Source organism: Ptychodera flava, chromosome 6 (genome assembly GCF_041260155.1).
Source record: "Ptychodera flava strain L36383 chromosome 6, AS_Pfla_20210202, whole genome shotgun sequence".
Lineage (NCBI taxonomy): Eukaryota > Metazoa > Hemichordata > Enteropneusta > Ptychoderidae > Ptychodera > Ptychodera flava.
The window spans coordinates 39532951-39677129 of NC_091933.1; the positions used below are offsets into that span (position 1 = coordinate 39532951).

At 35.8% G+C, this 144179-nt stretch overlaps 6 protein-coding genes across 11 annotated transcripts in view; 3 read left to right on the forward strand and 3 right to left on the reverse strand.

Annotated features, from left to right (window-relative positions):
- Positions 1-355: 355 nt before the first annotated feature.
- LOC139135763 (protein DD3-3-like) lies at positions 356-12366 on the reverse strand. 2 transcript variants are annotated; one of them, XM_070703446.1, is made up of 14 exons: positions 12171-12366; positions 10907-11115; positions 9569-9646; positions 8933-9089; positions 8053-8235; positions 6937-7126; positions 5960-6129; positions 5394-5631; positions 4461-4523; positions 3858-4009; positions 3532-3675; positions 2990-3061; positions 2394-2571; positions 356-1644 (listed from the first exon to the last, which is right to left on the reverse strand). In XM_070703446.1, the coding sequence occupies exons 2-14, from the start codon at positions 11054-11056 to the stop codon at positions 1452-1454; spliced, it is 1968 nt and encodes a 655-aa protein (XP_070559547.1). In that variant the 5' UTR covers positions 11057-11115; positions 12171-12366; the 3' UTR covers positions 356-1451. The 2 variants fall into 2 exon arrangements, with proteins under 2 accessions (XP_070559547.1, XP_070559548.1); XM_070703447.1 differs by lacking the exon at positions 12171-12366 and adding an exon at positions 11265-11293.
- An 11-nt stretch (positions 12367-12377) lies between these two features.
- On the forward strand, positions 12378-34716 carry LOC139135762 (protein DD3-3-like). Its single transcript, XM_070703445.1, has 14 exons — positions 12378-12778; positions 13796-13849; positions 15097-15183; positions 22269-22364; positions 24960-25098; positions 25968-26084; positions 27481-27642; positions 27922-28127; positions 28739-28840; positions 29148-29306; positions 29486-29656; positions 30753-30991; positions 31368-31584; positions 32132-34716. Exons 1-14 carry the CDS (start codon positions 12708-12710, stop codon positions 32643-32645), a joined length of 2334 nt encoding a protein of 777 aa, XP_070559546.1. The 5' UTR covers positions 12378-12707; the 3' UTR covers positions 32646-34716.
- Positions 34717-36766: 2050 nt separating this feature from the next.
- LOC139135761 (F-box and leucine-rich repeat protein 13-like) lies at positions 36767-65342 on the reverse strand. Of its 4 annotated transcripts, XM_070703441.1 has the most exons (21): positions 65102-65333; positions 63920-64041; positions 62276-62372; positions 59679-59693; positions 58276-58343; positions 56548-56702; positions 56154-56263; positions 53822-53923; positions 53485-53580; positions 52516-52541; positions 49571-49582; positions 47637-47746; positions 46550-46703; positions 46164-46293; positions 45382-45601; positions 43993-44155; positions 43225-43344; positions 42690-42816; positions 41888-42106; positions 39690-39853; positions 36767-39418 (listed from the first exon to the last, which is right to left on the reverse strand). In XM_070703441.1, the coding sequence occupies exons 1-21, from the start codon at positions 65174-65176 to the stop codon at positions 39283-39285; spliced, it is 2421 nt and encodes an 806-aa protein (XP_070559542.1). In that variant the 5' UTR covers positions 65177-65333; the 3' UTR covers positions 36767-39282. The 4 variants fall into 4 exon arrangements, with proteins under 4 accessions (XP_070559542.1, XP_070559544.1, XP_070559543.1 ...); XM_070703443.1 differs by lacking the exon at positions 59679-59693; XM_070703442.1 differs by lacking the exon at positions 49571-49582.
- A 5779-nt stretch (positions 65343-71121) lies between these two features.
- Positions 71122-101525, forward strand: LOC139135758 (ras association domain-containing protein 1-like). The gene is made up of 7 exons (XM_070703438.1): positions 71122-71887; positions 81750-81868; positions 84592-84699; positions 89485-89652; positions 92168-92294; positions 94678-94793; positions 96421-101525. Exons 1-7 carry the CDS (start codon positions 71527-71529, stop codon positions 96562-96564), a joined length of 1143 nt encoding a protein of 380 aa, XP_070559539.1. The 5' UTR covers positions 71122-71526; the 3' UTR covers positions 96565-101525.
- A 5862-nt stretch (positions 101526-107387) lies between these two features.
- The window catches only part of LOC139135767 (tumor suppressor candidate 2-like), a 58131-nt gene continuing 21339 nt past the window's right edge, over positions 107388-144179 (reverse strand). Inside the window, exons 2-3 of the mRNA XM_070703460.1 lie at positions 139912-140026; positions 107388-109227 (exon numbers count right to left, since the gene is read on the reverse strand). Coding sequence (XP_070559561.1) covers positions 109159-109227; positions 139912-140026 — 184 coding nt within the window. The 3' untranslated portion in view covers positions 107388-109158. The remainder of the gene's footprint in view (positions 109228-139911; positions 140027-144179) is intronic.
- Positions 121278-144179, forward strand: part of LOC139135765 (uncharacterized) — a 61109-nt gene continuing 38207 nt past the window's right edge. Inside the window, exon 1 of one of the 2 annotated variants that reach the window (XM_070703453.1) lies at positions 121278-121866. In XM_070703453.1, coding sequence (XP_070559554.1) covers positions 121818-121866 — 49 coding nt within the window. In that variant the 5' untranslated portion in view covers positions 121278-121817. Of the gene's footprint in view, positions 121867-141811; positions 141974-144179 lie in introns of those variants that run through there. The other variant, XM_070703456.1, reaches the window with a different exon arrangement.

Genomic DNA, 144179 nt, shown 5'->3' on the forward strand with positions numbered 1-144179 from the left:
AGTCTGTTTTATTGTCTGAAGACTGATAAGAAATCCACCAAACTCAGCAGGCCTAGGCAGCTCCTGCACTGAGTAAACTGACATGCCTATAATGGAACAAACCATTTCGACTGGCAACCTGTTCTTGGGACTTTTTTTTGGGGGGGGAGGGGGATAAAATACTATAGAGTATAAAACACAATTGGTTTTGCCTCAATAGGTTCCCAGGCCATGTAATCCACAATGTAAAATTTACTGCTTCCCACCACCAACGCTGATGGAATAATCCACTTTATTCTAGGATTAGGATAAGGAAAGGATCAGTTGATTTGTAAAGCAGCTGTTTGGGTTGAAATCAAGGAATAACTGACACATGTTTACACATAATTTATGATCTTTTATTGGCTTATTAAAAGACCAACACTGTCTGACCTGCAGACAACCATTTTTTAATAAAAACTTAGAAAAAAGTCTACCTTCCTTATCAAATATACATCAAAGTTACAGGAAAATACATATCTGAAAAGACTTGTACAAATGAAAGATAATGAGTAGAGCACATTAAGTAGCACACAACAGAGAGGGCACTGTTCAGAGAAGTTTTAAGACAGCTTTCCTTGAAATACCAGTGGTCAGTTTTCAAATTTCCACTATGAACAATATCAACTAAATCCAGTGTCACCTGTACACCGTACTTTCCTGAAAGCAGCATTTTTTCACTGCTCATGCCAAAATTTATGTAAGCTTACCCCCTTCCAGCATAAAGTAAATGTCACAATTTGCCACAACAAAATTATTAATTCAAATAATAATACACTGTTAGAAATAATACACACCGAGTAATTATGCAAAATGCTATAGCTGACACAACTGTAGTCCTGTTATTTCTCTCCTTTGGGCTAAAAATATCATTACGTGGTGATGATACCATTTATCTACAAAATATTTCAAATTTCTACAAAGTAAATACAGTTAATCCTTAGGAGTTAATGATGAGTATTTGAGTAAAAAAACAAGTTTTGCCGATAAGAGTAAACATTTACACTCTACAGAAAGAATTACCTGGCTTGTACAAATTAAATGGGTCTAATTAGATACAAGGATGTATGTGGTGTACATCATAATCTATGGTGTACATAGCATAGGCACTTGGATTGAAAAGAGCATCGCATCCAAAAATGGGTTTGTGTAAAAATTTTACCATTTTACAGATTTAGAAATAAAGAACAGACGCAGTGGAGATTTCATGTAGTCAGTTGTTTGACTGTATGAACTTTGACCCCATATGCCATTCAGCCTCAAAGCAGAATGTTTATGATCAAGAGAGATGTGTGTGAGGTGATAATGATGTCATATATACTGCAGCATCCATTGCATATTGAATACATAGTGAAGTCTCCAGTTCACAAACATAAATTAATTCTAACTCCACAAGCCCTGGCTCTATAATGCAGCATTTGTATCTCCTTGCTCTACAAGACATTGATGTAACCCTTCTGGCTCCGGTTTGTGAAGTTGTTGTTTCTGGTGCACATGTAATGGTAGGACCCTTTGGTAAATTCCAGGACAGCGCCCTCGTATGACGCTGGTGCATTATTGAGTAAATTGTTCAGGGCATCCTTCCTCTCAACAGACTCTCCTCCACACACACCGCTTCGCATGCATCTGTAAACGCAGGTAACAGAAAACTCACTTGATGAGGATATTTGTGTTTAAATGATCTGAAAATTACAAACCTTATCCTAAATAACAATTAAACTGTCCAAAGCCTAGATGACATATCTCCTATTCTGGCAAGCTATGGGAGAACAGTTTCACTGCTAAAATTTTATCAATGTGATCAATTTGGACTCTACTTGGTGACATTAAACAAACATTGACTGGCCAGGAGTTGTAACAGCATATGTTTGTTGCCTAAGGGTCTGAGAGTTGCTGTAATTCAGTCTGTTTCACAAGGACATAGACCAAGGGAAACTCTCAGGTCAAAGGGAACACAAATGTATGCTAGTCATCGACATGTGTTTTGTAACACACCTCATCAATTTTTTTGAAAAACAAGAAGTTCCTCAGCTATGATTACTCATCTTGGTCACAGACAACACTGCCATCTCTTTTACACATTCTAGAATGTGCATATGCCTAGATGTTATTGGGTAACAGTTTTGGAAACTGTCGACTGGTATCTTGCTCTTTGCACATATCAGCGTCAAAATGACAATACCACTGAACGTAATTTGACAAATCACACCATAGAGTTTCAATGAGATGTGTTACAATATTTTGCGATGGTATGTGATCAATCCTACAAAGAAGTGAAATTGTTCAAATCTCCTGTTCCATCAGCCAATAACTGAAGGCTTGTTCGATTCAACATTATCAGGAATAGAGCATATACTTAATAAGCACATTGTTACCTGTAGTATCCAGAAGAAGCCATGGAGACAGCTAAATCCTTGGCAACAACTGAATTTGGAGTATTTGAGTGATATATCCAGACAACCTTGGCAGCAGACCACATGGTGGAATTTTCATAGGGAAGAGGATAGTTTTCCAGAGCCTCATTGATCTGTACAAGATTACTACGGTCGGTGCCTGAAAGATGTGATTGATAAATGAAAATGGTGCTATGAATTGTTGCTGACAAAGAAGATATCGATTTACATGTAGAAGTTTTGGAAGTCAAACTTTACTGTTAGCCATATTTATAATTTGAAAAGTGTGTTTCAAGCATAACATGTGTCACAGACATTCTTGTTGTTTATTTTCCTGTCTTGTGAGAATCAGTAGGATTCATACAATGATGTAAAAAAGCAAATCTACAGTTGTGTGATGTATTGTTTTGACATTTCTCTTTTAAACATTGAAACTGCCAAACTCTTTGCGTTATTGAAGCATCTCTTAACGTATGATATTCTACCAGTGACAGTAGTCCGCCAAAGACAAGTCCAAAATGTACAAATCCATTGTAGGTAAACTGGTTCAATCACGGAATTATTGCACTTTAACTCACCTCCTGTCCCCTCACCATCATCCCCAGTCTGTCCATCACCCCCTGGGGCGTCATTGTCATGTGTGTTGGAACCTTTGATGTAAAATCATACAAAAAGAATAAATTTTTGAACAAAATAATAGAAACAAAGATGTAATTCAAATAAAATAGCCCATTATCACAATTTACTGCTGAATTTGAGTAAAATTCAGGATGACAAATCAGTTATCTCATATAGTATACAGTAGAAGATTGATTCTGTTCATCTTTTGGGCCATTAATGAATGCCCAATTACAGTTGCACCTTTTTTCAAAATTGTCAAACAGCCAAAAAGTGTAAGACTTTTTATAGAAATAAAGTGTTATTTTGAGAGCCATATGTCACACTAAAAAAAACTTTCCATCTCTACAACAGAACTACAGAAAAGTTCATGTTTGATAAAGGGTTCTATTTGCTTTGATCCACACTGTCTGATAAACATATTTTGTGCAACTTTTAGGTGATTTAGAACAATATTCGCATGATTTTGCTCTCTTCAAAAGACATTGGCATTGAAACTGACCTGTCCACTGTATGTGCACCAAATCTCCTTCACCGATGGTCATTTTGTTGGGTACAAAATCATACTCCACTGCCGGATATACTTGGACGATGTTACCTCTCTTGCCACGTACGTTTAAGTTGTAAATTCTCTTTGCCTCCATCCCTGGTACAAAAATAAGGGAGTCTAAATCAGTCTTGGAGTTTAATTATTTCCTTTCTCCAAAAAACACGCCACATGTATGTGATATTATTTTATCTCTCAATCTTCAAAATACGCAAGTAAAATACATCGTACAACATGAAATTACAAAAATTTAAAACGTTTGTGATATTTGGAGTACTCACCTGCCTCTCTTGCTTTGAGTTTGAAGACATGTGACCGATCTTGGAAGACTCTGCCGTACTGAGCAGTATTGATGGCTAGTCTGAGAGGAACATTTGCAGCTCCAATGTCCACAGCTGGGTTGTTCACCACGGGAGAGTAGACACCCTCATCTCTATAGAAGGAAGCAAATTGAAATTTTAACATGCATTCATGTTTCCATTCTGTCTTGAAATTTTGATTTTTTAAAATAAAATTCACCAGAAAGTTATAAATTGTCATGGAAGACTGGGAAAAATAGCTCAGTGGTATGGAATCTACTACTTAGAATCCACTGGACTCATTTATTACCTAGTACAAAAGAACTGTACTTTGCACTTTTTTGTCTGGGCAAGACAAGAGAAAAGTCTGATAAAATCTACAAACATATTTTCACTATCATACTTTGGCAATGTCTATGTTTTCATACCATCTCAATCATCATATCACGCCGTTCCCTTAATTGGGATGGCAGTGCCATTGACATTGAAGTGAAAGGTGGGTGAATACAGATACATGTACCAGATGACACAACAACATCTGAATGTTCAAAACAATATTGTGATAGATTGTCGATGTATACTTACGGGTTGTTGTTCTGTTCTGATGTTGTGTTGAATGGATCATAATCATCAGTTGAAATGTTGTATCTGTTGAAAATACCAAGGAAATATCATGTCAAAAATTCCATATTTCACATAAAGGTCATTCAATAAATTGGTAAAGAAACTTTTTTTCAAGAGTGTTGTTTCTAATTTTGGATTCCAGCGATATCAATTATTTTGAAGCAAAGATATAATTTGCATATTATTCAGCATTTTTGGCAGCAGTTACCTGGCAGATTTTAATGCATTTTGGAATCAGACAGTGAAATTTAACATTTCATATACTGGTTTTCCAAATGAGTTTATTTTCCAGTCATTATTTCACTATTTTCAGCATATTTCAACTCAAAAGAGAACATTCAAATTAGCTAAAGCTTTTATAACGATAATAACCTTATTCATTTGGTGACTGGAATCATGTAAAAATTTGAAAAATTACTGTCAGGCCATTATCAGCCAGAATTTTCTACAAATCACTGGTATATTGAAAATCTGTGATGTAAACACTGTCAAGCTTTCATACCCTCTACAGTAAAATTCACTAAAGTACACTCAGTTTAACTGAAAATATTACCATTTACCATAAATGGATAGCTGCACGTGTCATTGATTCTTCATAAAACATTTCAGTCAACAATGACAGTTTGAAGATGTGAGAAATAATTTTGTCATATCATTTTTTGGAGACGTTCTCTTCTGCTGCGCAAATCATTCTCCAAAGAAGTTCATTTATAAGTAATGATAATCAGACAGAGTAAAGATTTCTCCATAGGCAAAATTTTACAGAATGGTCTTTATTAGATTGATTAAGGTTTCTTACAATCTGAAACTTTTAATAAATACAGTCTAAACACATTATGTAACATGTATTCATTTATTCCACACTGACCAATATTCTACTGAAGTCTCACTTACCTTAACCTGAAAGCACATCTCTGTGTCTCTTGTGAGGGAAGTGACGGTAAAACCCAAGTGTAGTTTCCAGGGAAGCCATCTCTGTTGTTACCAAGGTGATTGTCTCTTGTCCATGGAGCTTGTTGACAGTCTGGTGCTTCCAAGGCAACCAGACACACCTCAGCTACACTATTTTCTCCACTGGGTCTTCCCCAGATATGTCCAGCGTTTGCTTCACACTGAGCCCTGGTTGTGTAAGCTGTCAAGTTAAAGCCACAAACTCTGTCAAAAATCTCTTCTAAAATTCTCAGTAAGTTTTAAATATCTGTCAAAGAACATTCTTTCATGGGGCTGTAACTCTTTTGATGTTGAATGGCGAATTTGTTTAAAACGTTTAACATCCCTGAAAATTATAAAACTTCATATTTAATGAATATATATTGCTGTCCAATTTCCGATATGGAAAACTAATGACATTTCAAAAACAAAATCATAGATGTGGAGCAGAATAAATAGACCAAAGTCTCTTGAACTGGTTTTACACAGGTACAAACCTAGCTGTGATATATTAACTCAACTATAATTACCTGGAGCCTTTTCTAGGTAGTTGATGAATTCCAACCAATCACCGTCATTGTCCTCACAGTCTTGTTGGTTGTTCCATCTTGACCAGTGTTTCACTTGAGTTCTACCGTTGTTGTAGTATTCAATGCATTCATACTTCTTCTTCACATTGAAGCTCTCCTGCTGGTAATAGCTGGGATATTAAAATGGGATAAAAGGTACAAACATCAGTTAAAGTTGTAGCTGTGCAGAATTAATCCCTCTTTCCCTCTAGACCCCCAGCCCAGGCCCCCTCCTGTGAAATTTCAATGACAATGCACAGTGGCAGCCTCTTCACTCACAAAATCTCTATTGAACACTTGATAGGAATTGTTAACGTGGGCTACTCTTCAAATAGAAATCCAATCTTGAGAACCATGTCACTTCAGAATCTATCACATGAAAAAGGATGATTGTTTGCAGAATTTGTCAAATAATATGACTTTGTTTACATCATACAGAGCATGTCTCAATCCTACATCTGAGAAGACAATTCAAGATTCAGTTTATCAAACTCTGAAAAGATTCCATGCAGAAGCCGATCTCTCTTTGTAAGGCTAGTGTAAAAAGTGCAAAACATTACAAACAAGAAGAAGCAACGATTGCAATCACAAAACATTCCAAGCATTCTGCACAGCTTTGTGTATTCATTCTTTTTCAGATTATCATCAATGACCAAGTCATGTAGCTGTCAGTCGAGAAAGATTTTCTAGTCAAGTCATCTTGCCAATTACATAGGATTTGCTTTGAGTACAGTATTTAGTACAGACTTTTTTCTTTTGGTGAATGGAAGATTATCAATTGTCACCAAATCTTTGTGTGCTTTGGAATTCTCCAAAAGGTAAACTTTTAGAAGCTCAACATTCTTCGGAACGGATGAACTGGAAAAGACAATATCAAATGCCTGATTGGCTGAGCACTGACGTCATATATTCCAATGGGCGATTTCCCCAAAGATTACCTGCAAAGGCTGGTTTCTTGTACCAACACTGCAATGTCTTTCCAGGGTGATGGATGCCAATACGGGTAATAGTCACGCTCTTCTGGACATTCATAACCATAACGATTACCATTGGGATTCTGTCTGGTATAGATGGCTGAACTGTAACCATTGGCATTGTTCTGTAAATTCTGGTCAGCAGTGAATAATCCTATTGTAAAGGAAATGACATGTAAGTCAAATATCCTGGGCAAATACGTACCATTATTTGCACTTGCTCTGTAATTACCATAAAAAACTGCAAAACTTGAGATCGTCAGAAATTGGTGAATGAATGTTACATGTAATATTATAGAAGTTTGACTTAAAGAAAAACATTAATCTGTAGATCAATAGGTGGACTTGTCACATGCAGATGAGAACTTCAGAAACATCAGTTGTCAAAGCTGCCTGTTGAGGGCAGTGTTCAACTTCAACACACATCTGCAGTGCCTTTCCTTCACTGTAAAAACTTTCTGAATAACTGTTACCGTAGTTTTATGGCCATCTCTTTCACACAATCTTCAATTCAGATTGTAATACCTTCCTTTTTTTTCAAAAGCGGTTATTGGAAACATTCCTGCTATTCATTACATGTCAGTTGTTCTATTGAAGGCACGCACATTGCAACCAGTGGGCTTGACAACCAACTCACATCCTGACTTCAATAAGCTGGCATACCATCACATGACTGCAATGCAGTCACTGTACAGCCTCACCCATCCTACAATGCTTTCAAAATTCCATTCATTGCTCTTGCAAGATGGGAAATAATCTAGAGAGTCATCTCCCACAAACACCAGTTTGCCCTTATAAGGTCTACTTGTTAATAAATTAATTTCTCTCCACAATACCTAAAAACAGGCAATCATAGTTGTTCTTAATTGCACTTGGACACACTTTTCAAGCTATATTTGGAATAAAGTGTAAGACTTTGATATTGTGAGTAACAGATGAGTGAAACAACGACAGCAATTTAATTAGAGATTCAAAGAAGGATATTTGCATGCAATGCAACAATTTGGAATCCCTCAAGCTAGAATTTTGTTCTTTCTTCAGTTCTATCAAAGCCTTCTATAGATGCATTTGGATTCTTACCTTGGTTTCTTTCTCTATTGTAGCATTTATCATACCACTGCCATGGCTCTTGTAGTCCTCTGTCTGTGTCAATGTCATCATCTTTACGGTTGTCTGCTTCATTTCTGTTTTCATTCAGGTCATCAATTGGCGTATGGTCTGGTGTGTTGGTATTTTCTCCATTACGGAGAGTATCATCACTACCTGTTGAGGTGAGCAAGAATTCAAAATACCATTAAAGGACTGTTCTGCTGTGAAAGAGTAAGTAACTTTGGAAGGGGATCAAAATTTCTTTTTGTCAAGATTAATAGATATTATCGTTAACTGTACCAACATTTAACAACTTTACAAATTATCACTTTTCTAGGGGGTCTAGTTCATACAAAGCTTAGAAAGGCCCCTACCCTGCCTGTTTCCATGTGGAAGACTGGGTTTAGTGTCTTATTTCCAGAACAAAAAAAAAAGGAAACAGAAAACTGATTAAAGGGAGGCAGTCGTCAGAACTTTGCTAAAAGGTTTTCCAGGGACCTCTATGACCGCTGTAATCACTGTGCCAATTGATGAAAGTTAAAACATGTTTGTTTGTCGTAAAATTAACATGTTGCAGCTATGTTGATGTGATGCATCTCGATATCATGCACGAAATACATTGTTTGTAAACAAGAAAGTCGCAGAGTTTCGATGACTCCCTCCCTTTAGGTTGCTGTTTTGAAAAATCAAACAATGATAAAACTTTCACAGGCATTTCATACAGGCACAAACCAACTCAATTGTGTAGCATTCAACATCACATCAAGTCTAATTACCATACTTTTGCATTTGTAATCAAATTGACATAAATTAGCATATCATTACCACACCCCCCAAAACCAGCAATTGATCTGAATGTTTCAGGTCATACCTGTGGCTGAATTGACATCCTCTTGGCACATATACTGCAACACCATGTTGCAATTAGTTTTATGTGGATCATTGTCTTCACTTCCACCACACCCATGCTGATTTGTCCACTCTATGGTCAGGTAGCTTTCTCCTTGACCACTGCTTTGGAAAAATTGCTGTAAATGAAATACATTAAATTGGATAATTACTAATGAATAATACAACAAATGCTTTACATTTTGATATTGCCGAGTTGATGGAAAACATCACAGAACTATAGTACAGTGTCAATGTATTTCTGTCAAAGAGTGGTTCCTTTCTTCAAAACCTTGATGCATTAGACTTAGAGACTGTGCAAGATCAATGTGATACGATCGTATAGCTGTTTGCAGGATAGTGTCATGCAAAACAGGCTGAATGACAGATCAACAATGGTGTTACACCTCAAAAGTACAAAAAATGTACTTTTCCATGATAAGTACAGAAAATCCAGTTTACACTAGATGTTGGTCCAATAAAAGTAAATTACTGCTCTCCCCTCTCATTTTTCTCTTCCGTAGACTCCTTAAACCCCCTTGTTTCATCTGTTTGCTGTGTTTTGCTGGTAGAAAAGACAGCAGAAAGTTTTGAAAAGTAACTTAATATCTGTACTAACCATTCTGTACTGCTCAGATTCATCGTCAGAGGGGTCGTCACCGACATCACCAACATTGTAGCCACCTCGGTTGTTGTTCTGTTTGTTGAAGAAAACAGGAAATCGGGAGATCACTTAACAACTCTAGTGACCGTTCTTCAATCTGTATCGTGTTCTAAAAATTTTACATCAATATTCTACACAAAGAAATTTAATGCCATTGAAGTATTTCCAATCAAAGTGAGATTTCCAAATTGCATCTTCAGAACTACTGAAAATATTCAGAAATGGCTTAAAAAATTGTTTTACTGTCACACAACTACTCCAAACTATAACTTTAAGGTTTTTTCATGGTTTATATCACTGGATTTAATATTTTTTTAAAACTGAAAAAAAACGTGGATAAAGAGTAATGTGATGAAATCTACAACTTCACTCATCTTAGACTTTCAAAGGGTGAGAAACATACATATATGCAAGGACAAGAAATATAACTTTTCAGAATTTTCCTGGATGAAGGCGGTATTTGGTTAAAGACTTCAAACCTTGCAGCTTGTCATGCACAAATGTTTAAAAAAAGTTCTATTCATGGAGACTGTAATGGAGCATTTGCAATTAAATTTGGGTGACAATTTCCTTGTTTATGGTAGACTTCTGAGGTGGACATGCTTGGGGTCCAGACACTTCGCACCAAAACCAGTTCGCCCCACACAACTTCGTCCCAAAACCATTTCGTACCAAAACCACCTCGTCCCAAGTACTACTTCGCCCAACCCCACTTCGCCCCAAGTACCACATCGTACTAAAACCACTTCGCCCAAAGTATAGTACCGTCAACTCGTCCTGAAAACAACGATGTTACGACGTATCACAAGGTTGTTTTTACCTGCAACTTGGAAGCATTAATGTGTTAGGACATTTTGGCTATCACGAACCATTTATTGTTGCATGAAACCATAAACGATAGAATAAGAAAATAGAAACACGCAAATGCTACAACTCAGGTGCCTTGCGCGGAATTGCACGATGTCAATTTCGCGAAATGCGTACACTTTCAAGATTTCAGTCCCAGGGTGACAGAAAGGTGGTTATTTTCAGCTTTAGCAGTTAGCGATAAGTTTCGGGCAAAGTGGTTTGGGGACATGACTTTTGGGGCGAAGTGGTTTTGGTACGAGGTTGTTTTGGTGCGAAGTGGTTTTGGTGCGAAATGGTATGGGACGAGATGGTATGGTGCGAAGTGGTTTTGGTGCGAAGTGTCTGGGAACCCGACATGCTTTATTCTTTGTATCAAAATTACTTTGGGACAAAAACACTTTCACACAAGAAAAGCATTACCTTTGCTATATTTCATTAACTCACCTGAGAATCAAACAGTCTGTTAGCGTTATTTCTATTGGCCGATTTTTCGTTCAGTCTGTTGTTCGAGCCTCGAAGATTGTGCATGTAAATATCAGCTTCTGACAACGACAGCAGTGCAAAAATCACAAATGTGTACACGAAGTACGCCATGGTTGCAAAGTTGATACCCTCTGTTCACCTTGCTGAGTCGATTGTGATAATGGTCGGTCCTGGAAAAAGTTACAGGTTAAAATAGAGTTATGGTAATGAAGATTTGAGCTTGCTGACGTTAGGATTAAGGTGTATTAACATATTTTTTCGGGCTTTGTTCTCAAAAAAACAAAAAACAAAACAGTGATACCAATCATGAGTGACGTACATGCGGGTGCTTTGTCCTGCTTCATTTAAAGTTTTGGTTTGTTGAGTCCAGGGGCCCGGGGCAGTGCCTCATTGCCATAAATGGTCATGTCAGAAAGTTTGTGGAAGTTCCGCATCTGAGTAAATTGAATTCAACTATACAATCGCTTACGAAACGAAATTTCGTAAACCCGATTTTCTTTGAATTCTACGGGTCACGCATTCGACATTGACGCGCAAGAAAAGTCTATTATCACATCACAATCATTCAACGTGGCCTTTGTTTTCATACGAGCCACAGTCCCACTATCTATGGATAGAGGGACTGTGTACGAGCTAACTGTAGGCCTATCAGTGTCAAACAGCTCCACTATGTATATATACATACGGTCCCTCGGACCGTGGTCTTTTCACATAGCGCTATGAATGAATGATACGCAAACAAAATTGAGACTTCTGGGCCAAGACCAGCGGCGGCCTGCAAAGACCAAGCGGGAGGTACCGTGTATACCGTCCACATGACAGTTGAATGACAGTGTGAAACATTCAGCTCAGCTCAGCTCACAGAACGTACGCACGTACCTTGTACGCATCGCTACGAATGTGATGTTTTACTTTAGCACGGTCCCTCCACAAAAGGATCGTGGTTTTAGAAATAATAAAAATGTGCGCACTGCAACAGAATACAAAGAACGATGTTTGCGAACAGAAATGTCCGGCATGTTGGACGGGCCGGAGGACTTTCACGCAGTCTTCAGACTCAACATACAATGCATGACAATAAAACTGCCACCGGAGAGCGTTTCTCGTTACGTGTTCACCGCCACGAACAGTGACGAAGCCCTAAGAAACTGAACAATTATTGATCAATTTAGAAAGTAAATGGGGCAGTCTTGACTTGATACAGATGGCCGATAAACATACTTACCAATCTTACATATAACGTACTCTGTGTTCAAGATCAGTGACTGTTACTACCAGACACTTTGCTAGCACCAAGCATCTGTACTTTGAAAGTCCGAGGCAATATTTCTTTTAATGGGCATGATGCTCTGTATTTCCGGGTCGATGATCTTGCGTTAGTCATCAGGGCATTTCACTGACGTCATCGTTTTCAAAACAATGCGCTACAGTTAATCGTGTTCTTTTTGTTGTGCAAATTTTGGCCCTAAATCGTGACGTACAGGTGAAAGTAAAAGACAAGAGATAGCATATTCATAAGTATAGTGAATGTGTCCTATATAAGCTCGGATACTTTACTTCATGAGGACTTCGTGAAGACTAACTATCAGGCGGAGGGATATCCGAAATACGTAAACAGTAGTTGACCACTCAACCACTCGTTACTTTACATCGGTGTGGGTGCACCATTCGTGAGCATTTCAACTCTGCGCGATCGCGCCGGTCGTGATCTTTTTCGACATAAGTTTTTAAACAGATAGCAAGAGAGATTCAGAAGAACAAGATGAATTCAATAGCTGTTTTCGTAGCTCTGCTTGTCACAGTCCATGCAGACATCTACCTCCACAATCCACGGTAGGAAGGGTTTATACGTATGTCACCATTCACGCTGCAGGCTCAGTGTCACACTGTCATGTTGTTATGTTACACCGTATTAATATTTATCGATAGCATCGAAAAACTGCATCGCTGTCACTGCTATGTTCGAAGTTGATAACCAGTTATGAAAGTGTTATGACATACCTTTCCCGATTTGCGTAGTTTATCGGCCTGTTATAGTATTGTGTGTTTTCTGATCTCTACCTGCTCCTTGACCCGTGTGTAGTACTCCTTGTAGAGAGATAGGTGCCAACCAACGTTACAGTTTTCAGGCTTCAGATTTTGTAGAGTAACTGCAGTTTTCTTGCACAGTTTATGTGCTTTTTTTGATTTCCATGACTTTCCTGGCACTATTCTTATATCGAAATATTATCTATTGTAACAGTTTTATTTCCTTTATAATATTTTTATTTTTGTCTCATTTTACGGACGATATTGTACTAAAGTTCGTCGGATGCATGTTCTTATAATTTATATGAAGATGAAACGTACCTTCAATATTACTTGAATTCCTGTACCCGTTCTTTTAATACAGCTATCAATAATGCCGCAAATGGAATCAGTTTATGCTTCATGAAATTCATGATGCACAACATTATTCTCTAAGCAGGCTTTCCACTTTTTGTAGCTAGTGGTAAACAATAGCACCAACTAAACAAGCAAGCTAATTCTGCCCAAGTTAGTATAGTATATGCAGTAGTTTACAGCCAAAAGCAGTTTCCCTTCCGCGCGCAATTTGAATAAGTTCTTCACACAAGTATCGGGCAGGTATTCAACACCATTGTTAACAGAAACATACATACTTTTAATAAAAGCTGGAAGATAAAAATCCCTTTGTTGGCATCTACGACAGTCCATGGATGGACATGTGTAAATACCATAGTGTGCATATATCTGTACAATCACGTTGATATTTGAAAACAGGAAGTATTGTCACTTTTAATTAGTAATTGAGATTCTTGTCTTTTTTTTGTTTTTTGTTTTTGATTTTAGAGGCAGCAACAACAGACTAGATGAGAACAGTAGAAACAGACAAAATGCAAACAGGTAAGGAAATTGTCATGAATTTTGAGAAATTTGTGCCTCTCACAAGAAATCTTATCACTCAGCTTTCATGGGCCAGAGCTGTTTTCTGCTCCTTGAACCTACGCAAAAAAAAGGCCTGTACACAAAGAACCTCTCACTACAGAAATTGAATGTATCAGCCCGGATGAAATTTACTGGCTACACTACGTGTATAATCAAAGTTTTTGAATTACAGTCAACTCACACTTTTTACAACCCGCCCAGAACCAACTCGCCCGATACCAACTCGCCCGATGCCAACTCACCCGTTGTTTGAGATGTAGTTGTAGATTCCATGTACACAAACCCGATGGCCCGAAGCCAGCTATTTTCATGCCGGGCCAGTAACTCATGAAAGACGGTCCTGCTGTTCCTAAAGACATGAGCCAGTAACTGCAGTAACTTTCCCTATACATAAAGAAACCGAACGAAATTTATTCTTTCAAGAGATTTGCAAAACGTGAAATTCGCAAATAAAAACTTTTCCATGTTGGCACATATTTCAAGCCCTAGCCCGCACCTGTGGTTCTCAATGTTAGAAATATTTGTAGTAGGCTGTTTTAAGAAATAAAACGTTTTTATACGTACCAGGTAGGCCTACTCACAAAAATTGCAAAATAGTATCGGGCGAGTTGGCATCGGGCGAGTTGGAATCGGGCGAGTTGGTATCGGGCGAGTTGGAATCGGGCGAGTTGGTATCGGGCGAGTTGGTTCTGGGCAGGTTGGAAAAGATGCAAGTTGACTGGTGCCCAAGTTTCAACTCTGACAGTAGGCTGTACATTCCAGTCTATTGTGCATAGTGTGTGTAATCAATAAGATAATTTTTCTGTCAAAGAAAACTAGCAATTGACAATTCATACCATGTGTTTTATGTACAAACCATTTGCTGTTATTTCACTCAAGCTAAGGTTTTGCCATATACGATTCTGTTCCATTTTATTCCATATCATCAACATTAGTTGCTATTCAAATTACAGTAGTGTCCAGCATAAGTGTATTAAGGTATAAATCTTGTGTTCTAGCTTTTATTAAAGAGCCAAATGGATTTTGTTCATACTAGCTCATTCATGTTTTATGGAACAATAAAATTTTCAAGTCTTTTTGTCCAGTTCCATGTACCTGCCAAAATTCTGTATGATGAAAACTTTTGTTCTGCAATTTGTGTGGAATATTTATGGAATTTACTGATTGTGCCATTGAATTTTAATTTTCACATCACCTTGTTGCAGAATGTTCGATTCTCAGAACAACAATCGAGGTGGATACAACGTTGGCGGCTTATACTACTATGAAGGATCTGTTCTACAAATAGAATGGTGAGTGACTTTACTTTACAACACTTTTTGTTTCTTTCAGCGGCCAAAAAATATCTACTTTTCAAAACAAAATGATATAAGCAAATTGTTGTCAAGAGTTCAGTATCTTGAGTGAATGTGAACTCTGATTCATACAAAGCTTTCTCTGTTGTATTTTCAAATCTGTGCAATAAGTATCTCAGTAGGGACGTCGAGTGAAAATGTTACCAACGATGTACAAGCAAATGTTGATACAGCATGAAATAACACAAATGTCAAACGGTAATGCATCCAAACTGTGAAAGGGAATTTGCAAAGTACTGTCCTATGTTGTTTTGGGTACATCTTTCCTGATGTAAATGATGTGTCTTTTGAATGCTTATCTATAAGGAAAGAGCATCTCTTTATGGGGAACAATGTTTTATGTTAATGCTGATAATTAAAATGTGACGTAGAACTGTATTTATTTGACTTTAAAGAAAGAAAGGAAGAAAGATATTGCAAGGCTTCCTTTAGAAGTGTTTCGTCACTCGAGACAAAGAACCAGTTTTCTTTGTTCTCAAATCCCTGAATCCTGGTTATAAAATTTGCATACAGCTTTGCATTCAGTGTGTGTAAAGTGCCAATTTAGTCATCTTCATTGTTAAGCGTCAAGGTTATTAGACGAGCAGATGTTCTGCTCTATGAACAAGGACGGTAATAGCTGGATTGAAAACTTGAATTGATCCTCAGTAATTATCTTTATTACACAAGAAATTCAAATTTACTTCACTTTTCTTCCAATGTAACATCTTACCGATTGTGAGAAGGTATCTAGTTTCAATTGATCAGAGAAAAGCTCATAGAATGTGTTAAATTCAACAGAATGCTTTTTGGTCAATAGTCAGCAGAGGTTTGCTTTGTTATCGGTGAAACAAAAGTCTTCTGATCATCGTAACGTGTTGTCACTTTACATGTAACACACAGGGATGTGTACAAACAGTTGACTTGTATGGTTGTGCCAGGAAACAGAAATATCATGGTACCCTTCTCAAAAACAGTTCTTGCCATCAGGCTACAAAAAAGAGCTTCTCTAAAACTGTTTGTGATACCACTTTCATTCCCACTGTTCACTTATTTCATCTTTGTGAGATAGAAAGGAAGAGGCCTCCTTTCTACCCACATAATTAATATTCATGAGATGGAAGAAGCAACCAATCAGTATTGAGCTCTCCAAAACATTCAAAAAGTACATGAAAAAGCTGCCTCTGATTTTCAGAGTCAGTAGAAACATTTTGAAATTGAGAATTATTCCGTAGGATCTAATAAACAAATCTTTTTACCGAAAAAATTGTCTGATCACGATTGTTTGCCCCTTGAGAGAACAATCAACGTATGGACCGTGTATTTATACAACCAAATGGGCAAAATATCCTTAAAAAGTCTTTTAAACAAGTTAAAATCTTTTTCTCCCCTTTTACTTTTTTGTCTTGACATTTTAAATTTGTATGTAAAACAAACACTTTCAATAGTCTGGTTAAGTATACCAACATACAATATGTATACCTATGACTTCAGCCAAATTCCAAAGTAACTTGCCATGAACACTTTCAAATTCTTTCTATAAATTCAACAGTGCAACATTTATTCCTCTGATGCGCCAATTTCAGATTTCTACTTACCTTTTTTTGGTCAAATAAATGTAGAGTTCCTGCAGTAGATGAATTTTCTTGCCAAATAATTTGTGTGGTATATAAATTTGGCTACTTTATTGATGAACTGATAGTGAATGCTTATGTTTGTCATGTGTCAAAACTTAGTTCATCCATGTCTGAAATGACATGTAAGAAATTGTATAACACCGGCATTCCACATTTTGTAAAATACATTGTATGACGTAAAAGTAGATTAGCTTTGCCAGTTACAAAAGAACAAAGTACATGTGGCTAATAAGTCATTTGAAATGCAGGAATGTCCTCAAAAGTTACCCAACTGAAGTAGTTTCTTTAACAAAAAGAGGAAAAGAATTTGTCATCCCGGATTTGAAAAAGTTGGTCCAATTACAGCTACAATAGGTACAATACAATAGCAAGTTAAAAATAGCATCAAAGAAGGTGGGTGGCTACCAGATATGGTTATGTCAAATTAACACAGAGAACAACCCATGGACGTCATTAGTCTGGGATGTTCTGTTAAGTCTTTTGTCTTCTCCCGGCAATCTGTGTTTAGCCATCACGCTGATAGGTTCACATTCTTTACGTCATTCTAATCCCAGTTAATGAATTTTATCATGGTGGCATTGTTCTTGTCTTGAGAGCCTCAATGAACAGATTTTTATCACACAAACAACATTTAGAGCAGAAACAAAAACAAGCGACCTAGCGGCCGATATAGCTCCGCTGTGTTTATGTAGAGAATAACTATTTTTGACACATGTTGATGAAGAAGGAGGAAATCTTTGATAGCTCAATGCAGTGGCCAGAAAAAAGTGGCTAAAATAAGCTGCAAAAATACACAATTGAAGATTTCATCATACTTTGAATATATCACATCGGATCATCCCTAGGAACATGTCAACCAAAGCTATCTGATGAGTAGTGTTTTGAGAATAAAATTTTCTGACCAAAATGGCAACAATTGCCCCCCCAAAATAAAAATTGCAGATTTCATCATAATTTCAAAAGATCAAATTGAGTTCATCTATAGAAACCTGTATACCAAATTTCAAAGCTGTTAGACCAGTACTATTTTTAGAAACACATATTTTGACCAAAAATATGGAAAAATTGCCACAAAATTCCAAAAATTCAAAATTGCAGATTTCATCATTATTTCAATAAATATCATGTAGTTCATCTATGAAACCTGTATACCAAATTTCAAAGCTATCAGATGAGCAGTTGTTGAAATACACATTTTTTGACCTAAAATTGCAAAATTGCCCCAAAAATACAAAATTACAGATTTCAGGAGAAATTAAATATATATTACTTAGCTCATCTGTAGGAACCTGTATACCAAATTTCAAAGCTATCAGACCAGTACTTTTTGAGAAACACGTTTTTGACCAAAAATAGCAAAAATTGCCCCAAAATTACAAAATCGCAGATTTCATCATAATTTCTACAAATATCATTAAGGTGATCTGTAGGAACCTGTATACTAAATTGCAAAGCTATCAGATGAGTACTTTTGGAAATACACATTTTTTGACCAAAAATGGCAAAAATTGCCCCAAAAATACAAAATTGCAGATTTCATCATAATTTCAATACATATCATTTAGTTCATGTGTAGGAACCTCTATACCAAATTTCAAAGCTATCAGATGAGTAGTTTTGGCAATACACATTTTTTGACCAAAAATGGCAAAAATTGCCCAAAAATACAAAATTACAGATTTCATCAGAAATTCAATATATATTACTAAGTGCATCTATAGAAACCTGTATACCAAATTTCAAAACTATCAGACCAGTACTTTTTGAGAAATACATTTTTTGACCAAAAATGGCAAAAATTGCCTTAAAAATGCAAATTTGCATATTTCTTCACAATTTGAACAAATCTTAAATAGATCATCCCTAGGGACATATGTACCAAATTTCAAAGCTATCTGACCGGTAGTTTTGAAGAAGAAGATTTTTAAAGATTTTTTTACCAAAAATGACAAAAATTGCCTTAAAAATACAAATATGCAAATTTCACCACGATTTGAAGAAATCTGACTGAAGTCACCATAAGTAAACTGCATATTAAATTTCAAAGCAATCGGACAAGCGGTTTGAGAAAAGAAGATTTTTTTACCAAAAAACACCAAAAAATGCCCCAAAAATACAAATATGCAAATTTCACCACGATTTGAACAAACTTAAGTGAGGTCACCCCAAGTGAACCGCATATAAAATTTCAAAGCAATTGGACTTGCGGTTTCAGAGGAGAAGGCAATTGTTGACGGACGACGACGACGACGACGGACGACGGACGACGGACGACGACGGACGACGACGGAAAATCAACCTATTTGATAAGCTCCGCGTCGCTGACAGCGGAGCTAAAAACGGACGTGGACATTTTTTCAAAATGGTGAAAAGTTGTGCTACAACAAAAAGAACAGGTGCTTATTTCATGAGAATTTTCACCTTGTAATGTTTGGTAATAGGAACCTTGTGACCACCCACTAAAGTAGATTGGGCATCAGTAAACACAGCACTAGTTGACACATGCAGATTGTAAAAAAGTAGTTCCAGCGTGTTCTATAGTGTTCATCCTATTGGTTCGACCCAATCCTTGGCTTGGGGAAAACACCCAAGTTAACTGTCCCAATCAACTTTTATCAGTACAGTCAGAAGATAGCTTATTGATCCAGGTTTGAAGAACGAGGTTGACTATAAACCCTAGCATGATGATAGTTTCACCATCAGACTACTCAATTTGTCTTTTCATGGTTAAATTAATATTGCCAACACCCATAGACCATCAAGTTTTCTCAAGAGTCTATGCTATGCCTGTGCAAAAACTGATTGCAGCCATGCAGATGTAAAGTTGTAACTTTTGGTATCAGCTATGCCAATGTCAGACAGTGGCACCTGCTTTAACTTGATTAGCAGTATGGAAAGAAGAAACAGAAAGCCCATTCTACTCAATTTTTCTTTGACAAGTATCATGATGACTTGAATGTTGGCTGGAGATGTAGCTCTTGACTTTATGTCAAATGATAATTAAAATCTTGTGGGAAAACAAAACATGGTTCATAGTCAAAGGCCTTGCTCTTTGATTTCAAAATATTTGACAAGTGACAAGCGAAATATTAGATAAATAAAAGATTTAAAAAGAATTTCAGTAGGCAATATTTACAATTGTGACTGTTTAATAGAATGTTTGCAGGGTGGCATGCTGTCAAAATAATCAAGATTTTAGTTCTGTTGGTCTTTTTTTCACAATCCATCGATATGAAGTGCAATGTCTGCAATTCGGAAAGACGTGATTAATAGAACTCTCAGCAAAATTGAACCAAGTCTTTACATAAATAATCCCATTAGATTATAAATTAATGTCAATCCGATTAAAGCAGTCACTATGAATTATGCATGTAATGTAAAAACTATTCCATCTGTTGTCTGCAGCATTACTGAACATCATTTCAGATTTGTGCTTGTTCATGTTTCTGTCTCACATTTGTTGTGTAAGTATTTGACCAGCTTTTTGAATGATGAACAGGTTTTTGTTACAAGCAACAAAGCTATAATACTTGCCATGATTCTTGGCATGTGTATAATTTTGGTGAAATATTTTTGTTAAAAATATTCTTTCAACTTCACTTAAAATGTTCTGGTATTTTGTCATTGGAAATATGGAATTTTACATATGTAGACAGAAGGAAAATACAAAGAAAACAAGCAAACAAAGGAACAACTAAGCAAATTTTCATGTTTGTCATATGTCAGAGATCGTTGAACTTACTGGAACACACAAGCACAAAGTAATAGTTTCAGGATAATGCTACCAAGTTGGATTTTTTGGAGGTGGGGGCAGAACCAGAAAACTGCAGAGAAAATAAACTTTAGAATGAAGCAATCATGTAAAATGTACTTTACTCACATCATTAAAGTCAAATATAGTCATAATTATTTTTTCCATCGGTTGGAGGATGTCTAATGTTTCTTGAAATGTCCCAAATACATGTACATTCCAAAAAGCTTTCCTGTATGTCACATATCACTATCAGGCCACAAAATTAAAACACAAATTTGGACATGATATTCTTGTTTTTGACTCAACTCTGCAGAGTGTAAGTTTCAAGAAAACACCTGGAGTATTGTAGCCTTAACAATCGATGAGAGAGTCAGATAACACCAGTAATACCCATTACATGATATTTAGATATCTTGACCCAGTTACATCTAAAGTTCATCTAATCAGAAGTATCAATAACAAGGTTTTATTTTTATTTGTAATGCCCAACAGGGCGTATCTGCCTGTTAATATGAACTCAACAGGATACCAACGGATAAGGTTCTCTGAGGTGACTCATATTTCCAAATTGAAGTTTCTGCGTCTGATAACCGATATCTATCTGTATTTCCACTTTCAAGTACTTGCATGATGAATATCCTGCAAACCACAACCCTGTACCAAGTAGAAATTGTCACAGATGACAAATGCTTTCATGATAATATCCCTTACAAATAAACACCCTGTTTGGGTAATATGTGCCCACATACGATACCTGACTGAGTAGCTATGATTTCCTTATACGCTGAATACGCTGAATTGATGTTTTCGTTTTTTAAATGTGACGTCTTTGTCAGAAAATTATTGAACCTTAGAGTGCCGTAATTTTTCCCACCAAAATTTTAGTGCAACATTTTACCATTTTTTATGAATTTTCTTGTAATTTTTTTGATAATTTTGAACAAAATGGACATCATATTTCATTGTCTACAGTTTTTTATCCAAAACTTGGCAAAGCTCTGAAAAAAATTGACTGGGGCATATGACAAAAATTGACTTTGGTGCTCAAAGGGTTAAAGGTGCAATGAAGTAAAAAAGCATCCTGAAAAGTTAATGATTGCTAGGTTAGCCTTAGTTTTACTGTCCAGTATTTATGCTGGATTAAATCATTAAAATTCTGCTATTTGAGGTAGTTTGAATCAAAGTTGCTCTTCTGAACTAAAAGTTGCTCAAAAATCTCTTTTGGCTTTTATTATTATTGGAGATTATTCATGATTTATTGATGAATGTGGTGTGATATGTCAAAGAATTTAGTCTCAAGTGCCAGTGTCTAGATTTTGTCTTTTGTTAGTAAACATTTCTCACTGTCACATGATAAAGTTCTTTACTTGACCCTTGATAGTACCAGGTTGCAAGTATACCGCCTGCGGTGGGCATTTCCTATTCACAGCACGTACATTGAAAGTTTCGATGACTGACACCCCTTTCAGCGTGCAGTGTACACATATGTTTAAGTCACATGCCACAAAGGGCCATGTGAGGCTGAGTAATAATTCCAGTTCCCTGGTTTTCTGAAAAACCAATACCAGAGGGTATGTATGTAAAATCTGTTGTGAAGATTATAATTGAGATCAGAAGTGATCACCTTTCCTTTCTTCTTTTTTCACCTCAAGGACAAACCAGCATTCATGTGCTGACCCCAACAGTCATTGTGAGCTGATCCTGCAGTACATGTGCCATGACGATCTACGTGACGGAGCAGTGCGAGGGTGAGTCATTTTCAGGCATCAGCTACCTCGCCATGACAATTAGTGGGCTTAGAGCCAGTATCTTTTCAATTTCCAGGCGTACTTCGATCACATGTGCCTGCTCAAGTGATGTCCATATTTGGTTTGAAATCATAGATCAGGACTGTGCCTTTGTGGTGGTACAGCCAGATGTGCATTTACAAACAGACCAAAAGGTACAGTTTCAAATTCACATGATTGTACAAACAGTGACGTAAACAAAATATGATTTGATTTCAGATTTCCAACCACATGATGCTTTTTGATTTGCAAACAGTAGTATCAGCTTGTGTTTTGTAGAGGATAACCTTTGATATTAAATGTCATCCACAATTTGCACATTCTAAGGCCTCAAAAACACTTGTTTTTCTGGGTAACATGGACTTTGCTATGGAAGAAGTTAATTTATTGTGTAATATCATGTAGTTGTCTACAGAAATATTGTGACAAATAGCAATGTTTTCATACATGTCGATGTGTTCAGCTGCCTGTAAAAAAATTGAGGCAATCAGAGTAATGCAACTTGCCCTATGTTATCATGTTGTATTAATAACTTTGCATTGGTTTGAAATGGCATATCTTATGAATTTTATCGCTGTCTAATTAAAATGCTCTGTGTATGTTGAGGTGGTTTAATTTATGGCATGGTTTATACATCATTGAAACAACAGATTGCCTGCAACACTACGCACTTGACACAAACTTGTGTGCTTCAAAGTAAAGCCGGCCCTTACATTCAACTTTGTGGCAGAAAATGTTTTTGGTAACACTGATCATTGATGCTGAACTGACTTTGAAAATGTTGCTTCTTTATGGTAAAAGAATCATTTGTCCTCATATGATAGGAGAGTTCAAGTTCATTTGACCAATTCCTGTCCTCGGGTACAGATCATGTGATCCGTGCATGGATATGACTGGTCCATAAAAAGTATTAATCATATCACGTATCCATACAGTTATCTGCGTAGTCATTTCCCCATTTCTGTAAATTCACAATAAACTTTATGGTCACAATGAAGTGAGAGGAAGTAAAAGGAAATCCCTTCAACCAGCAGTATAAAATAGTGTCTATACACTGTATTATTTTCGTTGTGGGCGCTGGAAAATCAGAGGAAACAGACATTTAGTACTTCTTCCTGTACATTTTGGCAGTGCAAGTTCAAATACCAGTGTCTTTTAAGGACAAGTGCGTATGCATGTATGTGTAGGCAGTCTGGTAACAGCAAGTTGCTCTGGTCACGCAGACAGACTCAGTGATTCAAGCCTTATGACCATACATCTTTCAAAGGCTATTGTAATAAAAGTTACCATATAATCAAATCTACATATTGCACAGACTTTGTTAATATTGTACGTGTATGGGTAATACATTTTAAGCAGGTTTTGGCAACTTTGTAGACCTTAACAAATATATGGTGATCAGTTAGGATAAAGTTGCCAATCAACCCAAAAAATGTCTGTTCTTTGTCAGGCAATATGACAAACTTAGTGTACTTGTCAAGGCTGAAATTTTATAGTAAATTACATGATTGAGTTGGATCAAGCTTTCACATACTACATATACCAGTGTTTTGTAGTTCACATAGCAATATATCATTATTAGGCACAGTTGTGTGACAGTAAAATGCTGTGAAACCATATCAACAAATCCTGTTCATTCAGATTAGAATGTCCAGCACGTCCGCAAAGTGCATGGTAGAACAAGCATGAAAACATGAGATAAAAAAAATGCCATTAAAGTTATAGGGCTTTAAAAAAAAACCAGTGGTACTCTCTATTCTGAAGGATTTTCTGAATGCTGTGAGAGACTCAGTTTGAATGAAGTGCCGAGTGAGTTCATCAACTGAGACATGATCTGGACTTAAAATGTCACCAACAAAATTACTCCTTTTTCTGTTTTATCGTACTTGTATTTTCCTCTGTCGTTAGTGTTCAATGCACCTTTCCCTACTTACAGATACAGCATAGAATCACATCAATTATGTAATGTTTGGTTTGTAACAGATGTTACATCATTGATATTAATGTTTTAAGTCTATAAAAAGAGTATAGTGGCTTAGCTGATGGGCGTATACCTGTATGTTTCAGTCTTTGAAATAGTCTACTGTTTCACATGTACATGCAACAAAATAGATCACACAAAAAGCAGATTTTTCTTCAACTTTGACCAGTGGCTCAAGCTTGTTACAGGACAACAGCTGTAACTTCTGATGATATTTTCATCATTTTTTTGTTCCAGAAAACATCACCCTTGCAAATACAACGCATTGTGAACAATACGCCATGCTATTATGGATACATTCATTCTTTTTTTTTGATAAAAATTAGCCGTCAGAATTAAACATACGACAGTACACTCACAAGAGCTGTGCCCACAAGTTAAAGTCATACATTTTGACATGATTTATCCAGTAGAACAGGAAAACGTTTGTTATGAACATAGCAAAAATAACGGCTATTATTAATATGAATCAAAGTTATTGCTAATGTAATGAACTGTAGGCATTGAGTTTATCTTGATGGTGTATTGTTTTGCACAGATAAAAGTGTTAACATGAATTTACTTTTTTCAAACAGAACTATTCCACAAAATGCTGAAGATTGTGCCAACAATGACTGCAACAGGGACATTGAGTACGGAATGCAGGAAAGCTATGACTCCTACACAAACTGTAGACTGAGAGAACGAAACCAGGGTTTGTTTACCGCTGACCAAGTGAGTATTATGCAGGGTTGGTTTTTCTGCAGCAATAATCTTTGCTCCTTTGAACCTGTGATATCTAACATGAAAACATGAGCATGGCAAAGCTTTGATGGTTTATCGGATTTGTGAAGTTTTATAAATCTCATCATAAGATACACTTCAATAAAGGCGAGATATACTGAGATTAATGTGTGATCCAGTTATATTAATTTTACAGGTTGTTGATACAACTAAACCAATGATGGTACTGAGAATGAAATGACATAATAGTATCATTAACATATTAAGCAGAGCCAGGTGTTCAGTTTACTGACAAGCTAACTTAACTTGTCAAGTATGTAATATTCCTGTAAAGCACGTCAATGGCTTTCATCCACACGCAGATTTTGAAATGTACAAAACAAACAGCTACTTGTGTTGAATGTTTGGTTTTCAATGCTCACCATAATTTCTTTTCCACTATAACTCAAACTACCAGGATATGTCAGACTTATTGGTATTTGTAACTAAGGAAGTCAAATGTGAGCACTATTTATTAAGCAAAGGCATGCGGAGATAATGAATGAACAACCAAAATTGATAAAGAATGAAGAATTTTTCTGTGAGATCTTGTTATCGAAGTTATGATTGGTATTTTTACAATGGAATGCTTTTGTTGGTATCATAACGTTGTTCTCATTGAATTTGTAAATACCTTGCATTAATGACAGACTATTGACAACTTTTACAAGAAATGACTGAATTCACGTAAGAAAAACAGTCAATGAATATGTTATGAAGCTATTAAAAAAATAATAAGTACCTAATGCAGTATTACAACACAGCTGTCAAAGATAAACATGTTTTTGATTTCACCTCTGTTAATTTCTCAATAAATTTAGAATCTGAAAGGGAACAGTGCCAAATATACAAGACAGAATGCAAATGGTAATCGCTATGGTTACGAGTGTCCAGAAGAGAGAGATTACTACCCATACTGGCAACCAACAGAATGGAAGGTAAGTCACTCTGGTCTTTTCCTTGTTCCTTCCATTCTTGCCATATTACCGTGGATTCCATGGATTATCCATGGAAGTTCTCAGGAGGAGAATATACTTCAATAGTGTTTCAGAGCAAGGATACTTTTCTTCCACATAAAAATTCAACATAAATCATGCAATATATATATGTACTTTGATTTTGTCACATTTTGATTGTGTCAATAAATTTTCTAAATGCAAACAACACACTCAGTGTCCAATGGAATGTCATTGAAATTACTTAATTTGTCATTGGTGACAACGTTCACCATCTGTTGGCCTCCTATTATGGGTACAGAATTAACAATGCAACAAGATACCACTAACTTTTCAGTTTTATTGTCTATTATACAACGTTAACATTTGATGCATTCATAGGTCATCACAAAAGATGACTTTTGACTTTCAAATAAACAGCAGGGAAGATCCTTCACTCTTTTGAAAGTACTGAAGGACACAAAATCTTTGTTACAATCTTCTTGAGCGTTGTGTTTGATTTGAGGCAAAGTTTATAATGGATGGCACTGAACCTCCACACCTTACACTTATACACAAAGTTACACATACAAACACAAACTTACACAGGTGCACACATAAATACATGCACATTTCTCGCACACACATTACTGACAGTTAAAATAAACAGGATAGGGTGACTAGCAGTTGACACCACACTGTCACACAACACACGCTGACACACACATCAAATGAAGTTAAATATTTTGTTGATGTTTATTTTCAGTTTCTTGTACCTGTCTATTTGTTCTTTTCTCCATTTTCTGTAATGAGAGTGAGGATGTTGAATCATGATTGTCTGGTCCAAAATTCTGCTTTTCAGTTACAAACACACCATGTGTCCTTTGTTCTGTGTAATCTTCAAGTTCTGAAAACAGTGAATTGGGCACACCCAAGGTTGTCAGTACATTCTCTTAGTAAACAACCCAATGATGCATTATTCATCAAGGACAGTGTAAAAGTTAATGAGTGTAGTGAAGGCACTTCAAAAACAACATTTCTAAAATATTTTACACCTCTTTGATGGATGCAAAAGCCAAAAATACATTCTTTATTGCCAACAGACTCTAGACTGCAATTTTTAGATGAATGAAATGTTATGTAGTATTTATTTGAGGAAATAAGTGCTGTTCCCTTGCACGTGTATTTTTTAAACCATGACAATGGAACTGATGTTTAGGAAATTTTAGGGTAAAATAAGAATTACCTTTTAGAATATGCAGTGTAGTACAATGTAGAACTGTTGATAACAAGTCAGAATTTGAAAACATGCATGTACCTTACATAAGATATTATGTACTAGCTATAAAACAGTCTCACAAGATTTTAAAATATCAAACACTGTCCTTTTTATTTCCAGGATATTGCAATAATGACAAACAACGCAAGGAGATGTCCTTTCTATGAAGAGGAAAGTGAAAACGTAAAGTCCAGGTGGGCTTGTCAAGTTCCTCAGGGATACATCGATGAAAATATCAACTCCAACCAGCCCATCATTCCCACCAACAAGGAGGACTGTGAGGTGAGTCTGCAAGATATGCTGCAATTTCAAAAAGATTTGGGAGATATTCAATTCAATACTTATTTGTAGTTTTGACATTTATGTTAAAATTATCCTCCATTTGAGACACAATAATTTGCCCTTTCAAAATTCTAAGATGGGTCATAGATGGAGTGTATGCTGGTCACCTGAGAAGGGGCCAACAAAGAGTATTTGTTGTTATACTGGTGAAACATACATGACAAATACCTTCACACATGATTTTCATGGGTGGAAACTTCAACTTCACATTTCTTTCAGAATATTGTTTATCCAGCTGGTGATGAAAATGGTGAGAGGGCTGAGTGGAAGGAATTTCCATCACACGGATTACCTGCACCAATCTGCCATGAAACAGAGTGGACGCGGGATAATCACCTTGGTAACGGACAAGGAGGCTTTCCCAACACATTCAACTGGACAATACCGGAAAACATCAACCACGAGCACTGTGCACTTCGACTCAGGTATGTTCAAGCTCTGGGCTCTCACACAACTGTCAAGATCTTCACTTCCCACCGACAAATTAGGCATTGTCTACTCCCGCTATGTCAATAATTTCTGATCAAAAATTGAAAAGATTGTGTTAAAAAGGGCCATAATGACATAGTTCAACTGCTTGTCTAAAAAATTCACAGCTGTCATATAAACTGTCGCAAATAACACAGAACTGTAAATAATGTCATTCCATATTATTAAGTACGCTATGTAATCATCTTGTTTCCTAGTATCTGGCCTGAATTTTGCAATGCTAATATTTTGTCCTGTTCACAACATTCCAAGGTGCTTACGTACACTCAGTCTTGCAAAGTAATTATCAAATCTTTGTTATAGTACTGTGACGTTGCATATTTAATGAGTGAACCAGTATTGTTGATGCTATGTCAAGTCACATTCAACAAATTTCAATTCTCTGAAATTAATACTCTTTGAATACTAAAACCAAGTAAAGTGTATAGTTTTTCCTACTTTACTTCACATTGTTAAAGTTGGCCATAGTAAAATTGATTTCTTTAATCTTAATAATTTCATCGTGCCTTGTGCAAATTTTAAATGTTGTTGACAATTATATTTTTAGGTACAATATTTCCACTGGTGAGTTTGACGGTTGGAATCCTGCAGTCAACTCCACTCTGAACAAACAAGGAAACCAAGAAAGTAAATTGGACGTACACAGCAGGTATGCTGTTCAAAGTTCAGTCAGCAATGTTCTGTATGGGTGGAGTGGAAGAAGTATTTTCAGTTTGCGCTCTACGATGGAAAAGTGTAAATGGAATTTAAATGGCCATTCTTGTCTTGGCTTCCCTGTCTGGAAGCCAAAAAGGCAGTTTCTTTTAAGATTTTCGTCCATCATCTTACTTTTTAATACCATCCTTCTGATTGTTGCTTTTCATTTGTATTCATTGTTAATTCATTGATTAAATACCGCGCCTGGTGTATTTCATCATCATTTGAACATAGAAGATATTCTTTGTGTTGTTTTTCAGAGTCGGATTACCCAACAGAGAAGATGCAGAGAACAGAGGATATGTCTTTGAGCAGAATCCAAATGTCAAAATATTCAATGAATTTGACGACGATGATGATGACTTTGCCCTGCAGCTGGCTGTCAACACCAATCAGTATGGTAGAACTTTCCAGGACAGGTAAGTGCATTTCCTGTGTTACCCTCTACTGTAAAAATGAACAAATTTGGTCAAAGGTTTTGTAATTTAAAAATTTTTGAAGAAAATGGCTGAAAGACATCTACAATATGAATGTATGAGCCATTTACTCAGACCCATTGTCTCGAAATTCATGTTGTATTCTGTTGTCAACCAAACAGATCTCACAGTTTTGCGATCAGAGCAAGACCGGCTGAGCTTCAGGGAAGACCCATCCACAATTTGAATGTCAGGGGCAAGAGAGGAAACATTGTGCAGGTGTACCCCTCTGTGGAGTATGACTTTGTTCCAAACAACCTGATTGCATCTAATGGAGATTACGTACACATCCAGTAAGTCTGTGGCTTTTTTATTCCATAGTGCATCGTCATCCTACAAGGAATTTTCCAGAAAAATGGAATTTGATCTTATCTCTTGTCTGCTTTGCATTCCGCCTCGTTTGACAGCATGAAATACTGTGTTAGTTGTATGTTTGGTAAATGCCATCAAGTTCAGCTTGGATCTTAAAACTTTCTTCAAGCTGACGATGGTCGACAGTAGGGGCGAAAATTAGTGAAGCTCAGTTAACCTTGGTGGTTCATTGCACAGTACAGAAAAGATTTAACTGCCAAACAAACTAGTACTTTAAAAGTGAAATTGCCAAATTCCAAGTGATGATAATCTTTCAAAGAACTCTAAGAGCACCCTTTTGTTTCAAAGTCTGCCAAAATGAGAGTTTTTATTTTGAACAAATTACCCTGTGAGATGAATGCAATGGCTGTTAGTCACAGACGCAGATTTTTATGAAGATTAAAAGCTTGATTGGGGATAATCTCACTTTAGACATGAGGATTATACCTTCCAATACCTCTTAATTAGGCTCTTAGGGAATTCTTCAAATACCTGAGTAATAGACTCCAAAGAGATGTGCTACCTTTTGAAGGAAAATCTCCTTGCCTTTCCTAATGATTGAATGCAGCAGTTTATTCATGAACAATGCTAGTACATCACCTGAACAACGATTGACTGAACATCACAGCACGTTAAATCAACTTAGTTGTCAGCATCTGTCAATTTGCCCAGTCAGGAATGCATGAATTGTATACTGTTTCATGACTGTGGTTCCTGTTGTCAAAAAGTCATTCAACCAGTTTGTTAGTTAGAGAAGTGTGTACTTTCAGTCAAAATTGGCAGACTTTCTTGACAGACATTCACATCATGGTTGATCATTGGCCTCTTTGTGGCAGTAGACTATGGCATTGCCACTTGTGTCTTGATTGATTAGCTCGTTAGTTCATTGATGAGAAGAACATGTTGCCGTAATTTTGAGTAACTCTGTAACCCCCATTTTCCCATATGTATAGGCCCACCCATCCCTATTAAAAACCATGAGAACAAACCAAAGTCTGTTTGTGAAGGGTAAAATTTTGACGTAAATTTTCTTTGAAGGTGGACTGGTTCGAACACAAACAACAATAATAATGATGGCCAAGGCCTTGCAGGAACCGATCGGTCAAACATGGTCTTACTTGGAGAGCAGATCTTTCCTGAAGGTCAGGGAAATGACCCGTACAAACCATACTCAAAATATGGTCACTATGGCTTGAACTATCCAATGCATTTGGATAATGTCACCATTGCAGGGTTTACTAGGGACGATTTGGTCAATTTGGCAACTGTCAATCCCAGTAAGTCGTGTTTTCTTTGTGTTTTTCACAAAATGTTAACTTCCGCAGGATTTACCTTGAATACTTGTTCACTATAGCTTGTTAAAAAGCTCAGACATTCTTGTCCTCATCAAATAAAACTTGCAATTTTGATATCCAAAAGTAGAAAAAATTTCTGTTTCAAGACTAAAAATCTTTTTCACAACAAGTTATACAAAAAATGTACTATTCAGCTATATATCATGTCTGGTCAATATTTCTGGTGAAACTTTTGAATTAATACATAATATCGTAAATTATACATATTTTAGTAATTGTGAAAAGCAGGACTAGATTAAAACAAAAAAGAAGTGGTTATATTGACTCATTATTGTTGTCATTCATTTTCAATGTGCAGATCAGTTCCGTGGAGAATTGTCCGAGTTGGATGACGCTGGTACATACTTTGACCTGGGTCCAAGGAGAGTCACCCAGTCTGGTTATTACCACTACATGTGCACCCGCAACAATAACTTCTCCAACCGCAGTCAGAAGGGAAAGCTGGCCGTTGTTGATCAGCAGATCGCTGCTGCCTCTATAGGATGGAACGGTGGATCCCTGACTGCCTCTGATGGGTAAGGAGGATGAATTTCTTGATTTTGTTCCGTACTAATAAGTGAGTGCCCAAATGGATTTATGAGCACCCATCATCTGCTCTGAACCCAACACTGCCCTCCTATGGGATGAATATTCAGTATGAACTTGTACATTTTCAAATTTGAAGTTGTCATTGTCATCCCAAAGGTACAATAATACAGTGTCCTATATTCATCTGTACATCTGTATATTATAGTAGGTCTATTGTTAAAGTCAGACCAAAATTATCCAGCTTGCGGCCTTTTGACCATAAATATGTCTTTCTCATCAAAACCATCAAGGGAAAGACACTCAGAATTGTCATGTTGAAAGAACATATCCATCTTCACCCTTTCACCCCTATTTCTGAGTAAATAAGTCCAGCAATCCCCTTGGTAGACAAGGGAGCTATACCAAGGTATTATGTTGAAAGGATTGAAAGACTGACAGACTGGCAGCTCATATCGTTCCTTCAAACTGTCAGGCATTTGTAAGTTACACATGTTCATTAATCAATGCTCTTTTATGTTTTTTTTTGTTTTGCAGTGTTGCCAGTGTCACAATTGAAAGAGGCACATTTGAGGACTTGCAGAGACTACAACTTGAAGTGTGGGGAGTTGAACAAGGGGAGGCTGCTTTGGCTTCTCAAGGTAGAAAAATCTCCGTTGGTGCCAACTACGCCAGCGATTATGTTGTACTATATCCGCAACAGCAAATGACACCCGATGATAAAGTGCTCACCATGAAGATGAAAGTGACCATGCCATCAACAGACGATTACTCTGTCTACCGCACCAACAGTGAAAACTTTGCCAGCTGGCATAAGGTCAGCGCGCAGTTGGTTGGCGATGAGGTCATCTTTGAAACAGACAGGGGCGGAGTGTATGTGGTGCGTACAGAACCTGACGTGGTTGCCATTGTCGGTATTGTCATTGGCTGTGTGGCTGTGTTGGCCATAGTCATTGGTACCATCATCTATTTCCGCAGACATCCTGATCATTGGGATGGTTTGAAAGGGAAATGTTCTTATGCCAAGAAGTCAACTCAAAATAAAGTTTAGTACAAAAGCTTAAAGAAAAATGACAAATTAATATAAAAACTAACACAAAAAATAACATATAAGCATTATGTTGCCTTGTATCACCAAATGACAGCTGTTAAAAAGACACAATTGTTTCCTATATTCATGGCGCAAACTTTGCCGAGAAGACCTAAAACAGATATCACAAAATTGATCCCTTATTCTAAAACCTGCTACACAATAAGAAATTATGGTACTTCTTATTCTTGGATTTTGTCAGCATTTTTGAGTTTTCACTATACCAGTACATGAATACTCCAGTATATTGAAACATGTCTTACGTATACAAGGTTTTTCCAGGCTGTACGTCCATTCTGACATTTCCCTCCAAAGCTTTGAACCTCAATCTTTCGTGAGTTCTTATGACAATTGCATTTGATAAATACTGCATTTGATTCTGAAAATTGTTGTGTTATCTTAAAGAAACACAAGCTATGAACTTTTTACTGCCATCACAATTCTTTCCCATTTTTATCTGCCTGAATAAAAGTGTTCACATAGTCAAGTTTTATGAGAATTTTACGAAAGTCAGAATGATATTGCCAGTCTCACACCATTCACTGTGCCCATTGCTAGAATTTTTTATTCATATGGATAAGATATATGGACAAAAATTTTTACTCATGTGCCTTAGAACTTCCCAAGCCCTTTACTCTCTATGATGTGACGTTACGACTGCCGACTGTACAGATTGGAATAAAGGAATCAACATGACTTGAACTTTCAACAAATTTCTGTCAATTACAGATCAGAATGACTGTGCAGTTTGTGTAATTTTACAGCTGTAAATCAATGTATTTTCAAAGAATAAGACTGGCCAGCAGACTGGGTTTTCAAATTACTGTAACTTCTTGAATGCTGGACATTTCAAGGTTATCAAAACCAAATCAACAAGATTTTTTTGAAAACCCAAGGCTGAACAATGGCGTATTAACTTAAACAAACCTGACATGGCTTAAGCAGTGGGATACTTTCTTTAATTTGATATATTTTCTATTCAGCGATTAACTTTCTTGCTATAAACATGAAGTGTCACCACAATAGATGCACAAGAAGCTCACTTTTCAAATCATTCTTTATAATCTTGGCAGCAGTGAGAAAAATTATTAGCATATCTAAATAAAGGCAAAGTTCCCAGATATTTTTGATATCCTATGTATTATCATATGCCAGTCCGAATGCTGAAATGTAAACATGGAATGATGACTTCTGTCCGGTTTCTGCTGATGGAAAAACTACTGTAGGTTCCCTATGAACACAAGGCAAAGGCCAAAGTGATGTCACAATTGTCAAGGGCAAATCAACTCAGAAGGGATACAATCCTTGTCAACATGTTAACAGGGTCATCAACTTAGAGAAACAAGAGTATTAAGTACTTAAGAGGCAAATAGTCGAACTTAGAAAAATTCACATACCATATTAAGTAGCTGATGTAACACAACGTAATCTCCCTGTCAGGAATTTTAAATCGTGTCAGTGCCTTACAAATCGTAATCGCCATGAAAGCTTAAAGAATCAGGGAAATACAATTATTTAAACAATGCAGAAAGATAATGTGTAATAGCAATGTAATTTGGACTGTAGATATTTAAATAGTATATTTTTGCATAATCGACTATAGTAATCCAAAAATCAGCAACATATATAGAACTTATTTGTTTTGCATATAGAAATTGCTTTTTTATTAACACTACTAGACGTTAATTGAATTTTACTAATTTTACTAGCTCATCATCAATTTTACAAATTTTTAATAACATGCATGGAATCTTTGTCTTCAAATTTATAATTTATGCATTAATATTTGTAAAATGTTTCATGTTGCTCATTAATGTAAATGCCCTTTGGCTTTGCTCTTCTGGTCATGTCAATTTTGAAGACTTCAAAACTTCATTCCAAGTGTCTTAAGTGTATTAAATGTGTGTATACAGGTACTTCTTTTTGAACAGATGTTTGATGTATTCTTTCAATGTTGTTATTTCTGCAGGTCAGAAGTTTTGTCAATTTTTTGATACTTTGTAAATAAATACGTTGCTATATTATAAAGAAACTTCCTATTGTCTCGTTTTGAATACTCTAGTTTTTTTTTTGTTTTTAGAAAGGAAAGTAAAATTTATTCACAAAAAGTGACTTTGATAGCAAGTACATACTAGTGTCTTCAAGCAACATGATTACTCTATTAATGTGAGACAAGTGAACAGCGCCCTCATTCATCCACTTTCGGGAGTGCCTTTTGCTGCCAAGAAACTTGTTTCAAACAGGGTTGTGTTTGGTAGTGCCAGACTAACCCACTGTTGTTTGACATTTGTCTTGGCTCGGGTGTACAAGTGTCATGATCATCCAACCATCTACACAACAGTGGGCGGAAATTTATTTCTTCAATTCATTCAGTCATAGTATTTTAACCCACAGATCTGGGGTGAGTGTAGTGGTAGCTTGGAGTGTAAATTTCCCAGTTTAATAGTTGTGGAAATCTTGCTTGCTGAGGGTAACCCAATGAAAGAAAACAGAAACACCTATTCATGGAGAACCTTAAACACTGTGACATTGTTTATTTTGTACCCATCAATATCACTAGTCTCTATTCATGTTCAAGACAGCTCCATCCCTTTAAGATTCTTGTTTTTCTTGACATCAACAAACTCATTTTCCCCCGATAGAGTTGTTCAAAAATAAAAATGTACACTTTCAATGACCAACAATGTTATTCAGAATTCGCATCACTACAGGTATTCCTGCTGACCATGGTGGCTTATAAACTTCAAGATCTCAGCTGCAATGTCAGGAATCTCAAGTCCATCTAATTTCTGCAAAAAAATCTCTTCCCTCCTTTTCTTGAAATTACAATCTGTACTTGAAAGTAGACTACTGGGAGACATAGTTTGTTAAATGATTGCAGGAGAGTTTTGCATGTCAGAAGACACCCTAGTTTTCCAAGGATTTGGTGACAGCGCCCTCATTCATGCAGTATGTGAACGAGACTGCACTGGAGGCAAACTTTCTCAAGGGAAAAGAACAACCTCTTTTAATCACTTATGTGTATTCAGTTGATTATCCATCAATGTGCAAATGATCTCGCATTCACGAAACTATATCCTTAACATGAGACGTTGTTGTGTTGCACATTGGAGGTAGTGACACAGTAACAACCCTGTAGAAGATATATTCTCTACTGTCTGTGGTGTGACACATTTTGTCCGATGTTAGAAAACATTACATAAAACCTCCTCATGTTGTCTGATGAAAGGTTTATAAAACCACCTTTGCATTTTCATAACATTGATTGTCCTGTTCAGTCAAGTACTAGAGGTATTATATGTATCCGTGGCGGGGTTGACCTTTGACCCGCATAGCAACTCACGCTACCCCGCCAACAGATAGCTGCGTTTCCACAGCTAGGCATACTAAGTCCACTCATACTTTTGACAGTCCTGTAGAAATGCCTGATGTTCCTATTTTGGATTTCATCATTTTCTTGACGTATTGAAAACACTTTGGAAGATGTCGTAATGAAATACGTATTAAGAAATTCTTGATTTCAGGGTAAAATGGACAGCAAATGGTAATGCAAAACTCTGCAGAAGAAATTCAGAATTTGTTCAAATTTTATGATGAAAAAATATTCACACGATTTTGTACCTTCATAACTTTGCCAGTGACAAACTTTGTATTGTAACGTCACATGTGGAAGAATGTTTTAGAAGCGACAAAATGAAATATAAATTTCCGTCTTAGTCAGCTGTAGAGGCAGAGATTTGTCAGAGAGATTGTGTAACTCACAATCAAAGGGTAAGATGTACATATCTCAAACAGTATAGGTCAGGAACACCAACTTCTTCTCACCAACTCGCCCCGGATCTCACCACAACTACCATGCGTCTAATGATAATAATTATCAGTACACAGAAAATGACAACACCCTGCATGGACCCCAACAATTGAGACGGTAGTTCTTTAAGTCTAAGACTGTGCTGGCAAGCTAACTGTGTTATTATCCTCAGGATTTTCTTGCTTTAGTCAGAAATTGATCGTGAAAAAGTTTGGCAAGGAGATGGAGAAAAATGTATGACGAAATGAAGAAACATCATACAAGCTGCCGATGCAATGTTAAAATAACATGGTTTTATTCCTCTCAAAAAGCCATACTAATATTTACAGAAAATGTTTTAAAACGGAATGGTATTTCACAAAACCATTGTACTCATATAGAAAAGCAAGATGTTCATGTTGTTGTGATAGCAAGGCATTGCATTACTGTCATAACTGTTATTCACACTTTTGAACATTATCTACAAAAACATCAAACATGTTCTGCCCTTGCATACAGATTTCACATGAATTGAAACTGCACTTTTTCTGTCATTACGATGAATTCAAGATTTGTTGTGTAACTTGCTCACCCCATTTCCTTGTGAACAGGCCTAAACTTACAACTGTAAACAGTGAGTTTGGGCCAAACTATGGTGGTGAAAGGGTTACTAGAGAGAGATTACCCAGCATGTCTCCAATGTGAGAATCAGGTGTTCAAGTTCCATCATTAATAAAGGTAACTGTTCAGAAAATAAGTTCTCAAGTCAAGATGAAACCAACTACATTTCAAATTGCTGATTTTGATGTTCTTTTGATGAGAAGTGGTTCCACAGATACGACTCTGCAGCAATTCAAACTGCACCTGAATTCATGAGTACATGCTGATGGGTAAACTGTCAGTTCCAGTTTTTCAAGCCAGGTATTGAACTTTATCAATGCAAGAGAACCAAGTAGGTTAGAAAAGAATTGACACCACAGGCATAGGGATGATAATGATGATGATGATGGTTGAAGTATGCATTAATTAACCTGTTCACCCCCAAATCCCTGTGAACAAGTCCATAATCACCATTGATAGCAATGGGTTTGGGCTAAACCATGGCGGTGAAAGGGTTACAAAGAGACATGAACATTGTATACAACTTGTGCTGAACGCTGAGGGCTACACCTTGCTGCATTATACAAATATCTCAGAAAAAAAAAATGACTGAGTCCCACTGTTGTAAACATTTTGTTTGGACAACTGCCAACTGCAATGTCTACAACAATACTTTGAAGTCTCTCAAAGTGCATTGTATAGCAACAGCATGGTGGGTCTAGAGTAGATACTGTTGTATACAATAATTATGGTTGCAGAGCATCAGTTACTTTTTACTGTACAGTATAAAAGTTACCCTAGAGGTACTACCACCAGAAACTTGACAGCAATGCAGGTTTTGTCAACCTTATAGCCCCTATTAGTGGAAGCATTGCAGCAAAGATCAAAGGAATATTCCATTTATAAGAAAGAAACAGCGAGGCAAGATCAGAATTCATCAGATAAGCCATTTACCACTAAACACAATGCAGTATATTTTTTCCCAAATATTGAAAGGTGAGTGGGAATGAGAGATGTTGTTCTATACAATCTGATTCCTACTATTGTGACCCTTCAAAGAAATGTGCTGAAACTTCTTAAGGCACATTATTTTTTAGAAATGGGTGAGACAATTTTTTTCTCTTTATTAAGCAGCACAAAAAACATGTCAAGGCTACCAGTATACACTTTCTAATTGGTCTGAGTATTTAGAAATCTTTCACAAGCCATGGAGCGTGCACAAGCACATCATAAATATTTCAAACAGGCTGTGTTTTCTATGATCACTTGTGCTACGTCAAAGGGAAACAAAGATCAGAGATATTGTAACATGTGACGGCATTTCAAGTCTCATTCCCACGCTTGTAGATTTTACTTTTTTTAGAAGAAAAAACTCTAAAGCAGAATTTTGTTTGAGATGTTCTTGACAGAAAAAGAACAGCTTCAATATCTTCAGAGAAGCATTGAACAAGACGTGTATGCATGTGTCTCATTAAAACTTTGATGTGCTTTGTTGACATACTGACGCAAAACAAAGATTTACATCAAAACACAGAGTTGGCACTGTAATGTACTTGTACAGTCTCAAACACTTTTGTTAATGCATAAACTACATCCACTTTGGAAACAAAAACTTGTCAAGGCACAGAATTGAAATGATCAGAGACGACCATCAAAATACAGCACAGGTAATTCTGTGGGGAAAATAAGTTAAGTATACTACGAATTGTTGCACATTTACAAATAATCACATTACGAAAACAATTGTCAAAATGCATCACTGTAGCAGTATCCTCTCTTGCCTGTAAAAGATTTTCCTTGGACTGGAAGCTGGGTATTGTAACTCGGTGAGCCACTAAACAAAACTTACAGCTGCCATTCTGTTATTATACACAGAGTGACTCAATCACATGAAACTGTCATAACTGACATAATATTTACATAAAAAACTGACATTATCTGATTTTCATCATTTTTATATTTACAGTTAATTCTTGGAAGACCTAAAACACTAGGTCAGGACTATGATTGGCAAATTTACATATAATTTAAATATTAGAAAATATGCATCTCGTTTTTTTTCAGAAAAATTAACAATATGTACAATGTAACGTTTGGCAAAAATTACTTCTTTAGACAAAGTGAATGTCTTTGTGTTGAAAAAACTAGATGTGTGATCTTTGGTGACCACAACATGTTCGAAGCTTGCTTGTATTGCCAATGATCTGGCTACCCTGTACCTGAGCCAGCTATTTCAGGGTTCTTAATCTGTGTTCTTGATGGCTTGCGAAAGAAGTAGGTGGGAGGGTCGTCATTGTTCCACGTCACTGATTTGATCTTGCCTTGCAATTTTTGAAATGCCGTCCTTGTAGAGAGATACAAATAAGAAAAAAATGTCCTTGTAGAGGTGATGACAAGTGAATCACAGCAAAAAATATTAGAAAACAAACATTTACAGAAAGATGATTTCCAGAATCCCTGCCTTTTAAGGCAGATCACCGGCAGTTAACATATTGTTTAAAATGCAGCATCAATAGTCTTTATAATAATGCTGCAACAAATTAGGACATTTTGTCCGGGAAGGCAAAGTCACAAGAGAAATAAATAAATAAATAAAATAGATAAAAGTGACTTACTTGGATACATTTCTGCAGTAGAGCATGATTAGCACTCTCATGCGCTTACAGCCCTTGCGCAAATACCTCAAGGACTTATCACTTACATGCACACACCCAGAGATATCCAAGCTATGCAGGTAGTGACAAACCCCAGAAAGGTACTGGATGCTCAAGTCAGTAAGCTGAAATCAAGAAAAAAAAGAGACGTCCATTAGCTCTCTTGAAAAGTCTGTTTCACGTAAAAAATAAAGTGTCTCTCAAGTCTGGAAAGTCTAAGTTTCAATCTCAGTGGAAGCCATGTGAATAAAATATTTTGAAAGTCACACTGTGAAAATAGCATGCACTTCTGATATTATTAAGTCACTTAAGGTAGAATGCGCCTTGAGGACAGATATTTGGACTCTACAATTTTTACAATACTTTTCTAGTCTACGGCTTTGTGGACTCGTTTTGAAGCTCAGGAGAAAAGAAGTTTCCCCGTCTTATTTTTGTGAAAATTGAAACTCTGATTTTTCCTGATAGAGTTAACACAGGGATGGCAGCTATTTTGAATTTCAAACTTCTCAGTAAATTGTACTTAATTTGTACTTAATTTGTACTTAATTTGTTTCACCATTACCAAGATTTGCACAGTGACTCAAAATTTTTATTCTCATCTTGGTTTTGAAACAGAATGGTTTAAAGTTTCCTTGAGAAAAGCTTGAGCAAAAGTCTTTCGATTTTGAGGCGCATAATACCTTAAGTAACATTGAATGTTATTTCCACACCACACATGAGAGTAAATCTGACTTAATGTTAAACACCATGCTGTGATCACTGTGTAGGTAGCAGTGTGTCTGTGTATATTTTTAGTGTATAACACTCTAGGCTGAAATCCTGATTGTCATGACAGAATGACAGTATTGGCTGATGAAATAAGACTTGGTGGGGGAATTTATGGTAATCTAGATTACCATTTGGAGGTATACAGTCACCTGTAATCTAAATATGCCCATATATGGTCAAAGGGACATTCCTTGGTATTCAAAATGCCCATGTGAGGGCACTGTTTTTAAAAAGCGGCCACCCGCTTAAAATATGTGATTGGTTAGATTTTCTCTTTCCATGGTAACTGGAGAAAAATTGGAACTGGTGACAGTATACCTTTAATAGCTATGCGGATGTATTGAAATACATTTCACAACACAAAATTTGTAAAATTACTGGGCTATAGGAAATTTTTGGGATATGAGGCAGAATGGTTAGCCTTGATTTCTAAATATACGACTGGACTTGCAGAAAATGCCCTGACACTGGATTGGTGAACACTATGTCTAAACATTTGCAGTATTCATGAATGATGTTACATGGGTGAAATGTTAAATTTTCATAACAATCATACTATTTTGACAATTATTTTGTTATGATCAAAGTGAATGAACAAGGCACACACAATAAAAAAATGGGCAGGGCAATCATTCTTATGTGAGACACTGAGATCACGGCAAGTCTATTTTACTGTCCACCAGCATCTCATCAAGGTGAACGATGCCTGCTTCATTCTACAATAGAAGAGGTCCTGGTCATCTCTCCAGGAAGAGACAATAGATCAATACACTAACTTTGACTAAGGGAGAAAAATGCACTAACTTCGACTGTGTGAAAAAAACGTTATTTACAGACATATTATTTTTTCCATCTATGATGCATTACATGTACTTAGACGTATACTTCATAAAATAATTGTATACACAATGGAAACCATATCAATAGCTCTATACACTTTGTTGAATTAGAGACAGCATGATAAAATATAAAATCTGACATATTGTGATAAACATAACAAAAATAATTAATAAAGGAGAATATACACATTGAAACTGATATACCGTTACTCGGCATTGTACAGTAAAGCATGAACAGCCCATTACAGCCTATGTAAAATTTACAGCCTAGTAAAATAATTGTATACACAATGGAAACCATATCAATAGCTCTATGCACTTTGTTGAATTAGAGACAGCATGATAAAATATAAAATCTGACATATTGTGATAAACATAACAAAAATAATTAATAAAGGAGAATATACACATTGAAACTGATATACCGTTACTCGGCATTGTACAGTAAAGCATGAACAGCCCATTACAGCCTAGTGAAATATACGCTATGACAACTCTTCCCCCACCCACCCCCACCCCCCAAAAAAATCTTCCTTGTCATTTTCAACTCACCAGGTAACAGCCTGTTAGATTCAACACTACAAGACGACGACAACAGAAGGCCAAGTTCTTGATGGCACTGTCTGTAAGATTGGAACAGTGTGACACGTCCAGCCGTTCCAAGTCCCGGCACTGCTGGGCAAATTTCTGTATACCCAGGTCTGTGATCTGGAAACACTCGGCTATCGTGACATCTAAAAGTCTTGGATTGTTGCCCAATGATGCTAAACCCTGTGGTAAAAATACACTGAGGTCAACATTCAATCATGTTTTCAAGTAACAGGTATCTGATTGATTTCTTTTATTGATGGTCACATTCAGAGGCCACTACGTATGCTCCTGCTACACATGGTTTGACTATCATACATTATACAGTGTTCAATTTTTAAACACAGTTTCAGCCACATTGTAAAATTATACATAGTAACATTAATTACACCATCCCTTTACATCTTTGTGAAACTCTAGTGTAAAAACATTACAACAGGGTTAATTTGACATCTTTCCTGTGCACACATGTCAGGTCTTGGATATAATAGTATAACATGTAGTTTTGCAATTTGTACATTAAATATTTTTGAAATATTTGGGTTCAGGAAATTCCTGGCATACACAGAACTGTTACTGATATGCTGCGACTAGAATCTGTGTCTAAGCTGTTCACAGGCATGATGTCACACATGTCACAATGCAAGCATTAGCAAAGGATACTTCAACAGTATGAGTTACACACAGTACATCAGTCTAAATGGGTGGTGTATCCAAGCTAGAAGCGAATGACACAGATCAGTGCAAAGACTGTTTGATCACTTACAGAGTCTGAAACACTGCAACCGGAGATGTCCAATGACATGAGTGAGGGCATACTTCCAAGCAATTCAACACCAGCATCTGTGATGTGCTCACAGAAACAGAAACTGGCATATGTCAAGTTGTGACATCTGAAATTGAAATTGACAAGACATTTATCAGTTGTAAGTTTACATGTTAGATGCACATGATGATCCAGGTGTTATCTACACAAATTTAATAAATTTGCAAACAATGAATTCTGAAATTTACAACTGCAAAGTACAATTGTATTTAGTAAAGTAGATTACATCCATCTATCTATCTGATCTGGTGCTAGGTAGGATAATTGAAATCGATCTTGAAAATCCGCAAAATTCAAACTTGTACATGAAATTGAAGTGGCTGGTCATAGTTTACAGTATAAACTTTTAAAACTGGAATACAATTCATGAAATCAGGCCTGCACCGATAAACACTACAGCATTACTGACGGCAATGTTTCATGCAATGATATGATCAATATAAAAAACATCTGTCTGTAGAAGATTACGACTTACTTTTGCATGATTCTCAGTATGGACACATCACTGACCCTGACACAGTTTGTCAGATTCATTTCACGTATCTTTGGTCCCGATGGTCCTTCAACCATCTGCCGGACGCCTGTATCACTTATCCTGCATAGAGAAAGTACAATAATGTGTGTTTTTGAGCTTGTCCAGATCATTTTACAATTCTACTCAAAAACACTGCTGGGGTTAATTAGGCAGTTTTCAGCCACGCTTCAATGTTTTTCTTCAGTCTACACTTCGTGTCAAAGACAAAAATGTATTTGCTTGCGACTGTTCCTATAGTTGACTTCAATCACAACATCATGGACTAATTTCAAATCAAGGATGCCATTGCCACCTGTGTAATGCAAAACATGTCAAGTTCACCATCATTACCTTCCTACTATCTGGTAAGAGCTTGGACTTATGTATGTCTAGAGTGTTAGACTATTTGGTAAGCTATTCTGAGTAGAGAGGCACCTTAGCCAATAGAAGCTCTCACAGCCCATTGAGGCAATGCCCTAGACCTTGCAAGCACCCTAAACAGTTCAGCCAAGCAAAGTTCAGCTAAGCGAGCGGGCAAGTTTCACTACACGTTAGCCTGGTTGGCTAAATCAGCTTCAGTTGCTAGGACGAGCTGCGTAGCAAACAAGGGGCTGTGAGAGATTCTTAATAGTCAATAGCTCCTTTGATTCATGCAGGACTGAGAAGAGCAAGACATACTGCATCGTCGGCCATGACCTTTGTATGTCTCTATAAAAAACACAAATTTACCTGACACAGTCAGCAATATTGAGTACATTGATATTTCTACACGTTGACAGTGATTTCAAGGCTACGTCTGTAAGTCTTGGACAGTCTGCCAGATAAACATGGCGTAGGTCATGGCAGTACTTAGCTAGGTGTTTGATACCTATGTCTGATATGCGATTGTTTCCTGAAATTCAAAGAAAATATTAAAACAAAAGTCAGGAATTGAAGTACATGACCATTTAATTTTTTGATGAAATGCGCCCTCAGGAGAGGACACTGATGTTTCTTTCTATTTCCATCATCCTGGTCGCATATCACTCCAGTTTTCAATGTCTGGTTCAAACTTCACGTTTGACAGTATTTCAAATTTGGCCCACAAGTTTTTCTGACTGCTAAAATTTTTTTTCGCAGGAATACAGAGAATGTTTGCATTACACTTCAAAAGACTTTGTAAAAGGCAGTGTGATTAAAGGGCAAAAAGTCAATATTTGAACTTTACTATGCTGAAAATTAGGTTGATCCTTTTTAACCGTTGAATGTTAGATATATTAAATTGCGAGTCAAAGTTGGGAATTAACCAAGTTTACAAACAAGCTACATCTCACCATAAAAATCTAAATCATTGTGTTTACTTTTGACTCTGAGTACTTAAACAGATTCCAAATATTGGGAATATCAATTGGTCCACAGAGAAAGGGCCACGGTAGGACTTTGTCACAGAAGTAACACTGGGTGACTAAACTTGTCACAACATCTTTGATGCATTGATAAATGTGACATCTAATGAGCATGTTTATGAAAACAACTCAAAGTTTCTATTTCATATCTTCGCCTGATTGGTTTTCAAAAATGTTGAAATTTCACAAAGCAGTTTCTGGTTTTCTTTTCATCTTCTCAACACAGGCATGGTCAGGGATTCTTGGGGACTACTCAACCATTAACTGCAGTTATTTCTGTATTTACACATAATGCTGCATGAAATCTCTCACCTCAGAGGTTTGAGGTCGAGTAATCCAAGAGACACACCCTAGCTATGCATGGGAGATCACTGAGCTGTGACTTGTTTGTGTAGTAAAAACCATCTTTTAACTTGTACATAATCTAATAAACAAGTATGTGATAAACATTGTTTCTATATAAAACTCAAGGTAAAAGTTCAAAAAACGTGCCATGGAGGATTCTTTTTGGCCGCATACCTGACAAACTGCCATTGTTGTTTTGGTTTGCTATTTTCCTATGAAAGTTTTTTCATCCATGAAGGAGTATGAACTCTCTCCTTCACTTGCTGCCTGCCAATGACAGTATACTATCCTAATTGAACAAAAATGTGACCACCGTAGTGGAAAAATAAAACTAACCCATGCGGAAATGCCAACAGAAAAATAAACACATTTTTTTCGTATTCAATACCTTCCATTCTAATCCTTTGAAGTCTTCTGTTGACGGCCAGTCCTTTGAAGACAGGATCACCAAGATGTGGGGCTCCAAGCAGCGACACAGCTCTGATGTTATGACATTTCTGGGTAATGGCAGCTATGCATTCATCTCTGATGGTGTTATTGTCATTGACGTAGACAGCCTGGACATTGGAACAGCCATTGGATACATTCCTGTATCCATCTACTGTAATCTGCGGGTAGAGAGGGTATCGTCAAATTACAGGTGACCAGAAGAACACTTCGGTTTTTTTTTTGATCATACAATTCACTTCATGTCTGTTTCCATACAATTTACAGATATAATGAATACACATTTCAGTCCACTATTTACAGTTTGATCTGTTGAAACATATACTTTGATAGGTATGGCTAATTGTCTGACACAAAACTTTCAATTTGCAATGGTAGGTATGGTGTGTTGACTGATACAAAACTTTCAATTTGCAATGATAGGTATGGCGTATTGACTGATACAAAACTTTCAATTTGCAATGATAGGTATGGCGTATTGTCTGATACAAACCTTTCCCCACGGTCTTTCACTACTGATGATTTCATTCCCTAGCAAGATAGTTTCTATCACACTGACCTTGAACATCAAATAAATTGACATTGACAATCAGCTGTAGAAATTCCAAATACCAGTTCTGACTGACCAAAAGTTCAAAGTAAAATGGGTCGCTTGGCAGTGGAAATTTGGAAGTAGTAGTAACTTGATACAAAGTATAAAAGAAAGATTTCCTGAAGGCTCACCTGTGTACAGCCAGACAAGTCTAAATAGATGAGTTTTCGACAGCCTCTGCCATTGGCCAGATACTGTAGACCCTTGTCTGAGAAACGCTTGCAATACGCTAGACTTAAATATTGTAAATTGGTGCAGCATCTATGCAAAGAAAAAAACACAAAAGATGATTTTTGTAGTATTTATCACACTGTAAGGGAGAGGATAATTCTGTATGCACAGTCTATGACCCAAAAGTTGTACTAATATTTGCTTTTATGCTATATCAATTTTGAAGTATATCATTAAAATTTCCCATAAAATAGGCCTAATATCCAATATATTTAGCAACAATGATGAGTACAGTATCAATGCATAAAACCATTATGCTGGAATTGCTGGGAAAATAGTAACTAACCTTGCAAGAACTCGGAGTGTTGCATCACTAACTAGAGTATGTGACATATTTAAGTAAAGAAGTGTGGAGCAGCCCTCGGCAATTTCTTTCATCATGTCATCATTGACACCGGTACATTCTGAGATGTTCAGATCCTGTAAATTTCTACACTGACCTGAAAAATGAAAAGTGTGCGTGTCACATAATATCATCACACTGTAATGATTTCTAAATGTTTCAGTGTGATAAAATTTTTCTTTGCAACAAATATCATAAATTTATATGACTTGTGAAATTTTGATTATTTCAGATTTCCATGACAACAATTCATAAGTCAAGCCAATGGATCAAAGCTCAGTTTTGTTAATACTAAGAAGTTTTGCAAAGTTACTAGATTGGTAAAACGCCACGGTTTGTGTGCAATAGTGTATAGCACTGTTCACAGTTTGATATTAAATATAGCTGCACACTCATGACATTGGACACTGCTGCTTGAAATGCAGACAAATTTAACAATTTGTCAGTGTTGCATTGCATTCTATAGTAGGAGCCATTATTGTCTTTTTCTAGTGTTCATTATAACATGGACCCTCGATAATTTAGTTGCATTTTCATCCACCTATCTTGCATGTATAATTAAAAACGTCATCTAAATTTGCCAACAAATAATTATTTTTGCACATTTACGAGACAACAATTACGTCATTTACAAACAGCCCTATTGCTTGAGGTATGACAACTGAATGCTATGCAGATATTGTAAAGTTGTATACATGCATGATAAAACATGAGTATTAAAAGCCATATTTCTGATGAAACATCAGATGTTACAGTTTTAGTGAGCTGTGTAAACTTTTTGAAGACCAAGGATTGGCTACAACTGGTATATATGCACAGGTGACTGAATTCTTTTTAACCCTTTCATCATCATGGTTTGGCCCAAACCCCATTAATCAAAGAGGATTGTGGATCTATTAACAAAGAATTGGGGGGGGGGGGCACAGGTTAATAGTCATCAGTATCTCCTGTGTTGCCAGTCAAACCTAAAATGATATAAATGCAAGATGGAAATATTGGTACTTCCAGCGTTGGGCAAAAAAACACTTACCAATGGTGATAAAGCTGGGTTTGTTGAGATGGGCACATCCTCGCAGATTGAGATGTATCAAATACGGCCGACATTTGTTGAGGAGAGTTATGACAGTCTGATCTGTAACCCTTGATTGTAGAGAATGTGGGAAACCAATTTGTAAACACTCAAAGTCAACACGTACGGAATAGTGATACTGGAATACAATGGAACTTTCACCAGTAATGGCAGTATCTAGACTAAAACTACCCTAATACTCAACTACATATGATCTAACATATTTTGTCTTCATTAAATGGCTACCAGTTGGAATGGGAAGAAATGTTACATGACATAGATTTGTTAATGTCCATGATGTTTGTTAATTACAAGATTAATATGATTTTGATGAAGGATTATTTTGATGATGACATGAACTGGGAGGAAGATGATGTCATTAAAACTACGCTATCAAACCAGGTGTGATGTATTTTTTACACCCAAACCTCCGTCGATGTCTGCTATAATACACCATTCACAAGATCTAACTTTATATCATTCTGATACCATGATTGAATACATTTAGTAACTCCCGTGATCTCCTTTGAAATCTCTCCAATGTATGTCGTCACCTTTGCAAGGTATACCTTGGTACATCATGTCTGACTTGATATGAAGTATATCCAGTGAGGTGAGAGGATGTCTTTATTGACATCAACAAAATGTCAAAACTTAGTGAGACAGTGGTGCATTAATTTAACGTGAAAGCTTGGGTACAGGTGGGGGGGTTGGTGTCACAACATACAGGTTTTGTGCTTATACAATACAGTGACATAATTGAAAAATTGAACTTGTTCCTCTTTCTAAATCAAGTAGATAGTGAACAGTGAATAGAGAAGGTGCTGGGTTTTTTTCTCCCAGAAGTTGGTAAATTGACAGACAACACTGAAATGTTGCAAGGTCATGTACCATATATCAATGACTAGTTTATCATGGCAAATATTATCCCATTTTCAACTAGTATGGAATTTTATGCTCTCACAAATTGGCTAAAACATGCAACAATATAAGTATGATGATTTTCCAACATGACTGTACCTGATTGAGGAAATATTTGTTGTAAAATGATCTATCAATTATTTCATGATAAACACTAACCAATAACAAATTAGAAATACCAAAAATAAAGTTTACAGTCTATGAACAGTATCAAGTTTGCCAACATTGTCTTGAAGCTACAGTTGACCCAGTAAGATATATACATTTGTAAATCCATGTATATACACATAAAACTGTTGGCCAAGAAGTTTTAGGAATTGGAAATCTTGTGTCATTTATGGTCTATGTAAATGGGACAAAAATTAATTGCTACACGATCTCTGGAATATCGATGAGCCAATCACACATATAAATTGGACAATATACACCCATGATAAGACAGCTACATTACATATAAGGTACAGGGCTTGCTTACTTTCAGACTTAATGTGTCTGTTTATGATACAGAAATCCACAAATTACAGTAAAAGACTGATAATCATGAATATCATTCTAACTTTCTACACTGATCTTGTCAAATAAATGTGACCATAATCTCATTCATTGGCCTCTCTTGGCCTTGGCCTTCTGAAACATACATGGAACCCCAGTACTTGACAAGTACACCAAGGGGGCGCCTAAATCCATGTCCCAGTGCTCAAAGGTGTTTCAATGATTTCAATTTAAAGTTTTCAACTCAAGGAAGACAGGCACTCTTGAAATAAAATTTTCAGATATAATGCAAACATTACATCTACATTTCTAAACGATATGCTTTCAAATGAAAGATTTGAGAAAAATCCCAGGTGCAGCGTGATTCTTATATTTTGGTGTAAGAAGTCAGTGAAGGGGAAAGACGGACTGTCTGGTGAAATTTTGTTGGAAGAGCATTGAGGGCTGCGGAGTCTAAACAAGGACAAAGAGTGCATATTTACCCATCCTTTAACCTAATACCATGCAGCATGCAACAAACAAAACAGTGTACAAATCGGAAAGAAGAAAAAAACATCAAATATTTGGGTTAATATTAACGAAAAATAAAAGTGCCCAAAACAAACACCAAAACCTTTGAAATATACCACTATGATAAAATCAATTAATGGATTAATTACTAGACTGATTGATTATTTCAAACCACGCAGCACACATGAATGTATATACAACAGCATTTTGACAAAAGCTCTTTTAAATACTGCAATTGATATAAATTTACACAAATCTCTATAACATTGCATATCACTGCATTTATTTCTTGTGGCCTTTTATATTTATAAGTGAATTTGAAAATTGTGTTTGTGTCATGGTGCAAAGCTGATTTTAACATATCTAGTAACTTTAGTCCGTGCGTGATGACCTACGCATATCAAATCCAAAAGTTAATTTTTTCCCATTCCTGAGTGATGTTTATGACTTCTTTTATGACAAATGACAAACCAACTTGAGTTGCAGTTCCACACGATGATACCACAGCTGTATATGCCACAGAATTTTCATGTTCCCACCAAGAGCACTTTCACATTGACCTTTAAACTCTTAACCTCTCAACCCTAGTTGATTTGCATGAACGATGTGAACCCATACAAAGCCTGCAAATCATGTAAAGTACCTTACCATGAAACTGTAGAATTAGCAAAACCTTGTCAAAATAAATATATGAACCCCCTCTTTTTACGATGGTACCAAACTTGAGGCAGGATTACAATAGACTATTTTGTCTGCATACTGTGAATAATTCTTTTCTTGACATCTTGCTTTGATAGAAAAAAAGAATACATCAGATGGACCATGTCTAATTTTTTTACAAATCTTGCTAACAATCCAGCCATTGTGTTGAACTGCTGACCAGAACCTGAGCCCTCTCATGTACTTGAGTTTAACCATCAACACCCTTCTCATATGGCACTGAGATACATCATTTCTCACTCACCACTCTGACGGTCTAATAAACCTGGGTACAGTGAACTGTACATAAAAATCTGGCCTTTTTGGGGAGTTACAGAACATTAAGATTACAAGGTAGATTGTTTCATGAAAAGTCTGTGACAATACAGCCTTTGATACACAAACTGCAATGCATGGAAATGTTCCACCAATGATGTGTGATATCAATGTTTTTACATGAATGCCATGTATTAAACTCTTCCTTGGTCATGATGACTGGGGAATGAGTATTTCACACCTGATATTTTCTCCATGCAATAAACATTATATCACACATCACAAATAAATTACACCAGTGGCCCAACATGACCAAATATGAAATAAAAATGTCAAACAATATCTGCTGGTTCAGCTATTGAATTATGTAGAAAACAAAGTCATAAAACATAATTCAGTGTTCTAACTCCACACATTATGATTCAATTAATTTCAATATGTAGTGAAACTGAAGCACACTGGACTCAGCATTAATAACACTTTAAGGATGTACGAGCGGTACGCGTGCGTGGAATTTGTCACTTCCCATAGGATTACATTGGAATTTGCTGGAAAATCAATTTCTACTAATGTCATTTTCATGAAAATTTGCACTCAGCTCAGTCTAGAGAAATAAATAATAGTGATCAAATAAAATGATATGGTCACCGCGCTAACTTTTGAGATAAACAGCATTGAATTATTTCGTCCATAGAAAATGCGTTGGTGAAAAAATGCTGACTCAGCATTTTTTCTCCTAAATGGCAAAATTCATGGTCATGTATCTCAAAAACGAGCGCGGTGACCCCTATATTTTATCACACATTTTGATAATACTCACAAAGGAGAATCCAAAAATCGACAATTTAGAGAAATGATACTACTTTTAATTTTACCGATCATACATCCTTAATTGGCAGGAAATTAATTTCAGTGTTCTGACAGTTGGTTAGGGAAGGTCCCTATCACCGGAAACTCTGCCGATTATCAAAAGGGACTGGTGGGTCCAGTATCCTGCATATTCACTTGACCTGTTAACCCACAAATGCATTGAATCTGCATGCACACACAGCTGTTTCTTATGCTTGCGCGTGACTTAACTTTTGTAGCAAATGTACGATGAAAAAGCATGTGGATTTTAGGGTGGGAACATGTTTGCTCGATATCTACGCTTGGATTATTTTCAAAAGATGGATTGTGATCAAAGTTTTATGATAACAAAATTTTGGAGGTGACTTCCACATTTTGAGGATAACTCCATACCATATATCATCCATATTAATATGATGTTGTTGCTCTTTTGTCTTTAGTTTTTTTCTTCGATAAACAATGTCTTTTCTTGGAGGTAAGAGTGTTTATGGTATACTCACTCACATTACAACAATTGTGAGATTACAATACACACCCTTACAAAGACAAAACAAAGCAAACAATGTGTAACAAAATGAAAAATTCCTTTATACACAATTGTTTTACAAATTTCTGAGACAAAGTGGTTTTGAGGTGTGACCGGATAATGACCAGGAAACATTCATTTCAAATACAATTATTGAAGGACCATCATTTTATTAATCAACAACCTCAGAGGATGTTAATACGTAACCTGAAGATAAAATTCTTAGAAATCATTGTTGTTGCTTGGTTGATATACTAAGGAAATCCACACTTAATCTGTAGTACATGGAATTATTTTTTCAATAAGCCAGGATTCCACGATCATGTACATTATACTTGGGGCATAGAAGGAGTGTAGAATTTAAAGAAATTTACTTTTATGATCTTGATAATTTTGGGGTCAAAAATTTGTGAAGGGAATGTATTTCTTCTTATTGAAACTGGGTATGAACTTTGCTGACTGGTGAATTGCTGCACTGCACTGAAATGTACATGTTTTGTACACTGCAGGTTTACAGACATTAACGCATGATGGTTTCAAATGAAAAGACAGGAAAGATATACTCACTTATTCCTGACTGTGTGGAGATCAAGCTGTCAGGCAGAAGAAGAAAAACTAGTGATGAGGTAAAACTGAAGAATGTTATTTGTACTGTAACACTAAGTTTTTATATGAACTCTAGTATCATTTGGCCGTGAGTTTAATGCATTTTGAGATGTCATTCTTGCCTTATTTCTGGCTGAAACACATTCAAATATGCGATAATTGATGAAAGTGACAGGCAATGCTTGATAGAATGTCAGAAAATCTATTAAATGTACGCCTTCTCCATGTAATTTTCAGAACAATGGGCCTAATACTAGTATTCATTATGAAAATAAAGGGGTTTTCCTACTGGTGACTGCAATGACTTTGCAAAGCAGCTGGACCTCCTAAGCATTATGTCTGTTTGTAAAATTGTTATCACGGGCCCAGGATTCTTCAGGCATTTCAAATTTCAAAAAAGATATTTACAAGGTTTATAGTATGACATGATTAGCTTCAGTACATGTTTACTAACATAAGTCACCATTAATCAAATGGGTCATGTTCTGATAAAACCGACAGCTTAACTTTTATATGGCTTGTTCACTTCAGAATTACTTTACTGAAAGTGTCTGCTCACTAAGCCTTTATTTTTTGATATTGTATAGGTAGAATGATATTCAAAGTATTTTGGTAAGTAGAAAAATAATGTATGCAAAGTAGATCGGCTGTTTCTCGGTACTGGGAACCCCTGTGCATTAGGAAGCACCACTAAATCTATTTCTCTGTGACGTCATAAAATCTTAAATATTACACATGCTGGTATAGGGCTGACATATGCAAATTTCCAGAAATCAAAAGAAAGAGACAAAGATAGTATGACTCTGAATCAGGGGGGATATACTGCTGACAATATTTGACTCTATGGTCATGGCTCAATGACTCTGAGAAGAACAGTCTCCGATCTGAAACTAAGATATGAGACATTTTAGAGTTGATAAAGTGACCTACCCTACTCCATAGACTGCTTGTCATTGTAATCATTTTCCATGACCTACAAACCATAGCACATCTACCCAGGTCAGAGATGTCTACATAACTAAATATCTAAAACAGAGACGAAGAAATAGTTGTATATTAAGTAATTCAATATCTGAACAAGAGATCACTGTCACAATACAAGAGAGCTTATGAGTTCCATGAAGTCTCAATCATCTTCCACATTAATGTGGTAAGCACCGTTCAAATTTTCATGTACAATGGACCTTGACTGAACACTTTTTGATAAGCAAAGTCATATTTTGATGCACTGATCATCCTGAACAAAAGTAAGTACTTCAAATCTTACTTTCACAGCTGCCCTCCTTGGTAACATTGAAATGTCATCCCTGGCCTCTCCTCTCGGTCCTAAGTGATCGTCATCGTCGCCTAACTCACCACGCTCCAATCTCTGGAAATAGCACAAGATCAATGTCAATGGCTCCAAAATTAATGGAAAGATACATCCAAGCACTTGTAAAGAGACTTTAAATATTCGTCTGATTTCACACATCTTAAAAAAACTTATGCAACAACAAAACACAACTAAATTATCTCAAGATAACTCATATTTGTGACTAAGAGAACAAAATTAGCAGAACTTCTTTACAAATTATTATGCTAGGTGGTACTGTTGCTTACATTTTACAGTCAAAAATAACATTGCAATTTCATTTTTATCTACACTTTAATTTTTTTTTAACATTTACATTAAAACAATTAATTTGTCAAAAATTTGTGTAGCAGGTATTAAAAAAAAATCAAGCTGTTTTCTGCAAAAATAGAGGGCCCAAGATAATTTTTCAAATCATCTACAGCTTTCCAAATCACAAATGGAGTGGCCCACTCCTCGACACCTTGGGTATCAACCCTTTGAATTGAGCTACAATTTCTTACAAAACAACGATTGCCAACTGTCAATTATAATAACATCATGCAGGCTTGACTAAAAGAAAACAAATTTCATAACTCAAATTAACAACTAAAAATAAAAGAAACATTATTAAACATAAAATACAACAACAATAACAAACAGGAATGCACTTTCAAGTCACTACTATTTGCATGCAAAAAAAGAAACTCTTACACATGCACGCATGTGCTGATTACATAATTTGAGCTGACTAGCTAAGCTATATAACTTACCAGTGTCTGTGACTAAATAACCAGATGAACAGAAATGGTAGAAAGGTGATACATCAGCGTAAAGTAAGATGAAGCCAGATGACATACAACAGGCCAGTGAAAGAATAGAAGAACCATATGAAGCGATGTACGTGAAACGAAAGATACCAGTCACTTTAAGATGACATGTATATATACATGTGTGGACATAGAGAAGGGGACTTTACTAGTATTCAAGCGATGAAATTGTAGCAGGGCTATTGTAAATTTGGAAATTGAATATTGAAATATTATGGCCAGACAATGTATCTGAAATTCTTTAATTATAATAAACAGGGTGAAAATTTGACAAAGATGAAGACTGTATTAAAACATTACACAGTATGTAATTTCATAGCTTGACTCGTATCAAAGGGGTGCTAAATTTATTCCAATGTAAGATGTTATATATATGGAAATGCTCTCTTGATAATTGATCCTTTCTGTAAAGCCACTAGCACATACCGGTACCTACTTATCTTACAATGGTGATTTTTTTCACAAATACAGCGTTGGCCACAGTAGTTTTTTTCAAAAGACAAACTTTATGAAGAGATGCAAATTTGATGCAGGGATAGTATCAATTGTAAACATGTGATAAAATGCTTTGTATTGTATTGAGGGGAGCAGATGCAAAAAAATAGCATTGCTTGAGCAGAGATCACAGAAAATTCATGCAGACTGCCTGGTTATCTGGCATTATCATAACAACAGCCATGCTAATCAGGATAGGTTCAGCGACAAACTTTGAAAGGAATATCACTATACCAGAAAACCACCATCTAAGAGTACTGATGGAGGTGTTATTTGAGAGAAAGAAATGGCTGACAGGTACCTGGTAAATTTCATACTTTTTACTTGCTAACTTTGGTGTGAACAAGTATTTGTAATGGCACGGTTGGACTGATATTAAAGATATGGGGAGGGGTGACAGAGGTGAGATATCAGGAGTCAAATAGTGTGATGGTGATTATTAGGGTGGTTACCCCTTGAACATCACATTTACCATTGGGATAATTCCCACTCACAGGTTTTGATATGGTATAGTGCTGGGGGTGGGGGGGGGTGTCCAAGATCTGATAGTGATGTGTAGAGATGTTAAATCTTCCAATTGAAAGGGAATCAATCACAATTCTTTATTGTAATAAATGCAATACAACAGAAACATGACAGACAGGAGAAAAAATGAACAGTGACTAACAGTAATCCTGGGTGTCAAAGAAGGTGGATGTTGTGTTATATTGAAGCCCTGAATGACGGTAAGGCTATATGTATTACAAGGTGACAATATGATTGATGGCAGGTGCAATACATGGATATGGAACATGATACATTTCCTAGGGTAACAAAGGCAGCTAAAACCAGGGTTAATTTCAATGGATCTACATGGAATTTCATTGTGATATTGAATCGCAGTATTGTCATGTAGAATGTAGCTTTATATATTTGTGGAGTTTGATGGAAAGATATTGACATACCTCAAAGTACTCTCTGGTTCTTCTGGAATCTAACATGACATTATGCCAAGCTTCAAATACCAGTCGACTAAGGGAGGTATGAAATACTTGCTCTATTTTAGCATATGCCACTGTAAAAGATGCAAAAATATAATTGTATTGATATCTGAGCATCGACTTGTTACCCCTCTATTCAATCTCATATAATTATCTTTCCCTCCTGTTTAAATATTTTTAGGTTTTCAACAACACATTTTGGACTGAAACAGCCAAAACACTTTAGAGCAGATTTTGGCAATCTGAAAAGATTTTACCTTCAAATAAGCTGGCACTCAATGGGAAGGGTAGGGGATATATGCATATTTGTCACTGTGCCTCTTTTTATTGTATGCAATGTTTTATGAATTCTGCTTACATGCTTGGCGTGCTTTGCGGAATGTGAACCAGTCAACCCATTTATGTAAGTGTACTCTTTGAAGTCTCAGCGCATGGTACAATGACGCCTCAGCCATCTTCCTGGCCAACTCTATCCTCTTCCTAACTTTGCGTTCATGGTACCATCTCCATGCACTGGTGACAGAACAATATCAAAGTTGGTATATGTAAGTCACTTTTTTGATTCACACTGGTGAACTGATGTCAATAATGCATTGAGGCCTACGGAACCCTGCAACTCATAATCATCCTTCTCACCTTGAGAGATAAAATGACAAATCTGTCACACACATTTACATCTTTGAGTGACAAATTCAGTTTTACAGCTCCATTGGCGATAAATTGGACCTATTTTCTGTAATGTTTGTCCTGTTTGCATGATAGAGTTTCGGGTTCTACTCACAAATCATTTGGAAGTGCATAGTGTTACACTTTTCAACATGAGTACATTCAATGTTGTTGTTGACAACTGAATTGTAGTCTGGACTAGAATTCATTTGTCAACGATCATATTGCATCTTGTACACAATGCACTGTATTTGAGATATTCATACTTTGTATTTCTACACACTTAGGCGCTTTAAATAAAATTCTTTGTTTGCCGTCTGCATGCTGGTAGGTTTTCAGAGGAAATTAAGAAACAAACACAATGTTAACACTATTACCAAAAAAAATATCATTTCTCCACAGGAAACCAAATAAAATTGAGCTTATTTTAAAGGGCCATTATTTGTAACTTTTGACCTTTTTTTACCTCGGAAAATTCCATGTTGGAGGCTCATATTTGTTGCAAAATGTTGTTTTACCAAGAAACAAACATGATTAGTGATGTTATAGCCACATAAAACTGCTAATTTTGTTCAAACGTGTTGCCCTTCCGAGCTCGTTTGTTGACGTCTGGCATGCTCAGCGTGCTGGGGAGAACAAAGATAATGTTGACGCCGCGATCACGCGATATGTACAAGTTCACGTTTATTGCGGGATCAAAACAACATTGCGTCGTGGATTGCCAGACATCTGGCTACGCAACATGCTCGGACAATGGACTACGACGTAAGTACCGGGCATAAGTAATGAATATTTATTTTGAAATTGCTGTAAATGGCTCGCGCAGGTGCAGAAGAATGCCTATGTTGCAATCCGCGTGTCAACAGAGTTTGTATTTCTGTCCGGACAAAAATTGAAATTTTCGTTGTAAAATCACATGTTATTTAGTTGTAGGGCATGTAATGTTTCCGAATAATATGCGATTCTATGTTATTTGACAGGCTATTCAACATGAGCCAGTGATCATTTCAATCAAAACTAACGGAAAAATCTCCAGAAGATACAGCTAATGGAACTTTAATACACTTGTGTTTTTTGTCTGTGTTTGTTTTTTCCCCTGGCTGGCTGTTAGGTTTTCAAAAATCCAATAACAGCAAACAAAACATGTTCTTTAAATGGCCTTGTAAGGGAAGCAGCAGAATATGCACTTGTTTTCTAAAATTTACGTACATATTATCAAAAGTTACAGCTGCTTTCCCTTTAACTCTCTTCTATCTCAGGTATTCCAAGCAGACAAAACTCTTTCTCTTTTCTTACATTATATGTTGGATTAGATAAGAAAAATTGAAACACATGTTAAATAAAAAAATTAAAAGTACCAGAAAGTACTTGTGAAATGCCAAAAGATACAGATTGAAGGCATGGTGTTGAAAATACTTACCCAAAACATATACTGATAAGTTTGTTGTTGTAGTGCTGATAAGCTTTGGCATATTGTTCAGGAGTCGGCTGTATACGAGGTGTAAATTAATTATGAAATACAAAAATTAGTCACCTTCTAAAAAAATCATCAGAAATTCCTGTAAAAAAAGACAAACTTACAAACTATGATGACTATGTATATGAAATAATGCCATTTAATGATATGAACATGAAATTAACATTATGTTAATTGTGTTATGTGCAATGGCAATAATGACAAATGAATGTAAAAATCCTTAATTAGGACAACTGTCAAATATAACTGTGGGACACAACACAACAGACAGTGAAACATATCTTCTACAACGTCAAAGAACTATTGTGCCAACGAATATTTTTTTAGAATGTATTGTGCTGTGTAAGGTAGCTTGCAGGTGAAAGTTGATGAAAATTTCTCTGGAGTCTCAGGTAATAAAAATTGTTGCATTGACCAGGTTCTGTACATGAGGCATATTCATTCTCTTCTTTTTTTCAGGAGAGGAAAAATTAACAACACCAAGATTATTCTCCCGCAAATATGGACCACAGACAGTAGAGGAACAGTACTTTGTTTAGATATTGTATTCAATTTATTGATATCAGGTTCGGGGGTCTACTGATGACAATAATACAATGCAATTTCATATCATTTCTATTGACATATTATCTGCAAGAACCCGGCTGATTGAGGATTGAGACGGAAGAAGTCTGAAACCTTAAAATTTGATATGGCTGATGAAAAAGCTAGTGATACTGGCAGTCTCATGTTCCTACATGCTTCAAATCTAGAAAGTTCGTAGTTATGTTCAAACATTTACTGAATCACCTTGTTTCATTTTGAATCATTCATACGTATTTCGAGTTAGATAATTTTACAGGCCCTTTTTGTAATACTATAAACAGATGTCACTTTGTTCTTACCCTATTTTGGAACCTGCAAGCACCTTTAATGTCCTGTGGCCATGAAATTCTACATCAAATTTATGTGCATCACAATTTCTCAGCAAAATGACACTTCAAGCAAAATAATCAGATATGTTCTTTCACAAGCCCTAACAAGACTCAAGGAAGTATCATATCCAAGGTTAAGAAGAGGTCCCCATGCCACTTCCATCATAGCATTCAGATTTCTTTTTTGGTATTGTCCCCTATCCCTTTTGTTTACTATTTTATGTACCAGACACATAGACTATTCAAATCATACAAGAAATGTGGGGATGTCATATCAGTGTTGAATTTCCAAACAACATCATCTAGGGATAACAAGAGACGGCTACTGATAATTCTCAACTTTTCTACCATGGAACTATATACAGAAACAAAACTGGTGAAAGAACAAAACAGGAAGAGATTGATAGATTAAATTTATACTGTAGACTTTACCATCCGTTCCCAGGGCTGCAGTGCGTGAGAAGGCATGATGGCGACACAATGCAGAACCAAGGTGAGTAAATGTGCGTACATTGTAACATGTTACATGTTGATATACATATATGTATCCCCATAGAAGGAAAAAGAACAATATGAAATAAATGATAAAAGCATGGATGAGTATATATCTTGTCTGGTTAAAATAATATGAAGATGGTTGGCTAAAACAAGTCAACCCATGCACAATATGATTAGTAGGAAATCTATAACATGCATAACAGAGCTATATGGAAACTAAATCATGCAAGGTTTCCAATCCCATTCTGAAACTATTTTAACATGAGTTTCTAAAGAGTTCTGTATGTCAGCGATATTGATGACAGCCAGGCTGAATTGTTGTCTAGACAGTGAAAGAATGATAGATGTACATGCAAAGTGAAATACTGCATTATGAAAGAAAATATTAATCAGAACGTTTTGAAACAAGAGACATGCAAATAACACACCAATTTACAGAACTAACAAAGCATGCTTTGAAGTTTGTAGCCATTCTGTTGACAGTAAGTTAAGTATTCTAGACTACAACACTGGCACTAATGAAATTACTGTGTTACTAAGCCAGATTGCACCTTGGGGACAGATTTTCAAACTTCAAAAATCTTACAATACTTCTCCGATTGACGGATTGTGTTGATTCAATTTGAGACCTGTACATAAAATGAACTTTTGACTCTTATGAGACAATATTCACTTTTTGAAAGAATCACGACAAAGAATGGCAATCATTTTGAATTTCTGTCAAATTTGAAGTTATCAACACACAAATATTTGCATGGCTGCCACAGATTTAGTTTTATTCTTGATAATAACAGACCGGGCAAAGGATTACTATTTGAGATGCATATTTCATTAAATCTAACCAAAAATTCCCATGCATGATCACATCTCTGATAACTGTAGACTGTGTTGGAATGTGTTTGAAGGTTGCGTGGACATATAAATATTTTCTAACAGGCAACATTTAGAGTCCCAACCCTTGTATGTGATCTGTTAGCCTCTGTGAAGGTGTGTTGATTTCATGCAAGCATGTTTGTATACGGTATACCAATTGTTATGTATTTGGATATTTCATAATGGTTAGGTAATGATAAAAAAATCTCAACAAAGACAAAACTCCAACAACACAACACACAGGTAAGAAACAAAATCATGAGTAATGAGCTGTTAGTAGTCCTTTAAGGCAGGCAAACATTTCAAGAGTACAATTATACACCCTGTGGCCTAGAATGATTACATGAAACTGAATTTTATCAAACTAGACACAGGGTGTATAATATGAAATACAGGCACACATCTATCATGCCATCATGCACACGAAACCTCACGACACATACATATATACCAGCAGTGATATTAGTGTGGTAAGGAAAACTATCTGTCTTAGTACACTGGTCCTGAAACAAACCTGATGAAATTTTTGACAAGCATAATTCAATCTAAGTTCTTGCAGTACTGAGAGTGTTTTTAAATTCTCAACATATATAAAAGACACCTTTTTCAGACTGCACTACTGAAACTGGAATTGGGAAACCAAAATTTACTGATATAACGAAAAGAAAACATTGACACAGAACAAATAAAAGAAATGAAAATGAATTTAAAATTATTTTTGCCAAAGCAAAGTATATCATTCTCCTAGGCCTACCACATTAACCTGCATGGATCTAGATGCAATGACATTAAAGAGACAATAAAGGGTGATCTACCTGCGTATATTCAAGAGAAATATAAAAATTTGCCATAGCCCTCATTATGCAAGAATTCTCATTCTTGTTATTATGCAGATGAGTAGTATGCAAGCAAACTCATTGGATCCCAGGATGAACATAGTTTTAAACAGAATTTTGACTTTGTTTCAATAGTAAAAGAGTTTATTTTTTGACAAAGATCAACCATTCCTACAAATATATTCAGGCAAAGTGTACTAATGTTATGAACAGTCACCAGTCTTTGAATGCATAGTTTTCGTGTGTGCGTGTGTGCATGTGTGTGTGCGACAGGAAATGGCCTTTAAATCGACATTTATTTGCAATCTGGTGACTTCTGGTTTCATTCTTCGCCTTCGGTTCCTTTAATGCTTCAATGTCAGAGCATATGGCAATTATCCTACCATGATTAAAGTGTGCTATTATGCTGATAAAAATTAAATTTCTGATTTGAAAAGTAAGTACATACTTTTGGATAATTTCTTTTCTCTTTATTGCTATTATCAAAAGCTAAGTGTACTATTTGTTTATGGAGTTAAAAGTTGTGGTATGAGCTGTTGTGTAAGGGATTGCTGACGAACTTCAATGTTCATAATACAAAGACTATTATTATTCAATTATCCTTGATGTTAAGAGAAATATAAAATTTGAAAAATCTACATCAGTTCTACTTTAATTTATGTGTTTGCAAGACCTGAGAGCTTTTTACTTTCTTAATATGTTTTTTGTTTACAAATATCTGACATTCCAATATCACTTCAAAAGGACCAACATAAGAAGACAGATATTTTGTTAAAAAAGGACACACAAAAAGACACAAGTGCTGTATATATATGCATGAACCTGCAAGTTTTCGTCATCGAGATTGAAGATGTTATCAATATACAGAGCAGTCACTGGTTTAATCTTAGGTTTCAGTTCTTCTGGTATCATAGTATCCCTGTCGATAAGAACACAAGAAAATGATATGTTAACATCTTCAAATTAAAACAAAGTGTGTGGCTGCTTTTCAGCCAGGGCAGAAAAGCAAGACGGCACTGTGACTACCACGGAACTGTGCATAGTCATAATGTCACATTTGCTGACCACAATTGGAGTTTGATTCATAATGCATGTAGCAAACACACACATAAATAAACTGTATGGCAAACAACATATTCAGGTGCTAAGCTAAGTTGCCTACATTGTTCATAATATCCGGTATCCCATGTTGGAAGGTTTTTCAATGCACTTTGTTGTATTGGAGGCTGAGTCAGAGCATGACATCTTTGTGAAAATTTTATTGCCAAATCCTATCTTCTTTGAAGAATTTTGCATTTCTTTCATTTTTCAAACAAAATACAGATGATGTAGAACTAGAATCTCTGTTTATCTCCAATGACAGACTGACATACACACATTGTGCTGTTGTCAGACTAGAATAAAACTTATAACTAAATTTCTCATTGGCACAGAGAGGGTTAGAATCTCTCACTTGGCCCATGAGGCCATGCCTGGCCCCTCATTGGCTGTAAAAGACCTGCCTTGACCTGCATTCATAGTCCCATTGGACGAGCAAGCATACATGTAGCCAGGCAAAGTGTTGCTAAACAATACTTTACTAGTTATGTGAGCCTTGATTGCTTGGCACGGCCATTCCATTTTAGCACGGTTGGGTAGGGGAACTGTGATTTTAGGGGCATTAGTGTGTTCCATGGGGTACAGGATGTTTTGTGGCAAATAAAGGACTGTGAGAATCTGATGAAAGATCAAATCAAGTATCTATCATTTCTATCAACACATCAAATATAGACCCAACTAAATGATTACCACAGTAAATGCAAAGGTAATATTTTCTTATGCTGAGCCTGATGGCGAGTAACTGTGTGAGAGTATCTGTTAGCACAAAACCAAACAAGGTAAAGCCAGAAATAAACTTTTACAGCCAATTCAACATATGTTTACTAGTATACCTAAATAAAAAACATGCATACTTCAGGAAGATAGTCACATAAAAGACACAATAGTTCTATCAAGAAGCACTTTTGCAAACTAATTGGAACAATTTTGCAACTTAATAGATGTGAGAATTAATATTTATTTCATGAAATCTAAGGAATTTAATGACAAATATTTCATTTTCCCATTTTACCCTTGCACCAAAGTCAATCAGTGCTGATCTTGATGATAGGTTTCCACTGCATATAGCATTACCTGCAAAACATTGACAGCTGCTGAAAGAAATTCTGAAAGATTCATGCTTTGAGTCTGTTCATTGTCTTTGACATTTTATTTTCATAATTTCCACAGAAACATTGATAATAACAAAGCACATTTTCGTTATTATGGTGTGTATACTTCTTAAAGTTTGTTCAACTATTCTACACGTCACCATAATTGAATTTTGCTCTTCAATTTTTGAACATTTCTCACTGGTATACAACTTGAAAGCCGCAGAGAATCAGATAATAAAATTTGAAAAAATATTATCCAAATAGTAACTCTTACCATTTAACTGATTCAAGCCCTTTGAGTGGATCATTCCTCATTGTCATGAATTCACGTAGCTTCTCTGCTATAAATTCCAGCGGATCATCTGGGCAAATCACTGCTAACCCTGTGATAATAGACTGTCAATAAAAACAACATATTGAGATTTTTTCCAGAAGTAACATTATTCTTAAACTTTTCACTCTTAGAGTATCATAAATTGTTCATGATTACCGATCTCACTGTTGAGTAAGGCTCTCATTTAAATTTTACATTTTTAGCATTTATTGCAATCACTGAATAAAATAAAACTGCTCATGGTTACAGGTTTGTTACTAAATTTGCTGTACACACGCGACATTGAACAACACTTCTTGAAATGCGGACAAATTTTATCAATGTTGCATGCATGGCTGTTATTGCAGTTTGTACTCGAGTTGTGAATATGGCTTTTAGTATTTATTGTTACACTAGCAGTCGCCTACTACATCTAGTAAGATGTGTTTTCTTCATTCGTGCATGCGTAATTATCAAAAGCATAGTCTTAAAATGCGGACAAATATTTATTTTTGCATATTAAAGAGAGAACGATGACGTATTAAAACTGTGAGTATTTCAAGCAGATTTTGCCGTGATTTACTACTTCAATGGGCTCTTGCACTAATCAGATAACAAAAATAGGATGACAGCTACTAGCAAAGCGGATATCAACTACTTGCATGATTGATAGTGATGATGACAATAATAATAATAATAATAATAATAAATCATAATAATAATAATAGCAACAACAACAACAACAACAACAACAACAACAACAAGAATGTCAATAAATATTACAATATTTCCAGGTGTAAACACATTTTTCATAGTGTCTCGAAAAAGGCATTAAAAAATCAGTTAAACAGTTTATTCATCACCACCTCCGTGACAATACCAGTAACAGAAGTTACAAATATTGAGGTGTACTGTCACAAGTAACGAAATCCGACAGAAACATGCGATCTAGTCGTGAGATATAAACGGTGATCTTCACTGCGGAGGAAATCTGATAGATCTTCAGGTGCACCTCCATACACTTGATGAGTAATGAATCAAGATATTATACATTGATCACCGGTGTAGATATATGCACCACTCCTCCATAGCAGAAGCACACCTACATGTTCAAAGTCACAAGTGATAATGTCCGTACATTACCTCGAATACATCCGGAAGACGGTGTTTTCGGAGATATTTCCGTAGCTCCGGGTTTACACCCTTTAAAGAGGCCATTTTACAATAGTAACAGCTAAACAGCTGAGAAAAACACTAACAGACACAAGGCTAGCTTGTTCAAATGCAGAATAAGTTAAGTTGAAGTACTGGTAGCATTATAGCAGCAGAAGTACAGAGCTTTCGTCTGTTGTTCCGCCATTTTGTCTCGCACGGCAACCAAAGTGCCCGGATGTACACAAACTCGACCCCGGGTCAAAAGTGCGCCATCGTCGGACCAGACCACAGGGCTGACCACAGGGAGGTGTGAACAGTGAAGATGGGGGGGGGGGGGGTAATTTACAGCTCATGTGCAAGTCAAAAAGTCACTGTCTCTCTTGGAAATAAAAACGAAACATGGTAACGTTTAATTTAGTAATTTGGATTACAAGGTGAACCGCTCTCCACTGCCAATTAGGCCCCTACGTTGTTGTGCAAGTTATCACTATAGTATTACACCATCAGAAATTCCTTGAGAGATCGAACGTCACAAAAATTAGTCATTAACACATAAGTGTATTGCATTCCACCTCCGAGCTCAAACATTATCTTCGTCCTGTGGCGGAGCGGGTCAGAAAATTTGCATATCATTGCGCCTTGACATTACTCATATAGGCCTAATCTACTAGACTTTGTTAGCTTTAACTTGTAAAAGAACCTTGTTTTACCATACCAACCTTTTAGGATGCTGAGGAAAAACCAAGTTTGACCTCCTGAGCCGAATGGACAAACAAAACCACTTTTGTCGTATTCGAAGATTACATGAAAGTGTTGCTAAACACTATTTTCCGCTGCCATAAGTCTCAATATTTTATCAAAGCTCGGCCTGGCAGACACATTATGAAGTTCAAAAGGTTAATTTTCAAGTTTGATGAGAGGGTCTCCATGGCAATTTAGCAAATATTTACAACGAAAACATCACGAGATTTCTAAAAGTTAACAGTATTTGCGAATAGAGGTTCTTTTCACAATTTATTTTGTAAACACTTGCCAAGGAGGTGTTCGAAGATTAAAGGAAAGTCCTGCAAGGTTTCATTTCATGCTCTCCATTGGTACAAAATAGCTTGTGACAATGCAAATATAAACCAACTTTACAATGCTGTTCGTAGGGGTGAAAAAGTTGACACGAGAATACTCTCCATGAGTTGAGAAGATTACCGTAGCGTGTTTAAAGTAGTTGTGGCACGAAAATAGTTTGCAGCAATCTGTACTTTCTGACTCGCTATGTATAAAACAAAATCATTTAAATGTCTCAGCACGGAGAAACATGCACTATAACGTTAAAACTCCTCTCTTGTTAAGAAACGACAAATTTATCTAAGTTCCTAGCATTCTTCAATATGCCCAGCGCAATAATATTGTCCACAGTTCAGAAAAGTCTTTCACTTTGCTGCATTCTGCAATATCCTACAAGCTATGCATATTACAAAATTATTAAAATGTCTCAGCTCCGAGCAACCTGCACTGACGTTACAACTCCGTCAAGGCTAAGAAATTACCAATCTATTTCAGTCGGTAGCATCCCCCAATAAACTCAGGACTCTATCTAAAGTCAACGGATACAATCACTTTGCAGCAATCTACAATATCTGACGCGCTATGTATATTACAAAATTATCAAAATGTCTCAGCTCGGAGCACACTGCACTAACGTTAAAACTCCGTCCATGTTAAGAAATTACCATCGTGTACATATTCGTATCATCCTCAAATATGCCCAGGACTCTATATATAGTCAACATTCAAGAAAGTCTCTTGGTTTTCAGAAAAGTGCATATATTAGACATGCTATGTATATTACAAAATTATGAAAATGTCTCAGCTCGGAGCAAACTGCACTAACGTAAAAAACTCCTGAAACTCCAGCCATGTTAAGAAATTACAGTTATTTCAGTTCCTAACATCCTCCAATATGCTCAAGACTATCGATAGTCAAATGTCACGGAAATCTCTCGGTTTGCAGCAATCTGTAATGTCCCACATGCTATATGCTGATCACTTGACCACCGTCACTGTTAGTCGGTAAACACTGCCTTATGAGCTACCGTGTTGAACTCATCAAGGGATAAAGTAGTCGGTCAACTTTAATATTTCGTGATAAACTAATGAAAGGAAGGCAGTATCAGGACATCATCATATTAAATCAAATATTGTCATTTCTTGAAACTTTCACAGACTTGGAATAAGAAGTCGTTTTGACACTTGAATTCAAAAAGTGATGTCATCAGGCTGATTTTCAAAACAAAATGGCAAGATTATCCTTACAGTACAAAAGAACCCTTGAAAATGTTGAGCGTGCAGTTTGTTGAATGCTTAATATCGTTTTTCTATTATACCAAGAGAAATTCATGTCTTGCATGAGTAGAGTATGCCCGCAATCCCAAAAATACCCTATACATAATACGCATATTCAAAATGTCCAAAATTACTATATGTCTGCGGATGTCTCTGAATTACTGAATTACTCTCAGCAGAAAATTATTTGACACACTGATTGTCCCTATTCTTTTATATGGATCAGAGATTTGGGTAAGTGGAATTTCAAGTGATGATAATTTTCTTGGAAAATTGTGTACTTCATATTACAGATTTGTTTTAGGAGTTAGCAAACGCACTCCTCTTGCTGCAATTAGAGGAGAGATTGGAAGGTTTCCATTACGTATCCTCCTCACCATATCAGTATTGAACTATTGGTTCAGACTGACATGCCTTTCAGAAAACGACATTCTAAAGCTTTTAATGAAGATATCAAATGTGATCCAGTTGGATTAATTTCATTACTAGAATTACAGGTAGTTGTTATCAGAGAAATGTCTTCAAGTCTTTTTCTGTAAAATCAGAGTTTCAGCTTTTCAAGTGTGTACGAAAGAAATTGGAAAAAGATTATATTGACTCCTGGATGAGTCAACTTTATAATGATGAAAGAAAGACTAGTAATGGTAATAAAGTGCATACTTACAGAGTGTTTAAATCAAATTTTACCATGGAAAATTATTTGCATAATATTTCTGACTTTGGCCTGAGGCGTTGTCTTACAAAGTTTCGTGTTAGTGACCACAATTTAGAAATTGAGCTAGGTAGGATTCTTGTTCAAAAATGACGCCGTAGGCGGCAGCTCCAGAGACCACTGAATGCTGGTTTTAATACCACCAAAGGGTGTATCACTGCAATTCTTTTTAAGGTAGCTACCTTCCTTGAAGCAATTTTTTCCTTCCCTTGTGCAGAGACGATTTTTCCAGCATTTTTTTTTTTCGAAAATCCTCCAGCCCCCAAATTTAAATGGGCCATCCCTAAACTGTTTTATTTCTTAATATTTCTAAAATTGAGAAAGGAAAATGTTCCTTACAAAAGAAAATAGGTTTTTGCTTGCCATAGTCCATCGTACTGCTACCTGTGGTCGGCCGGTCACGCTTTCTTTTGTACAAGAGTATCGCCCTCTATGGATGGATTGTAGCTTCGGTAGACGTGAATTCGTCCTCTCTCCGTACAACAAATCTCATACCCCCACCTTTAATAATCCATAAACTTTGCCGAGACCACAGTCTAATCCCCTCGTTCGCACGTTTTGACATAGCATTTCCCGACCGTTTTGTGGAGGGACCGTGCCGAGACCAATGATCTGGGCTGAAGATAAAAACAATGGAAATACCATAACAATACCAATGTTTGCGTAGACACGTCAAGAATTTTGGAATGACGTACATGGGAGTTTCAATTCCTCTCCTCGTAAATTTAAATGGTATTAAAATCCTATCACTCCAGTATCTCGTACAAATCTGACGAATATCCTTAAAGCTGAACACATCTAAAGGGGAGGGTGTGCTACAACATAAGGGGTGCACCGTGTGATATCAACAGGGCTTGAACATTTGAAAAGGGCTTGAACATAGCTGATATTTTTCTTTGTCGCCACTGTTATAAGAATATCTTACACCCGAAGTAAAAAAAACACATACTTTTTTTTTTATTTCACCATCTTGACAGATTTCATTCAGTTGCATCTGCGATTAATGCTCTCCAGCCCGATTCTCTATCATCTGGAAGTTCGCATGCAAAAGAATAAATCACAAGAAGTAAAATCAAACATGTTAAGGTTAAAGTTTGCATCATGATCTCATCAACAATTTTTATTGTAAAGACGTATTGTGGGGAGGTAGACCACAGACGGCTTCTCTTCAGATTTGCTCCTTTACTAATAAACTCTCAGCTTAAATCTGGGCACAGGGTTAATAACATGCACTACTTTTCGCCTGCTCTGTATACTAATATTAATGTTTGTTTCACATCTTGATGTGACTGAGCCATTCCTGTAGTAACTTGAAATACATATAGCTGTTTCAGGGTTGCTCTTCACGAACTATCTGATTACTTCGAATTCATAGGTTAGACCTTTTAGCCACATTGAACAAGCATGAAAATACTGCAATTAAATTCAAACTTTTAGGTCTGTTTTCCTGCAAGGATTGCTTGCATCACATATAATACTGTAAGTGCAAGATGTTATGCATCAAAAGGGATTTTCTCTTCAGATATCCGATGAACAGATTTTGTTACGTTTGATTTCGACAGCAGTCGGGACATTTGAAATAGTATAGGCTCAATGTCTGTGGGCCATTTAATTATGCATTTTAATTTCATTCTTGGATCCCAAGGTAAATCATTACAGTATCAGCGTCTCAAAAGTGAAAGAGTTAAACTTTCCTCAATGAAACTTTTAACCCCAAATCAAGAATAAAAACATGTACTAGAGAGACATATTACTTAAGGTTTCCCAATACATTGTATTTGGAATTGAAAATGGCCGCCTCCATGGAGAAAAATAAAATTTTCGATTTTCGAAACACTACGCCGGTAAAAATCGTTCTTACGTCAAGAGCCAGCTTTAAAATGAGCCCCCACAAGTGAAGTGGTAGACAGCAGAAAAATATTGATAAAATCTGAGAGCCCGAATATCTGTACTTTAGGTGTATTCATACCTTAAGATCAAATAAACCCAAACATGAAACTTCAAAACACTACATCTATAATAAGGCTTATGAATGTCAGTTAATAATTACCTGTGAGTATGCGTATCGGTGGTGACTCTCTTGTCTAGGGACATTTAAAGAATGCAACCAATGAATTGGCATGGTTGGTTAACAAATCAAAGATGTTGGCAGTTCCGATTGCCTGCTTTTGACAATCTTACACAATACGGGTTTAAAAATCGAATGCCAAGTGGCTTGTAGTATTACTTCATGTACTACAGCTGGTACCATTTGTTGTTTTGGTTTATTTTTGAAAAATAACTTCGATTTAAGACATGTAAACATGATGCAAACGTCAGAGCCATGTTGCTCAGAGCATTACAACTTATAATGAATGATAACACGGATGCCAATATCACTAAATACATTAGATGTATTAGATGAGACACATCATTGTGACATATGCAAAATAGGACTGAAGACTGTATGAGATGCCTTGGGATATGCGTTGTTGCATCATCTTTTTCTTTTCATTTGCTCATCTGGGCATTTATTTTCCTTGTGTAAACTGTGTCCGGCGTTTTCCCCAAACATGGGACTTTGAATCCTTTACCCCCTGAAATAAATCGGCGCGCCTTGCCCCGAGATGTCGAGTGGTCCATCCCTACATGTTACCAAGTTTGTAATCCGTGATAGCATGATTGGTATGCCGTATTTGCCAATGAGTGAGCAGCGGTAGGCCTATGTAGACTTCCTACTGTCGGTTTTATTTTCGCTACCTGTACATTATTTTTTGCGTTTTGTGTAATTTTTACCATTTTACTTTTATAGTGATTTGCAATGCTATCACGATTTCATGATTTTTATGTCACGATGGGAAACAGATTTCCTTCCAATCTATTTTTTACATCTATGGTTATATGCGCAAAGACTCAGATTGTGGATTCGCACACATGCGAAACTTTTTTGTAAAATCCTGCGCACAACAGACAGCGCAGTAGCATTCACCTCAACTGCATAACACGGAGTAAGCGGTTGGGGCCAAGTGTCACCTGTTTGTAATGCTGCAGCGGTCTCTGTCATACTCTTTTGGGTCGCGCAGTGTGTACGTACTGACCAAATAGACAGTTTATAGCGTAGGTCGTCGACGCAAGTGTAGAACTTGCAACAATTACTCAGGATTCATATCGATCAGGCGAACTCCGCTTCTACCATGTGTACAAGTGTGTACCAGATGACCGTCAACGCGTCATGAAATAGCGTAACGCCACAGCGGTCTTGCAGCTTGCGGTCGGCCTGAGGCATTCGATATACACGTTCTTTTCACAGTACTTCGATCTAATTCCAGCGTCATATAATATCATACGTTTCAGATATAGTTTAGTACTACTATAGACGTTCAAAATGGCGGAGAAGACAGAAGAAGCGAAGAGGAGACCGCCTGACCGCACTCCCGAAAAACAGGGACTGTTCGGCGGCTTCAGTCTATTTGGCAAAGGCAAGTCAAAGGGGAAAAAATCGAGGTTGTATGAGATCAATGGAAACGCTCCCATGGCTTCCCCAGGACATATACAACCACTGACAACGTCGTCGCCTGTCAAGAATAAAGACACCGAGAGGTCTTCTGTTGTCTTGCCGGAGACGGTCACGGGATCCATGGGACGTGGCCACTACTTCCAACAACTATCTCTGATAAACCCGACGTGGTGCGACAAATGCGGAGATTTTATCTGGGGAGTGTACAAGCAGAATATAAGGTGCAGAAGTAAGTAAGACGAATGACACTAGCTACAACAGAAATATTTTGGGCACTCAAAGAATGGACGACCCCAGATATAAGTTTGATGGTTATTTTGCCATGCAAATCAAATTTTCGCTATTATTAGAAGTTTCAGCGCACATGTGACGCACACCTGTTGTGTGTGTGACATGACTCCGACATACCCGTCTTGATGCCGTCTTGGAAGTTTAATAGGTGGGACTTCACCTTTACGCGTGAGAAATTTTCTCTAGATGAGGACCTTCCTCTATGCCCTCATCCACGGATAATACCCTATTATTCTAAACTAAGATGATTGTGTGAATTATTCCAAGGTTCAGGGAAGAGTCACTTTACATGTTGTATAACATAACATTTTCATATTTTACGATCCCGGATGTTCCACTGTTCTAACGCTGATTTCCATACAGTGCAAGTTGGTAAAACATATCAAAATGAGTCAAGTACTAATATTTAATAGGAGTTGGTTGTAAATGCTCGGTCTTGAATTATTTGTGAGAACAGGAAAGTGTAACTGCATAGAAGTCAGAACTGCACAGTAACTGTACGGTCAACATAAAATGTGAATTGTTACAGCTTATATGAATATGAAGGGATACATTGTGTTTGCTTGGTGACCTATATCAATTCAATCATTGAAGTACTCCCGTCACTAGATTGCAAGGACGTCCATACCTGGCAAACAATTATTAGCGTATACAAGGAGTATTTTGAAGATACCCAAACATGCCTATGAAATAGCCATTACTCTCAATAAATGGCATTTATTTTTTAAGAAGTTACCTAATAGATTTTTATAGAGATCTGCACAACTGCGTGGCAATTAACCCATTTTGAACATGATAAACCAGTTGTAATATTAGAAACAGCCTGGACCTGATTGACAATTGTAAGGTTGTTGGAGAAGGGCTTCTTCAAAGCCCTATATAGCATACATATTACAGTTATTTCACCTTGCTAGTGCCCAAAAGACTGATTCAAAAGTCTCACCTTTTTTCAGAAAAAAATGCTGCACAGACTTGTTCAAGGTAACTGAGTTGGTTAAATACTATACATGGGTTAGTCTCTCATTAATCACATCCTTTTGAAGAGGTGTGTGACATTTTTGTGTCATGTCCCTGATGGAGATCTGACATGTAAATGTCCTCATTAGTCGACTTCACCAAAATAGTGACTTTTAGGAGTGTGCAGTGTTACACTCACTGATTCCCCTTGGTTGGCAAGTCTTGGAGTATGTGGATAGCTGGGTCATGCAGCTGCATGCTTGCCATACCCTATTGAGATCATTTCTAATATGGTACCAACATTCCGTGTTTACTGTGCATACCTCTCCTGTAAGCAGTGGGCTAGTAACAGTGGCTGATTGGATCAACATTGTGTCAGTAATCGTCAAGTGTAAATACAATTTTTTAAGTTCAAATATCCATTGGTATAGCTCACTGGAGTTCAAGCTCATATTTCCCTGATTGAAGTCTATAGTCTAATAGACTAACAATGTGTTGCAAATATATTTTGATATATGGAAGGATGGCTGGTTTCATTGTGATATTAGTTGTGGTTTTAAGCTTCATCCAAGCCCGTGACTATGAAACTATGACAAGAATTCTCTTAAAACTACTATCGCCACTGAAACATGTGAAAACAGAGATAGCCGTGTTTGAGGAATTCACTTTGATAGCTAATAAGATTGATGTATTTTGTAACATCAGTGTCTTTGCATGTACATGTGCAGAACATCTTTATTTTGACAAACAGAGACATTGACGCCTGTCCCAGTTTGTTTTTATCAAAGTTCGGTTGAACTGCCTTTACAGCACATGTCAGAACACAAAATCACATTTTCATAAACGTTTACATGGATGACTAATCCAAATGCGAACTCGGGTGAAAAAATTGTTTGAGGGTTTACATCTCTTGACTTTGACATCTCTTGACATTTTTTTAGGTAAAGTAGGAATCTTTTGTACATGAAGTAGTTTCTTAGGATGTACTTGCTTAAAGTCTTGGCAGTTTTAATTGCATAGTGAATTAACAACAAGTCAGAATTTAGCTACTATAGACTATAGTCTATAGAAGCTATTGGGATGGGTATCGTCCGGCGTCCGTCGTCAGTCTGTATGTATGTATGTATGTATGTATGTATGTATGTATGTCCGTTTGTGAGGCGTCCGTCCACTCAAATATCTTGAGAACCGCAGTACTTACTGATTTGATATTTGTTGTGTAGATGAAAAATATGATTTTGAGAAACTATTTTTTTTAATATTTGATATTATTGAAAATAGGCAAATTAATGCCAAAAAAGGCGTTTTTGGTAAAAAATCTTCTTCATAACCGCTGGTCAGACAGCTTTGTTATTTGGTATACAGGTCCCTAGGGATAACCCAACTTAGATTTGTTCAAATTGTGATGAAATATGCAAATCTGTATTTTTAAGGAATTTTTTTGTCATTTTTGGTCAAAATTTGACTTACATTGTATGTAATTGTTGTACTGTATAAACCCTATCAATTCACCCAGAAAAAAATAATTAATATGATTTTAAATAATTGAATTAATTAGGAAATCATCAAAGCCAAAATAATTTTATTGTAGAATTATCAGAAAGTTCAACTTTTTTTGACAGTTCATAGTGAAATGCTTACCATCTTGGAGGATTAAAACATGTAAAGGCAACTTTCCTGAATCCCAACTTTGACATATTCTGAACTGTCATTTATTGTGCCCTGTATGTTTAATATCTAAAAGAAATTGCTCAAAATAGTCAATAGAGATAGAGATAGAGAAAGTTCAAATTTCCATTTATGGTTGACTTCGTAAGGATGAAATAGAATTACTTTTTGAGGAAAAAATAGAGTGGTCAATTAAAAGAGTGGTCAAAGTGATAGGGTTTTTATGGTAAAGCTAGGCTGTAAGATTCCTCATGTGCTATTTATAGCAATTATGCAATCTGTGTAAACAGTGCAATGAAAGTTACATGATTCCTTATAATGCTTTTGATGACCTTGAACTTCTTAAGTTTCAAACATTTGTCTCTTCAGTGTGCTTTCTCTGAGTATGTACAGTCTCAACTTATTCAACAGAACTTACTTACAATGTTAATTTGAAAGTTAAAATGTGCTTGGTTAATAGGATGAAAATACTGATACTTAATTTTGTATCCATGTCTATAGTAGCTTCAGGGACTTAGGCCCTATGTTTAGAATATACCAAGGTATACTATGTAGGGTACATCTATATTTTATCAAAACAAATGCAGTGTACCTCTTAAAAAGGTAGACAATTGTGACCACACCTTTTACTTCACATCATTTCCGTGATTCACCATAGATTGTGAATAGCCAACTTGGTGTGGAATGATTTCGGGGAAATCCATTGAAAATACAGCTGTTATTGTTTCACTCAAATTTTGCTGGTGGGCGTTTCATGTCAAAGTGTAGAGATAGCTTTTGAATACATCACAGCCCAACAAAAAGTTTTTTCGAGATTGACAGCCAGTTGGTACATTTGTCTGAAAGCACACCTTCACCACCATTAAAAGGAGAAGCTTTCAGAACAAGCAAAGCTGACAGTATGTATTAATTAATATAATTTGTATGTGCCTTGGATTTCAACACATCACACCTATGTGTTGTTTCAAATATCTTTTGTTGCTCTTTGGTTAACCAGGTACAATCAGCAAGAAAAATAGAAAAAAGGCATGTTTACGTAACAAAATTCACACAATTATTTCATTCTACATTATTTCAAAAACTCCAATGGCAATCTCCAAGATAATTCTTAGTACGCTATCAGACTAAAAGATTTTCTGATGCACCTGTGAACTCGTTTAGTGTTATCAAAGCTATAGATCAGTTATTAAACTACATTATTTGAGGTGACTTGACAGCCACAGGTATAAATCAAGGACCCCACCCGTTTTATGATATCAGGATGTATTGTAGTAAAGTAAGGCTCTTGAAAAGTCATGAGAGTAGAACACACGGTGGCTGCAATGTTTGATATGTTGTCCTGCAGAAGCAACAAATTGAATGGTACACATGGACTTGCCAAGCTTTGTCCACAGAACGCATCCACTCATAGCCCAGCATGCTTTTACAATGCTTGATATTGTTTTTCTCAATGCGGTCAGTGCATGGATAATCACTGTCCAGTTTGCCGTTGACGTGATTGTACATGTAAATTAAATTCTCAAAGGCGATGAATGTCATGTGTCAGTTCAATATCAACAAATGAGTAGCACGTCAAAACAGTATCTTGGAGAAGGAAATATGCATCTTGCTAGGAAGGTTGAAGTAGTTTGACAATGTCAGATAATGAGAGCGTGAATGATTTGTTGGTGTCACTGAACAATACACATGCATGGTTAATTTCAGCAGACATTCCATACATACTCCATTTGATATGCTCCTTTCACTCTAAACTTTATTTCATCTTTGACACTTTGGTTGGTATGAATTAACTGCAGAGGTGTTAAAATGAACTTGCTTTTGAAATTTGCAAGAGGATTACAAAAAATTGATTTATTAGATCTGTGGTCAGAATGGAAGAGAGAATAAACTGAATATTAATATATAGAACAGTAACAAATAATTAATAGTAATATTGATAATAATACCTTTTGAGAAATGTGATAGAGTTTTTGAAAAAATATTCTTCTAAAATGTATGTTTCTAGATGTTTATCAAGAAGAAATTAATTGTTGGGAACTGGTGTGACTTTTGAGAGAAGAAGTTGTTTATCAGCGGCAAACAGCTGTGAATAGTTTGCAATATAGATACTTATAATCATCTCAACATTCCATGGACTGGACTTATCATGGTTTTTGCATTACATCAGTAGATTACAGGGTTTCTGCAAGAATTCTTGAAATCAGACTATAAACACGTCTTTATTCCTTCTGTGCTGAGCTGACAATGACTCAAATACCATAGAGCATTTAATAAAGCCAACTATTGCAATTAATTCTCAAAGAGAGATAAATTTGAAAGCAGGAATTGAAATCCAAGATGAAAGGATTCTTGGAAATCTGTTGGAGAACAACATTATCAAGATAACCTTGCAGACCAAAGTTGAGTGAAGTTGTAGGTAAAAGGTCTTTTGTATACCAAGTAGAAATGAACATTTGAAAATTAAAATATTTGCAGGCCTGATCATAGACCCTAAAAAAGGGTCTTTGATCTAACGTAATCACATCATGTCTCATCAGGAGCATCAAAACTTTAAAAATTAACAGGCAGTTATGCACGTGACACAAATGTCTTTAATTGTGCTATCTTTTCAAAAAAGGATATTAATTTAAACATACTTTAACTCTCATGTACTTATCTTTAGGTATAACTGTCCACAATGCTATACTGTGACCTAGCATGTTTTTCAAGTACTTTCACCTTTTCAACTTCTGTGCCGCATTCAAGTAAAATTTACCTTCTGATTCCATACTATTACATGTATTTATTGTCTGTCATGTTTACTACCATACAAACCACAAAAACCACCGCCAATGCATATCTCCTGTCAGTCTTAGTGTATACACACATGGCTATCTATACTTGTATACATTTCTGAAATTTGATGCAGGATTCCAGTATTACTAATCCTTTTTTCTCCCGACGGACACCGTCCGGGGGACTTATAGGTTTGGTCATGTCCGTGCGTGCGTGCGTGCGTCCGTGCGTGCGTGCGTGCGTCCGTCCGTTCACGCAGATATTCTGAGATGCCTGGAGCGATTTCATTCAAACTTGATACAAGGATTACTTCATATGTCATACAGATGCACGTCAATTTGTTTTGTGATACGATCCAATATGGCCGCCAGGCGGCCATTTTATTACGATTTTTTCATGTACAGAGCCATAACTCAGGCATGTTCCAACTGATTTTATTCAAAGTTGGTACAAGGACATTGACCAATGTCATACAGATGCACGTCAATTTGTTTTGTGATGCGATCCAATATGGCCACTGTGCGACCATTTTGTTACGATTTTTTTCATGTCCTGAACCATAACTCAGACATGTATCAAGCGAATTCATTCAAAAGTATTTTTATCACAGACCTAATGAAGAGGACTCTGTCCTCTTTGAGGACCTGTAATCAAAATACCCATTAACAAGTGGGGACTGTGTCATCAACGATGACTTTTTCAACCGTGGGATGACAATTCACAATTAGAGAACTGAATTATTGAAAACACCATGGTATGTACAAGCATAGATTAACTTGTAGACCAAACTATCAAGTTCCACAAGTTCCACTTGGTTTGATAAAGTCATCTGTTCACTGTCCATCAGTAGTTTTAATGTAGCTGTATTGCTTATTTCAAAATTGTCACTCCACTATATTAGGTTGGTTTTAACTTGAATTTCTCACATCTTTGATATTTTCAAGAGCACAAGAGACATGTTTCAAGTAAAACACAACTTGGTAAAGAAAGGAGTAACAATAACATATATGTGTAGAATCCAGGAAAACTCATCAGTTTGATAGTACTGAACTCTTTTAGTAACAGCATGGTACAATGTAGACAGAGATGCAAATTATTTATCAGTACCTATATATAGAACAGACCTCAGTTTACAAGAGGAGATTCAGTTTGCAGTGGTTAGATGATGTCTGGGTGGACACTGCACATTTTTACCCTAAAAACAAAATACTTTGGTCCATTGAAGTGAAAAAAAACTTACTCAGAAATGATTTTAGGTACGTAAACATCAATATCAGAATATTTGAGTCAATACAGATTCTATTGCACTAAACTTTGACATCAAACTATAGAAATACATAGACATACTATTATTTTTAGAACAGAGGATCTAGGAAAAGTTCATTTTTTGCTTCTTTTGCTTGTTTTTCAGTTACATGTACAATGTAGATTGTAGTCCATGTCAAAGCAAACATGCTTAGTGAAATCAAAGTTCTCGTGTACTACAAACTCTGATACAGATAAAAATTGGTTGAATCCATGAATATGGCCTCTCGTTGAAAACTGTCAATTAATGCAGAACAGAGAAAAAATAAGTGTTGGTACTATCGAGTTGTGATACTGCTCAAATCAAATATATTCCCTGACACGGAACCCCTGTTTAATGTGATATTCTAAGGTGTGATCAATCTGATGTACAGTTTAATTAAAGATACTGTGTTCTCCTTTTAATTTAGAATCTATTGAAACTGTGTGCTGTCAGTTTTAATGTCATGAGGAATTATTCAGCTCAAAATCCATGCCACCCAGTGATTTAATTATGAAATCATTTCCGGTCCTTTGTAATGCTGACCTGTTCACTTGACCTCGGAGAGGTCACAGAATGGTAGACACTTACTGTATACATTTTAGTACGTATAACTATTTATTCTATTCTATTCTTCCTGGTGTATCATGTACTCTGGAACGCAAATATGAAGAATCACTATAGTAAGCCTTGTGCATTGCCTAATGGGAGAAGAAATTGAAACCATACAGAGCAAATCTGCGTACAATTCCGAAGTGTATGTTATTGTTTTGTATGTGTTGAACATGAATGTACCAACAAGAACCGACATGAACAAGAAAACTTTCCTATTCTCTTGATTTCGTATGAATAATTGTTGATTCTCGCAAAAACTGATGTTAACATGTATGGGCCTTGTAATAGTTTCAATTCATATTTAAACCCTAATCCTGTAAAGTACCACTTCCCCCATGTGCTGAGTCAGTAAAAAGTGGTATGGAGCCACATCTTGGCCTGATTACGCTAGAGAAGGTTTGACCAGTTAAAATAATATATACAGTATGTAGGTATTCATGGACTTTCAAATATTCATGTGTTTGCTAAAATATGATTATCTCGTTGTTTTTAAATTGACTTGAACTGATGGTGACATATGAACTTGGCAGGATAATGATTACACTATTCATGGTAAGAATTGCCAAAAAAGTGCAACATTTTCGTTTATGATATCCATTTATCTGATGCATGACACAACTATCATTAATCGGTATCAGCAGAAAAGCCTGAAGTTTCAGTTCTTAGTAATAATTTTTTTTCAAATATAATAAAATTTTAGTGAAATGATTTAAGAAAATGTTTGCTGATTCAGTCAAAGGAAATGAAAGAATTCAGTTTTCTGACAAGTTTTTAAGATTTATGTAAGCTTATAAATTTGTTTCGTCACACGTTTCAGTTTCTTTCATATCCCGTCAAATAGTTACTACATGTATCAGTAGTTTCAAGCAGGAATATCACCCATGCGTTTGTGAGATACATGCAGGTATTATTATTGAGGTGGCAGCCTTCTGTGTGGTGGTTAAGTAGGTACTTGCAATAAAGCCCAAGTAACGACAGAAAGAAGTAGCTAAGTTTATGAAATAATTCAGTGCTGTGATGTTTAGCAGCTTTTTCTCAGTGTGTTGTGTTCTTAGAAGTCACTTTTGAGACCTTGTACAGGTACTCTATAGAAATGCTCATAAAAAAAAAACTTTGTAAAAAAGGGTGTGTGTATAAAACTGCAGGACTTTGTGCACACAAGTGTTACAAGTGAATTGCCCACATGGTCATACATGTACAGTATGCTCATTTGACCTCTCCACAAAGAGACTTTTTTGCAACTTTTTTCTCTTTCAAACGTCATTGTAACATTGTATTGAAACTGAGCATTTTCCACACTTCAAGGAGACTGAAAGTCAAACCTCAGAGTTGCATTGAAGAGCTGATTTTGATTCAGTTCTGTCAAACATTATTGTATGTTTAAAAACCCTATATGATTGCATTGGTTTTGTGTGGTTGGCTGGAAGTAAGCATAGACCTCCTTAAATAGCCATTTACAGAGAATTTTCAATCACGTACATGCATATATTTTCCTTTAAGTTTGTTCACTTTTTTTCAAAACTGCTTATAGATACTGTGAAAATTTATATGGTTTCTTCTATAGCTGCCAATTCAGAAAGATCAAATGAAAATGTTTTCTGTTTACGTCAACTATTTTTGTTGATTGAAATTCAAGCTCAATCCCCTTCTGTTATTGAAGTTCAAAGTTCAAGTACAAGGTTATACTCCAGTATCATTCAGCAAATATCAGTATTGTTCATTTCAATCTTCCAGCCAAATGAAATACTACATTTGTCGACCTTATTGCTGTGATGATAGTAACTTCAACAATGTCAGTACAGAGCAAATGAACTGGTGTGACCCTTGATACACTGTAATTTATAAACATTGCTAGTGAAAAACAGCCTGGAGTGTGTGGATTGTCTATCGATCTGTCTAGTCTAAATTAAACACAAATGAGTTACATCTGACATAGCATTTTGTCGTAAAGCTTCACAAAGGCAAAGGATAGCTTTGCAACTTTAACATTGATTTATTAATTCAGCTGTGTGTGTCAGCAGACTTCATCTTTCATTCTCAGACATTGGGGTTAGACAAGTTGACTTTGGACCGACGAAGTCTCATTTCACTGAGTGAAATAAAGTGAAATCATGACTTCAGTATATATCCGAGCAGACAGGACACTGTAACATTTGCTGTGATACGTCATGTCAATAATTAACCGATGTCCCAGTACGACGGAGTGTTGCACTTTTGAATGTGAATTTTCAGGAAATGAGGCTGCACTTGGTCATATTGTGTCATTAAATGTGATAATTAAACTGCAGCAATATGAGAAAGTCACTCTCTGGACATGAGGTATCATATGAAAAAGGTGTCACACATCAGACCCCCTGATATCAACAGCCACATAATTTGTCAGTTTCACCCACAACCAGGTTATCAGTTTACTCCGCCCAGCTTCTCATGAGATCATTCATCTTATCATTTTTTCAGCCTGTAACTAGGACACATGATATTATTCTTCTCCTCTTTCCAGATTGTAAATACACATGTCACCGTAAATGTGTACAGTATGTGACTCTAGATTGCAAGGCAGTGGAATCTACAAAGACAACCGATGACAAGCCCTCACCTGAAAACACACTGTTGACTAAGGTAAGTGACATGTACTTTCCCGTATCACACATGTTATTCAGGATTGACTTGTTGCTCTGGACAATCTACTTGTCAAGGTGGGGTATCATACTTCACCTTTGACCTGCAATACCCCTTTGCTACTGTACAACTCTGTGTCCTTAGCATTGTGATTGGATCAATACTTTATGAAACTTTTCACCCACAAAATATGTAATGATATAACTGAGAGCTGATTGTTTTGTAACATTTAATCCCATTCAAAACCAAAGCATGATTTTCGCTCTGGGAACGAATGTAAAAATCAAGCTCTGGCAGATTATGCTCGGAGACCGCATAAGTATGAATGGAGGTTTAATTAATTATTCATAAGAATGAGTCAGAATTAGGGATCACAAATTTATTTAGAGGTATGTGGTTGTGAAAATGATGTAATCCATTAATCTATGTTACGTGTATGTATGTGGTAGTGTATCTGTTATCTCACATAAGAATTCATCCTAATCCTGCCAGACAGAATCACTTCCCCATGTGCTGAGTCAGTAAAAAGCAATATTACGCAAAATTTATATTTACACTGACTGCACTTGCAGTGTTTTCTCTGCATGTTCACTGATGGGGGCAATTTCTGCCCCATTCATCAAAATTAGGGGGCAAACTTGACATTTGAGGGGGCAGTATTTTTAATGGTTACTAATGACATTAAACAACATATCCTATCAAAACATGAACATAAAATGGCACTAGTATCCATGGAGACTGAAGCACAACTATGTCCTTTACTGTGTTTTCTTTTCGATGCGTACACTCCACATTATGCACGTCACCAAAAGTGAATGACAGGTGATATTTGGTCTTTTCCAGGGGGATATTCTGAATAGAAATAACAGCAAATTTACAGGTCACTACACTGTGCGCTTGGGTCACCATCATACGGACGTATTTGCGTGCTGTGTTTTGTGCGCGATTTTCGCGCAGTCAGTAACTTTTAAAGGGCAGAAAATGGCTCGAAATGCGCAATTTCCACAATCGCGCGGTTTAGAGAAAACCCCTGCACTTGGTTTACTTGGTATGTTAGGCCAAGAAACGAAAAGTTTGTTTCTCATCCTCGCATGCGTCAATTCAGACCCGCCGTGTCAACCTTTTTTTCTGCTCAAGAGGAAATAAAATGAAAAAAATAAACGCAAAAATACACGACGATAGTGCATAACACAGTGCTGTATAAAACAGAACCATTAATAAAATAATTAACTCTAACATTCCATTCAGAACTGTACATATGTCACTGCATTGCTGCACTAAAAGTCAAACCGCAGAGCTGTTGCTATACAAAAATAATAATAAGCAACACTGCTGTGCATTTATCCCTGCGTGCATTCCTATGCTGTTTTCATGTTTTTTCAGCATTCTTGTTGATCGAAGAATAAAAAAAAACTTGATAGTAAAAAAAAACTGCATTACCACATCATTTTTGAAATAGGATGAGAAACAAACTTTTTATTTTTCTTGGCCTTTTAGCAGGTTTGATCAGCGAAAATCATATTTACAATACATAGATATTCATTGACCTTTGTTAAAATACAACAACACACGGGACCTGTTATGTCTCATTTGTTTTCAACTTGACCTGAGGGTGACATATGAACTTGGAAAGTGTAAGGGTTGAGAGAATTTAAATGCCTTATACTTTGTCATGTTAAAGTTCGAGTACAATTCACAACTGTCAACATTATATATCACATTACCTCCATTTATTACAATTTCTCAGGTTCTGCGGTTGCTTTCATAAAATAACATGAATTTTACTGATTGAATCAGAAGTGACAAAACAATGTGCATATGTGTTTACAATCACAAATTCATGTGCTCTGACAGAATTAACAAAAAAATTAGAAAGGTCATTTTACAGTAACTCTACAATAATTAATGAGTACCAGTGAGTGGAAACTCATGTGTTTCTCATATGCTACCAGAATTTACCTCTAGAATTAACTTTTGCTGAATGAATACACTGGACATCACTCAAAAACCTCACTATTTCATAGTCTTATTGAAAGTTTACATTTGGCTGTCAAGTCAAAAATGTTGTCTCAAGAAATTTTCATTCAGATCGATAGTACCAGTTTTGTAAATAACTCATCAGAGAATGTTGTCAGTTTGCTAAAATCTGCTCACTCAGCATTATGTAATTTTCTCTCGGTATGATATTGTCATGTATTTTATTAGCACAGTTGGTTGGCGATATAAAAGGTTTACACAGGAAAATGGAACAACCAAAAATAACTACACCTCAGAATTGATTAATAGTACATCAGAAAATAATATTTGTCATTTTGTCTTTATTTCTGTATTATTTGTTCTATTTTCATGGGAAGTGTGATTTGGCAAATGCCTATTGCTTCCCGAATAAAGAAACATCAATATCTTGGAAATCGGGCATTTCAAAAGTACCTGTCAAAGAATGAATCCATGGATGCAGATTCCAATCAGGATAAATAAAAGTGCTTCATCAGACCTTGAGTTCATGACCACTCTAACGTACTACCATGTCTTTAAAATGAAATACCTTGAGTACAAACAGTGTGGATTTAATTTGTGGATAGAAGATTACACAAAGTTCAACGTCAGATACAATACTGTATCTGATACTCATTTGAACGTCCATTGCCAAAACAGAGACCATGTATAGTGTTACAGTAAGTCATTTATGTAGTATCTGTTGTTCAATCGTCGTTTTATTTCAGAACACGGATGAAAATGTGAAGCCTGGTCATTTACAAGTAACGAGTGAAGAGTTAAGACGAAGGATAGAGAAATTCAACTCAGAGTCTAATGGGCTTATTCTGACCATGGTGAGAAGGAGTTAATTTCTATTTTTGAAGTGTGTCTTTTTATAGCACAATGTAAATCTCTACGCATTCCTGGCCTTTGTTTATATTTGAATCATGCAATAGGGTCATAAAATAGGTCTTGTATGTTTACATTCTAAGTGAACATTGTCAAAAGGTTTGACTATTCCAATGTTAATTTTCAGCCCCTCTCAATTTTTGACAGGTTTCTGGAAATTTGTGGTAAGATTGTGTTTGTACAAGCACGCATGCATCAGTATATATGCATTAATAGAAGCTGTATGACATCAGCGGGCCCATTATTTTAATCATATCACTCATTTTCATTATATTTTGCAAATATCATGTTGTTTAAGTTTGTCAATCATAATGGCAATCATGTTTGATACACATCAGTAATGTGATTCGATATCAGCATCGACTGTATTCACATTTACATGTAGCTGACGTCACCCAAACTTTTCAACTTTTAACTCACTAAAAATTTCTTGAGCTAGGTTCCACTGTGGCTGCAAGTGTACATATTTACCTTGGCAATCATTATTATTTATATAGCAGTTCTTTAGATTCTACAGCCCAACTAATCCGAGGCGAAGCACTTACATTGTTTTCATAAATACAAAATAAGGTGATCAGGTTTCACTCACACTGTTTTCATAAATTTGAAATAACATGATCAGATTTACAACCAGTAGTGCATGGTTATACCAGTATTATAAAGATAATACTGTAAGAAAGGTTAGCATCAAAAAGCTCATGAAAAGTTCAGAATTTTATCTCTCTCACGCTGGCCAGAACTTCCCAAATGCATTTTGGTCAATGCCATCATACTTTTGTTAGCTCCGCTGTCAGCGACGCGGAGCTTATCAAATAGGTTGATTTTCCGTCGTCGTCCGTCGTCGTCCGTCGTCCGTCGTCCGTCGTCGTCGTCGTCGTCCGTCAACAATTGCCTTCTCCTCTGAAACTGCAAGTCCAATTGCTTTGAAATTTTATATGCAGTTCACTTGGGGTGACCACACTTAAGTTTGTTCAAATCGTGGTGAAATTTGCATATTTGTATTTTTGGGGCAATTTTTGGTGTTTTTGGTAAAAAATCTTCTTCTCTGAAACCGCTTGTCCGATTGCTTTGAAATTTGACATGCAGTTCACTTAGGGTGACTTCAGTCAGATTTGTTCAAATCGTGGTGAAATTTGCATATTTGTATTTTTAAGGCAATTTTTGGCATTTTTGGTAAAAAAATCTTTAAAAATCTTCTTCTTCAAAACTACCAGTCAGATAGCTTTGATATTTGGTACATATGTCCCTAGGGATGATCTATTTCAGATTTGTTCAAATTGTGCAGAAATATGCAAATTTGCATTTTTAAGGCAATTTTTGCCATTTTTGGTCAAAAAATGTATTTCTCAAAAAGTACTGGTCTAATAGTTTTGAAATTTGGTATACACGTTTCTATAGATGAACTGAGTAATATATATTGAATTTCTGATGAAATCTGAAATTTTGTATTTTTGGGGCAATTTTTGCCATTTTTGGTCAAAAAATGCGTATTTCCAAAACTATTTATCTGATAGCTTTCAAATTTGGTATACAGGTTCCTACAGATAAAGTACATGATATTTATTGGAATTGTGATGAAATCTGCAATTTTGTATTTTTGGGGCAATTTTTGCCAATTTTGGTCAAAAAATGTGTATTTCCAAAACTACTCGTCTGATAGCTTTGCAATTTGGTATACAGGTTTTTACAGATCACCTTAATGATATTTGTTGAAATTATGATGAAATCTGCAATTTTGTAATTTTGGGGCAATTTTTGCCATTTTTGGTCAAAAAATGTGTTTCTCAAAAATTACAGGTCTGATAGCTTTGAAATTTGGTATACAGGTTTCTACAGATGAGTTCAGTAATATATAATGAATTTCTGATGAAATCTGTAATTTTGTATTTTGGGGCAATTTTTGCCATTTTTGGTCAAAAAATGTATTTCCAAAACTACTCATCCGATAGCTTTGAAATTTGGTATACAGGTTTCTATAGATGAACTAAATGATATTTATTAAAAAATAATGATGAAATCTGCAATTTGAATTTTTGGGGCAATTTTTCCCATTTTTGGTCAAAAAATGTGTTTCTCAAGAAAAGTACTGGTCTAACAGCTTTGAAATTTGGTACACAGGTTTCTATAGATGAAGTTATGAACTAAATTTGATCTCTTGAAATTAAGATGAAATCTGCAATTTCATTTTTTGGGGTAATTGTTGCCATTATGGTCAGAAAATTTTATTCTCAAAAAACTACTCATCAGATAGCTTTGGTTGACATGTTCTTAGGGATGATCGGATGTCATATATTCAAAGTATGATGAAATCTTCAATTGTGTATTTTTGCAGCTTATTTTAGCCACTTTTTTCTGGCCTCTGCATTGAGCTATCAAAGATTTCCACCTTCTTCATCAACATGTGTAAAAAATAGTTATTCTTTACATAAACACAGCGGAGCTATATCGGCCGCTAGGTCGCTTGTTTAACTTGTCAGACTAAACCCTGTCACCACCACAGTTTCTGCCCAAACCCATTGTTATCAATGGTGATTGTTGACCTGTGGAACTTGAGGTTAGATTGACCCTTTGAGCCCTGACCCTTTGTGACCTATGACATGTCAGGATTTGCCCCCAAACATTGCTCAAAGGGTTTAACTGAATGGGTGATGAGGAATTTTTTTGTAGTCAAGGCGTTTCATAATTATTGAAATGGTTTCCTCAATAGATTAGTTTTTTCATGCTATCCTTCTTATCAGGAACTAAGGCCTTTTTTTTCCCATTTTTGTCATCATTATTAATTCATAGGACAGACTTTGAGATAATCAATTTTTTCATGAATATATCAGCTGCAATATGCAGACACATTAAGACGTTTGCATATTGTTGATGAGAGATTAGTTTCATCAGAGTTTTAGTCAATGAGTCATTGGTCACTGTGATTTATTAGATGCACAGTAATCAATAGAAAATGTGGATCAGCTGACATTTAATCTCGAATTTCTTCATCGAGTAGATCATTATCTGTTCTCTGGAATCACCAGTGTCAACCGGCCAGGAATATCCAGTTACAAATCAATAGCAACGGATTCAGCATAAATCTAAGTTTGTCAAAGATATGTTTGAAACTGTCATTTTTAAATTTCTGACAAAAGATACCATGATAGAGTTCAGCCCAACATCACTTACACCAGGTCTGCATTTTCACTCCTTTCAATACCAGTAAAAGTTTACAGTGAGGCATGTAATGAAATCCACAACAGCTTGTCCATTTCACTCCATGGTAGCTGTCTCATGTTACATCCCAATGGACATTAACGTTTAATGCTCTGCATAAAATGATTTTTTTAACTCTATATTTTATTGTGCTATACTTTTGCAAATATCAGAAGTCAGGAAAGGAAACGGATGATTTAGTTTCCCTATCATCACCAAATCTATATAAAATGGAAAAGAAAATTTGTTTCGTCTTTTCTGTTCAAATAGGTTGTTATAAACCAATATATTTTAAAATTTGTTCCTCCGGCCATACATACTATCACACTCACATGTAAAACATTTTAGGTTGTTTGCTGTTTTATTCTTACATGGCTGTCCACCCAGGGAATGATGAACCAACCATTAAAAAGATTTAATTTCATAAAATATGCAGTGTTGAATTTCCTGACCATGTGATGCACCCTGAATGCTTGGCATAATATGGATATTCTTAATATTAGAAGTTGTTGCGCTGACATAAATTAGCTGGGGTGGGGGGGGGGAGAGAGAGAGAGAGAGAGAGGAGAGAGAGAGAGAGAGAGAGATCTTTTGTGTTAGCTTTCATTTTAAAATTTACATCTGATTTCAATTGTCAGGCAACATTCTTCATTATTTGTCATATGCACCATGTTTTGTGTTGAAAACACAGGCATTTGTGGGCTGGTAGTCTGCTGGATCGACCGATCATCTGCTCAATCTATCGATCGCACACTCCGTTGCTCAGCCCTCTACCACAACTAATTAGACTACCCAGCCAACAGACGCCTGTGGTTGAAAAGATGGTCAGCAGGTGTAGTCATTCTTTATTCACAGTGTGAAAAATTTAATGACATCTTTCATTTTGCATATCAGACGTTGCTGACAGCTGCTCTGAGGCACCTGCCAGCCATGATTCTCAAAGGAGAATTCCAATGACATCAATCTATGATCTTTGCTCTGATCTTTGCTTGGAAATAAAAATGTCTGTCATTAACCATGCAGAGTCGGACTCATCCAGTTGTTTCTGTATTTTAAGTTGAACGCTGCCATCGAATCAGTTCTAATGAGCCGCAAATGTGTCGTGCACTTGTGAATCTTGTAAACACGTGTTTTCAATCAATGTTTAAAGCCTGTAAGTTGAGAAAATGTTCGTCATATGGTAAAGGCTTCTGGATTGTGCGTATTGTTCAAAAATAAAGGAATGGATATGTCGTGCTATTGCAGGTCGTCCTTGGAAGAAAAACTTCCGCATTGTAATACCAATGAATTTGAGATTTAAATGACAATATCATGGAATCCGGATTTCTGACAGTTCCGTGTTCATCCTAATCAGATGATCACAGAAAAATGAATGATTGCCATTTCATAAGGTGGTTCGTTGATAAATACCGAGCATTTTCTTGTATTAATATCATGCAGTACAGGGACATTTCTGTTTGAATAAAATTTACTGTTGATAAAAAAAAACCACTTTTTAAAAGTGATTTCATCCCATCATTCTCTCCTACTTGAAGGATGTAAATGGAGAGCTGTTCCGTGGTTTCATCCGTGTGCACATGAACTTGAGCCGGCCCATCAATGTCATGGCTGGAGGGAGACCAGCGTCGGTGTTTGGTGTTGTGGAAAGCAATGAAGAGGAAAGAGCCAAGACATCATTCTTTCTGCCCAAAGGAACTGTGAAAGTAAGTCTGTGGATTTGATCACTTTTAGCTCCTTGATCACTTCCTTGTAACTTCTCTTCAGCCCTAAACCATATATTGCTTTGAGAGCACTATCGATGTACAATAATGTGTGAAAACACACATGAAAACTAGAATATACTGTAGGATAAATAGCACAGGAACAGAAAAAAAGGAGTTAGGAATGTAGTTTGGATGTCATACAATTGAATATTCTGTGCAATGACTCTTTTGAAATCAATCAAATTTGAGTTTTGTTGAAATTTTGAACCTTGTGTTATAATTGCGAACCCAAATGCACACAAACAGATAACTTTATTCCATATTCTGTACAAAGTGCAGCAACTTTACTTAGTTTTGAGTTTTCGATTGTCACATTGAGTACATCTTTTGACGTCATAAATTATTCACAATGCTGCCGACAATGCTAAAACTTAATTAAGGTTATGTTTGAAAACTTTCTGAAAATGTCAAGCGCGCAATATCAAAATTCAAATCTATGTACCTTTTATTTTATTTTCTGTTCTATGATAAGTTGATTTATATTATGATTTATAATTATAGTCTTGGTTTTGTTCAAATAAGATAAAATTTAGCAGTTTCAAATATTCAATTTGACAATTACGTGATCATCTACTGTATTGGCCCGATATGAATTGACCTCATTGAGTCACTGTTAGTCTCTAGACCGACCTTGTCTATCGTTTTAACAATGTGACCAAGATGAGCCAAGATTTAATAATTGTGGTATGAAAATGACAAATCCTTGCTTAAATGATATAGAAAATTCAGTGTAGTAGTTACAAAAAACAAAACCAGGAAGTATGTAAGCAAAAGAGGAATTAATAATTGTGACCTCTGAATGTAAATAATAGAGCAAGAACTGAGAAATCTATCAACAACAATTTAATAAAACGTTATCTTGTTACTGTTAAAATAAACATAAGTTAATATGTCCATTGTATGTAAACATTTCTATGTACTTGGCAATTTTCCCGTCCCATTGGTATTTAGTGTTTACGATATTTTTGTCGATGTAATTAGGCTAGCAGACTACCCTAGGGCGGTACAAGTGTACCATGTGTCTAGCACAGTGGCTCTTGCCTTAGGGCAGTATGGTACCAGATCACAAGCTGTTACGAGTTGGAATGTTTTGAATTGCCAGACAACAGTAACAGCATAGGTGTCCTTTTATTCCATAGCAAAAAATATTTAACCCCCTTGCTAACCTTGAATGCCAGAAATCTCCGGCGCCATAATTAATTGCTAGACAACTTGAGTACCGGAAAATTCAGGTGAGATCTTATACAGGTGTGGTATGTAGAATAATAAGGGCAATGCTAGTCAAGGGGTCATAAAAAAAGCAAATAAACCACTTTTTTTCACACAAATGATATTGATGTGAATACTGCATCCAAGCACTCCTTGTTGTGAGAAATATAATTATGGAAGCATCATGACCCAGTGGGAAGGGTACTGGACTCTCATTCGAAAGATGGCGGGTTTTAGACCAGGATTTGACAGGAGTAGCTGACTCTCTCTCAGAGGATGGTGAGTTCAGCACTTTTGGCATGGTGTTGTGCCCTTTATCATGGCACTGTATTCCTCCTTGCTAAACTCGGTATTAGGTGATAGATACTTCATCTTGTGAATGAGTGTCTGGCTTGTTGGATGACAGATTTTATAAAATAAAATAAAATTGAAAATAAAATGAAACACCTTTCGCCAATCTCAGCGTTCACTTCCTGCAAACATTGAAGTGAAATAAAATGTGATATAGTTAACCTTATCTTCAGTATGTCTCTGGAAATGTAGAGTGTACAAGAATAATTTTGGTAAAAACAAAATAGAAGGAATAGTAACTATAGTAACTATACAATGTCTGGAAATGACTTACAGTGGGTGTGTGAAAGCCAACATGGCCATGTATATTTGTACAGAAACAATGTGTATCAGGTACTGAAGCAATTGCTTCTATATCAGGAAGCTGAAAAACATATTATGGTAATTTGTGAGAATGATTTGATTGTTTTTAGCTGTATCCCGGTTAAATCTGTAGAATTTTAGCATTCACAGTCACATGTATATGGAGACTCAAGTTACAGTACAATGTTGTCACATAGAGGGCACTGATAATGATTTATTTGATGCGTGTCTGAAAAAAAGCCTTTTCAATTCAGCAGTTTCTGGGTTATGCAAAGTCTTGAATACACGGCTCATAAATTTCCACATGTCCTCTATGTTACTGTATACCTCACAATCACGTCAGTCAATGCCATGTGTATTTAATACATCTTTTGATGTACCAAGGGAATTGCAGGACCTTTGATTTAAATTGTTCTACACATACTGGCTGTGTGGACATGATATAGAACGTAAACATGATTTTTGGAGTAGAACAAGAAACAATGTTCATCGAACAGACAGAAAAACTGGAACATGTAAATCAAAATTTACAACTTGTTGAGCATGAATGACTGGCACATATAAATACGGCTTCTGTATTCTTTGTTTTCAGGCATTGCATATATCCAGTGATACAACGGCACATGAAGTCATCATTGCATTGCTCAATAAGTTCAGAGTCACTGACAATCCCAGAAAATTTGCTTTGTTTGAGAAGGATGACTCTAACAAAGATAAAGGTATGCTATTGTTTTAGATGAGCTGTCTCAAGAGGTTTGCTTTTAAAGAGACTTATGGTTCAATTAAAAAATATATATATATATATATACACACACATACACACACATACATATGCATATATATGTGTGTCGTACACACACACATACTCACACACATACACACACACACACACACACACACCTATATATATATATATATATATATATATATATATATTTATAATATATTTATATATACATTTATATTACAGTTACTCACTTACTTGAGTGTGTATGAGCAAATTTTGATAAAAATATAAGTGAAAAAATGTGTGAAGGTATTTTTAACTGGGAATTATTTTGTCATTTAAAACACAGTAAAGAGAAATGTTTCTGAAATGCTAGATCCACTGTGCATGGTCCATTTCTAAGCGAATATGTATAAAATGTTGTCATGCCCCAAGGCTAAAGATTGAGGAAATTTGCTGGTGTCGTAGTACGGTATGCTGGTGAAACATTTCATTGCCGTGGTGTGAACTATGTTGATTCTGTAACTGCAGGCAGGTGATATTGTTTTGATTTCTGTTCTAATACACTGTTCACACACAGAATCATGTATATGAGTATCAACTAAAACTTAGCAAAAATCGGTTTTTGGAGTTCTTTCCAGATTACCCACTTTATTCCATATATGAACTGGCATTCTGTCTTAGCACTGGGTTGAAAAGCATGCATATATCACCTTTATAGAGTAACAGCCCAGGGTCTAATGCCTAGCACATATAAACTCTTATATCATTAGGATAGGCACTAACATACCAAAATGACTGCTGGACAGAAATTCTCACACAACCAGAAGACTTTTAAAGCTGTTATTTTTGTAGAAAAATGTTTCTAAAGATCCGATATAGATAGTGCTTATGTGTGAACAAAAAATAGACATGGTATTTATATATCTATGTGACATGTTGCTACCACATGTGTGTTTTTAAGTACCATGTGTTTGTGTGGAGAGACTAACATGACATATGTAAACACATATAGGTGCCGTGCAAACAGGCAAACTATTTCAGATATTCCAGAGTATACTCTCCAAATATCATTACCTTCAAGGTAAAACACAGCCCAATCCCTTGATACAATTAATCACCCATTGTTGTTTCTTTAATTACTCATTTTTTATTGGCAGTTGGATAGAAAAATTTCAGCAGATTTGTCAAAATACTATGCACATGCCTTAAATTGTGCATGGCCATTAGTCACAGTCAGATCTGCATGACAAGTGTAGGGACCTAACTTGTCTCGAAGTCATCTGAATTTTGGTTTGTTTTCCATTTCATGTACCAGCAACCTACAGTTTATTGTCCTCATTATGTAAATGGCGCCAGTGTTTTAAGATGTGCACAGAGTGTGCTATATGTAGTTTGGTGAAATTTTAGAAAATTATTGTTGACAACTTCTATTTCACTGGTCAAAACACAAACTGTAAGTTTTATTGTTCTCAGTGTATACTTGTCCGGTCTGCAGTCTGATTAATGCAGAGATATGAATATCAACTTACCAAAGGGTATATAGGCATGTAAGTCAACCTTTAACACTGGAAATGTAGTAAAAAACATTCCACAAGGTAGATGTCAAATATTAGAGTAAGCATAACTATAAATGTGAGTATCCTGTCACTAAAAGCCTGTAGAACCCTGAGAATTTATGGTGAAGGTTGGCAACCAAGATTACAGCTTACTGCCCTTGACCAATTTTTATTGCATTTGTGTCAGGGATACTAGCAACATGTGACGGCTGTTGACTACTGAATAGGACAAAATACCAAATTTACCATGGTGATGACAGTGTCATGCTGTTCTGCCAGTTTGTGTAGAAGGCGCTTCGTTCTGCCACATTACCATGAGATATTGTACACCACAATTTCTTAAACAGCGAATAGATTTACTCACTTTATCTTTTCACCAAATGTATGACTAGAGATGTGAATTACTGTAAAATATGTCATTTTAGCTAGCGTCCTATTTTAGCAGCTTTAGCTCAGTCTGTCATTGTGCTAATTTAAGATCCTGCGAATTTCTACTTTTCCTTATTGTTACTGTGGTTAGGATGTCTTTCTCAGCCGAATTGAAAACTTGCTGGTTGCAGTGGAAATCCAAAAATGCTGAAAAAGCATACAGCAAATTTAAAGCCTTTAACAGTAAATGGCTCACCGTTTGAAGTAATAAGACAGAAACTCTGAATGAGTGCCAATATATTTCAATAAAGTGACCAACTTGTCCTTGGTTTCTGGATGATTGTGCAATGCCATTGCAAATGTCATTTCATCACATCAATGACAGACCAGACAAAGTTGACCCCTGGATAATTTCTAATTTTTGTCATTTCTTTTTAAAAAACACAGCTGTCCTTCGAAGACTTTCAGACTATGAGAGACCGCTGTTTCTACATTTACTATGGGGTGCAAACAACACAAGCAAGACATTTGTCTTGCAGGAAAATGAAACGGGCAACATTCTGGTAAGTACCTTGAAATGAATGGCTACTAATTCCCTGAACGGAAAGAGGAAATAACTCTGGCTCCAATGAGACGGGGATCTTGGCATTATGTGTTGATTTGACCCATGTGGACAAAAAGGTGTACATGCATTTCAGTGCGAGAGGGTCAAGTGTCATAGCCTATGTATCCAAGAGACACCTTGTCAATGAAGTGGCTCAGTGGGCAATGAAACCTGGAGGCAAAATGCACACTGGAGATACTCTCAACTATGCTGAGCCTTCAGGGGATTACAATGGTGTGATTCAAAATTTCCTGCATTCTATTTAACTCATCAGCCTGTGTCTCCAATCAATAAGTGAGTTGTTAATTGTTACGCTGTCAAGATCCTGTAGTAATGCAGCATTTTATTTTAAAAACTGGTTGTGCACTCAGTCACTGAACAGACCTGAATCAGCTTTCTATATAACCCCTTCACCCACCGTTTCCTCATACAGAGATCCATATTTGCTGTAGAAAACATATGATTCTTTTAATAACCAAATTTGATGATCAAAACGTCAGGCTCCTCAACTTATTTTGGCATGCACCCAGTGTTCAGAACACCAGACAAAACCAAAAAAACCCAACCTTTAAAGTAATTTTGTTGTAGTGTATAAAACTCCAGTCTGATTTCTTGGTACACTGAAATTGATGATGATATAGCTCTTGTGACATTGGCTAGAAAGGTCAGGCCAGGCCACAAGCATTTGACAGGTTTTTTGTATCAACAGGTTATTGTTCAGGAGCTTTGGTTGAACTCAGTTTTAGTTATCACACTGGCTGTGTTCCAGAGTCAGAAAATGCTACCATTCAATACAGTCTACGTCTGGATAGCTCACTTAACCATTCTAGTCCTGTGTGTATTTCTGAAAATGTTATAAGTCAGTTTGGTTCATATCATTTACAGGAAGTTTAGTGTTGATATGTTTCTTGAACAAGGCACTGCAGTGTAGGCATTTGGAAATGAATCTGCCAGTTTTTATGGTTGAATAACAAGTTTATAGAATGAAAGTTAACAACAGCAGAAGGCATGTCCATTGCTTGAGTGTCATTCCTCTGACAAAAACAACCAAATCCCCCTGGGCAGATATACTTTCAGAGCAATGAACGCTGCTATATTGAAATCAACAGAAAACAACTTTTAGATAATCTGGGCATAAATGCAGAAGGCAGAATCCACTCTTGTAGGTGACAAATATCATTTTCAACAATGTATGATTTGAAACCAGCTCTGATAATTGCTGTGTTGCATCTAATAATGTCCTGATGATGGTGGTACACAATTTGTTTTTCACTTAATTTAATAATTAAAATTAATTTTTGTGAAGTCAGTTTTCTCACCGATATTGGCATAGAACAAGACAAGAATGCAAATATAGAGTTCAAAGTTTTAATGTTTCTAACTGTAGCCTGACCAAAGTTGTGTGGAAGATGCATTTGAAATGTTAGATTATATTATTCCATAAAAGACACTCTTAAAATTGCAGTGAATGATAAAGATATTGGCTTCAAAAATAAGTATCCTTATGCAGACATCTGGTGGCCGTGGCTATATTTACTTCTCTAGGTAAAATTTAATCCACACACTGTATTATTCTGTTTTTACAGTGGGAGGCATTCACTCTACCAGAATTGAGCAACTTCTTGAAGATACTTGACATAGAAGAAGAGGAGCATTTGAAACAGGTCAGGAAAAAGTACGCCCTCTATCAAGAGAAGATCAAAGAAGCTATTGATGCCAAGGACCGGTAACCAGTGCTGTCATACCTTATACACCCATCATGGAGACTGAAAAGTCGCACGATATGGTCTTCCAGTCGTGACAATTTGAACAAAATTTTCCCAGGTCACACTGCCGACTTATTTGATGTAATACTCCCTAATTAGATTTGAAAGGAAAGATACTCACATCATGGTAACCATGGCATTTTGAGGATTTCAAAATAGAAACAGCCTTTTGTATGTCATGGTGTTCTTTTTGTCAAGGGCCTTTCAAAATGGTGGCCACTTTGAATCTTATGTGCTTCCAAATATACACATGCATGCAATGGTTGTAAGTTAATACAGTTGAACATGGTACCATTGCAGCTTCATATTTATCAATGGCAAGTCTAACTTGAAGAAGATTGTTATGATAATCAGCGTATAGTAATTGTCTGATTGATAAATTAATGTGTAATCTAGATTAATATTCTCCAAGTTAATGTCCACAGCCAGTCATTTTACCTTTGTCTGAACAACCGTGGATGACAGTTACAAAGTAAACTGTAATGTGAGTGATGGAGAATAGATATTACTTCCAGTGGAATTTATAGCTCAGTATGTAATATAATAGCAGCTGATCAGACCTCATCCAATTTCCTGGCTGCATATTCATTCCATCAAGGAATCGTAATTGATCCAACCTCATCAGTCTGATTTATTTCGATCACAACAACTTGAAGGTGGGGTCGATGACCCCTCATTCCCAGCATGCAAAGTTTCAATACTGGTTCCTGCACTCTTGTACCAACCTTGTTAATTTTTTGCATCGCTCTGATGGTGATTACAGATGCATGTTCCCATTTCATCCTTCGCAGAAGTCACATTTGACCTGTAGATAGAGTAGTTCCAATGACTGTTAATGAAACCTTTATTGCTAGATTTTCTGCAAACTTTATTAGGACAATGTTCTTTTCTCAGTTGATGTGCAGCAAACATGAGACATAGTTGTATTGCCAGATATTATATGGCACAGTACAGTTCCGGAAAGAATGTCCACCCAAGACTTTTGCCTTGAAGGTTTACCACGTCAGTTTCGTAATTTTGATACCATGAAGTGAGTATAACTATATTTGTGATACATGTTGACCTTTGGATCTTGTAAGAGACTATTGTGGGTCTCAACTCTCGGGACAAGTATAAAGTGAAACATTTGTGCTGTCTTTTGTGCAAATATGGACTTGTTGTGTTATCTTAAAAGATGATATAGTACAGACAGAGTCCAATATAGTGCCAATCTCTTCACAAGATGTGAAGATAATCGTTACACAATTTATTTTTCTTCATAGCAGTGTCAAGAGTGTCAAAACAAGAGTTTGGTTTGAGTGTTTCCTCATAGTTTCAACTAGTATCAGTATATCCACCACTAGCATAGACAGCAACAATAATTATATTCACACATTCGATGGGAGATGGCAGTTGTGCCTGCAACGGTCTTTCAACGTTATCTGTGATTGGTTCTTTCTTGTTATTTCAAAGATGAACCAATTTGTGATAATTCAAACCAATGGCATTATCTCTTCTGAGAAACTCTGCAGGTCGGCTCTTAAATTGTGTCCCTTTTTATTCGGCTGTGAGAATCCCTCATATCAACGGACTATCACGTGTAAGCATATACCTGTGTGGTGTTATGGTTAAGTTGGTTGATTATCTGAAATCTATTGACAAAAATATATAGACATTCACCAAGTTGGATGGTATCACAGCTTACCGAGTGTGAGGACTTCCAGTGAAAGACTGCCCTCTATAATTGATCACAAAAATCCTTTGTTGAAAGTCGATGAAAAGCAAATACTTTGTTGATTTGAAATTATGTAAATTCAATAAATCTGGTGCAATATATTTTGTTGAGAAAATATCTAGATTTTTTAGTTTCAGTACTTATATTATATGATTTGTATGTGTTATTCTTTACTGGTGATAAAAAATAATGTGTGTGGAAGTCTTGCAAATATCAGAGTAACTGTAGTTTATGTGTCTCTCTAGGCAAAATCATTACAAATGTGTAAGTGTCGGAGGTTTTAGTAGCTGTATACCCCCAAAAAACATCAAAACTGTCTGTATAGTGACCAGTCTTCCAGATCATCTCATACCCTATTTCTATCACATCAATCAAAGTGAATCAACCAATAGAGTTTTGTGTTACATTTCAGTGACAAATCATCCAATGATATCTACAGTATTATCAATATGTTTATCCTACTCATGCAGAAATCAAAATGGTAGAGCTATGAGTTTTTTCAAGTCAGGTGATATAGAATTATCATGTTTGTTCAGGTCACACATATATCTGTTTTGTTTGGAAAAGTTTTATTACCTACAAAGCCATCTCAGGGTTTATTAACATAGCTTAGAGTTTGTGTACAGTAAATTGATTATCATTTATATTTTTGTTTACTCCGTGAGATGTGGCATACCATCTCTCCCAAACACTGATAATTGGTGCAGGCAACATTTCTTTCATTTATGTAAATCGAGTAATTCCTGGAAAAAATATTTTAGCATAGCATGGATCATTATAATGCAGCTTTATGAAAATATTTTGTAATTTTGATGCAGTCATAGTGTAGATCTCAGTGTAGATAAATAATACTAGAAACAGCATATTAGTGATTTTTTTGAAACCCAGAAGTGAGAGAATTCATATCTTCTGTGTGATTTCCTGAAGTTAATTAATTTGAATATTTATGTTTTTCGTAAATATACAAAGTTCTTCCCAGACTTCATTGATGATATCTCAGATACCATGACAGAAGCATTTTAGAATCAGTATCTGTTGTTTAATACTATGAACACTTTGATGCTCTAAATGTCAGTCAGGTATTAACAACATGGTATAATCCTGTTGTTTTCTATCGGTTAGATGGACCTACATATGGGGAAATTTTTTTTGAGGGGAGAGAGAGAGATAATAAGGCACATTTCATTTTCTCAATGTTTTCCAGTGAATGGCCTCCTTTTTTGTGTATTCAAGTATTCCCTCCTGTTGATGTTTGTTCACACTCCATGACAACTCCCAGTGGTCCTGAATTTCTAAAATCACACAGCAATGCAACGACACACAATTCTACCAAACTCCATGGTGACTGCTTTGTTTTCCAATACAAGTTCCCAGTCATAAAACCATTGTATTCATAGTGTGGGTAGTTTTATGTGTATATTTGAAATCCAGGTTAAAAATTCGACTCATATCTTCCTTTAAACAAACACATACCACACTTCCAAAATGTGTTGTTATGCAAAAGTTATTTAGACATTTGTATTTTGACTTTTTTACTAGTGTCTCCGCACTTTCATCCCAGTGCGTAGATAAAAAGTCTCGTTCAAATAAGGTGAGGGCTTTTGATGCAAAATATCTTTTGAAAATGTCTGTAACACATCAATAAATTGTTCATACACATCTGAAATGAATGCTTATTGGTTTGATTAATGGAACTACATTGTTCTTCTTATCAACCATTATGAGAAAAGTAAAAACCAACTATTGTTGAATTTCGAGGTGTCTTTTTCTGAATATGCAAATCATTTATGTCAGTATTATTACCTTCTCGTGTCTATTTAAACATATTCAAACCACGAGGCTTTACATTATATGTTTTGTGTTATTGGCAAGCTTTTTATTTTGCCCTGCTGAAGTCTATAATATGTTAGTGATGATTATTAACAGAATCACTACAGTTTTTTTCTGTCAAATTTTTCAAGCGGATACCTAAGGGTTTGTCCTTAATATAGACCACAAAGTGCGTTCCATAAGATATGAGAGAAACAAGTAAAGAAATTTTGAGATCAGATATTTGCATTTCTGTTTATTTACTTTGTCAATCATTATTGTGGAAGATATGACAGAAGGGGGGTCTCTTTGGACCTGAAAATCAAACCATTTATTACCATCAACTGTTTCAATATGAATAAAGATACATGTGTGGCGATTCTGTTCAGGTGTTATGCTGGATTTAAATAACATTTAATATTTTCTCAAACTGATGGCATTGAAAGTAGTATGACAAGAAAATGCAACATGTATACCTGTATGTGTACACTTTTCAGTTTTTATACATTTCAAATGTAATCTATAAATGCCATAATGTGTGTATGTTCTTGTCCTGTTATAGCTGACATGTTGTTCAGTCACTTGATTGTCCTCTGAACAATATCACCATTTTTGAGTTGGGGGCGCTCTTCTATGGGAAACACTCCCAAGGAATGCATTGCGAAACCTTGCATTGGACAATCTTGACTGAATTGTACAAATTGCAAAATAATTAATTAGTCAGCAATAAAAGGAAAGGTATGGAAGGCGTACAAGAAATATCCAGTGCATTGCTAAATGGAAAGGCTTCTGTTTGTCTTGCCTGGTGTATTTCATCTATATTACCGTATGTAAATCTTCAGGGTTTTGAACATAGCTCCCAAACCAAAGTGACATTTCCTACTATCTTCTTACCTTATATTTGTCTTGTACATGTTTTATGCTGTATTATCACCACCAATTTGCAGTCTTCCAAATGACTTTGGTTCAGATTATTGTTTTGAGTGGTAAGGGGACAAAATCATGTTGATACAACCAAAATGGTTTTTCTCCGTTTTTTATATCCTTTGACCGTAATGCCTCACAAGTGATAAATACAATATGCTGTCTGTGTACCCAAATATTCATTATTACAACATACTATATTATAATGGGGGAAATGGTGTCGGAAATAAATATTGACTAATTGCCAGATATACAGAGAAATGTATTGCTTTGATTGAACAGTTTAGAATGGTGTTATACTGGTATTGCATCAGACAATTGAGATGACAATGATTTCACCTAGTGATCATTTTGGGAGAATTTATTTGTATCATTGTGTTTTGTAAATTAAAATGTGACAGTGATTTATGTTAAACTCATGCAGATTTGTTCAATACCATGCTATGCATCAATAAAGATGTAAAACTGATTAAGTGAATGTTGTGGTTGTGGTTACTGTATTTGTCAATGCTTTTCCGTTGTGCGGTAAGGCAGCCTTCTATGTATGTCCAAGCTAAATGTTCACCACAATTTTCACTGCAATGGACATGTGACACTCGCAACAAGGAGTGAACCACCAATAAACAAAATAATTCTGTAGTTTAGCCACTGGTGGCGCACAAGCCAAGCTGAACAAGAACCCTTTAATATTGTCACTGTATAGTTTACAATTAAGAGTGATGTATTGATTATGCACAATTGACAATGAAATTTGATATTTCATAAGTAACTTCACTAGTTCCAATTTCCTAAAGCTTTACTATGCTGCAAATTTAAGCAAATTTCCATTTTTTTTGCTGTTTGTAAAATCCAGTTTGTTGTCCTGCTCCCTAAATAGAAATCAATGCCAAGCAAGTCCAATGTTATTGTCAACACCTGAGTTTTAGTCTTGACTGGAATTCAACTGCATATTGTATCAAATGCATTGTCTTTTCCAAGTTATTTCTATATCTTTCAATGTGCGTTTAGCCTAGGAGATGAAGAAGAAACCCGAGTTCTGGAACAGAAGTTAGGGCCATTATCCCTTTGAAGTTTTTAGCTCCGCTGTCAGCGACGCGGAGCTTATCAAATAGGTTGATTTTCCGTCGTCCGTAGTCGTCCGTAGTCGTCCGTCGTCCGTCAACAATTGCCTTCTCCTCTGAAACCGCAAGTCCAATTGCTTTGAAATTTTATATGCAGTTCACTTGGGGTGACCTCACTTAAGTTTGTTCAAATCGTGGTGATATTTGCATATTTCCATTTTGGGGGCATTTTTTTGTGTTTTCGGTAAAAAAATCTTCTTCTCTGAAACCGCTTGTCCGATTGCTTTGAAATTTGATATGCAGTTCACTTGGGGTGACTTCACTTAAGTTTGTTCAAATCTTGGTGAAATTTGCATATTTGTATTTTTAAGGTAATTTTTGTCATTTTTGGTAAAAATATCTTTAAAAATCTCCTTCTTCAAAACTACCAGTCAGATAGCTTTGATATTTGGTACATATGTCCCTAGGGATGATGTATTTCAGATTTCTTCAAATTGTGCAGAAATATGCAAATTTGCATTTTTAAGGCAATTTTTGCCATTTTTAGTCAAAAAATGTATTTCTCAAAAAGTACCTGTCTGATAGTTTTGAAATTTGGTATACAGGTTTCTATAGATGCACTAAGTAATATATATTGAATTTCTAATAAAATCTATACTTTTGTATTTTTGGGGCAATTTTTGCCATTTTTGGTCAAAAAATGTGTATTTCCAAAACTACTTATCTGATAGCTTTGAAATTTGGTATAGAGGTTCCTACACATGAACTTAATGATATTTATTGAAATTATGATGAAATCTGCAATTTTGTATTTTTGGGGCAATTTTTGCCATTTTTGGTCAAAAAGGTGTATTTCCAAAACTACTCATTTGATAGCTTTGCAATTTGGTATACAGGTTCCTACAGATCACCTTAATAATATTTATTGAAATTATGATGAAATCTGCAATTTTGAATTTTTGGAGCAATTTTTGCCAGTTTTGGTCAAAAAATGTGTTTCTCAAAAAGTACTGGTCTGATAGCTTTGAAATTCGGTATACAGGTTTCTACAGATGAACTACATGATATTTATTGAAATTATGATGAAATCTGCAATTTTGTATTTTTGGTCAGAAAATTTTGTTCTCAAAAAACTACTCATCAGATAGCTTTGGTTGACATGTTCTTGGGGATGATCCGCTGTGATCTATTCAAAGTATGATGAAATCTTCAATTGTGTATTTTTGCAGCTATTTTTGCCACTTTTTTCTGGCCACTGCATTAAGATATCAAAGATTTCCACCTCCTTCATCAACATGCATCAAAAATAGTTATTCTCTATAAAACACAGCGGAGCTATATCGGCCGCTAGGTCGCTTGTTGCACAGTACATTGACCATTGCCATGATTGAAGTCTTTAATATCTGAGCTATGACAGCTCCAACATTGTCCAAAAATGTCTGAAAAAATTTCATTCAAAATGTCTGCAGTTTATGTGTGATGGACATCTTTATGTGGTCATTGTTTTACAAACATACTGATAAACTTTTCATTTTTACGACAATGTCTTTATTATTAATGATTTCTTTACAAGTAAACACAAGTAACTGTACAATCTAACACACACATATATGGTCACTTGTCCTGAATTAATCTTGTGATGAGAACAATAAATTATATTTTAATTAAGATCGCGTAGAATAGAGATACTGTGATGTCAAATTCATGACCATAAAACATTTTTTTAAAACTGACTTAATGTAAAACACTGAGAAATTGTACAATTTGAATATGGACATACACAAAAGTCTTATGTTTATGCTCCAAGTCTCTTGTTTTTGCCAAAGCAAATACAAATATTCAGTGACAACAAGATTATTTAAATCTCAACCATACACCTTGTGTGGGTAATTTAAACTGCCGAAAAACATGTACAGTGTCTTTACTACTGTTGATCAGCATTGGCTGTTGAGTTGGTGTTCTCAGGTAGGATAAACAAACCAATTCGAATACACAGCCTGCTGAATATGAACTCAAATCTGAATACTTGTTGCAGATTTCTGTACATGCTTAACACTGGACACCCTATCATTTTTCACTGAGGTGTTCTGTGTGCAATTTATACACAACTCCTTACACTGCTAAACTGATGCGGAAACCATTTTGAAATCAGATTCATGCAACCATAGCAACTCTCGTTCTGCTTTTGATGTATAATTTATTCAATACTTATTGCGTTTTCATTGTACATGCATCAATAGAGTCACATGAATTTTCACAAAAAGCGAAACACTAGATGAGCAGAACAAAGCATCACTCACATTTCAGACATTTATTGCAGTTCCAATATAGAAAAACATAATAAAACTACAATTTTACTCTAGAAATCAAAATTGACAACAGAAAGTATGCAGAGAGTATGCTTTTATTTTAACAGAAATGCCAAAACAACCTAGTTATCATGGTCATTGGAAAGTGTGTGGAAAATAATGGAAAGCACATATAATGGTACTGTACAATTTCCATCTCACATGGTTTCACATTTGTCTTGTGAACAGAGTTATCAGTACCTGGTGGAAAAAAAAATTCTACACAAGAGTTCACAGATTTTTCTTTTTAATAGTGCACTAACCCATTACATTTTATGGAATTTCATGCTGTAACAGGGATGATGACCATTCTGAACTTTGGCAGAAATTACTCTTTTGCACACAGCACTGCAGAGTACAGTAGGCTGTGAAACTGATGAAAACGGCACAGAGAGACAATTGCCATGTAACATATTGAATCCCTTGGTTGAATCCTGTCATGTAAACAGCTGGCTGTAGCCTTTTTCCTGTATACATAACCTCCAGAAGTCGCCCCTCTTAAATAATTCATAATTTTGTCTGGCCAGGAAAAACACGAAAACCTGCCTAAGTTGACCCATTTAACTTTGGATATCAACACGTTTGATTTTAAAAGCAAAAATAATTCATCGGGTGTTTGGCATGTCAACACAACAAAATCATTCACATATATTACATCCAGATTTCTTTTTTGCAATCATGAGATGACATGTTGATATTAACGGCAATAATAATATAGTTGTCAAGCATTATGACTTGTATAGAATCACAGGATGTTTGCAGATTACTGCAAAATGTCACATAATAGCATGAGGAAACTGAGACAGAACCAAACACCTGTCATTTGCTCAACAAACCTACATGTAGCTGGGTTTTAACATCATAGATTTACTTGAGTGAACTTCAAATTTATGCAGAGGGTACCTTTTTCATCTTTTGCCAGTTTCTTCCTCATGGTGGAAATTTACTGCAGATGAAGATCAAAAAATCATAATAATTTACATCTATTGTGATGGATGTGAGTCAAATTAATCAAATTTCAAATGGCAAAAGTTATTTTCTCAAGGAAAGTAGTCACTTCTGAAAATGAAAAAATACTCTCCTGAGACTGTGGCATCCAATGTATTATTCTGCACCTACCGGTATTTGTACAGAAAACGATATTGTGATAACCTGACTTCACTGACTGCTATGAATTTCTCAGAGTTGACTTGATCTGTTCACCCCATATTCCTTGTAAACAGGTTCACACTGAGCATTGGTAACAACAGAATTGGGCCAAACCATGCAGGTAAAAAGGTAGAGTTGTACCATGTTGATAAAAGAATGACCACTATACCACCACTAGTTTTTGCATGCATATATAAGAAGAAAAATTTGCGAAACATTTTTGAAGCATGATCATCCTGGGTAAACTGTTATTACTAGGAATTCTATCTCATTCTCCGTGGATTAATCTGTATGGGCGAAATTGTAAATATGCCTTGAAGACAACATGGAAATGGAAAAAACCCACAAAGGTTTTCATGGAATGATGCGATACTAGAATACTCATGATTCATAATGTATGAATAGTTTCATGGGTTAAAGTCGTTTCCCAAGAAAAAATTTGCTTGACGTCTTGTTACCCAATGTCGTAATTGGAATGTTGGCTTTCATAGTTGTCGGTGATATCAGCAGAGAACAATATGCCCATTTCATTCACAAGTTTCTGAATTTTTGGTGGCAATATACTTTCAAGAACTTTCCACAAAGCAAACAGAAATACGGTGAAAAAAACTATTGAGTTCCATTGATATCCTTAAGAAGATGACAAGTTGTATTCTTGTTTGAGATTTGGAAGTGAGGAACCATGTGTATTGTTGAGATGTGATTTCGTTTTTCCTAGACTAAAGACGTTAAGTCAGTAGATCTATATGAACAAAGGTATACCAACTGAATTTCACTTGACAGTCAAAGAATAAAGATATGATCCTGGTGTAAAAGGATTTCCTAAACATTTGCGATAGGCTTTGTTTTTGAATTGACAAGTTCTAAGTTCCTTAGACTTGATTTTCATACTCTATAATTCTGAACACGTGATAAATGTAAAGTTCGTTTTTATTTAACACTTTTGTCTTGTGCCAATGTAGGTAGCTTTACAAACTAGTAACACATGTTGGGGTCTGTCCATGATGAAGTTCTGAGTAAATCATACAGACCAAATTGCACAAGGTATTAAAGCAGAATATTGTTTGGCACGTCAAACTAATGATGAAGTGAACTCTATGGAAAGGTTTGTCGTTGTGGGAGTTTGATTTTTCCTGTCTCAGATCTGTCTGAGCATGATAAACAGAACTATTGATTACCTGTACTGTGGAGAAAAAAATGTTGAATTCTGTTGTCTTGTCAAGGATAGTTACTGAGTGAAATATCTCACAACTGTGTAATTACAAGTACAGTGGTGATATTCTTGAAATCATAAGTACACTCAAAATTTACTTTAAAACAGTAAAGACAAAGAAAGACACATTCCATCTTAATAGTCTGTAATGAATGTGATTTTCTCTTGCATTACGTCACATACTGGTTCCATTTACAAGATAATTTTGCTGATATGACATGAAGGGCTTTTCTTTCTCTGATATCAGTATCAATACCAAATTTTTGCCTAAACCAGACTGTTTAAGTTTGCCTCACGCGTCCTTCTACCCTAACATTTATAAACCAAACATGTAGAACACACAGACATACGACTGGACTGGGAATACTCATATGTAAATATAAACACTGTCACAAAAAAAAACGACACACGATTCCGACGAGCTCATCCTTCATCTTCTGAGCAGATTTTAACTCTGGTGATATTTCAGAAGTGGCAACAGCTGTGAAAATCTGCCAGCAGGGGTGATTCCACTGGGCAAGCAACTTAACACATTTACAATAAATTTACAAAAAAAATATGAGACCTGATTGATGAAGGACAGCTGTGTTCTCTTTAATGCTCTGATCCACTTTGTAATTCAAAGGACAAATACAATAGATCACCTCTTACACACATTAAATGGATATCAAAACCGTTGAAATGTCAGATTCTCTTTGTGATGGCACTCGCTGAGTTTGCAGTGTGCTTTTCAAAGAGACAACATGATGATTGCTTTTTATTTGCTTTGAAAATTGATCTTTTTTTATCTTTTATCTAGCTCTCAAAACCATTTCACAGATGGCGTTTTTTTATATTGACTATGAACTTGTTTTCTACTCATAAAAAAATAAACTGAGAATTTGTTCACAGTGGCTTGAGTGTTGACAAAGAAGTATTTGACTGAAATATTACTGAGATAGACAAACTGTATCAAACAGAACTGGAACCGAACAATTTGTTACTGAAATGAAAATGTCACAAAAATTAAAAAAATATACAAGACAGAATTTTTAATTTAAGTATAATGCAAATAATCATTGCTTATTCTCTGGTAATGTCAAATCCTGATCTGTATTCCTGAATTCATGTCTCGTCATTTTTTTATAATTTGACTTCTTATGTGAAAGAAATCTCTGTTATTTGATCAAAGCTCAACAACTTTTCTAGAACTTACTCTGGGCCAACGTTCAAGAATTAAATACAGCTAGTTGAAACTCTGCAGACTGGACGATGCACATTTCCAAAAACTTTGAGTTGAGGAAAGCTAAGAAATACCAGGGTATCTGGGTTTACACATTCAACAGGTAATAAAGACTTCAAGTTGAACTGTAATCACAAAAGTGTTCTGAAGATTGTGATGAAAGGTTTTGAAGTGACGGATAAAGGTATTGATGGAAGGTTGTGTGATATTGAGTACAGCAAATACCCTTATCTTAGGTTCTAGCACAGTGGGGAAGATACTGATATCTAGTTGTGAAATGTGATCAGCTCATTAATTAAAGGCAATTGCAATGATAAATCAGTGCTTGCTGAACTCAGCATAGCAGTCAACCACTGTGTGGACAAGTATCATCATCATCGCATTCTGTCATAGACTTTGGATCAGAAGTGGGAATGTTTACACTTTAACTGACAATGGATCATTTCATATTGAATCTTGTCACACCTGTGCAAATACACTATGATGAGATCAGTCATTAATCACAGCAAACATCATTAATTAAGCCTTAGCAATTTCTATCAGCAGATTTCAATGCAGGAAATAACACAGTCTAATTCATCATTCCTGGCGACTATCAACAATTTGCCATCCATACTGTATATCACAATGCCATTGCAATTTTTGATGTAAATACAATTATTTAGAAATTTCATGAATAGATTCGACAACTCATGACTAAATACTCTACCAAAAAACATTTGGTCAAGACACTGGGTTTTAAATTTGTGTTTTTAACTGTCTTTGCCACTGTCAAATGAAAACTTTGTGACAGGAGAGTATAGACATCATGGTTTTATAATTTTCATGATTTTTACAAGCATTATCTTTGGCATGACATCATTTTGTTTCATTGAGATAGATAAATACTATTAAATCATTCAAAAGGGAAAAATTCTAGAAGTTCTGTTTTCATCTCTCAAAGTGGAGGGCAAAGGTCACTCTGCAATAGCTGCCAGCATCTCTTTCCATTACTGTGTTTGTCATTCTTGAAAATTGTTGAATTTTGTCAAACTTTGATCCAAACATTCAACGAAGATAAAGACACCGACGAAACCAGAAGTCTTCAAGTAGATGCGTTCCTATTGGCTGAACTGCTGTCATGTGACCTGGTATATCACTGTTGGAATATTGGGATGTAACTTTGGTATATCATATTCTATCACACCCTGCAAGAAAAAAATGAATTTGAATTAAGATAGAAAGCTTGTCAAGAATAAATACAAGTCTATTAACCAACAAAAGATACTCGGGGATGATTCAATTTACAGAAAATAATTGACGGCTTTCTTGAAAAGCTACACTTTTTAAGAATAATTCCGTGAAATTGTGCAATTTGGTTGTTATTATGAGTTCTTTCTCTGGGGCATTCATAAATTAAGTTTTAAACTAATAATAATCAGGCTTGAATGGCAGTGATCTAAAATACACAGTAAAAACACCCCTGAGAGAGAAATATTCCCACTATCATGGTAGGTTGCAGATGTATGTGAAATGATAAAAGTTTAGTGAACCCAGACAATAAACTGTTACAGCTGAAAAAATATATGCGACAAAACTGTATCTTTTAAAACAGTAATGAACTCATCATATAACATTATGTAGTAAATCTGTTACATTGATTAAAATGCAAAAAGTAGGTCGAATTTCATAAAGTCTTTTCATGTACATGAATGTTTCATATGGCTTTCCAAACATTATTCATTATTTAAAGGAAGGTTGTGTCTTGGGGAAAGATATTCGGTCTTTCAGATTTTTATAATATCTTTTTGATCTACCATTTGTGGGGTTTCATTTTGAGGCTCTTGAAGTAAGTAAGGTTTTCGTAGTCTCATTTTCATAAAAAATCCACCATTTATTTTTTTCATAGAGTTAACATTGGGATGGCAGCCATTTTGAATTTCAAATCCCAGTATTAAATTGGGTAATTGTTTCTCTAGTACTCAAATCTGAACAGTCTCCTCTGATTTTTATTCTTGATTTTGAAAGAGAATGGTCGAAAGTTGGTTTGCAACAAGTTTTGAGCAAAAATTGAAGTCTCACAGTTTCAAAGCGTAAGCCAAGTTTTGATAAACTTGATTTATTTAGCATGCCAGAGTTGCTCCTCAGTAGTAAACAATAACAACCATCAATATTACATGAAAAGTAAAATGTGTTTAGGGCAGTATGCGACTCAAAAGTGAGACTTAAACTTTTGCTCAACCTTTCCTAAATGAAACTTCCAAGTATACCGGTAGTCTTACCAAATCAAGAATAAAAATCGGGCGTCACGCTGCAATTTTGGGTACTGTAGAAACAATTTACCTAACATTTACCAATACTTGATATTAAAAATAGGAGGCCCTCCCTGTGTTACCTTTATAGGGGAAAATAAAATTTTCAATTTTCAAAAAACTAAGAAAGTTTTTTCTTACTTCAAGAGCTTTATAATAAGCCTCCATAAATGGTAGATCAGAAAAGAATGGTAAACATTTGATAGTCTGAATATCTCTATCTCCAAGGCACATTCTACCTTGATGATAGAGGCATGGTAGCTGAAATCAAGGGTGAGGCACTGGATTTCAACTTTCTATATTTTTCAAAGGCAGTTGTGTAGGGAGGGGTTAAAGCATGCATATACTTCATGTACAAGACTAAGAGGAAGGAAAAACCTTGCATCTTTATATATGATGCAATAATCATTTTCCAATACGTATCTTTCATCAAATATGAGCATGCCTGAGCAACTCCTTGTATCATTTCTACCTATTTTTTGTATTTGGGTGAGAACCTGCTATTTTAATAAGAGAAAAAATACTTTGACGAGAAAACATGGTGATAAAATGCTTTATCCATGACAAGGTTATAAAACTAATCTATTTATCTCTTTGTCAACCAACTACTCTATTAATCAGTTGTCATCTGGGGAAAAAACATCCACTCTTTCATAGAACAGAATTATGGTCTGTGATTTCCCAGTCACTGACATTTCATTACTACGAGCCTGGCTACAATTTTCATGTTTTAGATATTCCATTGATTGACACTTAAAGGTGTGCCAGTGAATTATCAGCAAATCAAACGGACCTTGAAAACCTAATTGGTGCCAGTCTTTCTGTAATTTACTGAGTGCTGCTATTAATAGTAACACTTTGTCAGCAAAGAACGGCATAACAAAATCAAGAATAGCTCTAGAATATTGATTTTATATTTCTTTTTTACTTGAATTTTGACTTTAATCTGTTCACGAAATTTAATCTTTCCCCAGTGACATGACAATTAGTAGCTGCAGTGTCTGATGAATGTCAAAACCAGACAGCGTTACTCTATGAATTATTATTGGCTTAACCTGGGATTTACAAAAATTTTGCACATTCTTCCTCTTATGTTGACACAGTGGGTCTTCTCTCACCTGTGTTGTCTAAGTTATATCAGAGGGTAAATCTCCACCAAGTCAACCAAAATATCTAGCCTTGTTGGATCATGTTGCAAAATAAAGTATAGCATATTAACCCTTTGAGCGCCAAAGTCAATTTTCATCACCTTTATAAAACATAGCCTAGTTAATTTTTTTCAGATTTTTACCAAAATTTTGATAAAAAACTGTAGGCAATGAAATGTGATGTCCATTTGGTCCAAAATTATCAAAAAAATTTCTGACAAATTAATACAAATTGGTAAAATGTTGCACTGAAATTTTGGTGGGAAAAATTACACAACTCAAAGGGTTAACATGTGTGATTGCACCTGGGAGTGCCCATTTTCAATGCAATAAATATGAGGAAAATCTGTCACATCATTTGCTGAGTTATTTGGACAGCAATGTGAAGAATTACACTTCCAAGTCCAAGAGTAAACTTTCATCAAAGCATTCTGAGCTGTCAATCATAATAAAGATGTGCTATCACTTGTTATTTACATAGCAGCCACTGAATCAACATCCAATTCTCTCATTATAAAATTTAATTGAAAAAGGAAATTTGGTAATTATTTCAATATTTCTGAAATATCAGTAAAGTGCAAAAGTAAAATGATGTATGACCAGCAACCTGCAGAATGTCACCCACGTAAAGTATCAATCCTGGAAAAACAGCATCTCATATCCTCCAAGAACACTGCCTACAGAATAAATACACGGCAGTATTTTGCTAGTATTAACTTTTTGTGATAATGTATTTGTGCTTGGGGCTCTCTTGCAGTTACATGAATTTGTGGACTAAAAGCACGATAAAATGTAAACCATACTGAAATTGAAAGCGTACTGCTAAGATTTCATTTAGTGAAATTGCAGGGATTGTAATTTTGCTCTCACTGTTTGACTAATAATTTGATCAAAACAGGAAGAAAATGCCCACTGGTTCTGGTGTAGGTGGAATACTAATTCACTGAAACTATCATGCATGGTAGTTCCACTGGTTGCCTGTGAATCATTATCTCCCAAATGCTGAGCTATGGCACATGACTGCTATCAAATCATAAATAATTCCTAAAATACAAATAGAAAAGCACGATGACCTACAAAGACCAACAATTTGATGAATAGAAGACGCTGTCTTTTCTAAACTTTTTAGAGCAACAGTTGAGAATGCTGTCCACCGAAATGAGAACAAGTGGAAATATTCTAGCTGTTAAGGTGACACTGGGCTCAAACCCAAAGCTTGATATTCATAATTTTCAGTTGTCACAAACTGTATTCAAACAAACTTAACAAAGTTATGACTCAGTTGCAAAGAAAAATTTACAGAAATACAATATCTGTTTGTGTCCTTGAGTTTACTAATGAAGACATAGACACTTTATGACAAAGACAACCACTCATTCCTATTAAAATATTATATGAAATAGGTTATAAATTACATATTTCATGCACTTCAGAAAAACCCCTAAAACCATCCATTTGGGATCACTAAAACCTGAGTTATTAACTTTGAGACCTGTATGATGTCAATTATTGTAACATTCACCTGTGGAGGCCAGTAAGATATCAATTGGTATGTTACAGCTTATACTCAACAATGTTGACGTTTGCACATGCACGCCTGTGTGGTCACGCAAGAGGGTATTGTTACCATGGTAACAGCATCTCACTTTCATTCTACGGCTCGTTCAGTTTCAGGTAAAAATGCTAACGCAACCCCCTGGGCCCTGAATAACCCCACTGTGTCAATGTGTACAGACTGATAACATTATATTTTCTTTATACAGAGGCACACTTCTGTAAATTGACCTGAATGTCTCATTTATACGATCTGTTGAACAAATTTGTCTAACAATAATAGGCATGAAGCAGCATTTAATATTTTTACTGCTGAAAACAGTTAGCTAAATCAAGTGTTCGTGTGTGTGTGTGTGTTGGGGATTATAAAGACCTCTTCAAAAATACATCATAACATTTAAAGCTCCAGTGACTGTAATCTTTGCGCATTTTGTCAGTATTTCCTTGAAGTACTCCCTAAAATGCACTAGAACTGCCTATAAATGCATTGTTGACACACTGCATACCGGTGAGATGTGCATTATATGCACTGTGGTTGTCGGTAGTGTACTGTAATTTAATTCAAGCCTATGTCTGTGTCACAGACATGAATATCACCAACAACACCAACTACTGTGATCCACAGACTCCATTCATAAGCCGATTACCGAGTATTTGCATGAACAATAGGGAGTACACCAACAAACTCTGGCTGGCATATGGAACAAAAATGTGACATTTTTACAATCGTCGAGAATTATAGTTGCTCATACGGTCTTCTTCGTAATTCAGTGGTAAAAAACTTGCATCAAAGTAATGCTTATAGATGAGCATGATGAATTTGTCAAACATTTCATAAAATTCCTGTAATTTTCTTGTCGACTCTGTAAGTGTTCTTCAAATTGCTTGCACGTGATGTTTATACGCAGCTACACACTGGTACATCAAGACAACTTGAATTCCATAGCCTTTATGGCAAAATGTGTGGTCAAGGACAGATATTCGGACTCTCAAACTTTTACAGTATTCTCTTGGCCTACCACTGACTTCTGGGGACTCATTTTAAAGCTTGAAATAAATAAGGTTTTCAACGGCTTAGTTTTGTGAAAATCAGGAATTTCATTCCCCTCCCATAGAGATAACACAGGGATGGCAGCCATTTTGAATTTAAAGTATCAGGTAATTTATTTCTCCAGTACCATAATTTGCATGGAGATCCCCCATTTTTATTCTTGATTATGAAAGAGGATGGTTGAAAATTTGCTTGAGGAAAGTTGGAGAAAAGGTTCAGTGTTTCATTTTTGAAGCACGAACCAGTATCTTTAACTTTAAAGGGGTGGCCGGGATATTAAAGGAGCAAGATGCCTCAGACCATGCAACACTCAGTTTGTTTCAATAAAAAAGTAAAAAAGCCAATTTTGTCGTCATCGTAAATACATCAAATCAATGCTCGATAACATCACTTAGTTTTGAAATCTGACACAATTTACACCTACTTTTCGTTGATTTTTTTTTTTGAAAATTTAGACAAGAAATGATTGGTTGTGCAATAAAATTGCCGTCCGTCAAATGCTGGGCTGCTTGCCGCTATATGCTCAGCTGTTGACCAATGTGGTCACTGTTACGTCCATGCTATGACAAAATGATGCAATGTCATAAAAAATATTTTATGATAATAATATTTAGTGTATTGTTTTATGCCGTGTATATTGCTACATTCTTTCATGTCAGTCCAGAGCCATGATCAAGTTCACGCAAATCTGAGAGAATCATAACCCTGCAATGGCAAAAAATCAACATTATTTTTTTGACTAGCTGTTAGAGTGTGGCAAAGAATCAAAAAGTAGTAGTGTTTTAGCTTTTTCATGTTTCAATATTGTTCAGGGATCATTATTAATATCATCATTTTGAAACATTACTTTGAGATCACACTTGAAGACTTTCAGTCTGACGAACTAAGCTAAAGTGCAACTTGGGTTCATACAAAACCACTTTCTCAAGATTGAGTGCTTTCTAGGACTGCATGCGCCTGATTCCCGATAGTCAATACCAAACGTTTGGTATGCAGTATCCGATTTCTTTCATGTATACCTAAGGTACGTGCTACAATATTTGGAATAAATTTGTGTAGACAACGATAAAACAAATGTAAAACTGAAAAATGATCTATGTTTGATTAGGCGGAGTAGATATTAATCCGAAAACCAGTTATCCTGTACCACAACTTAAAATACCTTAGTGACTGGTAACCATTGAGAATTGTTGAGAGAGTATAATGTGCTCTGTTACATGGAAGGTGTAATGCAATACAAAGATCAAAACCAGGAAATGTTTTTAACCAACAATACAAAGTTAAGCAGGCAAAGATGATTAATTTCATTTAACAAATTCTGAGTTTTGGCGGTACTGGATTCCAGTAATTGTGTGACATAACTGCTTCTGGTAGTTCTTCGCCTTTCAATACGTGACAATAACACAGGGACACTGCTTGACTCCATGGAACCAGACACTCTACAAATACATGTACTGTAGATATTACAAACTGAATGAAACATAATTTGATATAATTACATGTAAAGAATTTAGACTCGTTATTCTCTTTTATAGTATTCCAACACAAATCAATGTACATTGCAAGCACACCTTTCAGTTAATCACATAATGCTGATGTACATTATTTGCCTTTTATTAACTGAATATGGTACTTGTTCAGATGCAAACTGAATGCAAAATGCTGCAATAAATCTGCTGCAAAATTTGTGATTGTAAAACCGTATTTAATATTTTCATTTCGTGTAAAATCATCCCAGTATCGAGCAGTTGGCTTGATGTTAGCCATGCTATGTCAAGAGCTCTATCAACTTCACATCATGAAAGCTCATCAGATACAGGAGTGCAGACACTTGATGCGGTTCTTTCAGTGGTTTACAGCAGACCTCAATTCCTTACCTGATAAACTTTTTGGCTGATTGCCAAGCTGGTAAGCAATTGCCAGATTATCACAATCAAAAGCTGATGGGTTAATAGCAATATGAGATTTCACGTGTGAAAAAAATATTATCAATTTTAAGACTCTGTGTTGTCATTAAAGTCAATCCGATTTTTAAGCAGCCTTCCAGTTATGAGTATTTGGAATTTAAAGCAATTTATTGAATTTCATTTAGTTGATTTGAAGAAGATTACTTTTTAGATGATATCACATCGATTGTAATTACACAAAGAAATTTGGAAAAATATCATTGAAATAATGAAGCTACAAAATATCGGAAAGATGTATCGTTCTGGTAAATGATTCACTGAGAAGTTTGAAAGCCAAGTCTAAGTTAATTTGTAGTAGCTGTCTTGATATTATAATTCCTGAAACACAACTTCACTTCTGATTGCGTTAATGTATTGCGGTACGGATATGGCAGTAACATGTCAAATCAGTTTTTCAAGCCTAAAATTAATGGTCACTTCAAATTAATTGATCAATTTAGTTAACTATTTATACTAGCAAAACTGGCAGTGTTTTTACACAAAATGATTCAATCAGTGTTTCTTGTGAAAAGGTGTTCGATTATCTGACTGTTTGCATTGAATAAAGACATGTATGATTGATCAGAAATATAAGGCAAAATGGAGAGGGATTTGATCATTTGGATGTAGTACAAGACTTTTACATGGTCTTGCAGGTAATACTATGGTGTCCAGGACAACTGCTTTGATTGACTCCTTTCCTTGATTTCAACACATCTTCAAAAAAGTGAAAGCTGCAAAAAAATTTCATGCACTAAGGCAAAAATAAAAATTGATTAGTTTCCGGTCACCGCCTGCATCACTTCAAAGTGTGCACGTCAACTCTTTTTTTTTCCTGTTTTTCATTTGCCCCTATGGAAAAAAAGGGGACAATGTATCAAATTCCACCAAAAATAAAAAAATACCGCAATTATACGGTGTCGCTCACATTTGATCAGAATTGGTACATACCAGTATAGGTACCAAAGATCAACAATAAATGTTGTTTCTATCTGTTCAGTGCAGGAAAATTCTACATTGATGTTATGACAATGATTTCTGCAACGTACAACCAGAAAAACAACAAGAATGACAGAGAAATTGATGTTTTGATCAAAAAAGGGCAAAAATTGTCCTAAAAACACAAATATTGAAATTTCACCACATTTTTTGCAAACAGCTTCTCAGCTTGTCAAAACATGATCTGCAACATTTCGCGAAATCTATCAGCAATATAAATCACTGGGCTATAAGTAGTTACAGCACGCAATCTTACTTGCGCTAGTGATATGGATGTACATTGTATCCTCAGACAGCATCGAACTAAAAAAATTATAAATCTGAAAATTTACTTAGTAAACAAAATTAGCACAGCTTTTCTCATTTGGAAAAATTTTTGTTTAGAAATTTACGGTTGTAAAAAAATGTTCACAATTTCATTCTGACCACCCCCTCCCAAGATCTAATGGTCCGTCCCTTAGTTTGAGCAGGTCTGTTAATATGTAACAGTTCATAAACAATGACAGGAAATGACTACAGGTCAGTGGAGTATCCTGTTTCAGCCATTGGCATGCGACCACTCATGAACATTTGCAGAATTTCCCTTTTTCTTACCTCATTTGCACATTTTTTACACTGATGTGTTCATTTGAACAAATTCACATCTCAACCCCTACATCTACCTGTACACCAAATACTGAGACGATAGCTTTGGCGGTATGGGAGCCTTTGTGTGTGACAGACATACATCCGCACATACCCACAAATATACAGACACAGACGCCACTCAGACTCATCATATAAGCTCTTTTTGGTATTTATATATAAAACCAAATATGAGCTAAAAATTGAAAAAAATGGCGTCGCCGCATCATTTTTCCCACATGTCAATGCCCAGAAACAAACATTATTTTTTTTGGCCTAATGGTTCAATTTAGTGTAGTACCTGTCAATCATTGCAGACCCAAAACAATGGATGTTGAGGTAACGTTAAGCTACACTGAAAATCACATTTTCATAAACACAATGCAAGTATTAAACACGGTTGACAATGAACTTTTATAGTGACCGTCCAAGCCTCATGAGATTTTGTGACATCAAACTGATTATAAAAACAGCCTATTTATTCACATTTGAACCAATTTGTATCTGAGACTGACAAGAAAGTGCACTGCTCTATAAACGTTCATCTAAACCACATGGCCACTGCCATCTAAATAGCTCACTTTTAAGCTACAAAATAATCAAAAATGCTGTGCGCATGTTTTGATACGCGGCAATGATAATGGTTTCCGGAAGTTGCTTTCAGCATGACATAAAAATCATCAGTGATGTTTCCGGGAGGTGAAGACATCTGAAAAACACTCTGCAGACAATGCTGTACTTAGGCTCTGACAGGTGGTTCATACAGAAGAATTTCTTTTTAAGCGCTTCTTCTCTGTAGTCGTGACAAATTATCTTGTCAGAAGGATGAAATTTCATATTTTCTTTCAATGGGTAAAACATGAAAACACATTCAAATTATGTGTATGTGCGTTGCTAATATCTGTGATTTTCCTTATCTCTAAATTATTATTATTATTATTATTATTATTATTATTATTATTATTATTATAGTTTTATCAATCTGTCTATGTAGTCATAAGGTAATTATTATAGGTTGAATTTCCTACATGATGACATTATGTAGCCTTTAAATAACAAAAGTATATTGATTCTGTCAACAGGTGTCCCTGAATAAGCAGATATGTTTTGATTCTTTATGTTTGACGTACATGCAAATGTTCATACGCAGATACAACCATTATGAATTAGTACTCAACGCAGTTCATTTAAAGCACGCACTCATGAAAAGTATCTGAAAGATGCTGGTATCAACAGCTACATGTACATGTAAACATGATAGTGAGTGGCTGCACTGAGGACTCTGCACTGAATGCTCACCAAGGCAAGCTGACTTGCACGGAGACTTTTCATGAATGGATGAAGAACTGGCTTGAGTTTGGCAATTGGCTTCCATTGTGATGTTTAGGCTTGTTAAGGCATCATCATACAGATGCTGGTTGCGCAGACGTTCTTTCTGTTTTACATGGTTTTTGTGACAGCACCATATGTGATTAAAGTAACTGACATGATTACATAATTCCTGTCCTTTTCAGATTTGTACATAAATGACAAAGCTTTACACATAATTTGGATTAGGCCCTATTAGTATCAAGTAGTCTTCACTGAGGCAAAACGTCGTTTAGCCTAGCTACAATTATGATTGCACAACATCATTTCAAATGACCACAGAAGCTACATATGTTTTTCTTTTGTACCAAGCTTCCACTTTACAATGACTAAACTTTAACATTTATCTGTAAATCCCTGTAATTTATTCAGCATACCAGCTAACTTCATGTCATGCTATCCTTCATTACAGGGCTTATTATTCTCTGTGAAATGTCAGAACTTTTATTGTATACAGCATGAAGTTGATAAAAGTTACCAGAATTCAAAAGCTATATCAAAACATACATAAGCCATTATCAGTCATTAACCTGTGCTCATCACTCTTTACGCTGACAAACAATCTACACCCATGCATGCGAAGAATTTAATAGTATACATGCCATTGTATTCCTTATATTAATTCCCTTAAAATATGATTGGGACAAAGAAATAAACAAGACAAGACTTTTCTTTGTTCTTATAATGCACTCTACAGGTGGGCAAGGCTTCACTGACATTCATCTTTGAGCAAAAGGGTTTCTCTACAGATTACAATTTAAATGTATTAACAGACATGTCGATCTGATGTAGTGAGTGACCATCAGTAATATGAGAGCAACAAGGAACAGGTTAAGGCAGCCACATTGTTATATCTACATCTGATTTTAATCAGATTGTTCACGTCTCAATGAAATTGTACCATGGGTGACGTACATTTTCAAATAATGTAGCTTCAATACACATTAGGCGCTGCATCAATGCCCAAACTCAGCTGTTTGCTATATATGAGTATATATTTTACTGCTTATGTCAAACCAAAATTTACTCGTCTCTCTCTTTTAAGTGAAGAAGTCCAACAATCAACAAAACAAAGACAGTGTAACTGAATGCTCTGATGTACAAGTGTACTGTCACATAATGATACTTTCAAAGTTTAACCCTTTCACCACCATGGTATGGCCCAAACCCATTGTTATCAATGGAGCTTATGGACCTGTTTACTAAAAATTTGGGAGGAACAGGTTAAACCACCTGGTTAATTACAACAATCTAATTTAATCAAATTTACCATCTGCAATAAGGATTACTATGTAAATTTTTCACTTTATTCATCCTGAATATTTTATCTTTAGCTTATACAAAAAAGTGTGATAATGGGCAAAATCACATGTTTCTCTGAACACCCAAAACAAATTCTGAAAACTTTGGCTTCTACGTGGTAAGCAAGTCACTGACAGAACTGTTGAAAAAATATGACCGTCACTGAGGAAGAAAATATAATGACATTAAATTTGCATGCTTAAAATGTTGGATAAAGTATTTTCTCATAGCACTGAGCTTCATGTCCCTCTTTTGTTTGCTTCATGGTATCTGAATACTTCACACAACTACCAGACGACACACTTTCTGTGTTGCCATGGAAATGAAACGTATCCATTTTCCCCCTGCGATTGTTTGAAAGAACCGTGTCACTATGGTTCGGTACAGAAATATCTCCTGGCCATTATCTCTTAAAAGATTCATCAGACTGCTTTGGTAGAGGACGTACATGAATATTACAGAAACCAATATCCAGGGAATATATACTTTTCTGGAAAGCAATTGACATTCAGAAAATGCCCTTATCTGCATCTCTGTGACAATCGTTTTCTCATCGAATACAATGTCAGGTTTTAAAAGATGAGGTGAAAATGTGAAAAACCTCCTTCATCCCTTTCACTTTTCGTACTTGGAAGCCGGCTACAGAATTGTACCTAATGACTAGTTTAAACAAGATATTAGCTTTTGCCAATTTCCTTTACACACACAAACATACAAAATCCTTTCCTTTATGTTCAAATCCAGCACAGTGTACACAGGCATACAGGCAGGGAACTCAAAATGTGGGCCATACCACTTCTCCTCGTACTAGCAGGGGTGGGCAGCTTGAGAAGTGATGGGCTACATGGATAACATCTAGACGTTCCCATTGTGATTTGCCCATCATATTGGATGGTAGTGTCACACCCTGTGGGTAGGAATAAAACAAGCTCTACACATGTCAATCTGGAACATACTTTTTCCCTATACACTTGGTAGATTAGCTGCTGTGTGATTATTTGGCAAAAAAAACCCCATCTCTTTCAACAACAACACAGTTCAGTCAGTAATTGGACTACACAACTGAGAGATATCCACACCAACTATAACACGTTTCTATGCATTGTCAACACCCACTGATGCCAATAATTTATTTATACATTATATGATACACCAAATCTACCGGATCTATTGTACCATGAACACCTCTGCAATGTTGATTCAACCGAAACCAGCTGCTTCATGTCTGAACACCATTGACAGACTATAAACGGAACAAGGCTTCATGTCCATTGACAGATACAGGTAAACTGGTAGGAGACCACGGAGAGGAGACCACTGAACGTTATGAATACAGGCACTGGCATACAAAAGCAGTGAATGCAGCAATCCCAGAGATAGACTCACAGTAGTGGCACCAATCCGCGTGTCACGGATCTCTTCTTACAATACCTGAGCCGATTTTACGCGGAGAACCTTTATGTGTAATATCTAGAGCAGCACGCAGCTACAACAATGTTTCATCACTCGCTGCCATCAGATTCCTACCCACGTACATGTAAGGGTAAGTAATTAAAAGCTTGTTAACTGTCATTAATATTACATCACTACAATCGTGTGTAAACAGAAAATGCAAAAACATGCAGCAACCCATAACAATACATGTGAACCATTCATGGGTTTTCAATATTTTTTTTGTATTTCTTTTAAATTTTCGTAAACTGGTCGTGATGCTGCAATTCTTTTTGTATAATATGACTGTTCTTTTCATTCAGAAAGAGGCCCACACACATGAAAACACAGTTCTCAATTTTTCAAGTTCACAATATGGTGTTCTTCTCCAAGTAGTTAAAAGATAGTTACCACACAGTGTTTAACAGCAAAAGTGATTCTTTTGTCAAGGCGTCTATTTTTGTGTCACCTGGCTAAGAATCTGTGTCAATATTGGATCAGACCTTCTGTTGAGAATCTTGAAAATCTTGCTCTGTACCAACGCCAAGATCTCTCTACAAACAAGCTTGGCACATAACCCTCAGTCTTTACAATCTGGCATCTAATCCGATGACCACTGACAGCGTCATTGTGCAAAAATTACTTTTGCAAATTATTGCCATGGCAACATCAGCTGTTGTTTCCATGGCAAAAACTGACAGTTTATTGAAATGTCATGCTGGGATACACTTTTAAAAAATTTGACTGATACAGCCGATCAAGGTATTTTCTTTGACATATTATGCTGAGATAATAAATTGATCAATCACCATTATTAATAACCCAGGTCACTGCAATATGTCATCGACATTTTCAACATCTTAGTTTCTATTGAGGTCTCGCGTTATTCTTAACAATGTGTAAATAACAATGTTATTCATCATCTTTCCCATATAAATTTTTCATAGTATTGCTAAATTACGGTGCAAAAATGGAAGCAATATTGAGGTCACGAGATATCTTCAGAATGAAGAGCGAGAAAAAATGAATTTGTTAATATATACTCCATGGTTCTTTCCAGATGGTGTAAGAATGACCCTGTAAAACACCTGTAACTCTGAACCGAGGGCAAGGTTGGGACTGTACACATCCATATTTATATCAGTACCCTCACCAAGCCATATCCTGTTGATGCTTACAAAACTATTTCTGTCCTTCCATCGCTGTTCTTCTGATGTGCAGGGCGGATTTTAAAAGCTGTTGTTTACAACTGCATGCGTAAACCTTTAAAAGAACAATAGTACAGCACTAGACACTAAGCAAAGTATGCACTGAAGGGCTTTTAGTAGGCCAGAATACAGCGTTGCTAAGTCATACCGTATTGCTGCTTGGTCACAATCCATCCACAATAGCAGTGAAACCCTCTTCACATAGGATAGTAACATATACGACACAGCATCAATCTGCCCTCTAGAAGTTCTACTAGACATTCCCTGCTTATTCTTATATTATTTTGATTACATTTTCTATTCAATACGAAGATGACAAATGACAGATGATTTGTTTGTGGATAAAACAGACATGACATCGAAACGTTATAATTTTTTGAGGCTCTGTTTAATATTTGAATCTCCCTGATAGGAGGCAGCCACTACGATGCCAGCATTGTATTATTTAACTTGAGACGGGAAAGCTGGCATTTCTAGAATCAATCACATCTGCCAAATTTTGCTGCTAAGTGCTCAATAATTAATTTTGAACAGCTAAGTGTGCCTTTTCCAATATGAAAACGAGATAAAGCTAAAAAATTCTAAATATTTAAAACGCAATTGAGTATTTTAGCCACATATCACAAAAAGTCACTGAAGCCATAGTTTATCCAAATGTTGATTTAGTTTAGTATCACTTAGTACACTATTAAAACATTACGTCGCACTACTTGTTGCAGTATCTCTGAATTACAAGCTGGTTGCTTCATGTTGTAATAATAAAATAATCAATATTTCCTCGAGCTGATATTATCCAACATTAGAGTCATGAGTTAGACAATAAAAATATTAACATGACAATGCTCTTGTGTATCGGTTCTCGGGGGGTTTTATCCAACATCTAAAATAGCAGTAATTTTGTTATACCTGCATGGACTATTTAACCCTAACACCCGGGCTGTAACTTCACTCCTGTCAAAAACAGACAGTTTTTAAAGCTTAATTGAAAATGTGTTTGCTTTTCTAGAAATGTAATTCAGCAGGGAAGGTGGAATTCACCATACAGCCAAGCAACCAACTGTTTACCATAACATGTGATTATCCAAGTCTAAAGATTTTTTAGAATATGTAACACCAGCGCCAAACGTTTCATGGCCATTTGTTTCATGAAAATTTGATTTATTTTTCAATTCTTTTTCAATTCTCCTTCCGAATATATTCAACAACAAGTGAGTTACATTTACCATTGTGCAGAATCAAATGAAAAACTCACAAAACATCTCATTTACATCCCATGCATAGCAAACTATGAAATTTCAATTGTTATTTTACACTTCCCGGACAGAAAGCCACAGAGGGATAAAAAAACCATGGGGGAATATATCCTAGAGGGAAAATGGAAAGGTTACATCAGAACCGTAATCAAATTAGCCACTCATTGATTAAACAAAGTGGTAAACTAAAAGACAACAATCATAACACTAATGGATTTTATAATTAGTAAAACATTGATTTCCATGATATACCTGCACATTAACAATGTTAACAAGTGCACAGAATGTTCTTAGTCAAAACAATTACTGGAGTTATTATCACCATCAATACACAAATGCGACAAGAAAAAAATCACATTTTTATTCAGGATACTCAAGCTACTTCTTTTGTTCAGTTTTTGTTTGGTATTTTATGAAGTTATTCTAATTATTCTAACCTGTATTTTTTACATTCCATTCGTGTTACACATTTGTACAGACATGATCACAAAACCACTTGCTGCCACCGGTTATTTAAATACTGGGGGTGGGGGTGGGGTGTGCTGTGTAATACAGACAGCTAAACTCTACATTTGACAGAATCAGACTTGGTGTAAACAATACGGCAGGTCAAGAATTCATGGCCTGCAAACAATATGGATCCTAACCTTAAAAAAAAGAAAGATGCAGTATTAACCATTCTATTATAACATGCCAACCTTCAACCTTCCATGGAAATTCAATTATTCAAGTCTGGAAAGTTTTGTTAGTATATCTCTTACATTTTTATAACATTGCACAATTTACATTGTGAGCCTTATCATGAAGTACAGCATTTCTGGTCATGATGAGCAAACATGCATATCAGACAGTCAATAGCCATATGATGGGCATATCAGATAGGTGGGTGATAGGATCATATAGTACCTGTACATGTGATGCAGATATAGCATAGCATAGTATAGATATAGTGCAGATATAGATATAGCGCGCATATCATATATCACTGGAGCTCAGTAATCAGGAACACATCCATGACCTTATAACAGTATAATTGGTGACCTGATTACGATCACAAGCACATCATGTCAATGTCACATACATGTATATAGTCAAAAGACAAAGAGGACTGTATGGATGGATACACATACATGTGTTACTAAATTAGCACGATCCTACCACCAACACCAATAGAAGGGCCATGTAAGGTCATATGGGGACATGATCTTGAGATCCACTGATTTTCAAAATTCATTGAAAACAATGAAGCCATAATCAGCCATTGGGTCTTTAAGATCCTGTAAAATTGCTTCCTTGGGTGCACCAGGTACTTTGTTGTTCACCATGCTCATTATTGAACTACATAGAGATGGGATTGGGTTTGAGTGGTAATCTAAAACTAACCATGTCATATTAAGTATTTCTAATCCTGATCCTTAATAAATCAGGATGTACATTGTATTTAATCAAATTTAGATAAGAGTCCAGGTCCCCTCTGATGAGAAAGACTTGAAAGCTTTTTCCAATCATTTGAAAATTCATGTCTTTGCATCGATGACCAAGTTTGAAAAGGATCATTCATGAAACATCGACATGCAATTTCTCCTGACTCAGACTGAACTCAGTTTGCATCAGTTGTGAGTAGACAATCAATTCCCTCTGTTTGGTTTCTCCTTCTTATCTATTTGAAAATAATAAAATTTAATGACTTTTATACAGCATGATATATCGATACATAAATTTGAATGCCAGCATGGAAGCCAGGTAAATGTCAGTTTTGAAAGCTTGGTGACTTTGTGCCACAGTAATCTGCACGAACACCATGATGTCATAAATAGTTGTTATATACCGGTATGGCAGAGAGATACTGAGATTATATCAGTCCGGCTATCATCTGCTGCTCTTTATGTGTAAAACTCTTTATCTCCCACTCAGCAGATATACTACTCATCAACAGTCCAAGCTGACACAGTTGAATCCTATAACAACACTACATGAACAGTGATCAGACTGTGATACATAACGCCAGCAAGATATTTAACTGTAACTTTTAATGTGCTTTCTGGCATCTTTACTCTCTTTGTAAAATACGTCTCCTTGTTCAACAGGTACCACCAAAATTGTGTTAACCCTTTCACCACCATGGTTTGAACCCATCCCACTGTTTTCTATGGTAAAGTTGGACCTCTAGACAGGGAAATAGGGGTGCAAGGGTTTAATGCCCAGTGTTTTAATATTATAAACCAGCCTGTGTGAGTAAATATCCCCCCTCTTACTGATGGCAATTGAATTTAATCTGGAGTAATAGGATTCTTTCGTCAACAACTACATACAATATTGTACACAAGGTGTTGAATTTGCCAGGTTGATTCTTTGTGATTCAACAAACTGGAGAAGCAGAACAAAAAATGTGAACGATATTACACAAAGTTGCATAATGGCTTTTATCCTTTCCAGTGTCCATCTATAAAATATAGGACTAACTTCTATAGAACATACCGAAATTTGATGAAGAGGGTTTGAATTTCATTTTGCAGTGGTTGTCTTTTGTTTTATGGTATACAAACATACCTTCCACCAAAATTGTTTCCACACCACAAGGAGAATGCATCATGGTTGGTTTGTCCGTGACAATAATACCTTCTTAAGTGATCTGCTGCAGCATTAGAGCTGCTTCTTTGTGTTGCCAGTGTGACTGATTTCCCCTGCTGATCAAATTTCACTATCCTTGGAATACTAGAACCCTGCTCAAATCCTGATGTACCCGATGGTAACAAACTACACCACTATTAACTTGTATCGCCATCAGTTGCCTACTCAATAACAGGGTTAGGATTCTCTTAGTCTCTGGAAATACACGGAACGATCTGCATTTTTCTGATGGCATTGGAGAGGTCTGCAAGTGATGTACCATTATCAGAATAAATTGCATGGTTATCGCCTAGTGGACTACTCCAAATGTTCAAAACTATTTTCACGACAATAGGCATTGCATGATGGGAAAACTGATCAGTATTGCAGGAGTTTCATCAACGATTCAGTTCATTTTCTCTATGAGTTACATTTCCATAACTTTCAGGAACGTTCATACTCAGAACAAATGCCGATTCACCAATGTATGAAAATTCTGAATGCCAAACGGCCCAACATGTCTTCTGATTCATTCAAATCATGACAAAACTAGCAGTAAACACTCTGTGTCAGATTTTTTTCTCATTTTTGAGAAAAAATGATCTTTTCTGAAATAATGTGTAATTGGTTTATTGTACACTCATAGTTATGACATTATTTAGATTTTTGTTGAAATTATGATGAAAATAGAATTACAATATTTTTTAAAGATACGTTGTAGTTGTCACTGTAAAAAGTGACACTTTGCTTTGACCAAAAAATCTTTCAAACAGCTGTTTAACTCTCTATGATATTTAATTTCGGCTTATTGACAGCAGGCGAAATTTCAGCAAAGTCAGCCAAATCTCGACTTTGTGGTCATACATAATTCCAATATCTGTGAAGATCTGTGCATAGTTCTGTACAAGGATAAGAAGCATCTAACAGAAACCTCACAGTGGAACTATATCAGTCATCAGGTTTGGTCTTCTCTCTGATGGTGGGCTAAATGTAGGGGACTCCTACGAAAAAAAAAAATTATTGAGGGGCTTTTGCAAGCCTTCCCTGACCTAATCCTTCCACTAACAGCTAGGTGCTTTGAATGCACATGCATCACATGTTCTATGAAAGTTTGCGTCATGCATTGTGTGTTTTCAGAACTGATGGATAAATTATCACTTCTGTGAACTGTTTTTTTTTTCTGCAGGTACATGCCTTATTTGCATTGCTCTCATTCACAGCAAACTGTGGCGACCTCGTATTTTCATCTTTCCAATGACATGCTATGTGCACAATATGACGTTTGTGTGAAACACACAAACAGACGAATCTTAAATTAAATGATGTTAGTGCAATGTGTTGAATGTAAATCTGTTGGAATAACATTGAAGGGGAGTGCAGCTGGTACACTTAAAACACGATTACAATGTATTGAATACAAGCTAACAGTATCCTAAATAGTAAAATTATTACCCAATTACATAAATTGCTTTCAGTACATCTGGCATGTATGGGAGGTTATTTCATACAAATATAGCTGACAGCTTTCCTTTCAGCGGGCTGTAAAACCATAAATTCTAAAGTCTTTACCAATGGAAAGAGGTATTTCATGAATATACACTGAGGTTATACAAAATGAGTCCTAAAATGTTATTGACAAATCCTAAAGGATTGTTTTCGGGTTCCTTGTTCAATCCAGTATATTGTGAAGAGCTTCTAGATTTAATCTATATAGATGTAGTATTTGCTATGTATGTGTTTTGAAATGATTATCAAAAAGAGACATTTCAACAATGCCAAACAAATACGTGAACATACTGAATGCAGTGGCTATACACACTTTGAAAACAGTAATTGCTGTATGGTGAAAGTTTTCTCAGAGAAATACATTCATAATAGGCAGATTTGGTTCACACTGGTTTCATTGCCAGAAGCTTCAGTACTTCATCCACAAAGCCTCTTTTCAAATCCATTCACAAATTACAAAATTCAGTCTTCTGATCAACACCTACATCACTCACTCAAAGTCTACTATACAACCATTGCTACATGTACTTTGAACAGGGACATCTATGCCATCGATATAAATACCATATCAATACCAGCAGTATGCCAAAATCTTTTCACTGGCATTCATGGTGTGACGGTCAGGGTGACTCCTGTGTACCACCTACCCTGCTGATGAATTTATTCATGTTTGGGCAATTATATTTTTCATTTCAAAGAGAAAGAGACAGTACCAGCTAAGAAGAAAAGATATACTGATATCAGGTCACTGTTAAATGTAACAATAAATGGAAAATGTCGACAATATATGTATATAGAAGTCAAACAAATGTGAGAAATAAGACTACCCACTGCAGAGTACAATGTGAACCCTAAAGATGAGGATCTGTTCTTGCTTTTAGAGTGGAGAGCAGTTTGCGTGATTTTTTTTTAAGGGGGGGGGGGTAACATACAACATCTATATCAGTATCTCCATCAGCATACCAGTCTTGCAGAAAGCAGAGACATTTTTCTGAGCGTTTATCAGCAAATGATTCTCTTACAGTGTTGCTGTGTAACAATCTGTGACTTGCATAGTTCCAGCAGAGATGACTTCTACTATAATAGTGCAACAAATATGACCTTAGAAGCGAGTTGTTTTTATTGAACAGAGCATGACAATCAACTGAAAAAATATCGAAAGTTGCAACAACTCATACCTTCGAATCTGCATTTCATCAGCAACTGTGTTCTTCTTTCATTACAAAGTGAACACGGTAAATTCATTGAAAATTATTTTTATTGTTTGTTTCTCTTCAGTGTTGCTAAATTATTTGGTATGATTCACAAAAAAGTTCTAAAAAGAACTAGTGGCTTCTGCTGCTTCATTTGAAAAATTAAAGGAACAATATTCTTTTGTCTTGCTCAACAACAATGACCTGTAAGTACTGAGTTTTATTTACAATGATATTATCACTTGCTATATGGAATGAATATTTTTGTTATTTTCAAAGTATGTTCACCCCAAAAAACAAGCAGAACATTACATGGAAATAAAACTTGAAAAAGTACCAAAAATATTAACAATATATACAGTTAGTATTTCTGTAATTTTTGACTTCCCAGCTGTTCAGTATCAATTGTTTCCTATTTTGGTGTAGATGTATTCCTATTTTTGTACATTGCTATTTCAATGGTGGGAATTTTTTTATAAAATGAAAAAAGCATTGAATGCTCTTGCATATTTTAGGCAGTGAAAAAATGATTATGCTAGTGTACAGCTACCGGTAAATCTATGAGCAGCATAGCAGTGATTACTGTATGCTGAAATTCTCTACTGGGCTTGTCATTTGCATAACACCATAGCATTTATTGATTTAATGTAATACTTTATTATAACAGCTTTTGATAACAAACCATAAATCAGTTATCGATGAAACACATACCCTCTCACAGTAAACGTAACTGTTGAGAGTTATCACACTCACTGTATGTAATCTTGATAAATTGCATCACAGCTCTAATTGATTTAATATGGGGACAAGTCAATTCCAAGAAATACTACACAATTTCAAACAGTACAAAGCTCTTGATATCAGTATTATTGCACCCTTCACCTTGCATTGCATTCACTTAGCAATTCCCAGAATATCCCTGGAATGAAAAGATTGCAATTCCTAGAATGTCTCCACAATGAAAGACTCCAAATTTTACAAATGCTTGATCATGAAAGCTAAGCTTTTATAAAATAATAGCACCGATCGTGATCGTTGGTTTGTTACTAAATATAGCAACAAAAGAATGACATTGCTGGTTGCTGACAGAAAGTCTGACAAATTTTGGTTTTTTGCGCTGTGGATATGTTGGCATTTTGTAGCTGGATGTTTGGATGTGTAAATTGTTTAGTTTCAATGACTACTTACAAAATACAAAAAACACATCAAGGCCTATTTTTCATACGCCTTGCCAAAACATTTTGACAATTGTTTATATTCGTATATTAATAACGGAGCTCTGGCATCATGATGAATCACCCTTATTAGGTATCAAGTGTCCTACAAACTGTACACTTTACAAAAACCTGTCCATGATGTTACCAATGTTTCACATCTCCTGAGAAGGACTTGAAAAATATGTGGTTGGTCAGCTGCAACAGAATTGCATCATGCATCAGGCTGTTCACAAGTAAGGGTCAACTGTGTCCCATTACTTCCAAATTTACGGGTCATCTCAAAAATTTGTGATGCGTTAAAAGACGTAAAATCACCACTTTTACATTGGCAATAAATATTTGTATTACTATTTATTTGTAATATTACAGTGCTATGCACATTTATGTATGTGGAACATGGCAATTATTGTTTCATGAGAAGTGAGCAGATCACTCAGCATTTTAGTCATAATTTTACAGTTCAGCAGCTTTTGCCATTAATTTTCTACTTTTCCAAAGTTATCTACAACTGACCATCTGTATTGATGCCAAAAAAAAATGCTGGTTGGTGAGGGCAACTGCTTTTCATCTCTATTAACCATTGGATCAATTAGTAAAAACAAGTGTTTTGACAAAAAAGTCACTTATATCCACCAATGATTTTTTGAAATAAATTGCATTGGTGAATATACTGTAAGCTGTACATGTACTTTATATAGTAAACACCTACTGGTATGTGTACACCAATATGCATCACTACACAGCTTGTTACAAATATTCCCATGATGCTGATCAACATACGCAATATCAACTACTTCTTCAATATTTTTGAACCATAACAAAATTCTTACTGTATTACTTGATTGTAAGTTTTGTAGATTAGCACAAAACATTCATGGGTAAAAATGGCAGAAAGAGACACGTAACATATTGGTGTCCAAGGTATTAAGTATCTTGTATTCTGTGGTTCTTTTACCTGTTCCATGATGCAGTGTGCGTAAGATATACAAAGCATACATTACTCATTGAACTTTTTAGCCATAGGGTACACGCAAGGTATGTTTCTTATAGAATTCTACGGTAGATTACATCCTGACCTATATTTTCGTCGCAGATAGTCAGAATATACACGGGCATTACTTGACATTGCACATTTGTGTCATGCATGGATAACAAACCGGTGTACAACACAATATCTGTGTGTTTACGTTGTTTTGAGTGCATAAACAGTGTTTGATACAAGAGCAATGCATTGTGGGATAACCAAAAAAAAGGTCTATAGTTACTATGCTTGGATCAACACTTTCCCACTATATCATTCTAAGATATTATGAAAACGTAAATGACTCAAATACTAATTATCAAATTTAAATACAATTTTATCTTGAAATTTAGATCAAAGTTTTAAAACGGCAACTCTACAACCGAGTTCAGTCTTTATTGTAGCAGTTTAGAACTGGGATTTGGCAAGACAGAAAATGGATCTGATCAAGCCAGCAAAATAAATCCATTTCTGTTACTACATTTGACAGTAATTTTGACAAGGTGCAATTTACACAGCTAAGTCTATGCAATACATTACTAAAATGAAATTAGTTGTATTTTATTGAACGCTCTGAAGTACAAGGGGGTCGGCAGTTTGATTTCTCTGGAGACACTGAAAGAACATTTCAAAGCAAAATTGGCAGTGGTCTATCGAGAGGAATTTAAAAATATGCTGAAAATGAGTAAAATTTAATTGCTGCCTTTCAAAGATAAAATAACAGAATGGAATATTACAAATGTAAAATTAAAATGCAAGATGAATTTCTGATTGATAGTGAAAGCAGTATCATACATGCCAAAATATGTCTCTGAAAATTCAAAGATGTCTAAAATTAAATTAAGTTTCTTAATCAATATTTGATTAATCTGTCAATGACATGGAGAGATCAGTTCCTTCACCTGAAGAACAGCAAAGTTCCCCCTCCTAACTTTTTTAACAGGGAGCAGAGTCTACTTTTTCAGAGTTCAACTCTAAGACTGTTTTCAAAATGTCTTTTCCAGTCTCTGTAAATAAAATACAAACATTCCTGATGCAGGAAGAGACATCTAAAGAATGAATACCCATCTTGCACCTACCCCTATCTCTATTCCTATTGGTTACATATATCTAGCTACAATAGCAGATTCTTATCAGGAGACATATCATTCTATTTCAGAAGAATTGCATTTATACAAACAAACTGTCAAAGTGCTCACAATAAATTCAGTGCCACAATTTCATAAAATATGCACTCTAAAAGGTGCCAAATATAACATAAAATCTGAAAGCAAACAAGTCATACTATTGCTAAACATGTTTTATGTAAATGGCAAAATTTACCATGCACATTTGCATACACCTTACAAGCCCACATTATATATTGAACAGTTTTTTACTTTTCTATTCGTCATTTGTGAGTAAAACTGATAGACCACAAAAAATACCATGAAGAAAGATGGAATCTCATTCAATTTTGGGGGAAAAAAGAGGGAAAAAAATCAATATCCCATCAAAGACTATGTACGCTTTTTTATAATCTCATTACAGCAGAAAAAGCCAACCATGCCACATCATAAAGAGTAATGCTGATCACGTTTGCTAGCATTTGAAATATCCGATTATGGTTCCACTGTGTACTATGTCAATTTTTTATTCATCAATTAAAGAGGGATTTTTCTCCAATTCATCTCTTTTATAATCACAATTTCGTTCGTGATTCACAAAGTACTGATGCATGCATGAAAAGTTTATTGTAAAGTGTTTCAGCAAATAAAAATTTCTAAAGCCCAGGCCCAGCAATATTTGTTATTAAAATACATTTCTGTTCAATGTAACACACCAGCATCTGCTGGTGTTCGTGTTCATGCTTGAACCAGGGTAAGCACGTCCATCAATATTTGGTTGTCCCCTGACAAGTGTACATGTAAGACCAATAGTCCTGCACTTGTTCGTTGGTCTTGTATGCATGCTTTGTCAAATGAGCAAATAAGTATTCAGAGATCATGTTGGGCCAGCCGAGTTGCAAATGTACACTGTACTGAACACAAACTTTGCTGATCCATTCTTAATCTACTAAACTTTCCCCATTCTGTAGGACTAAAAATGATGCAGTTTGATGACGGACACAAAATCCACTAAATAAATGCAATACTTTCAAATGCTGCTGAAAAAGGTAAAAGAAGACTTGAGTCTGAACTGAGTGGAAAGAGTTTTCTTTAAAAAATCACCGTAAATTAATAACAAACCCTCTAGTTCTGTAAAACTTGTTCAGATATTATACATGGACAACCCCTCGTATCAACTCTCCCTCTCCCTCACCTACTCAAGCCCTTCCTCTTCCATATGTTTACCTCATAAAAAACTGAAATGTCCCCGGGAAATGTCACAATGACATTGAAATATGGAACAAACAGCTTACAATTCCCAAAGGACAGTCATTGTCACAGTCTGACCACCAATATTTGACAGCCGACAGTTTCATTTCCTGGACACTGTTTAATCCTTCCTGGGAATGGATCATATTAATACACCTTGTAAAAATATAGAGTTAATAATGAGTTTAATGATTTCAAGCAATAGGCATTCAAGTTCATACAACATGATATGGTTTCTATTTTAGTCTATTGGTAGGAATAAATCTACTGAAACACCTACAGAAATCACAAAATACTTATCCAAACCAATGTCCATTGTAATTGAAAAAATTTCAAAATATGCGATGCACCAACTTATAATCATACTGGTAAGCTAAGTTTCTGTACTCTATTGGCAACAAAAAAGAAGTTTCTGGCTATAGGGAAACACTTCCTTGAAACATTGAGCCTCACAGAAACAAGAAATAGAGGGTATTTTCATGAGAAATCTTGTCATAGTTGTGAATCTACCACAACTTACTCTACTGGCTTGGTAGACAAACATATCTGTTGATGGGTGGGTGGGTATACAAGCAAATGGGTAAAATAGACAGGAATGTTGAAGGGTTATTTGGGGAGACTGAAGCATGACTCTTGAAAGTAACAGGAGAGCTGAATGATTTCTCTTATTTATGTGTGTCTAACTCAATCAAAAACTACTTAAAGTACCAATCTGAGGAAGCAGTATACATATACTGTATATACAATTTTTATCTGTGTGAAGCATTATATTACACCAGTTCTTACCAACTGATGTCAGATGATTATATGGGTATGACTACGTGATTGTACACAGTATTTGTTGTTTTTGTGTTGAGAGAGAGAGAGAGAGAGAGAGAGAGAGAGAGAGAGAGAGAGAGAGAGAGAGATGGGGGGGGGGGGGGGTAGCCAACCGCTACCTTACATCTGCTTTTAATTTATCCTGAGATGGTATTGATTGCATTAATGAAACTAATTTCAATCTACATGAGCATTCATTGACTTGACCAACCTCAATTATCATAAATTAATAAATACTAAGGGGAATGGCCAGATCTCGGTGGCTCAGAAAAAAAAATTAGATTTGCCAATTTAATTGCTGAATTGGTATTCAAAAATAAAGTGATTGATGAAAAGGTCAAACTAATTTCTGCCCACTGAGTGATATGATTCACGTGGAAATAACTCAAAAATTGATTGTTGCAAATACAAGTTTATCAATTAATGAGTGATACATGCACCACTCAATAGTTATACTCTGGAAAATCAGAGTCACTTTCATGTTTTTCTCATGTGTGAGAATTCCAAATTTTCAAATGGATGCACAAGAATTTGAGAAAAATTCAATTACCGTTTGAATAATTGATCCAATCAATACATCAAAACTGTGCGAGCTTGCATTAAAATTGGAATTGATCTAATCATGAATACGGGCACCTGTATTATTTATGCATGGCTGCGCCAGGTCACCTGCCAACTTTTGCAGCTTGGATCTCGCAGATCTTTGACAGTCTGGAGAAGCAGCTAAAAAGATTTTTCACTGATAATCTACCCACTAGTAAGGGACTTTCATCGTAATTATATTTTCAGTAATTCAGTGAAATTAACTCTACAAGATTAACAGGGACTATCTTTCTCTTAATATTTAAACTAATCTTATTCCACGAATGAGACAAATTGAATCTTAACGGACTAAATTTTCAGCAACTTAAGCTCTGTGGAAACTTACCATTTGTATATCACGACAAATATCTCAGGAAGTGGTTGGTCATCAATTCTAATGCAATTTTTAAAAAACATCCCCTCGGGGAATACCGCCTGAAATTTTCATTTCCACTGACATAAACATAGAATGTGACATTGAAAAATTCTGACAATGGAATATTCATCAATTTTTTATTAGGAATCTACAGGCAATTCTTTAGTCAAGAGATAGTCAGTGTGATCCTCCTGCAGTACACACAAACTTTCCATTAAAAATCACAGTCATTTAAAATATTCAAAAAAGAGTTTGCAAAGATGTTTGGTGACTATAAAATGAAGATAGATACCCATCACAATATTTCAAATATACAATGAACGTAGCCTCTACATTTCTTTATCCACTGTCTCTGTATAAATTTTATATTTTTTTCATTCCTGGTTATAAAACAATAATCAAAAGATATTCAGAATACAGTTGCACTTGTTTCCTTTCCAAAAAAAAAAAAACACGAAAAATTTAAATGAGTGACATCACTATTGCATAGGAGTATGCATATAATGGATGAAATGCACATTGCAATTTGAAAGACGCATTGATTCCTGAGAATATACAAGAGAAAAAATAGCTCATTTACAAATATCTGCATATACCACTATTGTTCAAAGAAGGACATTATTTTATAGCATGGTACATGACAAAAATTTGATATTTAATTATCGAAATGTTATTTTGTAAGTCTCATGATATTTCAACACTTACTGCTTATTGTAGCAGTGAATTGAGAAACAAGGGGTCATCCATATCATTCATTATTGGGAGGTGGGTGCACCTGATAATTTTTTTCATTATTTTCATTTTGTAAAACAAGTACATCTTTCAGTTCTTGTCCATTAAGTCCGTCAAAGGAGAAATAGCCTTCTGTACATCACACATTGCATACAATGTACATGATTATCGGCTGACAAATGAATTCTACTTCAGACTAATAATTCAGTTGTCAACAAATAACACTGCATATTACACATGTACAAGCTGTCTTGCCAAGCTGAACACAAGGCATCTTGACATGATTTCGTGGGTAAAACAAGAAACTGTATTGTACAGACAGCATATAAACACTAAAATTTACAAAAAGGCACATACTAAACTATCATAAATCTTTGACTAAATTTGTACCCTATCACCTCCGTTTATAATTATCTTTATGTTCAAACAGAGTAGGGTTAGATTTAGATAACTGGTGTAAGTGTTCAACCACTGGTATTGAGGCACTTTAAAATTTAAAAGCAAATTAATGTGAATCAACTACTAAAAATTGGTGCACCTCCATGAAGAGTTTAGTTTTTTCAGTCTACTGGTAGCCCTCCAGACTGCACAAATCTCAACTGGTAGCACTCAAGACTGCACAAATCTCAACTGGTAGAACTCCAGACTGCACAAATCTCAACTGGTAGAACTCCAGACTGCACAAATCTCAACTGGTAGAACTCCAGACTGCACAAACCTCAACTGGTAGAACTCCAGACTGCACAAATCTCAACTGGTAGAACTCCAGACTGCACAAATCTAAACTGGTAGCACTCCAGACTGCACAAATCTCAAGATCTTACTTAACCAGCTAGACATCAATTAATGGACCTGCTTTTTCAAGTACATATCAAGAGAACCCAACAGTGTTCTGTGGCATGACCCTAATTGCCTACAGCAACATGAATATCCCTTACAAACATATGCACAGCTAAAACAAAATCTTGAGAAAATTTTCACAAGTTGAAAATTTACTGTACTGAAAAACACACAATTATCATGTACAATCCTGATATCACGATATGGTTAACTCCCTTGCTGTGAGTTTTAATTGACTGACCATCTCTAAGTGATGTAATTTTCAACATCTTTGTGATGCTGGGAATTGTGATATATCTTGTAATATGGAAATGTACTTTGAAAAAAATCAGCCACTTCATATTCAATTTTGGACCTTTGTTTAATATTTCACTGTATCAAAAGTAGCAAAATATAAAACAATAATTAGCCATTGACCCTGGAAAGACATGAACAATCACTGCATTGAGAAATATAGTTTTCATTGTAAACCAATGATTATGTGAAGACAGACACAGAGCAATGTGCAGATACATAATAAAGAGAAGCTGAGGTACACAGAGATACAGTGCCAAACATAGAACAAAGACAGAGTTGATTGTTCACCCGCAGTGTAAATTGTACACCACAATATGAAATAATGAGTGCATGCAATAAATATGCGGGCAATGATGTCATTGGTACCGACCCTCTACTTGACGTCAAACCAGACAATATGTTCTATCATTGAAAAACAAGTTACTTTAACCTTTTGTCATGTTACAGATGGTGAATAGAGCAAAGGGGAAAAACCTCTGATGACATTGAGTCTGCCAAGCATCGCTTATCATGCACGGCTTGATCCAGACTGTTATATTGATGGATGTAATAGTATTAGTATTGTCAGCTAAATTTCAACAATAGGCTATGGCTGGATACAGATTGCTTTTAAATTGCTATTGTCTTTGAAGCAGGTTTAAACTACTACCACAAGGTTATTTGAGTACTCTTGTCAGAAATTCTTAAATTTTGAAATCTAATATATTTCACCATCATCCATATGCATCACAAATTTTACAAGTGATAATACATTAATAGTTTTAACAGTGATTATAACGGCCTCAAGCTCTAGTGAAACATTCTGTCGCCATGGAGATTGCCGGTCATCATGGTGATGTAGGGCTGATTTCTAAAGATGTTACAGTTTCATCTTTAACGTGCAAAAATGAATATTTTTATTACATATTTTTATAAGACTGGAAAAGCACAGTTACTGTGATGCTGGAATTAGTCCTTGGTTGCCATAGATGTTATCATTGAACTATAAAAATAACATGTCACGGGATCCAACCTCAAACTGCATCAATAAATAAAGACGCAAACAGACGGAATATGTTTCAATTTCTGTTAGCAGCAGCCAATGCCGTGCCTGCACTGCTATATTTAGTAACAACCCTACGATCACAATCAGTGCTATTTAAGAAGACTTCTAAATTCATCGCTGACAATTCTCTACGATGCTTCAACAAATTTCTTGGAATCGTTTCAGCATGTTTCATTGAAAACAATCAACATAGTCCGATTCATCGCAATGTATGGGAAGGTCTTTTAGTCCTATTCAAAACGTAATGAGTGTACTTAAACAGAGAAATTAAATTACAGGAAATCACTTAAAAAGACTGTATCTTTCCAAAATATTACTTGGAAACCACTGCAGCAGAATAGGGATGTTCTTTATGGTACTTGAAACAATGTAAATCAAGTAATAGGGGCATTACTGGTGTATTGCTTGATTTAACATAGTATTCAAAAGAGAGCCCAGTTGAGTACATGAAAAGCGCAATTAAACAACAGGTAGTTACATAGACGAGAGGGGTTTTTTTATCACAATTCATTAAAGATTAAAAATGACCACCATTTGCATAGATAAAGTGCATTTGAAGCTGAAAAAGGAAAGATGCCATTTTCACATTGTAAAATGAGCGGTAACCATTTAGTTAAAATTGTTTTCATTCTTGAATACACTGTCTTCCCAAAGACAGTTGAGGGAGATAGCTTACTGGTTATATAATGCAATGACTGCGAACATCCACAACCCAAATAGGTGCCTCATTCCATCAAGGCACCACATCAGAGACCTTTTTTGTTCCTTATTTTTTCACCTTGCAAATAATCATGCTTCCCTTGAGAAAGCAGTAAGTCTAGACAGACGCCGACTTTAATACTGTGCGGGAGTTTCATTCTTTGATCTTTTGTCAGATTCTTTAAAGCCAAATATTTGTTAAGTCCCAAGGAAGATTGGATGAAAGCAAAGCTCTGTTACTCTGGCATGGCAGTGAGTGTAAATGTATCGAATCAAATCCTGTGATGACTGCCCTCAACGACACAAAATATTACATGTACATCTTTTGTCTTTTCTCGACTTTCTTGCGTGGCAATAGTCGAGAAGGAAACAAAACTTTTTTTAAATTATGACAGAACTTACCTGAGGAGTAAGATTTCTGTAAATTCTTTTCATGTGAGTTCTGCGTCTACTTTTGCCTGCAGTCTCTTCATAAAATTCATGAGCTAAGTCTCCGTCTTCATCAAAATACATGGAACTGAAACAAAAGAAAAAGATGAAAGTTGCTGTCAAGAAAGATTTGTTTCCCACAATGAGTAACTGCGGAACATTTCAATGTTTTCATACAAACTTAACCCATATATTGACATTGCATGATAGAATTCACTGTCCTTGTGTCCACCATCTCACATTGACATGACTCAAAAACAACTCAATGCAGTCACAGTGTGGGGATATCATGTGTTTTCACTTCACCAAAGAGGTTGATTCCCATTTCACGGTATGGGCAACTATTCCATTCATTAACCCATTATAGAAATCACCACGTCATTAAATGTACAATACATCATAATGAACGCTATCTGCACAAGAAAGAAATACCCTAAAACCAATTGTGATTTTATAATCAATTTTCATATTCAGACGGCCTTCATGTGTTATTTATGTACCGTACATCATTAAGATGAGTTTTTTTATTTTCAATACTAGCACAACGTAACTGTAACTTTTATTTATTTGTGCTTACAAAACTGGAAAATTCGTTTTTCTCGAAACGTAACTTCAAGAATTAAAACTAGGACAGGACACAGAAAATGCTTGGGTGGGAGAATTTCAAAAACATACATATTACAATGTCCTGAAATTTCCATATCAGTGTACAGCTGGTACATATATCCAAGGACAGTGTTTTCACAGCTGACATTGGACAATGTTGCACATGTATGAATTTCATAACTCAACACTGCTAAAAATAGGATGAGCGGGGACGAAAGATTATTTTCAAAAGTGAATGACTTAACTAACACAAGATAATGAAAACTTTGCCATCAGTTAGCTTTCTACAGCTGTTCAAAGAAGTTATGGCATCCATATGCAGAGCCAAAATTGCATGCCAAGCTTTCAAATCAATTTCCATGGCCTGAAAATTGGATTTGTTTTTCGCAATCGCTGCAAGAGATCTAAGGAGTGGATGTGTCCTAGGAATTCAGACAACCTTCCACTACATGTTCTTTTTCCACCTTCCTACATGTGATGTAACACACATGAGCTCATGCACTGACACACAGGACTTACTTCATGGCAAGCTGATATTTGACGTTGATGGAAACACGGTATTGATTAAAATATAACCCCTCAACCAACCTTATCACCGTGGACCCTCTTTTCCAAAAATAACGAAGCTGACAACAAATTGCTCTAACCAAGTTCTGCCCTTGAGATAGTCACACTGATGTTTGTCTAGCAGCATGAAGTGACACATAATATTGTCACTGACAACAACACAGGCAGTTTTAACCTGCTTCCAACCTATCTAAATCAACTTGTCATTTTCTCAATCACCATGGCAATTTTGGACGAGTATGATCGTCCTTTGGTTGGAAAACTCGGCATTATTGCCACAATGTGGCAACGGGTTTTGAAGAGGGTCAAAAGGTTAAGGAGATTACTTAAAACCTGTTTGATCATATTTTTTTTTCTCCCACGCCATCACAGACAGTAGAAGACTGTCTATGATGCCATTAATGAGATTGTCCTATTCAGCTGTCACCAATTGAACACTGCCATGTATATCGTTCCACCATATGAACTCTTTTGTTTAGATTGCGGCATGTATTAGAAAAGAACACTAAGCCCTGCAGTCACATTCCATCAAGAAATAATTCACGTTGCAATGTAGTCAAACCGACACTCGCATGCCACTCATCGTCGTACAGAAAAAAAAATTGCTACGTTCTGGAACTGTATTGTCACTAGTCTATACAACAGGTCTGATTGCTGTGAAGATAGCACCAGGCCGTATAGCACAGCACGGATTGGTATCAGTCACAGGATCCTACGCTATGTGGCAGCCTGGCTAGGGACAAAATATTGCATGAATTTATGGTGCACAAGTGAAAGCCAGAGCAGGGTACAATCATGATGTGAGGACAGCATCTGTACATAAAGCGGTCGTGTAACCCCAGTGACAAAATGCTGCACAAGGGTAAGTGTGGGACACACCGTCCACATTTCACAAGCATACCGGATCCATAATTATTCTACAATTGTACGCCCAACTATGTCTAGCACTTTAATCCACTTCAGTGAAATCTCTATACTGAATATAAGTCAAGTTTACAGGAGAGTGCAGTGAACTTGAAGTACACTTTTCTACTTTGCACTATTATATATAAATTGTGGAAGTGTAATATTATGTGCATTGAAACCCTTAATTCAAATATCTGACTCTGAAGATGTATGGTAATATGAACGGTACTTGGGGTTGGCTGGTGATCAAAATACTTGTTGGGAGAAATTCAATTCAGGAAAAAAATAACCAAATTCAATCTTCTGACTTTGAGGGCATATTTATTTCACTATGAAAACAGGAATTTGTACATCAAGATAAAATAAGACCGGAAACCCAAAATAATAATTAGCGGTAATATATTGTACAGGATGTACAAATAAAGGAACATGAATTTCATTAGTGTAGAAATAATGTATCGATATATCTGATGACTGTACCTTTGTCATGGTGACATTAATGGTTGTCAATATAAATTAAATGAGGTGTTACAAACAGGAAAATGGATAATTACTCTGTTTACTTTCCCTTAATGAACGTATTCAGTGTTTGAGTGGTAATAGATATGGCAGGACACTGTCCTCAGATAGAAAGAGCAAGCTTCAAGTTACTGAATAAAATTCCCAGTATGTGGGTCCAGCACTGTAAATTACATGGTTGTCATCAAATGAGTTCCTTATAGAGTAGAAGTGATAGGGTCAGTTCAAACGCCGAACGGCATCCACTTCCATTGGCCGTCTTAACATGGGTGAAACTGGTGGAAAAGGAACCGCGCTATTTTAATCCATTCTACTGATTAATGATACTTTCCCAAAACTTTTGAAACCAAGGAGACTATACATCATCATAATCAAATAATTGAAATTGGATGTGTCCCAAATTCACTTCGACATTTTTTATTGCCATGAATGTACATCAAGCCAAAATGCTGGTATATTGCTACCCTACACAGGTTAAATAACTAATTCTGCCCTCTATCCTCCAAAAGAGAAAGCCTGCTAGCACCATGAAGTTTCTGTACATGAAGGGAATGTAATATAAAAATATTGAGAAAACAGTTAATGTGATGGGGTCCTCGAGAGTGTAGTAATCACAGAAATCCAACACTACTTATATACTACGTCTGATATTGCGTTTTACTTGTTGAGGGCAGTAGGCCATCACATGTTACTGGGGTTCCCTATAGGTGCTTATAAGTTTAAGAGAGCTTTGATTTTTTTTGTGTACAAAGGCAATCAGACTAGAAGATGCTAGGAAAGTTACTGGAGTTCTAAAACGCATCTGTAAGTGTTCCTCAAATCTGGGGAAAAAACCAGAAATAATTGCAATCATGAATAATTACAGGAAAACACAATAGCAAGCTTGTTTTGTATTGCCAAAGCTGCTTTAATTCCGTCATAACTAAAGATTTACTTTTCAAGGCATTTAGTCTCCATGACTTCACAAAGTGAAACTGTGTAAATGAACCTGCACAGAGGGACAGAATTATTATTTTATCACAGAAGAGAGTTTAAAATCTTCCACTGTATGCATGCTTGTCCCTGGCCATCAGAAAGATGAAAGCTGAGAAACCAGCTATCAATACATTTATTTTTATTCATTTTGTGCAATTCTACCAGGGTCCTTAAAACTTCTGCAGGGTTTTACAGGCACGGCATTGATGAGAATATAGTTTGTGCAAGGCACAGTCCTGGAGCATTGTTAATAAAACGTTACCCTTGTAATAAGCCTAAAATGTGTTAAATGTCAACCACTCTAATCGATTAAATTGTGAATACGTAATCATTTTCATAAGAGGCTGCTTTACAATTCATGACAGCATACAAATGACAAGAATACATTATCTACAGTCTGCTGATATTTTTTCACTATGATTTTTTGTTTTCAAGAGATTACACATGGAAATTCACTAATATTTTCCTTGATTTCAATTCTCTATGCGGTCAGATTTGAAACATTCCCTATTGATTCCAAACAGCGTAATAAAATACTAATTCTATCTATACACATTTCAACATGCAGTCTCAAACATAGCATTGATTCCCAAAAGGCTGGCACTGTTTGTCAATTACACCATGGCCCAGAGTTTGCACATTCCGACTGGACTACATGAACAAAGGAA

Coding starts and splice junctions, on each gene's coding strand:
- LOC139135758 (XM_070703438.1), top strand. CDS start 71,527: ATGGCGGAGAAGACAGAAGAAGCGAAGAGGAGACCGCCTGACCGCACT. Junction 81,869..84,591: donor AAAACACACTGTTGACTAAG/GTAAGTGACATG, acceptor GTTTTATTTCAG/AACACGGATGAAAATGTGAA. Junction 89,653..92,167: donor TGCCCAAAGGAACTGTGAAA/GTAAGTCTGTGG, acceptor CTTTGTTTTCAG/GCATTGCATATATCCAGTGA.
- LOC139135761 (XM_070703441.1), bottom strand. CDS start 65,176: ATGGCCTCTTTAAAGGGTGTAAACCCGGAGCTACGGAAATATCTCCGA. Junction 45,602..46,163: donor ACTTGTCTGGCTGTACACAG/GTGAGCCTTCAG, acceptor CTCTACCCGCAG/ATTACAGTAGATGGATACAG. Junction 42,107..42,689: donor GTTGCAGTGTTTCAGACTCT/GTAAGTGATCAA, acceptor TTTTTACCACAG/GGTTTAGCATCATTGGGCAA.
- LOC139135762 (XM_070703445.1), top strand. CDS start 12,708: ATGAATTCAATAGCTGTTTTCGTAGCTCTGCTTGTCACAGTCCATGCA. Junction 29,657..30,752: donor GGAGATTACGTACACATCCA/GTAAGTCTGTGG, acceptor TTTTCTTTGAAG/GTGGACTGGTTCGAACACAA. Junction 31,585..32,131: donor TCCCTGACTGCCTCTGATGG/GTAAGGAGGATG, acceptor TTTGTTTTGCAG/TGTTGCCAGTGTCACAATTG.
- LOC139135763 (XM_070703446.1), bottom strand. CDS start 11,056: ATGGCGTACTTCGTGTACACATTTGTGATTTTTGCACTGCTGTCGTTG. Junction 9,647..10,906: donor ACAGACTGTTTGATTCTCAG/GTGAGTTAATGA, acceptor TTCAACAAACAG/AACAACAACCGAGGTGGCTA. Junction 8,236..8,932: donor GGATGTCAATTCAGCCACAG/GTATGACCTGAA, acceptor TCACCTCAACAG/GTAGTGATGATACTCTCCGT.